The 127,591-nt window shown below is 44.1% G+C and overlaps 6 protein-coding genes across 20 annotated transcripts in view; 4 read left to right on the top strand and 2 right to left on the bottom strand.

The window, feature by feature from the left end:
- Window positions 1–19,241: 19,241 nt before the first annotated feature.
- ELL3 (elongation factor for RNA polymerase II 3) lies at window positions 19,242–24,162 on the top strand. Its single transcript, XM_032417084.1, has 11 exons — window positions 19,242–21,080; window positions 21,307–21,342; window positions 21,692–21,804; window positions 21,919–22,120; window positions 22,210–22,289; window positions 22,417–22,492; window positions 22,665–22,848; window positions 22,934–22,976; window positions 23,102–23,273; window positions 23,496–23,540; window positions 23,616–24,162. The coding sequence occupies exons 1-11, from the start codon at window positions 20,949–20,951 to the stop codon at window positions 23,724–23,726; spliced, it is 1,194 nt and encodes a 397-aa protein (XP_032272975.1). The 5' UTR covers window positions 19,242–20,948; the 3' UTR covers window positions 23,727–24,162.
- A 1,067-nt stretch (window positions 24,163–25,229) lies between these two features.
- Window positions 25,230–48,918, bottom strand: PDIA3 (protein disulfide isomerase family A member 3). The gene is made up of 13 exons (XM_032417079.1): window positions 48,599–48,918; window positions 43,007–43,085; window positions 40,240–40,357; window positions 35,775–35,882; window positions 34,280–34,409; window positions 30,232–30,348; window positions 29,806–29,931; window positions 29,392–29,574; window positions 28,482–28,590; window positions 27,758–27,886; window positions 27,132–27,211; window positions 25,952–26,009; window positions 25,230–25,743 (listed from the first exon to the last, which is right to left on the bottom strand). The coding sequence occupies exons 1-13, from the start codon at window positions 48,763–48,765 to the stop codon at window positions 25,630–25,632; spliced, it is 1,518 nt and encodes a 505-aa protein (XP_032272970.1). The 5' UTR covers window positions 48,766–48,918; the 3' UTR covers window positions 25,230–25,629.
- Window positions 48,919–49,144: 226 nt separating this feature from the next.
- On the top strand, window positions 49,145–62,632 carry CATSPER2 (cation channel sperm associated 2). Its single transcript, XM_032417556.1, has 13 exons — window positions 49,145–49,276; window positions 49,751–49,897; window positions 50,399–50,572; window positions 50,764–50,832; window positions 55,052–55,224; window positions 55,741–55,896; window positions 56,174–56,298; window positions 57,247–57,425; window positions 57,640–57,739; window positions 58,265–58,321; window positions 60,658–60,887; window positions 61,247–61,414; window positions 62,595–62,632. Exons 2-13 carry the CDS (start codon window positions 49,753–49,755, stop codon window positions 62,630–62,632), a joined length of 1,614 nt encoding a protein of 537 aa, XP_032273447.1. The 5' UTR covers window positions 49,145–49,276; window positions 49,751–49,752.
- Window positions 62,633–73,681: 11,049 nt separating this feature from the next.
- STRC (stereocilin) lies at window positions 73,682–89,648 on the top strand. Its single transcript, XM_032417848.1, has 29 exons — window positions 73,682–73,727; window positions 74,246–75,031; window positions 75,122–75,146; window positions 75,893–77,147; window positions 78,140–78,202; window positions 78,281–78,391; window positions 78,560–78,726; window positions 78,924–79,110; window positions 79,249–79,364; window positions 79,629–79,761; window positions 80,119–80,301; window positions 80,602–80,640; window positions 80,825–80,992; window positions 81,149–81,214; window positions 81,663–81,788; window positions 82,099–82,157; window positions 82,958–83,081; window positions 83,194–83,306; window positions 84,863–84,998; window positions 85,404–85,600; window positions 85,800–85,890; window positions 86,103–86,259; window positions 86,904–87,073; window positions 87,667–87,822; window positions 88,203–88,345; window positions 88,538–88,686; window positions 88,935–89,032; window positions 89,127–89,274; window positions 89,457–89,648. Exons 1-29 carry the CDS (start codon window positions 73,682–73,684, stop codon window positions 89,561–89,563), a joined length of 5,319 nt encoding a protein of 1,772 aa, XP_032273739.1. The 3' UTR covers window positions 89,564–89,648.
- Window positions 89,649–89,809: 161 nt separating this feature from the next.
- Window positions 89,810–95,136, bottom strand: LOC116640695 (creatine kinase U-type, mitochondrial). Its single transcript, XM_032417849.1, has 9 exons — window positions 94,768–95,136; window positions 93,924–94,122; window positions 93,625–93,720; window positions 93,024–93,245; window positions 92,804–92,889; window positions 92,562–92,685; window positions 90,576–90,710; window positions 90,249–90,374; window positions 89,810–90,045 (listed from the first exon to the last, which is right to left on the bottom strand). Exons 1-9 carry the CDS (start codon window positions 94,914–94,916, stop codon window positions 89,929–89,931), a joined length of 1,254 nt encoding a protein of 417 aa, XP_032273740.1. The 5' UTR covers window positions 94,917–95,136; the 3' UTR covers window positions 89,810–89,928.
- Window positions 95,137–98,705: 3,569 nt separating this feature from the next.
- Window positions 98,706–127,591, top strand: part of PPIP5K1 (diphosphoinositol pentakisphosphate kinase 1) — a 44,094-nt gene continuing 15,208 nt past the window's right edge. The window contains exons 1-31 of one of the 15 annotated variants that reach the window (XM_032417256.1): window positions 98,706–98,791; window positions 102,510–102,605; window positions 102,884–103,058; window positions 103,519–103,714; window positions 104,154–104,244; window positions 104,465–104,550; window positions 104,879–105,033; window positions 105,165–105,266; window positions 105,720–105,881; window positions 105,995–106,116; window positions 107,168–107,269; window positions 107,510–107,596; window positions 107,710–107,785; window positions 107,930–108,039; window positions 108,125–108,207; window positions 108,375–108,506; window positions 108,673–108,794; window positions 109,087–109,269; window positions 112,997–113,138; window positions 113,328–113,551; window positions 113,855–113,958; window positions 114,192–114,306; window positions 114,476–114,583; window positions 115,235–115,351; window positions 115,507–115,671; window positions 117,529–117,678; window positions 118,308–118,398; window positions 121,282–121,407; window positions 122,120–122,182; window positions 125,921–126,103; window positions 127,586–127,591. The exon at window positions 127,586–127,591 is cut by the window's right edge and continues 132 nt beyond it. In XM_032417256.1, coding sequence (XP_032273147.1) covers window positions 102,912–103,058; window positions 103,519–103,714; window positions 104,154–104,244; window positions 104,465–104,550; window positions 104,879–105,033; window positions 105,165–105,266; window positions 105,720–105,881; window positions 105,995–106,116; window positions 107,168–107,269; window positions 107,510–107,596; window positions 107,710–107,785; window positions 107,930–108,039; window positions 108,125–108,207; window positions 108,375–108,506; window positions 108,673–108,794; window positions 109,087–109,269; window positions 112,997–113,138; window positions 113,328–113,551; window positions 113,855–113,958; window positions 114,192–114,306; window positions 114,476–114,583; window positions 115,235–115,351; window positions 115,507–115,671; window positions 117,529–117,678; window positions 118,308–118,398; window positions 121,282–121,407; window positions 122,120–122,182; window positions 125,921–126,103; window positions 127,586–127,591 — 3,550 coding nt within the window. In that variant the 5' untranslated portion in view covers window positions 98,706–98,791; window positions 102,510–102,605; window positions 102,884–102,911. Of the gene's footprint in view, window positions 98,792–98,878; window positions 99,052–99,145; window positions 99,245–102,509; window positions 102,656–102,883; window positions 103,059–103,518; window positions 103,715–104,153; window positions 104,245–104,464; window positions 104,551–104,878; window positions 105,034–105,164; window positions 105,267–105,719; window positions 105,882–105,994; window positions 106,117–107,167; window positions 107,270–107,509; window positions 107,597–107,709; window positions 107,786–107,929; window positions 108,040–108,124; window positions 108,208–108,374; window positions 108,507–108,672; window positions 108,795–109,086; window positions 109,270–112,996; window positions 113,139–113,327; window positions 113,552–113,854; window positions 113,983–114,191; window positions 114,307–114,475; window positions 114,584–115,234; window positions 115,352–115,506; window positions 115,672–117,528; window positions 117,679–118,307; window positions 118,399–121,281; window positions 121,408–122,119; window positions 122,183–125,920; window positions 126,104–127,585 lie in introns of those variants that run through there. The other 14 variants (XM_032417252.1, XM_032417255.1, XM_032417253.1 and 11 more) reach the window with 14 other exon arrangements.

Below are 127,591 nucleotides of genomic sequence, written 5' to 3'. Positions count from 1 at the left end.
GTCTCTCTCTGTCAAATGAATAAATAAAAATCTTTAAAAAAAAAAAATAAAAGTCAATACAATGAAAATGAAATCTATTATCAATTCTACCAAAGTAATATCATTGTCAAAGATGCTGAACTTGGGGCCTGCCCTCTCTTTCTTAAAAAAGATAAATTAACAAGTTTTAGAGAGGTAATAAGGCGTAAGTCTTTGAAACTGAAGCTTTCTCTTGATACAGAGGACTAAAAATAATTTTTATATTTTCAGTGTTATTTAATGCTATGTCTCTCTACTACCTAAAGTTGTTTCTCATACCACAAGTAGCATATGTCCCACCCTTTGGTACATATTAAATGTACTAGATCAGCACTGGTGGCATACATAACGTACAAATCCTCACTCTGGCAACTTACTGGATTTGATTTTAGACACTTATTTTCTCCATGTTTCAATTCCTTTATATGAAAAATGGGAATAATCTCTACCCCTTAGTGTTGTGGAAGAGATTAATACAGATACAAAGGGCTTGGCCCATGGGGTGCCTGGGTGGCTCAGTCATTAAGCATCTGCCTTACGGCTCAGGTCATGATCCCAGGGTCCTGGGATCGAGCCCCGCATCGGGCTCCCTGCTCGGCGGGAGGCCTGCTTCTCCCTTTCCCACTCCCCCTGCTTGTGTTCCCTCTCTCGCTGTGTCTCTCTCTGTCAAATAAATAAATAAAATCTTTAAAAAAAAAAAAAAAGTGTGGGGGCTTGGCCCATAATAGGCATTCAGTTAATGTCTCCTCCATCTCCTTCCAAGTCCTAAAACTTTCTTTTCCTTCTCTAAATTCCTCTAACCCTTCTGAGGTAGCCGGTCTCTAAAATGGCCACCAGTGATTCCTCCCTCCTGGTATTTATATCCTTGTGAAGTCCTCTGCCACACTGAATCAAGGTTGGTCTGTGTGACCAATAGAATATGGCAGAAGTGATGATATGTCACTTCTTTTTTTTTTTTTTTTAAGATTTTATTTATTTCACACAGAGAGCACAAGCTGGGGAAGGAGCAGAGTGAGAGGGAGAAGCAGGCTCCCCAATGAGCAGGGAGCCCGATGTGGGACTCGATCCCAGAACCCCAGCATCATGACCTGAGCCAAAGGCAGACACTTAACCAGCTGAGCCACCCAGGCACCCCTGATATGTCACTTCTGATGCTAAATCATAAAAGATATTGTGGCTTCTGCTTTCCTCTCTCTCTTGGATCACTGGGTCTGGGGGAAGCCAGCTGCCATTTCATGAGACGCCCATGTGGTAAAGAACTGAAGCTGCTGGCCAGTAGCCAAGGGGGAGGGAAAATACCTCCATTTAAACTCGTCACAAAATTGAGAGGGAATAAATTGTAGAGAACGAGGACCTGAGGCTCTGAAACCAAGAAGGAGGTAAGGCAGGATTTAAGGACCCCAGATACAAAGTGGCAAGATGAGGAAACTGACTTAAAGGGTGGGGACATCACCTGCAGACCTACAGCAGCAGTTTGACCACAGTTCATAAGCAGAATTTGGGCTATCTGGCTTACCAGCCTCAGGTTCCCAATGGAGCCAAGCCACTTGGGTCCCCTTGCATGTAAAGAGACCACAGAACCAGCCCCATGGGGAAAACCAAGCCATACTGTGAGTGAAATATTATAGGATGAGTAAGCAAGTTCTCTTTGGCACCTTTTACCTCCTTATCAACTCCAGCATCTCAGGTGGGTAAGAGAGTAGAACAGCCTTATAACCAGTCTCCTCTTATCAACTCACCCCACGTTACCCCATGACCAAGACTGTTTCCAATCCTGTCAGAACCTGGACTGGTTGCCACACCCGTCCAGTCTAAAATTTTTCCAGGAGTTGCCCAAAAAATTCACTCATTCTTTCAACACATACTGTGTTGTGCACCAACTATGTGCCAACTATTGTTTAGACATTAGGTATACAATGACGATAAAAGAAAAAAAAATATATATATAGAACATATAGTGTAGACAGGAAACAGCTTGTGCATATATGCAAATTGATTGTGAAAGAAGATAACAGATTCTACGCAAGGATGATACTAAAAATATTTAACAGGGTACACAGCATAAGCACCTACCCATCAAAACAGGTCTCAATATAATCTGAGTGAAGACTGTCTGAACAGTTCTTCTGCCTGTCCTGGTAAGAAATCATAGTACTGCTAGTTCTGTGAAGGGAGTATACCTGTAGACCTTAACTTTGATTAGGGAAGTGAAGCAAGTGACATTTGAGCTGAGGCAAAAAGATGAGGAGTCAGCCAGGCCAACGGAAGAGAGGCAGGGAGAACATTTCAGGAGAGGGGATAGTACGTATGAAGGCCCTAAGGCCCTGCTCCCTCAGGCTAGCCCATCAAGAACCACAAGGTAACAGGGAATGCCTCCATGTCTCTTATCTTTGTTTCATCTTCTCCCTCCCAGATCCCTTGACAGGAAATGGGCACCTATGGTACCTGCCTTCACATCTCATAGCTTGCCCAAGAGAGAGGGGCTGAATCTCTTCCTTTAGTTTTAGTTTTTAAAATTCCAGGATAGGACTCTCATAGGTTGGGTATCTACCCTTGTGGTAGGGAGATGAGTGTTGGGCAGAATATAATGGCAGGATATAAATAGCCCCACTAGAAACACATGATTAGTATGGGGAAGGAACAGGTTTATCAAAGAAAGGGAGTTTGTTCCCCAAGAAAGGAAAATGTAGACAGATAAAACAAAAGAGGTCCATTACATAAAGGAGAGAAGATAGCTGCTTGAGCTGAAATGGTGGCAGCAGAAATGGCAGTGTGCAGCTTCAAAATATATTTTGGAGACTCGGTGAGAAAGGAAGATACTATTTATTCCTGAGTTCATTCATTTCTTCATCAAATATTAACTGTACGTCTATTATGTGCGAGACACTTCTAGGCACTGAGTATTCAGTGATGAAACAGTGATAGATGTGGTCTCTGACCTCAGGAAGTTAACATTTTAGTGGAGGAGACTGACAATTCACAAGTAAACTGAACAATATAAAATTACAGCTTGCACTAAGTGCTAAGAGAAACAAAGGTTCAAGGATAAAGATTAATGGGAGAGAGCCAATTCTGTAGTGACATTTAAACTGAGGCCTGGAGCCAGTTGCAGGAAAAGTAGAAGAGGGTTCCAGCAGTATGGTTGAATCCCTATCATTCTTTACATCCCTTCCTATCAAGGAAAAGCAGTGCAGCTTTAGGAAATTCTCCCCCTTCACCCTGTGTTCTAAGGGTGGTCCAGAATGGCTAAGTCAATCAAAGTAAACTCATCCCTCTTAATATTGATTGGCTCAGGAGCCCAGACCTAAGCCATTGTTTGCATAGTATTCACCTAGCGATTGTTATTAATTCAGGAGTTACCATGTGACCTAACTTGGCCTGACCAGACCAAAGGGAAGGGGGTTTGTTCCATTGTGAGGGGATGCACAGTGTTGTCTCACTGACTTGAACAAAGAGGTAAAGAACCCCTACCGCTCCTGGCATCTATGACCTAAGAGGGCCAGCTTTAGGTTGAAGCAAAATGAGTGGTAGAAGGAATCTTGGTTCTTGATGATGCTCTTGAGCCACTGGATATATCAACTGTAACATCTGTTCTACCTCTGAGCTTCCTGCTATGAGAACCATATTTTTTTGTGTAAGCTGTCTTGAGTCAGATTTCTGTTACTTCAGCCAAATACATTTTAATCAATACACAAGCAACAGAAACAGCATATGCTAAGGCCCTGAGGTGGGGAAAGCTTGAATAATTAGATGCATATAAGGGGTCACATAACGATCCAATCAGATTATCTTAAAGTGCAACCAGCCCTCCCCATACATACCAAGCTTCTAGTCAGCTTTTCAGTGCCTTCCTTGTAGAGATGAGTGGATACCCAAGGATCATCAAGCATTGGAGAAAGCACTCAATATAAAATTAGGACAATACAAAACAGAAAATAAGGTCTCCAAGGATACAGAAACAATTATAGGAACAAAAGAAAATAAGAGGGAAACTGTAATTAGTATCCTTAAAGATGAAGCGGATAGGGGCACCTGGGTGGCTCAGTTGGTTAAGCGACTGCCTTTGGCTTAGGTCATGATCCTGGAGTCCCTGGATCGAGTCCCACATCAGGCTCCCTGCTCGGCAGGGAGTCTGCTTCTCCCTCTGACCCTCCCCACTCTCATGTGCTCTCTCTCATTCTCTTTCTCTCAAATAAATAAATAAAATCTTTAAAAAAAAAAAAAAGATGAAGCGGATATTGAATAAAAACAGGGGAGCTATAAAAAACAAACATTCAGAGAATAATAAAGAGCTTTTAGAAATTAAAACTATGATAGCTGAAAGAAAAAAATCAATAGAAGAGTTGGAAGGTAAAAGTTGAAAAAATATTACAGAGATAGTGGTGGATAGTAGAAGAGGAAAAAATATGAAAATTAAAGAATCCATTCAGGAAGTCCAACATCTGAATTATATGAATTTCAGAATGAGAGGAAAGTAAAAGAAAAATGAAGGGGACCCACTGAGTGCCCAGCACAGGGAATGAGAACAGATCTACACCACCACATACCAGAGCACTGGAGTCAAAAAGAAGATCCTAAAGGCTTCCAAGACACAACATAGAACACATAGAAAGGATGAAGAATCAGAATCTCTTCAGACTTGTCAGCAGCAATACAGGAAGCCAGAAGACAATGGAGCAATGTCACCAAATATTTGAAGAAAAATAACCTAGATTTTTTCACCCAAGCAAACTATCAATTAAGTATGAGAATAGAACAAAGACATACAGAGTCTAAAAAGACAACCTACCATGCACCTTTTTCTACAAGATATTGAAAGTGTACTACCAAAATGAGGAGTAAACCAAGAAAAAAAAAATCATAGGATCCAGGAAAAAGAGTATCCAACACAGGAGATAAGTAAAAGGAATCCTCAGACTGCTGGTGAAGGGAGATCCCAGGATGATAGCTTTGCAGCAGGCTTAGAGAGCAACCATTTCAGATTAGAACAGGAGGATGAAAGGCTCTGGAGGCATATATCTTAGGGGGAAAAAATGGAAACTGATAAAACTGATAAATTATCTGTATTTGAATATATTGAGAGATTTCTACTTCTAGAAGACAGTATGAAAATAAATTGATAATAAGTACATAAGCAACTAAGTAAAAAAACGAATAGATAATTTGGGGGGAAGCATACAAGAAAGGAAATGTAAACAGTACACTAACTGTCACAGCTGGTAAATAGCATTTACACACTCAAAATATAAACATTCAATATTGATCTTACTAAAGTAACACTACATTAGGAGGATGGAGAGAGAAAGTATGTGCATATTTATGAGAAGGATGAGAGAGTTAAGTCCTCCTTTTGAAAATAGAAGTCAGGGGCGCTTGGGTGGCTCAGTTGTTAAGCGTCTGCCTTCGGCTCAGGTCATGATCCCAGGGTCCTGGGATCGAGCCCCGCATCGGGCTCCCTGCTCAGTGGGAAGCCTGTTTCTCCCTCTCCCTCTCCCCCTGCTTGTGATCCTGCTCTCGCTGTGTCTCTCTCTGTCAAATAAATAAATAAAACCTTAAAAAAAATTTAAAAAAAAAGAAAATAGAAGTCAGTGGCTAATATCAGAAAGTTAAAAATCCAGAAACGGCATGATATTTAAAAAAGGCAACAAATGCCAGAAGAAGCAGCTAAAGGAGTTGTAGTCTGCTTGAAGCAGTGGGAAACCAAGTGGGATAATAGTTCTATTTTTTATTATGTTTTGTATAAAACTTGTATGTTCATGTATAACTTCCATAAAAACAAATAAATACTAAGTTAAAAACCCAACCACGGTTTCAAATGAAATAGTTTAGAAGCAGAGAGTAGAATGAGAGGGAGTCTAGGTACTGATTTCTTAGGAACTCTTCATTTACATGTGTCAGAGAAGCATCTCCCTCACCTCTAGTCCCTACTCCCAGTGGGAAATACATCTGGGTTGAGAGAAGAAAGTGTTGACAGGGAAAAAATAGAAGAAGAAGAACAGCATATCCATAGACTAGGATACACAGGAAAGGGGACGAATCCATAAAAAGCATGGCTAAGTTTATCCCCATAGGGGGAGGTGGCTTTGCATTGGAAGCATGTTCTAACTTCTGGGAGACCCAGGGCTAGCTGAGGTCTCCATTCTTGAAAAGCTACTAAATATGGACCAGGAAATGGCTGAGGAGGGGAACTAAGGTACTTTTCACTTTCACCTTGAGCTTGTGGTTTGGGTGATAATGTCTCAGTCCTGAATACTGGTGTTCCTGAATGGCTTCTTGCCTCCACCGAATACCCCCTTTCCGTCTGACCTACCTCTATTAACATCTTATAAGCAAAGCTAGGATCTCAGAGTAGCACCTCCTCCAGATACCTCTGCTTCTCCCTTGGTTCAGCTGAATTGCATTTGCCCTATTCATACATAAATTCTATTTCTTCTTCTCTGCTTTGAGAGACACCAGGGGGATAAGCAAGTTTCCCTGATAGTCTACAGCCCCTTCGCAATTCAATTTTCTACTCTGCTTCCCATTCCCTCTAGCCTACTCCTTGCTTACTAAAACTCTCAACTACTGCATAGTTCTGTCAACCATCCCTACTGTAGCAGTCAATTTATCTATTCCCTTCAAGTGTCTCCTTTGTAGTTCTCCCTCAGCACTTTGAGCAGAAGTTCAAATATATAACAGAGTCTAGGCTACTCTCTGCTACCCTGCTGGAAAATATGTTGGCCCTCCTCCTGCTAGACTAAGACAGGGTTTCAAGGTCTTGTGCTGGGGTCATCTATTAAAGTATACCCTCAATACAGCAAAACCAGTACCCTGGGAGAACATATGATTCTCAGTAAACTGAGCCCTCTTAGTGCAGAGTGACACCTCAGAGCCAGAGGGCTATAGGACCAGCAGACTCTGGTAAGAAGGAGAGAAACACACCTGTGTCCACTGGACAGGATTCCCAAGTCCAAAGCATGTGGTGGTGAGAAGAATGGGGGATGGGAAGGATGGAAGGATGAGAAGACCTAAAACAATAATTGTAGAAACAGGCACATGAACATTTAGAAAATGTCTTCTCACCCCTCTTCCATATACCTTGATGCAGAACCTGTCCTGATGTAGAAGAATATAGTCTGCTGAGGTGACATGACTTTATAAGTATGGAAAAAAACACAGGCTCTAGAGACAGCTGGCCTGAGTTCAAATCCCAGCCAGACCACTCACTAGGATTCTTAAGTGCCATGGACTCCTTTGGCAGTTTAGTAAAGACCATAGATGTCTTCTCAGAATAATGTTTTTAAGGACATTTTTAAAAATACACCCATGATATTGTATACCCATTTTCATGGCAGCGTTAATTCACAACAGCCAAAAGGTGGAAGTAACCAAAGTGTCATTGACAGATGAATGGACAAGGAAAATGTGGTATATATATAAAATAGAATCTTATTCTGCCTTAAAAAAGAAAGAAATTCTGATACATGCTACAACATGGATAAACCCTAAGGATATTATTCTAAGTGAAATAAGTCAGTCACAAAAAGATACATACTGTCTGATTCCACTTGTGAGGTATCTAGAGTAGTCAAATCCATAGAATCAGAAAAGGGTTGTTGCCAGTGATTAGGAGGAGGGGAAAATGGGGAGTTGTTGTTCAGTAGGTTTAGAGTTTCAGTTTTGCAAGATGAAAAGAGTTCTAGAGATTGGTTGTACAATGTACTAAACACTACTAAATTGTACACTTAAAAATGATGAAGATGTTAATTTAGCTATGTGTATTTTACCACAATTAAAACATTTTTTTCATTTAAAAAAAGTACATGGGATCACCCTTGTACACCCAATGCAGCTGTGCATCCTGGCCAGGCCAGGTGCCAACCCTGCCCACCCCTGTGGGCAGAGGGGATTATGCTTCTGGGCTCCACATGACATCTCCTACAAAAGTTCACTCCCTCAAGACTGGGAGAGGTAGCTGATTTGCCTAATATACAGAAAAAGTCAGTCAAAATGAGACAGGAATATGTTCCAAATGAAAGAACAAGACAAGACATCAGAAAAAGACATTGTGACACAGAGATAAGCAATCTCCCTGATAGAGTTCAAAGTGGTGACCATAAAGATGCTCACTGAACTTGGGAAAAGAATGGATGAACACAGTGAGATCCTCAACAAAGAGATAGAAAATATAAGAAATTTCCAAACAGGGACACCTAGCTGGCTCAGTAGTAGAAAATGTGAGTTGATTTCAAAGTCATGAGTGTGAGCCCAACATTGGGCATAGAGCTTACTTAAAAAGAAAAAAAAAATGGTTATGTCAATTATATCTCAATAAAACTGAAAAAAATATTTAAAAATTTCAAACAAGTTACAGAGCTGAAGAAAACAATAATTGAACTAAAAAATACACTAGAGGGGTTCAAAGCAGACTGGATAAAGCTGAAGACTGGTCAATGAGCTAGAATACAAAGCAATAGAACTCACCCAGACAGATTAGCAAAAAGAAAAAAGCATTTTTATTTTTTATTTTTTTAAAAAGATTTTACTTATTTATTTGACAGCGAGAGAGGGAACACAAGCAAGGGGAGTGGGAGAGGGAGAAGCAGGCTCCCCGCTGAGCAGGGAACCTGAGGTGGGGCTCGATCCCAGGATCCTGGGATCATGACCTGAGCCCAAGGCAGACGTCCAATGACTGAGCCACCCAGGTGCTCTGAAAAAAGAATTTTTAAAAATTAAGGTAACTTAGACCAAGTGGGATTTCTTCCTGGGCTGCAAGGTTGGTTCAACATCTGTAAATCAATCAATGTGATACAATACATTAATAAAAGAAAGAACAAGAACCATATGACCCTCTCAATAGATGCAGAAAAAGCATTTGACAAAATACAGCATTCTTTTTTTTTTTTTTTTAAGATTTTTATTTATTTATTTGACAGAGAGAGAGACAGCAAGAGAGGGAACACAAGCAGGGGGAGTGGGAGAGGGAGAAGCAGGCTTCCCGCCGAGCAGGGAGCCCGATGTGGGGCTCGAACCCAGGACCCTGGGATCATGACCTGAGCCAAAGGCAGACGCTTAACGACTGAGCCACCCAGGCGCCCCAGTACAGCATTCTTTCTTGATTAAAACTCTTCAGAGTGTAGGGATAGAGGGTACATACATCAATATTATAAAAGCCATCTATGAAAAACCCACAGTGAGTATCATTCTCAATAGGGAAAAACAGAGCTTTCCCCCTAAGGTCAGGAACACAGCAGGGATGTCCACTATCACCACTGCTTTTCAACATTGTACTACTAGAAGTCCTAGCCACAGCAATCAGACAACAAAAAGACATAAAAGGCATCCGAATTGGCAAGGAAGAAGTCAAACTCTCACTCTTTGCAGATGCTATGATACTTTATATGGAAAACCCAAACAACTCCACCCCAAAACTGCTAGAACTCATACAGGAATTCAGTAAAGTTACATTTCTATACACCAACAACAAGACAGAAGAAAGAGAAATTAAGGAGTCGATCCCATTTACAGTTGCACCCAAAACCATAAGATACCTAGGAATAAATCTAACCAAAGAGGCAAAGGATCTGTACTCAGAAAACTATAAAATACTCATGAAAGAAATTGAGGAAGACATAAAGAAATGGAAAAACGTTCCATGCTCATGGATTGGAAGAACAAATATTGTGACGATGTCAATGCTACCTAGAGCAATCTACACATTTAATGCAATCCCCATCAAAATACCATCAACTTTTTTCAAAGAAATGGAACAAATCATCCTAAAATTTGTATGGAACCAGAAAAGACCCCAAATAGTCAGAGGAACGTTGAAAAAGAAAAGCAAAGCTGGCAGCATCACAATTCCGGACTTCAAGCTCTATTACAAAGCTGTCATCATCAAGACAGTATGGTACTGGCACAAAAACAGACACATAGATCAATGGAACAGAATAGAGAGCCCAGAAATGGACCCTCAACTCTATGGTCAACTAATCTTTGACAAAGCAGGAAAGAATGTCCAATGGAAAAAAGACAGTCTCTTCAACAAATGGTGTTGGGAAAATTGGACAGCCACATGCAGAAGAATGAAACTGGACCATTTCCTTACACCACACACAAAAATAGACTCCAAATGGTTGAAAGACCTAAATGTGAGACAGGAGTCCATCAAAATCCTAGAGGAGAACACAGGCAGCAACCTCTTCGACCTCAGCTGCAGCATCTTCTTCCTAGAAACCTCACCAAAGGCAAGGGAAGCAAGGGCAAAAATGAACTATTGGGACTTCATCAAGATAAAAAGCTTTTGCACAGCAAAAGAAACAGTCAACAAAACCAAAAGACAACCGACAGAATGGGACAAGATATTTGCAAATGACATATCAGATGAAGGGCTAGTATCCAAAATCTATAAAGAACTTCTTAAACTCAACACCCAAAGAACAAATGATCCAATCAAGAAATGGGCAGAAGACATGAACAGACATTTTTCCAAAGAAGACATCCAAATAGCCAACAGACACATGAAAAAGTGCTCAACATCGCTCAGCATCAGGGAAATCCAAATCAAAACCTCAGTGAGATACCACCTCACACTAGTCAGAATGGCTAAAATTAACAAGTCAGGAAACGACAGATGTTGGCGAGGATGCGGAGAAAGGGGAACCCTCCTACACTGTTGGTGGGAATGCAAGCTGGTGCAGCCATTCTGGAAAACAGTATGGAGGTTCCTCAAAAAGTTGAAAATAGAGCTACCATATGACCCAGCAATTGCACTACTGGGTATTTACCCCAAAAATTCAAATGTAGTGATCCAAAGGGGTACATGCACGCCAATGTTTATAGCAGCAATGTCCACAATAGCCAAACTATGGAAAGAGCCAAGATGTCCATCAACAGATGAGTGGATAAAGAAGATGTGGTGTGTATATATATATATATATGGAATATTATGCAGCCATCAAAAAGAACAAAATCTTGCCATTTGCAATGACGTGGATGGAACTAGAGGGTATTATGCTAAGCAAAATAAGTCAATCAGAGAAAGACATGTATCATATGATCTCACGGATATGAGGAATTCTTAATCTCAGGAAACAAACTGAGGGTTGCTGGAGGGGTAGGGGTGAGAGGGATGGGGTGGCTGGGTGATAGACATTGGGGAGAGTATGTGCTATGGTGAGCACTGTGAATTGTGTAAGACTGATGAATCACAGACCTGTACCTCTGAAACAAATAATACATTATATGTTAAAAAAAAAAAAAAAAAAAAAAAGAAGAAAGTAGGAAGGGAAAAATGAAGGGGGGGATATCGGAGGGGGAGACGAACCATGAGAGATTATGGACTCTGAGAAACAAACTGAGGGTTCTAGAGAGGAGGGGGAGTGGGGGGAATGGGTTAGCCTGGTGACGGGTATTAAAGAGGGCATGTATTGAATGGAGCATTGGGTGTTATACGCAAACAATGAGTCATGGAACACTACATCAAAAACTAATGATGTGGGGTGCCTGAGTGGCTCAGTCATTAAGCATCTGCCTTCGGCTCAGGTCATGATCCCAGGATCCTGGGATCGAGCCCCGCATCGGGCTCCCTGCGCCACGGGAAGCCTGCTTCTCCCTCTCCCACTCCCCCTGCTTGTGTTCCCTCTCTCGCTGTCTCTCTCTCTGTCAAATAAATAAATAAAATCTTAAAAAAAAAAAAAACTAATGATGTATGGTGATTAACATAATAAAATAAAATTAAAAAAAAATTTAAGGTAATTTAAAGAACCTTTCAGGCAACATCAAGCAGAATAACATTTGCATAATATGGGTCCCAGAAGAAAAAGAGAAAGTTAAAGAGCCAATAAGCTTATATGAAAAGATAATGGCTGAAAATTTACCTAATCTGGTGGAGGAAACAGAGATACAGATCCAGGAAACCAGAGAGTCCCAGAGACAAACCCAAAGATATCCACACCAAGATATATTATAATTAAATGGCAAAAGTTAGGATCCTAAAAGCAGCAAGAGAAAAACAACTTATTACATACAAAGGAAACTCCATACAGCTATCAGCAGATTTTTCAGTAGAAACTTGGCAAGCCAGAAGAGAATAACATGAGATACTCAAAACACAGCAAGGATAAAACTTCCAACCAAGAATTCTCTACCTTGCAAGGTTATCATTCAGAACTGAAGGAGAAATTAAGAGTTCACCAATAAGCAAAAGCTAAAGGAATTCATCACCACTAAACTAGTCTTACAAAGAATGTTAAAGGGACTTCTTTAAACTGGAAAGAAATGGCACTAATCAATAACAAAGACAATATGCATAAGTAAAAATCCCTGGAAAAAGTAGATATATAGTAAACATAGTGTATCAATCACTTATTTAGCAAGCATGATGTTTAAAAGACAAAAACAGCACCTGGGTGGTGCAGTTGGTTAAGGGTCCAACTCTTGGTTTTGGCTCAGGTTGTGGTCTCAAACTCGTGAGATTGAGCCCCATGTTGGGCTCCACACTCAGTGGAGAGTCTGCTTAAGACTCTCTCCTGGTGCACCTGGGTGGCTCAGTTGGTTAAGCATCTGCCTTCACCTCAGGTCATGATCCTAGGTCATGGGATCAAGCCCCGCATCAGGTTCCCTGCTCAGCAGGGAGCCTGCTCCTCCCTCTCCCTCTCTCTGTTGCTCCCATGGCTTATGCACTCTCTCTCTGTCAAGTAAATAAATAAAATCTTAAAAAAAAATTTAAGTGGCTGAGGGGCACCTGGGTGGAATAGTCAGTTAGGTGTCTGACTTTTGATTTCAGCTCAGGTTGTGATCTTGGAGTCATGAGATTGAGCCCATGTCAGGCTCCACGCTCTGGTGCAGAGTCTGCACTGGATTCTCTCTCTGCTCCTCCCCCCTCTCAAAAATAAATAAATCTTAAAAAATATTAAAGTGACTGAATGGATAAAAAACAAAACCTAACTGCACACTGTCTACAAGAGACTCACTTCAGAAGTAAGGACACAGACTCTGGTGCAGAGTCTGCACTGGATTCTCTCTCTGTTCCTCCCCCCTCTCCAAAATAAATAAATCTTAAAAAATATTAAAGTGACTGAATGGATAAAAAATAAAACCTAACTGCACACTGTCTACAAGAGACTCACTTCAGAAGTAAGGACACAGACTGAAAGTGAAGAGATGGAGAAAGATATCCCATGTAAATGGAAGTTAAAAAAAAAAAAAGGTAGCAATACTCATAGCAGACAAAATAGACTTTATTTTTATTTATTTATTTTTTTTAAGGTTTTATTTATTTATTTGAGAGAGAGAGAATGAGAGAGAGCATGAGAGGGAGGAGGGTCAGAGGGAGAAGCAGACTCCCTGCTGTGCAGGGAGCCCAATGTGGGACTCGATCCGGGACTCCAGGATCATGACCTGAGCCGAAGGCAGTTGCCTAACCAAATGAGCCACCCAGGCACCCCCAAAATAGACTTTATTTTTTTTAAAGATTTTATTTATTTATTTTGGCAGAGAGAGAGACAGCGAGAGAGGGAACACAAGCAGGGGGAGTGGGAGAGAGAGAAGCAGGCTTCCCGCCGAGCAGGGAGACTGATGTGGGGCTCGATCCCAGGACCCTGGGATCATGACCTGAGCCGAAGGCAGACGCTTAACAACTGAGCCACCCAGGCGCCCCCCAAATAGACTTTAAAACAAAGGCTGCAATCATAGACAAAGAAGTACATTACATAATGATAAAGGGGTCAATCCAACAAGAAGACATAACATTTATAAATGTATATGCACCCAACATAGAAGCATCAAGATATAGAGAGTAAATATTTAATGGATCTAAAGGGAGAAATTGACAGCAATACAATAATAGTAAGGGACTTTATCACCCCACTTACATCAATGGATAGATTATCCAAGCATAAAATTAATAAGAAAACATTGGCCTTGGGCGCCTGGGTGGCTCACTTGTTACGCATCTGCCCTCAGCTCAGGTCATGGTCCCAAAGTCCTGGGATTGAGCCCCGCATCAGGCTTCCTGCTCAGCAGGAAGCCTGCTTCTCCCTCTCCCACTCCCGTTTTTGTTCCCTCTCTCGCTGTCTCTGTCAAATAAATAAAATCTTTAAAAAAAGAAATAGTTATTTTAAAAAAAAGAAAGAAAACATTGGCATTAAGCAACACACTAGACCAGATGGATTTAATAGATATATACACAATATTCCATCCAAAAGCAACAGAATAAGCATTCTTCTCACATGGAACATTCTCTAGGATTTTAGGGCCACAAAATTCATGTTAGGCCACAAAATTCAAGAAGACTGAAATCATAACCATCTTCTCCGACTACAATGGTATGAAACTAGAAATCAATTACCAGAAGAAAACTGGAAAAACCATTAAAATGTGGAGATCAATTACCAGAAGAAAACTGGAAAAACCATTAAAGTGTGGATGTTAAACAACAGGCTAATGCGGGTGCTTCGCTGGCTCAGTTAGTTGGTAATGCATGCGACTCTTGATCTCGAGGTTGTGGGTTCAAGCCCCACATTGGGTGTAGAGATTACTTAAAAGTAAAATCTTTAACAAACAATAAACACCATGCTAATGAACAACCAATGGGTCATCAAAAAATCAAAGAAGAAATTTAAAAATACCTAGAGACAAATGAAAATAGAAATACAACACACCAAAATTTTTGGGAGATGCAGCAAAATAGTTCTAAGAGGGAAGATCATAGCAATATAGCCTTACTTCGAGAAACAAGAAAAATATCACATTTAACTTTACACCTAAAGGAGACAGAAAAAGAACAAAGGAAGCTCAAAGTCAGTAGAAAGAAGGAAATACTGAAGATCAGAGTGGAAATAAATGGAGAATAAAAAAAAAGAAAAAGAGGGGCATCTGGGTGGCTCAGTCAGTTGAGCATCTGACTCTTGATTTCGGCTCGGGTCATGATCTCGGGGTCGTGGGATTGAGCCCCATGTCAGGCTCTGAGCTGAGCATGGAGCCTGCTTGGTATTCTCTCTCTCCCTCTCCTTTTGCCCCTTCCCCACCTCTCCCTCTCTCTCGCAAGAAAAAAACAAAATAAAAAATTTAAAAATAAAAATACCACTAAAGGTAACTATAAAAAAGAAAAAGAAAAAAGAAAAGATCAATGAAACTAAGAGCTGGAAAGATAAACAAAATTGACAGATCTCTAGCTAGACTAATGAAGAAAAAAAAAGAGAGCTCTAATAAAATTAGAAATTAAAGAGAGGTTACAACTGACAGAAATACAAAGGATCATATGAACAATATATGCCAACAAATTGAACAATACAGAAGAAATGAATAAATTCCTAGAAACATACACTTTTCCAAAAGTAAGTGTTCGAATAAGTGACTTCAGTAAATAGAAATAGAAAAAGAAAGTCTGAATAGACTAGTAAGGAGAATGAATCAGTAATCAAAAACCTCCCAACAAATGAAAGTCCAGGACCAGATGGCTTCACTGGTGAATTCTACCAAACATTTAAGAAAAAGTTAATACTTATCCTTCTCCAACTCCTCCAAAAAAATCAAAGAAGAAGGAACATTTCCAAACTCATTTTATGAGGGCAGCATCACCCCAGTAACAAAACCAGACAAGCCACCCCACACAATGCACACATGCATATACACACACACATTACAGGCTAATATCACTGATGAACATAGATGCAAAAATTCTCAACAAAATTTAGCAAACTGAATTCAACAATGGATTAAAATAATAATATACTGTGTTCAAGTGGAATTTATTCCAGGGATGCAAAGATAGTTCAGCATCCACAAATCAACATAATATACCACATTAATAAAATGAAGGATAAAAATCATATGACCATCTCTATAGATGCAGAAAAGGCATTTGAAAAACTTCAACATCCATTTTTAATGGTTTAGAGGGAAACCATCAACAAAGATGGTTTAGAGGGAACATACCTAAACATAATAAAGGCAATATATGACAAGCCCACAGTAAACATCATACTCAATGGTGGAAAGCTGAAAGCTTTTGCTCTAAGAACAGGAATAAGACAAGGATGTCCACTCTTGCCACTTTTATCCAACAGAGTATTGGAAGTCCTAGACACAGGAATTAGGCAAGAAAAAGAAATAAAAGGCATTCAAATTAGAAAGGAAGAAGTAAAACTATGACTACTTGCAGATTACATGATACTTTATATAAAAAACTCAAAAGATTCTACCAAGAAAGTGTTAGAATATTCTAAGTGACTTCAGTAAACAGGATACAAAATTAACATACACTAATCCATAGTGTTTCTATATACTAATAGTGAATTATCAGAAAGAAATTAAGAAAACAATCTGATTTATAATTGCATTCAAAAAAATAAAATACGGATATAAATTTAACCAAAGAGATGAAAGACCTATACACTGAAAACTTTAAAACACTGATGAAAGAAATGGAAGAAGATACAAATAAATGGAAAGATACTCTGTGCTCATGGATTGGAAGAATTATATTGTTAGAATGTCCACACTACCCAAACTATAGATTCAATGCAATCCCATCAAAATTCCAATGGTGTTTTTCACAGAACAAATTTAGAAATAATTCTAAAATGTGCATGGAACCACAAAAAACCCCAAATAGCCAAAGCAATCTTAAGAAAGAATAACAAAGCTGGAGGTATGAGCTCTCTGATTTTAAACTACAAAGCTATAGTTATCAAAACAGTATGATACTGACACAAAAACAGACACACAGATCAAGGCAACAGAATTGAGAGCCCTGTATTAAACCCACATATAGGGGCACCTGGGTGGCTCAGTAGGTGGAGCGTCTGCCTTCGGCTCAGGCCATGAGATCGAGCCCCGCATTGGGCTCCCTGCTCCACGGGAAGCCTGCTTCTCCCTCTCCCACTCCCTCTGCTTGTGTTCCCTCTCTCAGTGTCTCTCTCTCTGTCAAATAAATAAAATCTTAAAAAAAAATAAACCCACATATACATGGACAATTAAGTCATGACAAGGGAGCCAAGAACATACTATGGTGAAAGGTATTGGAAAAACTGGATCACTATCTTATACCATACACAAAAACTAACAAAATGGATTAAAAACTTGAATGTTATACCTGAACATAAAATTCCTAAAAAAAAAACACATAGGCAGTAAGCAACTTGACTTTGGTTCCAGCGGTAATTTTGTGGATCAGATTTGAAAGGCAGGGGAAACCAACGCAAAAATAAAGATTACTTCAAACTAAAATGCTTCTGCACATTGAAAGAAACATCATCGAAATGGAAAGGCAACCTACTGAATGGGAGATTTCTGCAAGTCATGTATCAGACCAGGGATTAATATCCAAAATATATAAAGAACTCAAACAACTCAAAAGCACAACAACAATAAAAAACAAACAACCTGATTAAAAAATGGGCAGAGGATCTGAATAGACATTTAGTATATCCACAGATACGTGCAACCATCATCACTGTCAATTTTAGAACATTTTCATTACAGTGGTCAATTCTTTTTTTTTTTTAAGATTTATTTATTCGAGAGAGCGAGAAAGAGAGAGAGAGTACATGAGGGGGGGAGGGTTAGAGGGAGAAGCAGCCTCCTCGCCGAGCAGGGAGCCCGATGCGGGACTCGATCCAGGGACTCCAAGATCATGACCTGAGCCGAAGGCAGTCGCTTAACCAACTGAGCCACCCAGGCGCCCCAGACAGTGGTCAATTCTTAATCTTCATTTTACTTGGCCTATTGACTGCAGGTGACATAGTTGATCAATTGCTGTCTCCTTGAAACATTGTTTTCACTTGGTTTTCAGGACTGCACACTCTCTTGGTGTTCCTCCTTCCCCACTGGCCATCTCCTTTCAGTTGGCTTTGCTTTTCTCCCCCCTGACTTCCTTCTAGAGATTGGAGTGCCCCAGGGTGTAACCCTTTAAGTTCTTCTTTATCTTCCTGGGTGATCTCATCTAGTCTCATAGCTTTAAATACCCTCTATGTGTTTAGTCCTATCAAGTCTACATCTCTAGCCCAGACATCTTTCACCATCTCTAAGTTTGTGTACAGAACTGCCTGCTCCACATCCCCATGTGGATTCTAATAGACAACTCAGCATGTTCAGAACTAACCCTGTTCCACCTGCAGTCTTCCCTACCTCAGCTGATGACAATTTCATCCCTCTTGTTGTTCTGGCCAAAAATGGTAGAGTCATCCTTGATGCCATTTCTCTCTCACATACCACATTCAATCCACCAGCAAATTCTGTCGGCTCTACCCTCAAAATATTCAGAACCTTATCCCTTCTCCCACCTCATCTCTTACTGCCTGGTACAAGCCACCACCATTTCTAGCTTGAATTATTGCAGTAGCCTACTAACAGGTCATACTGCCTTTATCCTTGTCCCTCTACAATCTACACTTAACACAGCAACTAGAGTGTTCCTTTGAAAATAGAGGTGATTTCATATTACTCTGCTCAAAACCTTGCAGTGACTCCCCATTTCACTCAAAGTAAAAGCCCAAGTCCTTATAATGGCCCACAAGGCCCTCCAGCACCTGATCTGCCCCTGCTCCATTACCTTCTTGACTTCATCTCTTACTACTCTTCCCCTTACTCACTTTGATCCAGTTGTGCCCCTCAACTTTTTCCTTAAACACTCCAGGCACACTTCTGACTCAGAGTTTGCAGTGGCTAGTCCCTCTACCTAGAAAGCATTTCCTCCAACGGTATGGCTTGGCCAATTGCCTCACCTCCTTTCGGGCATTGCTCAAATTTCATCTTCTCCATAAGGCTTTCTCTTATCATCTTACTTACTATACAGTCAACCCTCTCCATCCTCCTCTACTTCCTCCTCCTCCACTTCCAAACCCACTTACCTTGCTCTATTTTTTCTTCTAGCTATAGCACTTATTACCTTTTAACATACACTATATAGATATTTTTTAAGATTTTATTTGAGAGAGAGAGAGTGAGCACAAGCCAGGGGGAGAGGCAGAGGGAAAGGGAGAAGCAGATTCCCTGCTGAGCAGGGACCCGGACACGGGGTTTGATCCAGGAACCCGGTGATCATGACTTGAGCTGAAGGCAGGCGCCCAAACCACTGAGCCACCCAGGCACCCCAACATACACTATATTTCTTGTGTTTATTTCTTAGGTTTGTTTATAGTGCCTCCTTCACCTCTAGAATATAAGCTCTCCAGGGGGTGCATGGGTGGCTCAGTCAGTTAATTGACTGACTCTTGATCTCAACTCAGGTCTTTCTCAGGGTCATGAGTTCAAGCCCCTCATTGGGCTCCACGCTGGGCATGGAGCCTACTTAAAAAAAAAAAAAAAAGAATGTGCTCTCTCCAAAGCAAGAAATCTGTTCATTGATGTATCCCAAGGATATAGTACAATGTCTGGTGCAGAGTAAGTGCTCAATAAATAACTGCTGAATGAATGAATGAATGAATGAATGAAAAATGTGGGTGATAATACCTACTCTAAAGTTATTTTAGGGATTAAATAACATGCAAAGATTTTGACACACAATAGACATCCAACATACGTTAGATTCCTACCTCCCTGCCCCAAATATCTTTCCCATTTGCTTCCTCTTATAGCACTGCTCCTTCCCTCTTCTCTGAAAATTTTCACCATTCTAGGCTCTCCTTTGAGTTTAAATCCAGGAAAATCCTACAGAAGTCCACAGATGTCATCTGAGAAGAAAAGGAACCCTGGGAGACTAGCTTTACCTACTGCCACACTTTGTTCAAATTAACAAATGGTCACCCACAGAAGCAGAAAGCCCTAAGGAGATGGACAGGTAAATGTTTTTGTTGTTGGAGTTGGAGATTTACTGCACTGACTTTTAAAATTACCTTTATTGAGGTCTAATTTACATACATTAAAATATACACATTTTAGGTGTACTATCTGATGAGTTTTGACAAATGTATAGGTGATTTGATTTGGAGTGGAGGGCATTAAGGTCACCTGGAATTATGTAGGTCCAGGGATTTAGCAGAGGGATCCTAGCTAGGAAAGAGAACTTCAGGGCTCTTGGAAAACATGCCCAAACAGGGACAAGTGGAGACACCAGGGCCGACCTGAAATTCCTGCGGTCTCAGTGCACCAGAATCTGAACCTCCAGAACGTCTCACAACTTCGTGGCACCTCTTGGCCCTCGGGCCAGCTCCCTTTCACACCAGTCTCACCTGTATAGGCCAGGAGCAGTGACCTGGGACTGAGTCCTCCCTTTGCCCTGCAACTCTCCTGCCACCACCCACACCCCCCATCCCCGCCTACCGGTGGGGGTGGGAGGGGTCGGCTTCAGCCAGCGACAGCCAAGTTTCACCGCTGCCGCGACACCCACCTGGCCTGATTTTCTCTCCAGCCTCAGTTAGAAATTGTCTTCGGGTCCGCAGCAGTACTGCAGGCGGGAAAAAGCGAAAGCGCTGCACCAGGTGTTGGCGTCAGAAATATCCCTTCGGGTCAGCTATCCTCCGGTCTCTGGGGGTGCTCTTGGCCTCTGAGGTGCGGTCTGCTGAGCCAGCCCAGCAACCAGGCCTTCTCCCGCCCCTCTGCGTCTAAAAGCCTCTAGAGATTGCAGGTTCAGCTTCACTTAGAGACGGCAACTCCGAGTTCAGGTTGGCTGGGGAAACTGAGGCAAAACTGGGGAGGGGTAAAGTTGGCCGCAGACTTTCCCCCTGTAACTGCGATAGCCCCTTCCGAAAGCCCAAAGCGGTGCGTGCCCATCCAAGAAACCCGTGGGGTGGGTCCGAGCAGAAGTCTAGGGGAAAGCGAAGCACCGCTCACGCGGCTGGGAAACCTCAGGGGTGGTGCTGGCTGGGGGTGGGGCCGGGGGTGGGGCCCGACGGAGGGCGGGGCCGACCTGGGCTACCAAGAGTGCCAGCCTAGCCCTGCACAGCAGAGGTGGTGGTGGTGGCCCTTGCCTGTGGCTCTTGTTCGGCTTGCGCCTCGACCTCGCAGCCATGGAGGGACCCCAGGAGCTTCTGAGTGGGAAGCTCCAGCTCTGCCTCACCCCCGCTGCCGGGACCAGTCTCCTGCTGTTCAGGCTGAACGACGCGGCGCTGCGGGCGCTGCAAGAGTGTCGGCGGCAACAGGTGCGGCCGACCCCGGGACCCGTCTTCCCTAGCCTCTACCCCTCGGGATCTCGGGCCTCAGCCGGTAACCCTGGCAAAGGGACCTGGGGATGGGAAGAGGCATCCGCAGGCTCCGACCTTCCCATCTCCAAGTGAAGCCGGCGAGGCAGGTACCCCCTGAGCACCGGAGCCGGATGGTGGGAATGCCACTTCACCTGCATTCAGCTCGCATCTGCTCTCCCCGCAGGTTCGGCCAGTGATCGCTTTCCAAGGCAACCGAGGGGTAAGTACCGGCCTAGAGTGTGTGAAAAAGGCGGGGTGCGGGGAGAACAGAAGTGGGCTCCGGGAAGGTGCAGTCAGGGCAGAAGGCTGAGAGCAGTCACGGTCTGAGGAAGTTCCGAGAACTGAACCCCCAAATGGGGCGGAGGGGGCTGCTAGGGTTGTGGTCCCAGGAGACTTCGGTTAAGGCGACTGTGCCGTCTCAGCCTCCTGGGGAACTCAAGCCCAGCTGCACCTGGTGTACTAACGAGCCCCGTGGGACCCACCTTCAGTCTTAGGTTGGCTCAGGGAAGAACGGCAATGGGAGGGAGGGGCTGACTTCACGGGACTTATGGTTCTCCTTTTGCCCTCAGTATCTGAGGTTCCCAGGCCCTGGCTGGTCCTGCCTCTTCTCCTTCATAGTGTCCCAGTGTGGCCAGGAGGGCTCTGGAGGTGGCTTGGACCTTGTGTGCCAACGCTTAGGCAGGTAAGGGGGAACAGGTAGCAGGCAAAAAGCGTTTGTGGAAAGTTGGGGAGGCTGATTTCAGAGGTGCTTAAAAGTTCTCCATCCTCCTGGGATTTTTCCACCATCCCTTTCCAGATCTGGGCCTAACCACCTCCACTGCCTGGGCCCACTCAGGGAGCGCCTCACTATTTGGGCAGCCATGGATTCCATCCCAGCCCCATCTACAGTTCAGAGACATAATCTGACTGACAGTGCCAGAGATCCTGAGAGTTGGCAGAACACAGGAGACTATTCTGAAGAAGACACAGTTTCACAGCCACAGATGGCACTAAAAGAGGTGAGGCCAGAAACTGTAGGTAGCTGGAATAAGGTGGGGCAAAGCCTGAAGCCCAGGGAGCCAAGTGCCCCTGCCACTTTCCCTGCCAGGTGCCAGATCCACTGGCAAGCAGCCAAGGACAGTCACTCCCAGGATCCTCAAGGGAACACATGACACAGTGGGAAGTGAGGTACTTGGGACAGGGTGGGACTAAGCTGGGAATCCCTGGTATCGTCTTCTTTTCTAATCTCTACACTAAAGGCTCTAATAAGAGATCTTGGTCTTCATCTCTCCCATTCCCTCTTCAAATATCCCAGAAACCAGACCTATCTTCCAAACAGAGAACCTGACCAGGCACTGCCTTCCTCTGCTAGCCAGAAACATTTGGACAAGGTAAGTTGTAATAGCAAGGGTTTTTCAGAAATCTTTGTCCAGTCAGGCTAAAATTTTAAAATTAGGAGCCTTCATTGTGATGCTCCCAGAGCTCATTCTATGAAATTAGTTTTCAAGAGTCAGGCAGACTAGGCTTTCTGGGTTACTGTTTATGTGACATTTTTCCCAATAGAAGCGTCCAGCACCTACAACCACTCTAGGACTAAAAGAAAAGAGACTCAGAACTCTGCCTTTAGCTCCAAGTCCCCTACAAGGGCTGCCCAGTCAGGACCTACAAGAGGCAGAAGATTGGGAACAAGAAGATAAGGATGAAGACATGGGCCCCAGGCTGGAACACAGTCCCTCAGTTCAAGCAGGTGAGTTAATGAGAAAAGGGCTAAACTGCCCTAGTGGAAAAAAGACCTATATAATCAGTTTTGTGTTATCTTGCTTCCCTCCCAGATTCTGAATCCCTAAGCCCTGAAGAGGTACCAGATTACCTCCTGTGAGTCTCCTGCTACTTCCAATTTTATCAAGCTTTGTGCATATGAGATACTAAGATAAACTTCCTGGGAGCTTGAAGCTTTCAGGGCAATGAAATTGAAGGTGGCAACTCTCTGCTCCTGGCAGGCAATACAGGGCCATCCGCAGTGCAGAGCAGCAGCATGCTTATGAGCAGGACTTTGAGACAGATTATACTGAATACCGCATCCTACATGCTCGTGTTGGGGCTGCAAGCCAAAGGTTCATAGAGCTGGGAGCTGAGATCAAGAGAGTTCAGCGAGGAACTCCAGAACACAAGGTAAGGAATGGACTCAAGATGGCTTTCTAGCTTTACTGGCCATAAATTCCCTAATTGCCCTTAAGACTATACAGTGACCCAAGTGACAAACAAGTCAGTTTTGAGAGAAAAGTTGACCTCTATCATTTAGTACAATGAGATGGGAAATTACTTCTCTTCTTTAGGAAAACTGGAGCTTTTTTCTCAAGGCTAAAGTTGGTGCTAGCATTTTCTTTGTTTCAGGTGCTGGAAGAAAAAATAGTCCAGGAATATAGAAAGTTCAAGAAGGTAAGACAGGGTCTGGGAATGGTAGCAAAAAGGCGATCCTTTTGTTTTTTTGACATGGATGCTTTTCCTCTGCAGCGGTACCCAGGTTATAGGGAAGAAAAGCGTCGCTGTGAGTACCTGCATCAGAAATTGTCCCACATTAAAGGTCTCATCCTGGAGTTTGAGGAAATGAACAGGGGCAGCTGAAGCTGTCAGAGGGCTCTTTACCCTCTCTCTGCTCAGTGAGATGTGAAGGAACAAAGAAGCTATGAACTACATAGAGTGCAACTGTCTGCTCTTATTGCTGAGTCCATGGTGGCAAGTACGAGAGTTGAACTTTTAGATTCTTTAAGGTCTGACTTTCATTGTTGCCATATTTTACTTCTTAGGGTTTGGGCACAGTGCCAACACTCCACAGCTGTGCCCAGGAGAATAGGAAGAGTAGTAGAGGCTTGGCTTCTTCATCTTTAGTTCAGCCAAGTCATTTTCAAATCCTGAGAAATGACACCATTTCCAGGACAAGATACCTTGAGAACATTAGAATTTAGCCTGGTAGCCTCCCTAAAGAAACAGTAATGAGAACTTTTGGTAACAGAGCTAAAATAACTTGTAATACACCTAGATATAATAGGAAAGGGCTTGGTTGTTCCCCTTGTACTGAAAGTGAATTCTTTTACAAACATGGCTGAAAAATGAAACTGTTTGCTTCTGTGTCCTCTGTACAAGTTTATATGCTTTCCTTAACTCCAAGGCAATGGTTCTACCCATGAATGTCTATCTGAACCACTTCTTGGGTGCTCTAAAGAATTAGATCCCCAGATCCCAGCCCAGGTCTTATGAATTAGAACCTTCAAGGTTATGGTTAGGCCATCTTTACTTTTTCAAAGCACTAAGGATGATCCTAATATATATTTTGCTATTAAGGCTCTATCAAATCCATCTTATAATTGACAGCTAGGGATTACAATAGAAATAAAGTTCTCTTTTTCAAAACATAGAGGTTGAGGATCACCTACAATTAGGGCTCCTATCTGGAATTATCCAGTACTGAAAACTTTTAACTGCAGATAGGATTTGGATTTACCCACAAAAAGAGGGAAATTCATTTGAACAAAAGATCACATTAATCCTATCCTTTTTGTTCCTCATTGTTGCAGAAGAAAAGTGGATGCTTCATTCACAACCAGGAATGATACTGTCTTTCCCAGTTCCACTGGAGAGGGAAATTAATGGGCCACACCCTGGGCTTTGGGGGGAGAGAACTGCACCCAGCAGTGTCAGCAATTCCTGAAACAACTTGGATGGAACCCCAACCTGATGCCACACCCATCCAGGGCATTTTTGGGCAGAGACTAGCCTTTGGGAAGTATAAACATGCTCAGCTGCATGGCAAGGGTAAACAGTAACCCATCCCTAGGGTATGGGCAGGGCCAGAAACGGAGCCCAAAAAGAAAGGTCCCTCACCTGCTCTAATCATCAGGCTAGGGGCCTGAGCCCTAACATGTAAGGATAGAAAAGTGATGAAATTTGGAAAGGATTTACAGGTAATAACTATGGATCCAGTTAGTTGGTCTACAGCAGCACTGACCAATATGGTAGCCACTAGCTCTATGTGTGACTATTTAAATCATGTAAAATGTAGTTCTTAGCCATATTTTAAATGCTCAGTAGCTACATGTATTAGACAATGAAGGTTATAGAATTTTCCCAACATGGCAGAAAGTTCTATTGGACAGTGCTGATCTAGAAAACCTTGGTTCCCCATCTCTTGGAAAAAAGATGGTTTAAAGGGGGCTCATTTATTGTCACTGTTCCAAATGTACAAAAAAAATTAGAAAATAACCCCCCGATTCAATCCCCCCACCCCCACAACATTCCCCCCAACACAAATAGTTTGTCCCAAAACCACAAACATCAACTGGTCCTGGTATTTCCATAAACAGTGCAGCTAAGAAACAGTTTAGAGAAAATTTAACGGGATTCAGATTATATCCATTCTGTCCTCTCTGCCCTGAGAGTAATAATCCCATACGGGTCCCAGTCCTCCCCAATGGTCTTCCCATCTCTGGTGGACGAGTCCTTTCACAAAGTGGCATTTCTCGCTGCTGCCCTAGAGATCCTCCTGTGCCTTCTTCTTCCTCTTGGTTTTTTCTTCTTGAATTATAGGGGGATTTGTTGCCTCTCGTTGTAGATAGCTAATAAAATCACTTAATTCACGGCCACCCTGAAAACAGAAAGATCACTCTGAAAATTTAACCTTTTAAAGAACCATGGATTTTTTTTCCCCAATAGGAAGACTTTTGAGTTTGTAAAAGCACATTAACAACAACATATATTGACCATGAAATTGAGTTTCCAGTTAAATAAAACCCAAAGAACTGGATATGTGTGTGTATGTGTGTATTTGTGGGGAGATGAGACAACGCACTTACTTCATATTTCTTTGGATTTAGCTTCTTGTTGGCTGGAGAGAAGTAGATGGTAGGAAAACTGGGTTAAAAAAAACAAAAAAACAAAAAACGTTAACTCATTCCAGGTGCCGGAATAACTCCAACATACTCTTCCCCAAAAACTGTTTCTGGGAATAACTTCTCATGATTTCTATTTCTATTCTTTCCTTTTTTTTGAAAGATTTTATTTATTTATTTGACAGAGGGAGAGAGAACACAAGCATGGGGAACAGCAGGTAGAGGGAGAAGCAGGCTCCCCGCTGAGCAAGGAGCCCGATGTAGGGCTCGATCCCTGAACCCTGGGATCATGACCTGAGCTGAAGGCAGATGCTTAACCAACTGAGCCACCCAGGCACCCGAGGGAGATGAGCATGCGTGTATGCATGCAAGCAGGGGTGGAGGGGCAGAGGGAGAAGGAGAGAAAGAATCTTAAGCAGGTTCCATGCCCAGTGCAGAGCTGACCTGGGGCTTAATCTCACGACCCTGAGATCAAGACCTGAACCGAAATCAAGAGTTGGATGCTCACTGGGTGTTATACGCAAACAATGAATCATGGAACACTACATCAAAAACTAATGATGTAATGTATGGTGATTAACATAATAAAATAAAATTAAAAAAAAAAAAGAAAATAGAGTAAAAGAAAAAAAAAATTGGACGCTTAAGCAACTGAGGCACCCAGGTGCCCCTCGTGATCTCTCTCTCCTTTTTAAAAATTTATTTGAGAGAGAGAGAGAGAGAGAGCATGACAAGGGGGCGGGGGGGCACAGAGGAGCAGAGGGAAAGAATCTCAAGCAGCGTGGAGCCCTATGCAGGGCTCAATCTCACAACCCTGAGATCATGACCTGAGCTGAAATCAAGAGTTGGATGCTCAACCGACTGAGCCACCCAGGCACCCCAATTTCTATTTCTGACCAGATACTATTCTCTATCAGTGGCTAGGTTACATCCTATCAAAACTCGGTAATATGAGAGCTCACAAAATCTGTGGCAGTCATGTGGGCCCATGCAGCAGAACTCCAAGCCAGAAGGCATCAGTAAGTTCTGTGCTCAACTGCAATGAGGGATCCACTCCCTAAACCATGCCCAATAAATGGTTTATAAGCTTATTTTTTTCCCTATCAATTACCTAGACACTTTTATTAGCTTTTAATCTACTTACCCTCTGACTTCATATGGAGAAGGCACATCATTGGCTGTGGCATCCATCTTGGCTATGATAATATTTGGGTCTTTTCTGAGCTGTTAATCAAAAGGTTAGATCTTTAAACTTTCATTTTTTGGTGAGAGAGGGACACTTAGTCAAATCAGCACTTAAAATAACCTCATTTTTAAACACCTGAATAATTCTGCTCAGATAGGAAGAATAGTGAGACTTGTACATTATACCTAGCTTTCTTTGTACAGTATTTCTTTTCTCTCTTGGTTTCTCCATAGTAAGACTCTATTTACAGCCACCTTCAAAATTACCTGGCCTAAATAAGACAGTACAAGGGCTAAGTCAAGAGAAACATAATGGATTCATATAAGGCATTACCAAAATTCAGAAGCCTGGATACCTTAACTACAATCTAGATTTGAGTCTTTGGAGTGGAAAGTCAGAACAGGTGTCTGAGGCACTGCACAGCTAGAGACACTAGGGGGGCAGTCAGGAGAAAGTAAACAGCTGAAAAGAAATCTACCAGTATTAGGTACTGAATTAATTAGGATAACTAATTTAGCCAATGCTGAGTATGTGTGTCAACTTCCCAACTCAAATTTTATCTTCAGAATATAGTTCAGACTTACCTTCTCTCCCAGTTCTTTATACTTAGGCTCCAGATTCTTACAGTGACCACACCAAGGAGCATAAAATTCAATCAGTACATCTTTATTTTCATCATTCACTATTTCATCAAAATTCTCTGCTACCACTACCTGGAATACACCAAAGATCCTCTAGTTGGTAAGGCAAGGTGAAGAATAAAATTCACATGCTGTATTTGTTTCTGGACCCAAACCGTCTCAAATTTGATGTATTGTCACTGAAAATACATCATTGAAACCCAAATCACATTTACAGATTGTATTAAAGATGTTCTGGTCATTTTCCGGAAACCAACTCATTCCCATGTCTGTCACCTGTCAAACTTTGTTCAGGAAGCCATAGGAAGTAAGTACTACCCAACCCTTCCCTATCTCAAAGCGACAATTCTGAAACTATTCTTAGAGGTTAGCTTGCTCTATCCCGAAGAGTAACTTAGTTCTAATATAAATACCATCCAAAATTCTAAGATTTTATACTGAGCATTATAAGCTCTGCCAATGCTTATTTTATGACACAGGGAGGTGAGGACAAACAAAAACAAAAACATGATAGCCAACAAGGTCTCACTTAGACCCAGCATTTTTTGGAATAAAGAAATGAGGAGAGTCAATTATATCTCAATAAAACTAAGAGCACAGGGAGAGAGCAGGGGGAGACAAGGACAGGCAGCTGCTTAGAACCCTGATGAGGCTGTGAACTCCTCACCTTTACCGGCCCATCATTGCTCTCCGGGATGGGCTCAGACTTCAGATACCTCTTCAGGTTGCCATCAAAGTAATCTTGCAGGAATCTTTCAAGAGCCTTGCCATCACGTCTGCAATTAGAAAGACAAGGATCAGGCTTGTTAATCTTCCACTGAGAGGATTAAAAGTCATTTCTTAGAATAGTTTCTACATATTCTAGCTTCAATTTCAAGGTTAGAAATTGGAAGCTAAAAACAGGAGAAGCTTCTCTCTCAATATGCAGATCTACTGACTGAACAAAAACCACCTCCTTATATTTCTAGTGTGTTCTTTGTGGATTAGATAGATCAGAGAAGGAAGAAAACATTGGTCTTCTGGAAATTCACTTCTGCAAAAGAACCAGGTCTTCATTGCTCTGGAGAATACCGCCTATTTATGGTATCTTGTTTTCCTGATTTGCTCACAATGAAGATTTTCTCTGGTTTTGGTCTCCCAACATCTCAGAAGGTGAAAAGTCATATACTCTTCCAGGGTTTTAAGACCTTTCCATTCCCTGAGTTTACCTTCGGTCAGGGTAGTATTCCAAGAAGAAAAGACATTCTACAGGGATGGGAGGGGGTTGCACTGGTCTGAAATTACATCAATCTCAAAGAGACTGTCCAATGTTCTCTATCTACTATTTCTAATGGCAGGGTGGAAACAATCATGTAAGTATTCCAAACCGCTATCCTTTTGTTAGTTTTCAGAATTTATTAAGGATTGTTATCCTTAAATACCTATAGTTAAATTAATTGAGAAAAATGACAATCATAGGTCTTAGCTAGAAGACCTATCTTCACATTCTAATGTTCTTTATAAATCCTTCGTAGTGTAAAAGGTTTTAAGTTTCTTTGCAGAATCAAATCCCAAACCCCCGTTAACTTGTAACTCACGAGAACTCCTCTTGCATGACAAACTTCTCTCCTTTTGCAGTTCTGATAGCAACAACAGGAACCTCTCCAGCGGTGCTTTCCAAGCCAAAATCAGAAAGTTCGTGGCTAAAGGTTTTGCGGCTAGCTACAGCAAAGCTGAGTTTGTTTCCAGCATCTAGGAATTTCTTTGCTACCATCATCACTCTGTGAGAAACAAAATATTTATGCCAAGATTTACACCATAGTGGTAAAGCACTTCTAAAAATTAAGTTAAATTACTATTAATAGTAATTAAATTACTTCAAATGGTTTTGGGGAGTCAACTGTTCCCATTCTTATTGGCTCTCACATCATACACTGTAACAGGATAATTAGAAGAAACTGTTTACACACTGGGTAAACTTATTTACTAAGGGGAAAAATGATCCTTATTACCTGTTTCTCCAATAGTTGGAACCTTTAGCATTCTTTTCATAGTCCACATCATAGTAAGCCACAAGTAAGTCCTTGCCCTGTATCAAATCTTTATTGTCTTCTGTCATGTGAGGGCAGATCCCAAAACTGAAATAAATAATCCATTATCAAACTGTCAGGTTTAGCTATGTTATGGAACTATCACAAAGTAACTGATAGCACATATAAAGGAAAGAAACTTTCAATGTGAAGAGTAAGTACTGAGCAATATACCTTCTAAGGAGTCCTAGGGTCCACACATTACTGTTTTAATATAAAACTTCACTATTACCGTTCAATCCCTTGAATAAGGCTATTTAATCCAAAACATGGATCTGCTTAATAACTGAGGTAAGGAAACTACAATGAAGCCAAGAAATCCCAAACAAGATATAAAAAGGTACTCACATGTTTTCTTGGATAAATTTTTTAATCTTGCCACTAGTCATTTTCTGTTCTATATATGCCACAGTCTTGTCCTCAAACTTGTTCATTAAATGTGAAGGACGAAACAAGGTGATACCCCTTCAAAAAAAAAAAAAAAACTATTAGTAGGTAGGCAGCAGCAGAATGATCTTCCATCTTTTATTTAAAGCTCAGATGACTTGCTGTCATTTTTACTGTCACCATTTAACCACATAAGGACTCTTTCCTGGGACCGAAGGCTTGGCAACATGACCTCATCAAAGCTAAGGTGCTAACCACCTTAATCTCAGGTGCAATAATGGGGTATGAAGGTTTAATAAACCCTGCACTGGAAAGTTAGGAGACTTTGGTTCTAACTGTAACCCCCATTAATTTTATAGACCTTGTGCTAGGTATCAACTGGATCCTCTTGGGCTTCAGCTTTTTCTGCAGTACAAAAGGGGATTTAAGGGGGTTAGAGGATTAATTTCCAAACCTTTAAAAACAGTAACAGAACCCGACTTACCCCCAAATCCCAGGATGTACAATAAAGTAGAGCTTACTCTTATTGCAATGTCCTTGCCTGGCTCTCCCCTTGAAAATTCAACTCTCCCACATAGTAAGAGAATTACTTCAGTAGAGAAAATATCTTTAAGATTTCTTCCAGCTATAAAATTCTATAGGTAGGTATAAATTATAGATAATGTTTAGTTTGAGTTTATTAGAAATTCCTTTGTTCTATATTTCTCTTATCCCAACAAACGGAGTTTACCAATTTTTCTCTTGCTGGTACTATTTTGCCCCTCTATCTAAGCCAGGCTCTCCTCACTCCATTGAACACTTGAAGCAAATTCCTTCTTTATTCTTTTTTTTTTAAAGATTTTATTTATTTATTTGACACAGACAGAGAGAGTGGAATCACAAGTAGGCAGAGGGAGAGGGAGAAGCAGGCTCCCTGCTGAGCAGGGAGCCTGATGCGGGGCTTGATCCCAGGACCCTGAGATCATGACCTGAGCCGAAGGCAGACGCTTAACTGACTGAGCCACCCAGGTGCCCCGCAAATTCCTTCTTTAATTTTTAGCCTTGTTCAGCTAAAACTGAGCCCCAATTTGGTTCCGAGTCACGGGTTTATATCAAGTGCCAGCTTTCTCAGAAAATACCACTGTTCTAACTACTAATCTCTCACCTCTAAGTTCTCCTTCATTCATTCCTCCTCCCCATACTGCACACACACCCACATACAATTTTTTTTAGAGAGAGAGACAGCACAAGCAGGAGGGGCAGAGGGAGAGAGAGAATCTTAAGCAGGCTCCATGCCCAGCGTGGAGCATGATATGGGGCTTGATCTCATGACCCTGAGATCATGACCTGAGCTGAAATCAAGAGTCAGACGCTAAACCAACTGAGCCACCCAGGTGCCCCCACCTACATATAATTTTATCACTTGTTTTTGTCTAGGCTTCAGCCCTTTTAGTCCTCACATCCCTCTCTCACTCTTTCAGTATTAACCACTGACTTCATGTCAATTAAAACACAGGCATTTTAGGGGCATCTGGGGGGCTCAGTCAGTTACGCATCCGACTCTTGATTTCGGCTCAGGTCATGATCTCAGGGTCGTGAGATTGAGCCCTGCATCCGGCTCCGCCTCAGCGGGGAGTCTGCTGAGAATTCTTTCTCCCTCTCCCTCTGCTCTTCCCCTCACCCCCTCTAAAAAAAACAAAAAACACAGGCATTTTATAGAACACAGGGAAACTACATAGCAAAAGGGAACTTAATACAAACATGCTGGGCAAGCAAAAATGTGAACAGGGCTAATATTACGGGGGGGTTTTTTAGCATAGTTACCAATTCAGAGCAGTTATTCTCAAAAAGATACAAATCCAGCAGTTTCAAATATAATCTTTAATGATGTTGCGGCCTTGGTGTACACAGGACTTTAAGACACCCTTCACGTAAGGTCTTCTCAATAAGACTTCTAATCAGAAGCTGATAGGCCACTTTAAAGGTAGCCACAATGAACACATCTAAGGTTAACAGACTGATCTGTGATGTGCTTAATGAGCCAGAGGGGGCTCCACAACGGTTCACAGACCTGGTGTGTCTTAATGTAAAAGGCAGTCAAACCTACAACTTTGCATCTGGACTTTCTAGTTTCACATCCTAGTTCTGCCACTTAACCGGCTGTGAAGCTAGGCAAATTACTTAACCTCTCTTGAGTGCTTTCTCCTCTATGAAATAACAGATCTGTCTCACCAGTTGTTAAGAGGATTAAATAAGTCAATAGTAAATGGCACATAGTAAACAGTACATATTTTGTTAAATATAAATCAATAACACTAGCCCTCGGCACACTCTTCTTCTTTACATGCTCCCCCTGAGTGATCTCATCCAGTCTCATGGTTTCAATAATTATTTACAGGTGCTTGACCTATAAAGGTTTCTCTCTAGTTTAGAACTTTCCCCGAATTCTAACCTCATTTATCCAGTTGTCTATTGGGTCTTCACCGGGACATCTCACAAACTTTACACTCACTAGGCCAAAATGAACTCATTATCAATCCCTTCAAATTTGTTTCTCTTCATCTTTTTCCCAGCTTGATGATGATTGTTGGTGGCCCAGTCATCCAAGTTATAGAAACCTATATTCATTCTAGATCTTCCTCTTTTCACACATGACTAGGGACCAAATCCTATTGTTTACATTTTTGTATACTCTCTCCTTTTCCATGCCCCTAAATGCTGCCTTAATTTAGTCTCTCAGTGGTCACCCTTAGTTTGGACTCTTACTGCCTTGCCATTCCTCCCCTTTCAAACCATCACCACATGGGTACCAGCAACTTTTCTTCTGAAACACAAAAATCACATTACTCTCCCGCTCAAAGTCTTTCAATGACTCTCACGTGTGTAAAAGAGAAAATCAAAATTCTTTTGTATGCACTTAAAATCTTCTATAATTTGGTCTCTGCTTACCTTTCCCTATCACCTCATTTATAAACACTACTCCAGTAGTACTACAGGTCTCAACATTCCTGAAAGTTGTTTCACATCTTGGGGCCTTCACTTCCGCTGCTCTATCTGGAATAATGTTCCCTTGTTCCTTCCCTCCCTCCCTCCCTTCCTCCCTTTCTTTCTCTCTTTCAAGATTTTTATTTATTTACTTATCAGAGAGAGAGCGCACAAGCAGGGGGAGCGGCAGGCAGAGGGAGGGAAACAGGCTCCTGCTGAGCAAGGAGCCCAATGCGGGACTTGATCCCAGGACCCCGGGATCATGACCTGAGCCCAAGGCAGACGTGTAACCAACTGAGCCACCAAGGCATCCCAGGAATAAAGTTTTTTTTATTTTTATTTTTTTTTAAAGATTTTATTTATTCATTTGATAGAGAGAGAGCAGGAGGGCACAAGCAGGGGGAGTGGCAGAGGGAGTGGGAGAAGCAGGTCCCTGGCCGAGCAGGGAGCCTGACTCGGGGCTCGATCCCAGGACCCTGGGATCACGACCCAAGCTGAAGGCAGACGCCTAACCAACTGAGCCACCCAGGCGCCCAATAATGTTTTTTTTTAAAGTAGGCTCCAGCCCAGCATGAAGCCCCACATGAGGACTGAACTAATGACCCTGATATCAAGACCTGACCTGAGATCAAGAGCCAGATGCTTATGGCTCCTGAGCCACCCAGGCGCCCCTATCTGGAATAATTTTTATCCCAACTGAAATAACCTGCCTGGAAAAATTTATCTTTCAAGACACACCTCAAGAATCACGTCCTCTATGAAGTTTCTTCTGATACTACTCCTGACCCCAAAGGAAAAAAATCACTCCCTGTTCTTCTGGCACACCCTGCATACATTTCTATTGTAACACCTATAATGCTCACTTAACACTTATATTTTTAAATATATTCACTGTCTCCCCCTACTAGAGGCACCCCAAAGGTAGCAACAGTTCCTAGCACTTAGCTTAATAAATCTTTCGGAAGAACTAGGCATAAAAATCACCAGTTCATACAATTAGTACTTGGTCCAGAAATTTACAAGGGTATTCAATTCAGTCACTTACTCTCCATCATCATCATATTTGTTCACCAGAGACTCCACATTGGTGTGTGCAAATCGGTAGTTATCCCTCAAGTTGCTGGCTGCTTTTAGAAACTCAGAGTGAGCTTCACTAAATAAATCTTTGAAAAAACCTATACAAAAAATGTCAAACACAAGGAAGAAACAGTAAGTGCTGAAACATAACTAAACTTTCAAATTCTTCTATTTTCATTTTTTTAAAAGATTTTTTAAAATTTATTTGTCAGAGAGAGAACATAAGCAGGGGGAGCAGCAGGGCAGAGGGAGAAACAGGCTCCCCACCAAGCAAGGAGCTGGATACGGGACTTGATCCCAGGATCCTGGGATCATGACCTGAGCCAAAGGCAGACATTTAACCAACTGAGCCACCCAGGCGTCCCATAAAATTCTTCTATTTTCAAAGCCTTCATTCTATTCACAGGCAAGCAAAGTGAGACAGGTAACAGGACTGGGTCTGCTTTACCATGACTACCTAGGATATTTGACAAAATACTTAGGAGGAGAATTTTCCCTCGACCCTTAAAAAAAAAAAATTTGTCCCAGGGAGCCAAGGGAGAGGATTTGTCAGAGTTTAAGCCTTTTCTAGTTTTTCACAATTAGATTTGGGCAAACTGCTTAACTTCTTAGAATTTCAGGGGACTATTTTAGGTGTCAGAAGGATCAAATAAGACAGTTTGCCAAAATAAACCATCAATTACTTCACTGTATTTTTTGACTTGTCAGAACTTCAAGTCTAGAAAAGTGACTGAAACCTAAGTGTTTATTAAATGTCTGTTTATAGTTAACTCCTTGAAAATATACAGAATCGGTAAAATCCAGACAATAAGAAGTGGCTTTTAGTCAAATTTAAATTACAAACCATCTTCTACTGTCAGAAAGTCAGTTTTATTATATTATGAGATTAAGAGAAGCACAAACACAGATTATATGTTTAAATTTATTTTTTAAGTCAACTACCTTATACATTACATTTAAAACAAAATAAAGAACACTTAAGATGTAGAATGTATTTAACTGCAAGTTATTTTAAGGATAAAATGAAATACTGTAACACCCGAGAAAGCAAAGTACACAAATCCTAGTAATTTGATCTCAAGAACTAAATCCGCTACTACTGTGAAAACAGCAGACACAGAGGTTTATTATTTACTAGTATCCTCCTACCTTAAAACCTTATTTTCAGTCTTAACTACCCTATTGAGTTAAATCTCTGAGTTTGAGATGCAATAGAAAAAGCTGAAGATATTTCTATTTTGGGTCTTTAACTGAAATTTCATCTTTATTTGTAAGAACACAAAGCCATTCCAATAAAACCAGTTTTTTCCACATTATAGTAATGCTGACCTAAATCTAGGAGTTGTCTTTTCAACTGTCCCCAAGGCTTCCTAAACTGGTTTAACTTTCTTGTTTACTCAGATACAGAGGGTTTTTGAAACCAAACTGATGATTTTGTTGTATATCAAATATTTGCTACTTACCCACCACAGAAGCATCTTTATCACTAATGAACTTCTCAAATTCTTCCTCAGTCTTGAGAGGAACTGAAGCTGGTCCTGCCTGCTTCTTCAGGTGGCTGACAATTCCATCTTAAAAGATAAAATGAAAGATTATAGCAACACAAATTTCTAATTTTTGAGAAGGCAATCATTCACATAATTCAAAATTCAAAAGGTTCAAAAGGGAGGCATTTGGCTGGCTCAGTCAGCGGAGCATGTCCCTCTTCAATCTCAGGGTTATAAGTTGGAGCCCCATGTTGGGTGTGGAGATTATTTAAAAATATAACCCTTAAAACAGACATATTATGCATAAACAAGCAATTCCGTATTTATTCTTTTCTTTCTTTTCTTCCCAAATGGCAGCATACAACTATGCTATTCTGTATTTTGTTTTTGTCATTTAATACAGTTTAGAGAGAATTTTCGCCAATGTACATAAAGAGCTACCTCAGTCTTTTTTATACCTGCATAGTGTTTCACTGTATGAATGTACCATAACTTATTCAACCAGATACATATGACAGACATTTCTTAACAATTTCTTGCTGTTATAAATAATTCTGCAATAAACAACCTTGTACTAATGTCATTTTGCACATGATTGAGTAGATCTGTAGGGTAAATTCCTAGAAGTGGATTCACTGGGTCAAAGAATACATGTATTTATAATTGTCAAACTACCTCCCCAAAGAGACTGTACTTATTCATAACCCTACCAGGGATTTATTAAAGTGTTTATAACAGTACAAATTAATAATGCCTTTGTTCAAGTTATTCTCTCTGCCTAGAACACTCTCCCCAGATATCCTCCTGGCTCCCTTCCTTAACTCCTTTAGGTCTTTACTCAAATGTCACCTTCTCAAAGAAGCTCTCCCTGACCATCCCATTGTAAACTAAAACCTATTCACCTCCAACGCTCCTGAATTCCCTTCCCCAGCTTTATCTTTCTCTATAGCACTTTTCACCCACCTAATTAATACTCTATCCTTATTATTTTCATCTATCTCTTCCCATGACAAAGTAAATTCCAAATGCATAAGGATTTTTGTCTGTTTTGCTCAGTGATATATATCTAGCTCTAGAATAATACTTATTAGCAAGTAAGTTTGAGAAACATCCATTTTACAAATAAATTAAGTAAGCAAATCCCGTATTCTCAAGGAGCACAAAGAGTCACTTGTAGCCTTACATTTTAAAGGCAGAAAATGCATGAACTTGGATAGCTAGTATAAGGTTTTAACTATATATAGGTCAACTTATGCCATGTACAGGATCCACCTACATCACACTTTCCTACTGAGGTGAAATGGGCTAGATAAGTAGAACAATTTAGAAACACAAAAAATCACCTTATCCCTTAAACTTCTGGGGTCCACTAAAACCATTCACAGGCTCAAAATGCCCACAGGTCAGACAAAGGCAATGCTCCCCCTCCATAGTATTCTATCTCTTGCACCCCCTTTCTCTTCTAAGTACTCTACTGATTTGTTAACTGGCCAAGACAAGAGTATTATTTAACTCTTTCAACATGATTGAGTCTATTCTGCATTTTTTCTAATGTTTCTTCCTTCTCTCTCCCGTCATGGACATTTTTTCCTTTTAAATATTTTCCTCAATTCCTCACATAGGAGGGGTTGCATCAACAGATTAATTGAAATTGAATATGATTTGTTTAGTCTCTAAGGGAATTATTATTACTATATCATGATATAAATTATAAAGAACTTTAACCTGTGGCTATGATGAGAAGTGTTACTTTTCTCCGTAAATATTTGAAATTCTGTGGAAGGTATAAAGGGAGTGCAGAGCAACCAATTTAAGCAGGAGGGCAAAGAGCATAGTTTGCACAGAAGTACATGAACGAAATAATACATTCTAAGTAGCCAAACATCTGACCTCCTAGTCAGATACTAAGAAATTCTTAAATTTAAGAAATCTATTGTTACAGCCCAAGTGACAGTATCTGACCAGTAGCAGTGTAATTGGGTTCACCTACAATTTAGTTAAGGCATGCTCAAGTTCAGAAAAACATTTCAATAATTCGAAATGCTAATTTCATCCTAAATTGAACAAATAAAATCTGAATGGTAACATGGGGTTCTTCATTAATACTTTTAAGCTCATGACATTTTTTTTTTCCTTCTGTGCTTAGACATATCAAATTTTAAGTGTTGGCTAAATGACCTCAGTGGAGTCAAAGTATTTTTTCATGCATTCAACAAAGAGTTAGTGAGTATGTACTGCATGTGAAGAGTCTAGGTGCTGGAGACAGAGTAGTAAATAAAGTAAACAAGGTCTCTGCTTTCTAAGAGCTTACAGTTTAAGCAAATCTCCAAATAATAAACAAAATCTCCAAATAAACAATTACAAAATGATATAATAACCAAAACTATGTAGAGAATTAAGAGGATGAGGTGGTTAAGAAAATGACTGGGTGGCTACTTTAGTCTGGTGGCCTGGGTAAGCCTCTGGGAGGTAAAATTTAAGCCATGATCTGAATGACAAAAAGGAGCAAGCCATGCAAACATAGGGGAAGATCATTTTGGGCTGGGAATATAACCAGGGCAAAGGTCCTAAGGTGAAACAATCTTAAGATGATACAAGAGTTAGGTAGTGGCCATGTTATGCAGAGCTTCGTATATGAGTAACAATCATGCAGACTGAAAAAATTCCACCTCTCTAAAATACCTAACTGAACCCCTTTTCTCTTAGCTTTCCATCATGAAAAGGTAAATAAAATGTGTGTCACTACTTGAAAGACTCAGGGCAAAACTGTCCAAAATATTTTTTCTCATCAATTATAGGCCCTAGAGGATCCAGTCCCCATTTGCCTCTCAAACTTCATCTGTCGGGGCGGGCCTGGGTGGCTCAGTAGGTGGAGCGTCTGCCTTCAGCTCAGGCCATGATCCCAGGGTCCTGGGATCGAGCCCCACGTTGGGCTCCCTGCTCAATGGGGAGCCTGCTTCTCCCTCTCCCGCTCCCCCTGCTTGTGTTCCCTCTCTCGCTGTGTCTCTGTCAAATAAATAAATAAATAAAATCTTTAAAAAAAAAAAAAAAAGCTTCATCTACCATCCATGCTAATTATACTCCAGCCACATGGTCTTTCTATCCCTTGAACTCATCAAGCTCAGTTATACCTTAAGGCCTCTTTGTATACCTCAGAGTCTTTCCCCTCTGCTTGGAAGGCTCTGGCCCAGATCTTCTCAAGGCTAGCTCATGCCTATCATTCACGTCTCAGCTCAAAGGTTACAGCCCTGCTAACTCCGATGATGTGGTACTCTCAAACCCAGTCACTAGCACATAAATGGTTTTATTTTTCTCCTTTAATGCTCTTACCACTAACTGAATTTATCTTATATATGAAATTAAATAATTTTAACTGTGATAAGATATACATAAAATTTATTATAACTATTTTTAAGCATACAGTTCTGTGGCATTAAGTACATTCACACTATTGCACAGCCACTCCCCAGGACTGTTTTCATCTTGCAAAACTGAAACTCTACACATTAAAAAAACTCCCCATTTTCTCCACCCTGTAGTCCCTAGGAATCACCATTGTACTTTCTGTCTCTATGAATTTTACTACACTAGGAAACTACATACAAATGTATCTTCAAGACCCTGCTCTTAATTCTTTGGGGTATATGTCCAGAAGGAGAATTGCTAGATCGTTCGGTAATTCTATTTTTTTTTAATTTTCAGGAACTTCCATACCGTTTTCCATAGCAGCTATATACCATTTTACATTTACACCACCAGTGCAAAATGGTTCCAATTTTTCTGCATCCTTGTCGACCCTTGTTATTTTCTGTTGTGTGTGTTGTTTTGGGATGTAAAGTAGCTATCTATATATACTTTTAAACTTGGTTGTTGTCTTCTTCTCTTCATCTCCCAGAATGTAAGCACATAAGAGTAGGAAACTTGTCTGTTTTATCAATAAATACAGAGCACCTAGTATATCTAAAATATCTGGCACAGAGTCTAAGTACTCAATAAATATGTCAATTGAAAAAAATGCCTAGTAGACCTTACAACTCAAGTTCATGTATTTTCTACATTACTTACATAATCTGTTTATTTAGAGAAGTCTTTTGTTAGATACTAAATAGACTTCTTAGATGAGGAATTTTTTTCTTAAGATTTTGTTTATTTATTTGACAGAGAGAGATGAAGAGAGCACAAGCAGGGGGAGCAGCAGGCAGAGTGAGAGGGAGAAGCAGACTCTCCGCTGAGCAGAGAGCCTGATGCAGGGCTTGATCCCAGGACCCTGGAATCATGACCTGAGCCAAAGGCAGACGCCCAATGGACTGAGCCACCCAGGCGCCCCTTAGATGACGAATTTTTAAGATTACAAGTATGTTGTTTAGAAAAATGTCATGTTCCCACTACAAAAACAGGGTACTTAACAAATTGTTTCCAAAATGTAATCCAGGATCCTTACCGGCAGTCCTAGGCCCATCGTAAGCACCAGCTTCTTCACCATCTCTAAATATTTTCAGGGTTGGATATCCACTGACTCCATACTTATTACAGGTGTTTGTGTTGGCAGTACAATCAACCTAAAGATTAAAATACACGAACCATCTATTATCCAGATGTTTGTTGCAGGCTCCTCCTATATTCCCAAAATATTAAAGACTACTCAAATCATAAGAGGATCAAGCAATTCTTTGCACACATGCCACAGAACATATATTTTAAAGGCAGACTGGTGCTGGGCTAGTTACATACAATCACCTAAAGAACTGGTTAAAATTTAGATTGCTGGACCTCCTACAAAATGCACAAATGACTATTTAAATTCTTCCCTCAAAGTCTCTATTATTTAAAGCAGTGGTCTCCACCTTCTTTCTGCCTTAGAATATGTGAGGGGGACGCCTGGGTGGCTCAGGCGGTTAAGCGTCTGCCTTTGGCTCAGGTCATGATCCCAGGGTCTGGGGATTGAGTCCCACATTGGGCTCCCTACTGTGGGGAGCCTGCTGATCTCTCTCTCCCTCTGCCTGCCACTCCCCCTGCTTGTGCTCTCTCTCTCTCAAATAAATAAAATCTTAAAAAAAAAGTGGGGGTGCACCTGGGTGGCTCAGTCGTTAAGCGTCTGCCTTCAGCTCAGGTCACGATCGCAGGGTCCTGGGATTGAGCCCCGCATCGGGCTCCCTGCTCCTCAGGAAGCCTGCTTCTCCCACTCCCCCTGCTTGTGTTCCCTCTCTGTGTCTCTCTCTGTCCAATAAATAAATAAAATCTTAAAAAAATATATATATATGTGAGGGATAAATCACTTAAATTACTAACAGTATCTTTCTTACTTTGATAATGATTATTATAAAGGGGATGGATGGATGGAGGTACATATCCTTTAGGTGGGGTGGAGTATAATTTGATTTGGCAAATCATCTAGAGTTATTAGCAAAGTACCAATACTTGAATATGCTCCCCGAGATAATTTGAATATGAACTAAACTATAACAAGGTAGTTCTAGAGAGACTTGCTATCAGGAAGAAGGAAATCAATTCCTATCTAGCCACTTACTCTAAAGTCAGCAATGCTATAGGCACTTTGCATATGTTATTTCATTTACTCTTCACAAGATTCTGAGGTATGGTCCCAGTGCTTTAACATAAACTGAGGTGTAGAAAAGTAATGTGTCCATAGAAGCACAGGCTATAGCTACACAAGGCAGGAATTAAATCATGACTGAACTTTCTTCTTCCCCTAAGGCAAACAGCCAGAGAAACATCAGGATTAAAAGCGGTTTCCAAAAACAGTCCTATATATGTACGAACTATTTATTTGAGGCTGACCAAGATGTGTCCTTTTATTTTTTTTAAAGATTTATTTATTTGAGAGAGAGAGAGCAAGCGCGTGAGCACGTGGGTGAGGGGAAGGGCAGAGGAGAGGGTGAGAATCTTAAGCAGGCTCCACACTCAGCACGGAGCCCAAAGTGGGGCTCAATCTCATGACCCTGAGCCGAAATCAAGTCGGACGCCTAACCAACTGAGCCACCCAGGTGCCCAAAGATGTGAGCTTTTATACTGCAGCAACTATGGGTTTACTATAGAATAATGGCAAAATTCTAGAAGCATTATTGATTTTTTTTTTTTTTTAAAGATTTTATTTATTTGAGAGAGAGTGAGAGCTAGAGAGAGCACACACAGAGGTAGAGGGAGAGAGAGAAGCAGGCTCCCCGCTGAGCAGGAAGCCCAACTACGTGGGACTTGATCCCAGGACCCTGGGATCATGACCAGAGCCAAAGGCAGACGCTTAACCGACTGAGCCACCCAGGCATGCCATAGAAGCATTACTATGATTGTAAGAGCAAATACTAAGTTTATAGTTGACCAGCTAGCTACATACTTACAACATCCTGTCATTTTCCTATTCCCATCACTATGAATATCATAAGGAAGTTTAGGGAACTCATTTATTCAATAATTTTCCTCTGACCTTGACTACTATATTTTTACTTTCCATATTTGCCCCTTAATTCTTATTTACCATATATTTTATCTCTTTCTTATTCCAGTAATTCCCTTAGTTTTACTACTTTTAATCTTTAGAAACCATAATTAATACAATAGTCAGTTGTGTATTTGCCCAGAAACTAGCGTTCTCTTCTTAGTACCGTAAGAGTAGAGAAAATGAATGTTAATTTTACAAACTACTATTTAAAATACCCTATTTTCTTTCCTTTTTTTAAATTTAAATTTTAGTTAGTTAACATACAGTGCAATATTGGTTACTGGAGGGGTGCCTGGGTGGCTCAGTTGAGGGGTCCAACTCCTGCTTTCTGCTCAGGTCATGATCTCAGGGTTGGGAGATCCAGCCTGGTGTCAGGCTCCTCGTCAGGGTCTGGGCTTAGCCGAGTCAGCTTGAGATTCTCTCCTTCTCCCTCTGCCCCTCCCCCCACTCATGCACGCACTCTCTGAACAAATCTTTAAAAAAAATTGGTTTCTGGAGAAGTCAATGATTTGTCACTTACGTACAACACCCAGTGCTCCTCACAAGTGCCCTCCTTAATGCCCATCACCCATCTGGGCCACCCCCCACCCACCTCCCTCCATCAACCTTCAGTTTGTTCTCTACCCTTAAGAGTCACTTAGGGCTTGTTTCCCTCTCTCCTTTTTTTCGCTTCCCCCTTGGCATGTGTTCATCAGTGAGATCATATGGAAAATACCCCATTTTCTTTAATGAAGAATCTGCCTAGACTCACCTTTGCTAATGGGACTATTCCTTTTAATCTGGTTGCTGCGGCTTCATACTCAGGGGCAAGCCTCTTGCAGTGTCCACACCTATATAAATACATTAAAAAAAAAAGCCAAATTCTCAGTTTAATCCTTCAAGATTGTTAACCATGTTTCTCTAGGACGAACCTCAAACTGTAATACAACTTTTGAACTAGTAGCTGCTTCCAAAAGCAAAAACATCACCTGAACAACATCCATTACTGATAAAGTAACCAGAGCTCTCAAGGGCAAAGGTATTATCCCTAACCTGAGGCTGATGCTAGGACTAGCATAGTTCAGAGGAGCCACCATTTTCTCAGTTAAAAGTATAACTGAGCCTTGAAAACTATAGTCAGAATTATACCCCACATTAAAGAGGGAAAGGGCTCAAGCCTTCAGACTAATTAATGAGGACAAAATGAAGAGCAAGATAGCAGCAATCCCATTTCTGGTAGCACTTCCCAAAAGGCACATTTTTAAGAAACCACACTGTGATTCTTAAAAATACAGTGATTGAAACCTTCTAAGGTTCCAAGTATGACATTAAATCTTTAAAAATCACCAAGGGCACCTGGGTGGCTCAGATGGTTAAGCGTCTGCCTTTGGCTCAGGTCATGATCCCAGGGTCCTGGGATCGAGTCCTGCATCGGGCTCCCTGCTCCTTGGGAACCTGCTTCTCCCTCTGCCTCTCTCTGTCTCTCATGAATAAATAAAAATTTAAAAAAAATAAAAATCACCAAGAACTTTTTCTCCATTCCTTCAATAGGAATCTCTTTGTCCAAAAACCCAGTTTGAGGGGGTAGCAGAACGAGGCCCAAAAGGCACTCATTTGCTAGATACTTTAGCAGCTGTTAGAACCTTTTTTTCTTCTCAGCTGAGTTTCAACACAGCATTAGAATGACATATTTAAGACAGCAAGCCCTATTTTTACAGCTACACAGTTCATCTGGCTATAAGAACTGATGAGGATAAAACATTGTCAGAGTATTTTCTGAGAGGGCCATCAGAAACACCTGCTCCTAGCCTGGGAAGTCCTGAGAGTCCCACAGGCACACTGTATATGCGATGCGGGGAGAGGGAAGATACTCCTCCTTATCCATGTATATATAGCTAGCACCAGCTATACGTCATCTCTTCAAAACCCAATGGGTTGCAGAGGGACCACTTGGAGAAGGTAAAGTAGTCCTGTAACCTCCCCACAGATAGCAAAAATAGAATTAGAAAACAGGAAGAAACATGGAAGAAACTTAACCTTATATATTTCATAGCCAATAGTCTCAAAATTTATTTTATTAAGTGATGGACAAATAACTTGGAAACATTTTGCCCCTAAAACATGTTTAAAACAAAGGACTACAAGAGCTTATATTCTTTAAGGTCTTTAGGAGTTCTATTCAAAAATAATCATTAGAAAGCTTAAATGAAGGAATGGTGATATAAAAAAGACTGTAATATTAGATGTTAGTTAGTGTCACATACATATTTACTAAAAGTATAAAAGGATCAAATGATAAACACCAAATTCAGGATGGGGGTGTACATAAGACGGGGAAGGGATGTATAGGCTTCAACTGTACTGGCTTTAATTTTTAGACCAGGTGGTGAATAAATGGTATTCCCTATACTGTATTTCATGGATGCACATTTTACCATATCTGAAATTGGCATGTGCCCTGCAATCATGTCATAGTTTCAACGGTAGGATTTCCTTCTTTGTGAGACATAAAATAAGGATTCCCCTCCCAATCCGCGGCATCTTACATGTATATGGAATATGGTATTATTCATTACATCCTCTGTATTCCTCTTAGATTGCAAAATAAATTAAAAACTCGTGTACTTGGGTTGCAACAAAAACACACAAATCCTAACTGATTTAATAAGATAACCAATTTATCTGAGAAATTCAGGCTTTGGGGAACATAAGGGCTCAAAGATTAAAAAAAAAAAGTTAAAGGGAGTAAGAATTGGATCTGGGCCTTTAAGAATTTAAGGCTTCAGCCAGGACCTGTCCTGGGGTATTTTAGATAAGGGGAATAGTAGAGCAAAGGTAAAATTACTAGTGAAAATGATACATTCGGAGAACTGTGGAGGGCTTTGTTTATTGTTATTAAGAGATAATAAACATTTTATGTGTAATGAGACTACACCGGTCAGCAATATATATAACAGGAAGGGGGAAAGGAGAGATAAAAATAGAAGCCACCTAGAAGATAATGTATTTCACATGGCAGATAACAAAAGCTTGGACGAGAGTGACAGCATTGAGAATAAAAAAGAAGACAGATTTCTGTTGAATACCTAATTATCAAGAAGGCTGAGGCAACAGACTTAAGAAGTTTCACCTCAACCATCTCAAAATATCTGAAGTGAAAAAAATAGTATAAAATAATTAGACCAGACCAGTCGGTGTCAACCCAGATGCATATAAAAAATACCCATGGAGGGAACCAAGGGTGTAAGGGAGATATGTGTATAACTATCAAGGCTGGGACTGAAAACCACTGCCTTTTTTTTTTTTAAAGATTTATTTATTTGACAGAGAGAGACACAGGGAGAGAGGGAACACAAGCAGGGGGAGTGGGAGAGGGAGAAGCAGGCTTCCCACAGAGCAGGGAGCCCAATGTGGGGCCTGATCCCAGGACCCTGGGATCATGACCTGAGCTGAAGGCAGATGCTCAACGACTGAGCCACCCAGGTGCCCCTGAAAACCACTGCCTTAACCATTTGCTGCATCCATAAGGTCATCAAATGCCCAAAGGAAGGACCTGTTCAACGAGTTCCAGAGAGACTAGAAGAGACTGCCTTCTTCAGATTCACCAGGAATGGAACTTGGGTGGAATTTGAAGAGGAACATCAAGATTAACCACTACTTCTTTCACCCAGTCCTAGATAGTATTAAAAGAACAATTCCATCACTTTCAGGGATGGCACCTAGCAGTAATAATGAATCCCAACATACATTCAATCAACAATCATTACTTTGTGACGAAAACAGAAAAACTGATGTAGTCCTTTCCCTATAGGAACACCAGTCTGGCAGGGGTGACAGACAATATTAGGTCCCAACTGAGAGGCGGGAGCAACCAGTTAGTTGTCCAAGGAGCGAAATCTTGTTGAAAAGATCAATTTGGGGTGGGAGGATACATCAGAAATTCCAAGTAAAGGAATTAGCACGTATAAAAAGAAATATTTCATTTTACACTATCCACATATTTTCTTTCTTTTTTTTTTTAAGATTTTATTTATTTATTCGACAGACAGAGACACAGCGAGAGAGGGAACACAAGCAGGGGAAGTGGGAGAGGGAGAAGCAGGCTTCCCGCGGAGCAGGGAGCCCGATGTGGGGCTCAATCCCAGGACCCTGGGATCGTGACCCCAGCCGAAGGCAGACGCCTAACGACTGAGCCACCCAGGCGCCCCCACACATTTTTTTTCTATATGTACTCCAGAAACACTGTATATCAAGAATCATTTAATACTACTGTCCTAGAGGGTAGAGCACAAATCTACAACATAAGTAGATGTTGAGGATTTAAAACTTACTTAACGTTGATCAATAAATTTTCAGATACTATCACATTTAAACAGTGTTATTTATTTCCCCAGAGAAATTCATACACTCCCATTCTTACAAATTACAGATAAAACTTCATAATGGAAATATGAGTCTACAAAGTCAAATGCAAAGAAATTTTTCACTTTCACTATAAAACGAAAGTGCAAAAAATACCCAAAAACAAATGAGATGAAGAACTTGCTCAAAATAGGTCAATTTACTTTCAATTGGATTAACTGTTCCTATCTAACTTGTGAGCCAGTTCTGATCTGTACAAAGGATTACAGCAGTCAGAAAACATTTCTAGCTGAAGTATTAATAAATAAAAATAGTTGAATGTGAAGAAATAAGGACATTATCAACAGGAGACTTCCTTGATTCCAAATTAGTCACTCAGAAAACTGATCCTGCTTGCCGGCATTGTGGAGGATTACCTTACCTTCTAGACCAATTAAAAGCAGACACCACAACAGGGATCCACCCAATTTTGGGGATAGTTTAGTGCATGACGGGATATGCAGTTTTTAGGGAAGCACATGCAACAATTTAAAGTAGACCCCTGTAGTCACAGAAGCACCACCCAGTTTTGATACAACCCCATCCAGCCACTCTAAATACAGTTACACCCCTTCAAAGTTAACAGCAAGGTTATATGATTGGGAAGAGTAGTTTCTAAGATGGAATGTGACTCCTGCAGATGTATAACGAAAGACCACCTGTGATGTGTAATCAGTACTACCAGTTGGCCACAGGAATGCCTGCACATAAAATCTGTCACAAGATGAAAACAAAATTTGTTGCCTCTAACACATCTTTCTGGTTCAGGTGGTCTTCATTACCAGACTTCTTCTAGTATTACCCCCAGCACGGTGGCTGAACCCTTGCTGAGTAAAGACCAGAGTTAGAAGCAAGTAAAAGTTATACACCAACTTTGTTTTACTGATACTTTTGAATACAAATCATTTTTAATTAAAGGTATTGTGGCAGGAGGAAAAAAATTAAGTACTGTAATCAGCATGAATATATTGAACCATCCCAAGCCTGAAAATAATCATGGCTCTCTGCGGTAAGGATCTGGGAGTTTAAAAAAAAAAAAAAACAGACAAAAAAACCATTCAGGTCTACTCAGTCAGAAATCCTATTTGCTCTCTCCCCCATACCCCAACTTTTTGAGTTAGTTGTATCCTAAGGAATTCACACCCTTGTTCAGTTGTATCACCCCGAAGTGGACTATTTCTCCCCACACTGATTACTTTTTCACTGGCGTCTTTTTGGGCATTCTTCCTAATTAAAACCGACACCTTAGACAGATTTCTGACGGCATTTCTCTTTTCACCTGCTCTTTTTGACGGGATTCTGCCGGTGCTGAAATGGGATCAGCTTAATGGAGAAAGTGTGCACCATGCGATGGAATAAAATAATTGCCGGCCTCAAGAAAGCATTTATGACCATTCTGCAGCCACTGAGTGACCTTGGCTAGAAACCAATGGCTGCGGAGCGTGGGGCAAGAAGAAAGGAAGTACTCTGGAGGCCCAGGGCCTCTCCTCTCTGCACTTGGTGAAACGTTCGCTTCCAATATAAGGCCTTGGGATGCCTCGTTTGTAGGATGGACAGCATTAACATTGACTCAGCCAGAAACTGTAAAGATGCCGTTTGTCGGATGGAGAGCATTAACACTGACTCAGCCAGTAAAGATACCAATCTAAGCGGGGTAGGGGGTGGTTAAACCCTCTGCAAATAGGAAGTGCCGCAAGAGCAACGAGGTAAGGATGTGCCCCTACGTGAGCGGGGCCTGCGGGTTTTCTTCCCGGGTCTCGCTCCCAGGCAATCAGCACCGACTTCTCCGCTCTTGCCGAGGCAGCTCGGCTCACCGGGGGTGGGAAACTGGCCGGCTGCAGCCGGGCCTGCTGATATGGTGGAGGGCGCCAGCGCTGCGTAGGCCCAACCGTTCCCGCGCCTTCGCCCCCGGCCCAGCCGTCCCTCCCCCCCTCCCTCCCGCGCCCCGGCTTAATGGCCTCACCAAGGGGCGAAGAACTCGACGAGCATGAGGCCCGCAGAGCCTGTATCGGAGATGCGACTCTCGAAGTTGTCGTCAGTGAGTTCCAGCACGTCGGAGGCAGAGGCGAGACCGGCCGCGGCGAAAAGCAGCGCCACGCCGGGGAACAGCGCTCGGCAGCGGGGGCGCATGGCTACGAGGCGAGGTTAGGGGCGGCCGGGAGGGTCGGGGGCTCGGCGGGGATGCGGAGGCCGGCCACAACCACCCACCCTGTGCCTGCGCTCGCGCGTCTGGCCCAGGCGGACCTGCAGCCGGAGGTCCCCACCCCCCAGCCCGGCTCGGGCCGCAGTGTGGCAGCCGCCGATTGGCTGCGAGGCGCCTGCGTCGGGCGGGCGGGACCAGCTGGTAACCGCCGAGTGGCCGGAGAGCAGGGCGGGGCCGAGGCGGCGGGCGCCGGGGCGAGCCGGGCTGGGAGGGGTCCTGGACCGGGGGCTGGGGCTGGGGCTGGGCCCGCGGCGAGCCGGAAGCCAGGGAGCAAGTGTGGTGGAGTGGGGCGGGGCCGAGCTAGAAATGGGGCGCCGCGGAGCTGGGAGCCGACCCTGAGCTCATCTTTCGTAGGGAGAGCTGAGTTCTGGGGGCGCCAGAGCCGGAGGCGGAGACGTGAAGTCAGGGCTGAGTGGGCGGAAGAGAGCCTCGGCTGAGGTGAGGCCCAGAAGCGGGAATTGAGAGGTGGAGCCTGCACCCGAGGGACAGAGTTGGGACGGGACACGTTTTCCAAATGTCAGGCTGCTGCAATCAGTCCAGTTCCTCTTGGTTTGTCTTTCGGAGGCAGCCCTAAGTCCTCCCACTGCCCCTCCTCATTGCACTGCCCAATTACCTCAGGTCCAGGTGCTGCTCCGATTTCCTCTTTGTCCAGCCCCGGGACTCCTGCCCTGTGGCTGCTACTTTGAATTAGAAACGCTGTCACACAAGTGAAGGTGCCTGGCCACTTAGTCTACTGCGCAGTGTCTCTCTTACGACTCTTAGCTCCTTTTGTTTCAAAAAACTTTGAGTCTTGGTACAATGTGTTTGACTTCTTTAAGGGCAAAGAGGGTGGGAGAAGGGGAAATAAACTTCTAATCTTTGGTGCCTCTCCAAGAATGAAATGATAACTTGGTTTTTCCATTATTTTAACAGACATGGCCACCAATCACCCAAGAGGACACGTGCAACTGCCCCGAGCTGATGCCATTCGTTCACGTCTCATTGATACTTTCTCTCTCATCGAGCATCTGCAAGGCTTGAGCCAAGCTGTGCCACGACACACTATCCGAGAGATAGTTGGTCAGCAGCCTGTTTCTTAACTAGCATAAATTTAAGACTCCTCACCACACCCTCCAAAGAGTAGAAAGCAGAGAGACTATTTTAAGGGTGAAAAATTCAGGGAAGATTGGCTTGGTTGCTAGTTTGTAAATGATATCAAACTTGATAAATCAAAATAAGGCTCTTTGAACCCAGGAGATAGAACCCATGCCCCTCACTTTTAGGCTTAGGATAACTACTAGCCCTGGCTGACTTGGAAGTTTCTACGAAAGACACTGAAAACTTCGAGGATTGAACCTGCTGCCTTTATTCTTAGGCATGGACAGTGTTGGTCATAAGTGATATATTAGCTCTTATTCCAAACTAATGTTAACTGCTGTGAGAAAGAACAACAAGGCAAGCCTCTGCACTAGGGGACCTATTATGTAACCAGTATCCCTGCCCTGGTCCTGCCTGTTCTTCCTATCCCCCAGGGATTTCTCTTTATATTTATCCACTGTCCCCTTTTAATTTTTGGTGTAGATCCTTCCGGTCAGAAGAAGGTTATGTTGGGAGATCAACACCAGCTTGTGCGCTTCTCCATAAAGCCTCGACATGTAGAACGAATTACACATGGCCGGAGGCTGATGAGCAGGCTTCGAGTGCGCTGCAGTCAGAGGCCACCTCTTTCCTTGTGGGCTGGATGGGTCCTTGAGTGTATCCTTTCGTGCCCCTCATTTTTATCCCATGCCTTTACTGTCTCTCTTGCCTCATCATCTGCCTGAAGACTTATTTTCCCATTTCCAAACTCCATTTTCTTCTGATCCTCACTGGTTCTATTTTTGCCCTTATTATTTCACCTGTATAAGAAAGAATTCCACTCCGTATGTTTCCTTAAAAGAAAACAGGTCCTCTCTTCACAAATTTCATCATCTTTCTCATCTTTTTGAATACAATTGTACTGATGGTTGAAATAGGTGAGAACTGACATTGAATGGAAGAGGAAGTGGCTATGGGTCATTTTTCCTATAAATTGATCATTTTTTTATTTTTGACTGTTACTTGAATTGTGATAGGGACAATTACATTAAGTCCCCCATAGTAAGATTTGTGCAACTGCTAAGACATGGAAATATATGGAGGGCTCTCAAGAGAGTGGTAGATATAAAGTAGTCTAGACACTTATAGTGTAATAGACTCATGGGAAACCAAAGATGTAAAGACCAGTTACATTTCTGTGTCAGTTTAATAGTTGTTTAAATTAGCCTTTTGTATTAGAGATATTGGTGCCTATCGGTGAGTGATGCAACACTTACATTTTTTACAAGTATGTTAAATATTAAGTACAAATAAGAAAGCTCACAAAGTATATAAAGCTAGATACAACTAAAATATTAGATGAGCCAAAAAATGACTTAAAGAGTAAATGATTCTAAAATCAGTCCTAAATTATATGAAATGTATTAAAAGCAAAAAAATCTGGAAAATCAATGAGCTCATTTGATTATCATCTCAAACAAACTGCTCCGAAATGATGAAAAGGACTTCCTTGTTTCATCCTCATTGTTTCGGGGAATTTTCCTACTTTATAATAGTCTTTTAATGCAATCAGGTCAAAGATATTTAAATATACAACAATTCTTGATATCACTAACCCACTACAGTATACTATATACTTTGAGGTATTTATTTTTTTTTTAGAGAGTGTGCACACATGTGTAGACGGGAGAGGCAGAGGAAGAGGAAGAGAGAGAAAATCTTAAGTAGGCTCCACACCCAGCGTGGAGCCCGACTTGCAGCTCAGTGCAGGGCTTGATCTCACAACCCTGAGATCATGACCTGATCGAGAGTCAGAAGCTTAACCAGCTGAGGTACCCAGGTACCCCTATACCTTGGAAGTATTTTATTTTCTCCCCATTGTGGTGAGGATTTTGAGCTAAGTCACCCACATTTCCTATTTCTTGTATGATAACTGGCATGTATTTGCCTTGTGGTGTTAAGGGTATAGTCTTAAGCCTTGGAATAAAGTAAACAGCAATAAATATACAGGATTTCCTGGATCTAATGGACAAATCAAAATAGAATAGCACTAACCATTCTAGTTGGTAAAACAGTTGAATATGAAACATGATCACTGTGTCACAGAATAGGTGGATTGCTTGAATGGAAATTATCTGGCAAGTTCAGCAAAATTGTATCTTATTAGGTACATTCTCATGGTAGAAAGGCAGGAGGGATTTTGCAAAGGCAAAGAATTTGTGACTAACAGATTTCTTTGAACAGACTAATTCATGTGATAAATATTAAGACTGTTTAGGCTTTTAAAAAAACAATTTTCCAGATCATAGAGAATGTTGTTACAGATAGGGAAAAAAATAGTAATTAACAAACAGTTCTCTAGATCAAAGCTCCCTAATCTTTTTTTTTTTTCTTTTAAAGAGTGTACACATACTTGGGGGGGGGGGTGCCGGCCGGCAGAGGGAGAGAGGAGAGAGAATCTTAAGCAGGCTCCAAGCCCAGCCCAGGGCCTGACACGGGGCTCCTTCTCATGACCCTGAGATCATAACCTGAGCCGAAATCAAGAGTCAGACGTTTAACCAACTGAGCCACCCAGGCGCCCCATCCCCGATCTTTTTGGTCTTGTGATTTTGTTTCCCAGTAATACAGCTATAAACTTGAAAACCTCCTTAGGAGTTTAATCATTCCATTAGTTTTATATGGTATAAAGAAGCAAGTTGAAGTAGAAGTAATATTTTAGACTAGCATATTATTAAATATTTTATTTTAATGTGTATAATATAATTTTTAGCACATTTTTACTTTTGCCATTTTGTAAGTGATTCATGCTGTTTTTTTAAATTTTTTTTTTTTTTTTAATTTTATTTATTTATTTGAGAGAGAGAATGAGATAGAGAGAGTGAGCATGAGAGGGGGGAGGGTCAGAGGGCGAAGCAGGCTCCCCGCTGAGCAGGGAGCCCGATGCGGGACTCGATCCCAGGACTCCAGGATCATGACCTGAGCCGAAGGCAGTGGCTTAACCAACTGAGCCACCCAGGCGCCCCTGATTCATGCTGTTTTTAAAGTAAATATATGATTTGCTCATAAATGAATTTTTAAAGGCCGTTAATATATTGTTTGGCTCAGGGATCAAATATATTTATTTTATGTATTATATGCTTTTTAATTTAAGTTTTTGTTCTTTTTTAAAAATTGAGATATAATTGACATATAACATTAATTTCAGGTTTACAACATTATGTAGTATATGTTAAGTACATATTATATATTAAGGTGTAGGTGGAAATTTAATTACGTGTTAGGGTATAAAAAAGAAAAAAATCTACTTTCACAATGATATTGGTAATTCTACTTTTCATTTTAAACATCAATTTGGCTTATTTTTATAATTTTCACATTTTGTTTCCAAATGATGAGAGGGAGAAAAGAAAGAAGATTTGACTCATTTGCAATCCATTTTCTGAAAATAACACATTGCAAGTGTGAATAGTCCTTATTTCCAACAACAAAAAAAACATGTATAACGTCATTATAATTTTTTACATTGATTTTGAGGTTCTAGAGATATCTTGATGTGCTATATATGAATAATTCTGCAAGTTTATCTCAAGATGAACTTCATCAGATTCTATAAATTGCATTCATCTGATCAAAAACTTTATATAGCATTGGTGTTCCTTACTTCATTGTGGATATAATGAGCCAAATCTTCTTTCTTTTCTCTCTCATCATTTTTTAAAAAAAATACATGATTTGTGCACAAATGAATTTTTAAATGACATTATATATTTTTGGTGTGGGGATCAAATATATTTTATGTATTATATGTTTTTATTTTTTTATTTTTTTGTAGTATATATTTTTAAATTTAATATTATGGATATAACCAGCCAAAAAACAGTTACAATTTCAAACTGTTTAAGTGTCAAAATTGACAGCAGTTTGTGTTGTTCAGAGTGATTGAATATGTTCTTCTAATCTCCATTAACTGCCAAGGATATCAGTCATAGTGCATTTGGAGGCTCTCAGATTGTTCTGTTTCAAAGGCAAACTATTAAATTATTATTTAGCTTTTAAGCCTATTTTGATTTCATTTTTTTTTTTCCTACAGCATGGTATACATCCATTAAATGCATAAAAGAAATGAAGAGGGTGAAAAATGAAGGCAATAAGTTGAGGAATAGCAATTAGCAGATAATAGGGTTTTAGGGAGAATGTATAGGATTTAATTTGCTTTGCAGGACAAAATCAGTTTAGAGAAGAATGGGAAATTTTTTAAAACTAACAAATAAAGAACCAAATAATTTTTTAAAAAAGATTTTATTTAATTATTTGCCAGAGAGAGAGAAAGAGAGCACAAGCAGGGAGAGTGGCAGGCAGGAGAGGGAGAAACAGGCTCCCCGCTGAGCAGGGAGCCCGATGTGGGACTCCATCCCAGGACCCTGAGATCATGACCTGAGCCTAAGGCAGACGCTTAACTCACTGAGCCACACAGGCATCCCAAGAACCAAATAATTTCTTATTATAACTCAGTATGTCTCATGAATCTGGCTTCTTGTTCCTACTTCCCTTATCAAGCACTTTACATATCATGGCCCTACATTTTCATTCTATTCTCAAGGCCCATTGCTGCTGCTTCTTCTTCTTTTTTTTTTTGTAGCAGACAGCATTGGTGGTAGTAAAGAGAGCAATCCCTTGGTGACTGTGTGACCCCAGAGTGGGAAGGCAGTGACTTGCAGCTGTTAGACACATTGATACCAGCAGGAGATGAGTTGTAGCTATTTTTCATGGTCAATTCTTTCTTTTTTTTTTTTAATTTTTATTTATTTGACAGAGAGACAGCAAGAGAAGGAACACAAGCAGGGGGAGAGGGAGAGGAAGAAGCAGGCTTCCCGCGGAGCAGGGAGCCCGATGCAGGGCTCGATCCCAGGACCCTGGGATCATGACCTGAGCTGAAGGCAGACACTTAAGGACTGAGCCACCCAGGTGCCCCTCATGGTCAATTCTGTCCTCCCCTGTATTTCACAGGTTGAAAAAAATATCAATGTTAAGAAAAGAAACAAAGAAAAATGGAATAGCAGTGGGCACAACTGTGGTTTATAATAGTTTCTGATAATTCTATATCATTCAACTTCCCAATTCCTTAACCTTTATTCATCCTTCGCTCTACTCTCACAGAATTGCTTGAATCCTCAAACACCAAATTGTGGTCACTCAAGCTGACTCTGGAGGTGGCAGCTTGGTTCATCTTGCTTATTTTCATCTTGGAGATCCTTCTTATGTGGATATCCAGCTTTTTCCTCTTCTGGAAGAATGCCTGGAATGTCTTTGACTTTGTTGTCACCATATCGGTAAGGATAGATATCCTGAGGATTAGTTTAGTGGGTTGAGGAATGAGCCTAGATGAATCAAAATGACAGGAAAAGTTAATTAGATCACAAGAAGAACATCATTATTTTGATTTTTTTTTTTTCTAAAACTGAAGTCAGTCATTTCAGGAGTTGCTGGTATTAGGAGCAAGACAGAACCTAACCACAACATTAGCCCCAACAAGAACATCTACCAGTTACTAAGCACTTACTAAGTGCCAGGCACTGTTCTAAGTGTTTTACGAGTATTTTCTCATTTGAGCTCCACAACAACCCAATGAGATAAGCACTGTGCTTATCCCCTTTTTATGTTGGAGCAAACTGAAGTGCAGAGTTTAAGTAATTTAGTAGAGGAAGGCTCAATTGGAAACAGTCCTCAGAGAATGCTGTTCAAGAGATAATGCCCAATGAACTATGAAGAAGATGAGATAAAGAAAGGGGTAATTGTGCAAGGGTGCTTTGGGTATATTTTACTCATAATCTACGTGTTTCCCACAGTCCCTGCTTCCTGAGGTTGTGGTGCTGGTAGGGGTAACAGGCCAGTCTGTGTGGCTCCAGTTGCTGAGGATCTGCCGGGTGCTAAGATCTCTCAAACTCTTTGCACGATTCCGTCAAATTCGAGTCATTATTTTGGCCCTGGTGAGGGCTCTCAAGGTGATTTGACTGTTGCAGCTAAACCAACTGGGCAGGGTGGATAAACATTGGAATTTAACATAAAACAAGTCTGGGTGGGTCAAAGAGGTCAACAAGGGACCCTATGAAATGTCATTGGATGAGAAAGGGCTGGGGAAAGCTGCTGTGGTCTAGAGATAACTGGACTCGGGAGTGGAAGTGAGGGTTTTGGTGGGTGATTGCCAGGGTGGGCTTGACTCTGCTGTAGGTGGAATCAGCCTAGTCTGGCCCAGCTCTGACTCGAGGTCATGACCTCTAGAGCATGACCTTCCTCTTGATGTTGCTGCTCATCTTCTTCTACATTTTTGCTGTGACTGGTGTCTACTTCTTTGAGGATTTCACCCGTTCAACTCGCCAGGACCTGAAGTACCACATGTTCTTCTCGTAGGCAGGACTGGGGGAATCGTGGGTGGGGGGAGAGGGTTTGGGCAAGAAACTGGGAAGCTAGTCCAAAGTAAGTAATACAGAAAGTATAGTCTATTGTAAGAAACTGGAATAGAAAACAATAGGGAGAAAATAAGAGAAAGCAAAGGAATAGTGAGTAGTATTAGCTCTGATTTTGAGGATAGGGTGGCTAGTTCCAGGTTTGCTCTGGGTTTTGAAATTTAAACATCCCCTCCTCAACCATCTTTAGATAGCAGTATACTCCAGTGATTAAGCTCTGGTTTCTATGCCTCAGTTACCTCTTTTGAAAAATGAAAATAATAGTTGCACTACCTCATAAGAGTGTAGGAATTAAAGTAATGCATTTTTGCACTTAGCACAGATTTTGACACAGTGTAAGTGATCAACACATGCTACTATGACTCTCAAACAGGTCACTAGTTCTACCCCAAAGTCTAGGTGTGGGGGTTACACACTGAACAGAAGATTGGAATCCAATCTTGTCAGCACCTCTTAGGTCTCAGACTAACAGACTAACAGGTAGCTTTGTAAGAGTATTGAGTTAGGAGAGTCCCAAATATTTGTGTGCATGTGTAACCCCCTGTTCGGTGAAGACCATAGAACAGTGAAGAATGAACTTACAAAAAAAGATATGCAGTTGGTGATTCATTCAATTTTTAAAAATTCAGCCAGTACCTATTTATTGAGCACTTACTATGTTCCAGGCACTAATGGAATAGTGAGAGATATTCATGGATTATTCATGATAAAGGAAAACCTAATAAAACAACTGCAAACTGAAGAAAGCTTAGCTAAAAAATTGATAGAAGCCAAAGTCAGAGCAAACTACAAAGAAATGTTCTTATGTTGTTTTAAGAGTAAAAAAATAACGTTTCTGAGAGATTTAGATCTCTGTTCTGTCTGTACCCACACGTCCTTTTTCTCTAGGGACCTGCTGAATTCCCTAGTGACAGTGTTCATCCTCTTCACCATGGACCATTGGTACGCACTGCTTCAGGATACCTGGAAGGTGCCCGAAGTCAGCCGTGCCTTCAGCAGCATCTATGTCATCCTTTGGTTGTTACTTGGTTCCATTATCTTTCGAAACATTATAGTAGCTATGATGGGTAAGCACAGAAGAGGGAAAACTTGGTTGTGAGGGGTAGCGGGGAAGAAATTAGGGTGAAAGTTAGGATTGGTAGGTTATGTATAGAGAGAACCTGAGGTAGCAGGAAGGCTTGGGGCCTGGAATGGATATTTCACTTGGTTTCACCCCACCCAAGCCCTCTCCCCAGGTCTATTTACCACTATATCCCAACTCCTAATGGCCCTTCGGGGCAGTTACTAATTTCCAGAATATCAGGAATGAACTGAATGAGGAGATGACACATCTGGAGGTTCAGCATAAAGCCGACATATTCAAGCGGCAGATTATCCAGAGGTCTGCTGCCCCATTTTCAAACTCAAGTTTAGTTCTGAAGGGTATCCCAACCTCATTCCCTTTTTCTACTCCTTGGCCTTGACCCCGTTTTTCCCTTCCTTTCCACAGAAGATTTGCCCCAGGTTTAGAATTCCCCAGCTCTAGGGGCGCCTGGGTGGCTCAGTTGGTTGGGCGTCTGCCTTAGGCTCAGGTCATGATCCCAGGGTCCTGGAATTGAGTCCCACGTCGGGCTCCTGCTAAGCGGGGAACCCACTTCTCCCTTCCTCTCTGTCTGCAGCTTCCTCTGCTTGTGCTCTCTCTCTCTCCATCAAATAAATAAAATCTTTTTAAAAAAAGAGAATTCGCCAGCTCTAGAATATTGCCTGATTCTTTATCCGCTGTTGGGACTTTCCCACTCTTTTTCACCTTCTTACTACAATGTGTTCTCCTTAGTTTTCTTCATTTTATGATCTGAATTCTTTTTTCCTTACCACGCTCCTGCATCAGTATAACTCTCTTCACTCTTCTGTGTTTTTTGCTTTACAGGAGACAAAACCTGTCCCCTGAAGCAATGAGGTCAAGCCTAAGCAAAGTGGATGCCAGGTTAGGAGTGTAAATGTGAACCGGGATAGACAAACGTGAAGGAGGAGAGGGTGGAAAACTAAAGATGAAGATTGACTTTGAGAGATAATCCATTTATTCAATAACTATTTATTGTAGTAGGTTGAGTGGTGGCCCCCCAAAAGAAATATCCATGTCCTAACCCCCTGGAATCTGTGAACATGACTTGATTTGGTAGAAGGGTATTTGCAAATGCAATTAAGTTAAGGATCTTGAGATGCAATCACCCTGGATTATCCAGGTAAGCCCTAAATGCAGTGACAAAGGCCCTTATAAAAGACAGAAGAGGAGAAGACCTAGACCTTGAAGAGGAGAAGATGTGAAGATGGACATAGAAATTGGAGAATTGGAGTGATGCAACTGGAAGCCAATGAATGCTAGGCAACTGCCAGAAGCTAGAGGAAGCAAGGAACCTTCTCCCCTAGAGCTTCCAGAGGGAGTATGGCCCTGCTGACACCTTGATTTCAGACTTCTGTCTTCCAGAATTGTGAGAGAATAAGTTTCTGTTATTTTAAGCTATCAAGTTTTTGGTAATTTATTACAGCAGCCATAGGAAATTGATACAAGTACCTTCTATGAGACAGATGTTATTCTAGACCCTGAGTATTCAGCACTGGACAAGAGAGCAGAAGGAGAAACAAGAAACTCATTCATCCATTCAAGAAATAATTATTTTGGGGGCACCTGGCTGGCTCAGTTGGTAGAATGTGTGACTCTTGATCTTGGGGTCATGAGTTCAAACCCCACATTGAGCATGGAGCCTACTTAAAAAAATAATTATTATTATTTATATAAACTTTTTTTTATTAAGTAAACTCTACACCCAACATGGGGCTTGAACTCATGATCCCAAGTTCGAGTCACATGCTCTACTGACTGAGCCAGTCAGGCGCCCCAAGAAATAAATATTGAATACTCATTAGGTGCTTGGACTGTGTCAGTGAACAAAATAGGCAATAATGCCTGTTCTCATGGAGATTACATACCGGCAAGGGGAAAGAGACAATAAACAATGAATATATAAAATGAGTAAATTAATATATTAGAATATGATAAGCATTATGAAAAAATAAAAAATAGAATAGGTGAAAAGGGATTGTAATATAGGGTGGGGATTGCAGATGGGTTATTTTTTTAAACAAGGTAGTCAGGATGGCCTCATTGAAAAGGTAACATTTGAACAAAGACTTAGAGAATGGGAGGGGATTACTGTGTGGCTATCTATGGGAAGAGTGTCATAGGCAGAGGGAACAGCTGATGTGCTTGAAAAACATCAAAGAAACCACTGTGACTAGAGCAGGGTGACCAGTGGGGGAGAGTGATAGAAGATGAGGTCAGAGAGATAATGGGAACCTCATCCTGTAGGGCTATGAGGGCCATTATAGAGACTTAGGCTTTCACTTTGAGTGAAATGGAGAGCAGCAGAGTAGAGCAGTGACATGAAGTGACTTACATTGAAGAAGGATTTCTCTGGTTGCGGTGTTGATGCACTGTAGAAGAACAAGGGAAGAAGCAGAGAGACGAGTTAGAAGGCTAAAGCTATCCAGGCAAGAGGTGATGATGGCTCAGACAACAGTGGTACCAGTGAGAAAAGATGTATTTTTAAGGTAGAATCAATAGGATTTCTTGGTTGATTGGATGGAGTATAAGAGAAGAGTTGAGAATGACTCCACAAAGTTTTGGCCAGAGTAGCTGGAAGGATGGATTAGCTGAGATGGGGAAGGCTGGGAGTGGAAGAAGTTTGATGGGCAAAGAGTTCAGTTTGGGTTGAATTTGAGATGTCTATTAGACATTCAGCTGGTGATGATATGTGAGTAAAAGTTGTATATCCAAGTCTGGATTGAGGAGTGAAATCTGGACTAGAGGTTTAAATTTGCATTTGGAAGACATTTAAACTCAGGAGAAGAGATCACCAAAGGAATGACTGTAGATGGGGAAGATAAAAAGGTAAGAGCTGAGCCTCAGGGCCCCTCAAGATATAGAACTGAGGGGGCAAACTATAGTTGTGGTGTAACAGGCATAGAGCTACGTACGGAGCGAGGAGCTAAAACTTAGCAAAATAAGGTGGAGTGTGGAATGCAGGGCCTGAGTAAAATGGAACACAGAAGCTATGTGGTGAGGGGCACTAACAGGGATATACCACACAGGATCGTTGAAGTTGGAAGTGCTTAAAAGCTCAAATTTTGGGAGCAGTTTGGCCCTCATGACCTTAAGTCCCAGCTTCAGGGGATGGCAAGGGCCAGGGCCGGCGTAATGAAAGAACTAGCCATATCTCATAAATGTATTTGAAGGAATAAAATATCTCCTTTCACTTATAGAGATGCCAGCCAACAAAGACAATCTTTGGACTTATCAAAAGCTTTTGAAGAAGAGTCTAAACACAGTGCTGACGAGGAGGGTTCAAGAACATCTGCACCGAAAATAAAAGATTCCTTGTCAAAAACGAAAAAGTCCTCATCTTCTTCCTCCTCCTCTTACTCTTCTTCCTCCTCATCTTCATCTTCCTCCTATTCCTCTTCTTCTGAGTCCAGATATTTAGACTCCATTGGTAAGCAGAGTTTCTTTCATTTGAATTCAGACTCCTCCAGGAGACATCCCAATCTTAATAGGAGCTCTCCCACTATATCTACTTCCCAGTTTTCTCCACCAGTCTGATTTTCTGGTCTTAATTGCTTACTTGGTGCTTTCTTTCATTTCCCCTGTACTTCTGCTTCACTTTGGGTAAGCGTGGCCATGGCTGTCTTTGCTTACTGTAAAAAGTTGTCTCTTGGTGATGTTCCCTTTCCCCTCCCTGATTCCTGTTTACTCTTGCATCCCTGCTTTTCCTTCCCACATGATAGGATCTATTAGCTCTTATCCAACTTCCACAGATCTAGACATGTTTTTAAGAAGCATTCCTCCCTCCAGGTCAGTTGGACTGGGAGACTCACGTGCACCAGAATCTGCCTGGGCTAATGGAAATGGATCAGGATGACCGTGTCGTTTGGCCTAGAGATTCACTCTTCCGATATTTTGAATTGCTAGAAAAACTTCAGTATAACCTAGAGGAGCGTAAGCGGTTGCAGCAGTTTGCAGGTATGGATTCAGGGCACTCATGGGGACCAGGGGTTAAGTACATTGGAGTAACATATTGGACTAGCATATATAACTGGGGAGAAGGAGGAGAGTGTCCACTATTTGGGCATTTCAGCTTCTGAATTTCCACCTCGCACTTAAAAAGGCAATTCCTTGGTTTGGTATGTCACATTCTTATGTCCTGATTTCTTATAATCTAGAAAGAAACTGACAGCTTGCTTCTCCAGTAGACCTCTAAATCCTATGAGGTCCGAGAGCTTGTTTCCCAAGAGGAACTAGTGTCCAATTGCAGGTGTTGGGTGTTAGTATAAGGTGGGCTCTTGCTCGGTTTGTGCAGTGCTCTCCCTTTTGGACCTGTTTCTGCTCTCTGAAGGGCATACTTCAGACCTGAGCAGTAGGGCCTCATCCTCAACTTGGATAGCAACGGGGATCAGACAGTGAGCAGAGAGCTCACAAGTGCCCATTGCTTCCAGGCCCCAAAAGAGGTTTATGAATTGTAGGCTTTTCTTCCTTTCAGACCCTTCTAGTGTCAGCCTAGACAGAGAGAAGTATGTACATTATTTAAATAGTAGAGTTAATTTAAGTGGAAAACTACTTGCTCAAAATTATTTCCCCTAAATTGCTCCTTTGAAATTTCACCACTGAGAGATGAATTGACGTTAATAAATTCTCCCTCTAAAAATACAAAAACTGGAAAAGTTAGGGGCCATTTTTTATAATTTAATAGGGATTAGTGTTGTCTTTCTCATACCTAATTGTCAGCTTCATGTGAAAATAACAATGAGGGAAGAGGAATGTGTGTGTGGCAGGCACAGGAGGGCAATCAGAGGAATTTGTAACGGTGAAACATGAAATTTAGAGCAGGATGTCACAGACAGGCTTTGCCTGCGTCATAATGTTGCCTAAGGTTAATCCTGTTCTTTCCAGTTGTCCTCAGTCCTGCCTTCCCACTTGTTCTCTGGGTAGAAACAGGATGAAAGAGAGGAAAAGGAGAAATGTAGCTTCTTTAATCTGGGTTAATTCATCTATGGCAGAGAGTACTGCCTCATAGGGCTTAATGAAAGTAAAGGTTCATAAAGATTTGTGTGGGAGCCTAGAACCCAGAAAAGCAGAGTCTTTAAACATTTGTATGTCCTGAATATTCTTAGCTTTGTAGCCTCACAGCCCCGTCTCTTTACAGTGCAGGCACTGATGAACTTTGAAGACAAAGAAAGCTGACAATGGATGGCTTTGATTTCTTTGGCAAAAATTAATGAAAGGAATAGTTGGAAATGGAAAACTCAAAGTATAAATGTCTAATAAATACTGTTGATAATTACTTAGTGGTCTGTCTCTGAGACATAGGGAATATGGAAGTGTTTAAAGTCAGGCTGAAAAAATTAGTTCAGGTGCCATTGGGGCCCATGGTCCTTGCCTTTCTACTCTTTCTACAGCTCCTGAATCTCACTTCTTTCTTGACTTTGTCATTGTAACCCCCACCCTTCCTGCAACCTTTACTTCCTGGTAGAGTCCTAATTTTACCGTCTCCCTCCCTGATGGGTACAGGCCTCTGGGGGTGGGAGGATAAAGAGATCCCAGGAGCTGTACAGTAAATAATTGAGAACTATTGTTTCCATTGCCTATTCTATGAACATTGCTTCTCCTATGCACCATTAACTTTCATCAAACATCAGGGCGCCTGGGTGGTTCAATTGGTTAAGCCTCTGACTCTTGATTTCTCTTCAGGTCATGATCTTAGGGTCATGGTATCAAGCCCCTTGTTGGGCTCAGCACTCAGCGCAAAGTCTCCTTGTCCCTCTCCCTCTGCTCCTCCCTGCCATTCACGTGTGCTCTCTCTCTCTCTCTCTCTCGAATAAATAAATAAATAAGTAAAATAAAAAAAAACTCTTTAATCAAACATCATTTGATTAAAAGGTCCATTTAGGGGGCGCCTGGGTGACTCGGTTCAGCATCTGGCTCTTGATTTGAGCATCCACTTTCAGCTCAGGTCATGATCTCATGGGTCATGGGATCCAGCCCTAGGTTGGGCTCCTCACTCAGCGGCAGAAGATTCTCTCCCTCTGCTTGTCCCCCCTACTCACTCACAAGTGAGCTCTCTCTCTCTCTCTCAAATCTTTATTTATTTGAGAGAGAGAGAGACCATGGGGGGGCGGGGAGACAGAGGGAGAGGGAGGGCAGACTCCCTGCTGATTAGGGAGCAGGACCCTGGGATCATGACCTAAGCTGAAGGGAGATGCTTAACTGACTGAGCCAGGTGCCCCTAAATAAATAAATCTTTTTTTAAAAAAGGGTCCCTTTATTCCATTTCCTTGCCATTGCTCCAGGCGGTGATTCCACTATGTAGGAATGTTCAAATCAGTAACTGTCCCATAGATTTTTAGTGTTAGAAGAGAGACCTCAGAGTTCATTTATCTCCCATCAAATCAGGAACACCTTTTAGAACATCACTGAAAGGGGGTACCCAACTGAGGCTTAACGTTTCTAGTTACTGGGGATTTATTATCTAGAAGGGATCCCATTCCACTGTTGGATGACTCAAGTCTTTACAAATATTTGTTACTAAACATTCTGTCATTTATTGAGTGTTTAACATGCACGAGGAGATATATATATTCATACATAAAAAACACTGAGCTGGGGGCGACTGACCGACTGAAGTAAAAATTGTCTAAAACCAAAAACCAATGTTATGTTACAAGGAAAAGCATTTTAGTTATTCCCCATAAAATGAGAAACAAAATAAAAATGTTTTAAAATAAATATCAATATATAATATGTATTAAAAATCCTATCATGGGTGCCTGGGTGGCTCAGTCGTTAAACGTCTGCCTTTGGTTCGGGTCATGATCCCGGGGTCCTGGGATCGAGTCCCGCGTTGGGCTCCCTGCTCCTCAGAAACAGGGAGCCTGTTTCTCCCTCTGCCTCTGTCTGCCGCTCCCCCCTGCTTGTGTTCTCTCTGTCAAACAAATAAATAAAATCGTTAAAAAAAAAAAAATCCTATCGTAAGAAAAAAAAATCCTATCATAAGAAATAGGGTATGACTATATGGAAAGAAGAGAGGGATGGGTAAAACAGGTGAAGGGGAGAGGTAGGGGGGGAAATATGGTGGAGGAGTAGGGGACCCTATTCCAACTAGTCCCCGGAATTGAGCTGGATATCTGCCAGACCACTCTGAGGACCCACGAAATCAGCCTGGGATGTAAGAAGATCTGGATCTCTACAAACAGAATATCGCAGACGGTTGGTTTCGAGGCTAATAAAACAATTTCTAAGACTTAAAAAAAAAAACAGGTGAAGGGGATTAAGAGTATGTTTATTGTGATGAGCACTGAGTAATGTATAGATTGTTAAATCATTATATTGTACACCTGGAACTAATATAACAATTGAACTAAAAAAAATGTAAAACAATAGCAATAAAAAAAACCAACAAAAATTTATTTGGAAATTAAAACTAGAGGGGCGCCTGGGTGGTTCAGTCAGTTAAGCATCTGACTCTCAATTTCGGTGGCTCAGGTCATGATCTCAGGGTCCTAAGATTTAGCCCTGCGTAGGGCTCCATACTCAGCACAGAGTCCATTTGAGATCTCTCTCCCCTCTGCGCCTCCCCCTGCTCTCTTCCTCTCTCTCCTTCAGATAAATAAATAAATAAATAAATAAATTAGAAAAACTAGAAATACTATTTTTAGATGACTGTATACATAGAAACCCCAAAAGAATCAAGAATTAGAGATAACCAAGGATTTCCGTTAAATACAAACAGAAGAGGGTTGGAGAAAGAAACCTGGAAAACAGGAACATTTAAGGGATAGAAGGAGGAAGAGGAGTCCAAAAGAAGCCTGAGAGGGAAGAGCTGAAGAGACAGAGGATAATCATTGTAGAGTAATGTTCTTGGAGCCAAGATAGGATTTCAAGAAAGGAATGGCCAAGTCAGATCTGGATTGGAGCATCCATTGAGCCTGGTAATCAGAATTCAATAAACCTAATAAGACAGAGTAAGGAAATACTATTTAATAAATCTTGCATATGATATTCACAAAGTAGATGCTCATTGAGCAGCATCTTTGAGTAGCTTTGCTCAGAGTGAATCTGAGGACCAGCAGAATTGGCTTCATCTGGTAACTTGTTGGAAGTGCAGGATCACAGCTCCCATCCTCAGGGTCCTATTGAATCAAGTGTTACATATGCACGTTAAAGTTTCCAAAGCACTTCTTTATAGGTATTTAACAACATCCCCTCTTGGCTTTCTATAGCTGACTTTTTCAAATGAATGATCTATGCAGGCTGTTTCATTTTTTAACTCCTTAATGAAAATGATCTGGTTTCAACTCTACTGGAATGGAAGTTTATTCAACAAATATTTGTTGAGTTCCTATGTTCCAGACACTGTTCTAGACATTAGGATACATCAATGAATGAACAGGACAGAAATCCCTGCCCATCCTAACTAGTTCCTCATAAGATCACCAGGTAATAAATGATAAGTTCCATGAAGACTGATTTTACCTCCTCCCATTTTCCCCCAAATTATCCTTCTAGCAGCCCAGAGCCATGTGATAATAGCTGTACAAAACCAAAAACAAGCAAAACCTTTTTTGTCTAAAGACAAATATTCCCAGGTTGGAAAACCAAGCTTCACTGGTAATGAAGCCATTATTCTTCTCATTCCTTTTATCCTTGCCCTGAGTATCCCTGCTATAGGAATACCCCACTATTCCAAAGGAAGAGATTGAAGCTCTATGCCAGATAATAATGAGCATTCTTCAGGAACATTTTGCAAGTGACGTTACGACTTAGATATTGTTGTGATATAACAAAATTGAAATTTTTTTCACATACGGTTTGTATCGAGCTTTTATTTTAGAGCATAGTTTCCCCCTTTGATCTCCAGTTATTACTTACATCTTCAAATACCATACTGGAACTCAAACTAACGTGTTGCCACTTGGAAACAGAAAAATTAATATTTGTTTTATTATAACATAAGGTATATAAAAAATAATTCAAGAAGGAAAGAAAAAAACTTATAACAACAGTACAGCTTCTACCTACTGTATTACTGTAATAACTAACTTTTATTTTTTTAAAGTTCAACATGGATTATTTGTTATGAATCTACATTCATTTTGCTTTATTATAATTTATCTATATATTGTAATTGTGTCTTAAATTTAACATAAAAGTTTAAAATTTTTAAAAAACGTATTTATTATACTTTCAAAGGTTTAAAACCTCAGAGAATCAGTAGGTCTCAATCCACCTCATTTCTTGAGACTTCGTACTATACTAGTTGGCCTAATGTTTACAAAGGGATTCATTTCTTTTTTCAACAAAAGTTTTCATGTTCTTTATGTCCCAGCCATGATGTTCAGTTTTGAGGATAGAAAAACTGTTCAGGGGGCGCCTGGGTGGCTCAGTCATTAAGCGTCTGCCTTCGGCTCAGGTCATGATCCTAGAGTCCTGGGATGGAGCCCCACATCAGGATCTTTGCTCAGCGGGAAGCCTGCTTCTCCCTCTCCCACTCCCCCTGCTTGTGTTCCCTCTCTTGCTGTGTTTCTCTCTCTGTCAAATAAATAAATAAAATCTTAAAAAAAAAAAAAAAGAAAAGAAAAACTGTTCAGTGTATGAATGCAAGCCTTTTTAAAGGCCACTTTTGGAGAGATTTCTGTTCTTTACTATGACAAGTAGAATTTTTCTGTATTTTTCCTATTTAGGTGACTTACGGTGGGATGAAAATTTTTAACTTTTTTTTTTTTTTTCAGAGGAACACATGCATGAGCTGGAGGGGAGAGGCAAAGGGAGAGGGAGAGTGAGAATCTTAAGCAGGCTCCACACTCAGCGCAAAGCCCAACACAGGGCTTGATCTCACAACCCTGAGATCATCACCTGAGCCGAAATCAGGAGTCAGACGCTTAACTGACTGAGCCACCTGGGCGTCCCAAACATTTTTACCTTTTTATTTTAAAGTAATTTGAGGCTCACGGAAGAGATGCAAAGGTAGTTCCTAGGTACCTGTCACCCAGGTTTCTCTAGTATTAACATCTTACATAACCAAGATATAATAATCAAAATTAATAAATTAACATTGGTAATATGCTATTAATTTAGGTATAGGCGTTACTAGGATTTTGTCAGTTTTTCCACTAATGTCCTTTTTCTGTTCTAGGTTCCAGACCAAGATTCGATATTGCATTTAGTTGTCATGTCTCCTTAATCTCCTCTGCTTGTAATAGTTTCCTTAGTCTCCTTGTCTTTCAAGACCTTGGTATATTTGAGGAGCTCTGGTCAGGTATTTTACAGAATAGGTTCACCTGATGTTTTCTCATTATTATATTGAGGTAATGAACTTTTAGAAGAATACCAGTGAGGTGAAGTGGCCTTCCCAGCACATCATATCAGGAGATATATCATAGTGATATATGTCATAACTGGTGATGTTAACCTTGATCCCTTAGTTAAGGTGATGGTGACCAGGTTTCTCCACTGTGAAGTTAACTCTTTTCCCCCTTTATAAGTAATAAATACTTGGAAGGAGATACTGTGAGGTTATGCAAATATCTTGTTTCTTCTTAAACTTTCCCCCATTAATTATAGTTCATCAGTGAATCTTGTTTGCAGTAATTACTAAAGTGGTGTTCTATTCCTCTTGTTCCTTCTATATTTATTAATTGGAATTCTTTTTGTAAAGAACTGTCCCTGCTCTGAGGTGAACATTTTAAGTCTTTATCTTAGTAGAAGTAGCAATCTCATCACCATGGTAGCCCCTATAATATAGGCCAGGAATGTGTGGGGTAGAATGAATTTATTTATTTAACAAATCCTTTGCTTAATACTATGTGCCAGTAACTGTTAGGAACCTGGGGTACAACAAGGTGTAGTCTCTGCTCGAGACCTTATATTCTAGTCTAGTGTAAGATGAGGCTTAGATTTCTGTATTGAAGACTAGGTAGATTCCTCTGAGCATGGCATATGACCCCACAAAAGCCTTTGTAGGACCAAATAATACTTTATCTATCTGACTGATGTCCTTATTTTTAAACTTCTCTTCAGTGAGGATGCACTGGACTTCCTCCCCTCAACCTGTCTACCCCTCAACACTTCTAACCAGAAGTCTTCACTGTATAACTTCCCCCACCCAAATCTCACACAAATTTCTCTTGTTGGCCAACCATCACAGGGAGCCATACAGGGAAAGGAATTCTGGGAAATCAATTCCATTTTAGCTAAATTAACAAAGTTCAAAACCACTATAGATCATTTGACCATTTTACCTTCATTGAAATTTTCTTCTCCTTTGGCTTCATGACACCACTCTCTTCAGGTTTTCCTTTGGATTCCTTCCCTTCCTCTTCTGCTGTTAGCCATCTTCTTGCCAAGCTTTAAATGTGTGGTCCTCAGCCATTTTTGCTTTATACTCTACAAATTCCAACTAATTTTGTCCACTTTTATGGTTTCAACTACTGTTTGTATGCTGATGACTTCTAACTCCATTTCAACCCAGACCTCTCTTAGAAACTCCAGGAAAAATATTCATTTGTCTATCCTTAGGCATTTCATTTGTCTATCCTTAGGTAATTCATTTCTAATATGTCCAAAATTGAATTATTACCATTCCATCAAAACTGTTCTTCCTCTTCTAATCCCAATAAGGACCGAAAAGCAATTGCCCTCGGTGGGGGGAGTCCTCAATGATCCCCTCCCTACTTTACTCAACTAGTTCCATATTTTTTCTGAAAATCTTTCACTTAAAACACTGCTTCTTGGGGTGCCTGGGTGGCTCAGTTCGTTGGGAGTCTGCCTTCAGCTCCGGTCACAATCCCATGGTCCTGGGATCGAACCCTGGGACCCGTTCCCTGCTCAGCAGGGAGCTTGCTTCTCCCTCTCCCTCTGCTTCTCCCCCTGCTTGTGCTCTCTCTCTGTGTCTCTCAAATAAATAAATAAAATCTTAAAAAAAACCCACTGCTTCTTGTACCAATTTTGGTATTAAGATTCTTAGATGCAAAAAAAGAATTAATCTTGAGCTAGTCTAATCATAGTAGTAGTAACATTTAGTGGATTTGTACCAGTGCTGGGCACATCATAGGCACTTTAAAATGCAAGGGAATAGGAGCGTCTGGGTGGCTCAGTTGGTTAGGTGTCCAGCTCTTGGTTTCAGCTTGGGTCCTGGTCTCAGGGTTATGGGATCAAGCCCCCCATCAAGCCCCACATCAGGCCCTGTGCTCAGAGGAGAGTCTGCCTGAGATTCCCCTCACCCTCTTCCCCTCCCCCTGCTCAAGCACATGCATGCTCTCTCGCTCTCTCTCAAAGAAGTAAATAAAATAAATCTTTAAAATACAAGGGAATGAACATAATTGGATTGATGAGTAATATTTCCATTTTACAGATGAGTGAATTATAGACACTTCTGATTATAGAAGTAATAATAGAATGGGGACCTAGACTTCAGAGGCTTAATATCAAAATGCAAACATAATTTAAAAGTATTTTAATCAAGAGAGTCAAAGGCTATACTGCAAAAACATATTAATCCTGAAACCTTAGTGGTTTAACACAAGAAAGGTTTATTTCTCACTCATTGGGCAACTCTTCAAAGCAACTACTGTTGATTCTTATTATTTGCAATAGTTATGTTCTATAAAGTTGCCACAAACACTGAATTAGCAAATACTAAACCATTGCTCTTAGGGAAAACATGGGGTTAGGTTCCTACGAGCCTCTGGTTACCACATTTTCCACTGTAGATGGATATATAACCTTGTTTTATATATTGCGTTTTATATAAGGTGTTTCTGTTTGAAGACTCCTTATTTAATATATGTTGTTGATTCATTAGCACTGACCTCTCTGTCTCTGTCAACAGCACTACAACCCATGCCTAAATAAAGTTCATCCAACACATATTTTCTCTGTAAGGCACATCACAGCCTTCCTGTGCTTAGGAACACTAGAAAGAACTTTAGCACTAAGCGTAAGGGCCATTTTAAACAGTGAAATCACCAACAAAAAGGACAAAAATGCTAAACTTGCAGCACTAAATTGGTCATGAAAAGGACACTGACTTATAGTATGAGAAGGCAGTGGAGCATTGCGTATTTAATCTCAGCTGGGAACGTGCACATCAGGGGACTCAAATTTTTCACCACTCTGCATACGTCTGTGAGTGATTATGAAAACACTGCAAGTATTGATTTCGGTTCACAAATTTTAATGAGTAGGCTAATTCACAAATACAGAACTCATAAATAATGAGAATTGATTGTAAATGTTCTGGTATAATTTGGAGCTTGAGGCTACTTGGCCTTGTGACATTGCCATCTCAACTTGCAGTTTCTAGGTTACCTCAACAGGCAAGAGATTACAGGAGCATCATTCACTAGCTCTTAAAGTCTTTGGTCATTTACTATTCACTGGCCAGAACTAATCACCTGCCCCCACCCAACAGAAAGACATCTGGAAAATGTGGGTGGGGACTGCTTGGATAGCTAATGAGCAATATATATTTCAGTTACAAAAGGCAAATCAAAAAGGGAGAAAAATAATTGTACTTTACAAAGGGAAGATTGTGTTCTTGTCAGACAGAGTACCCTATGACAGGTTTGGGACAGTGAGGATGTTTCAGATTTCTCAACTTCTCCGGCTCCTCTTGGGTATCTCCATTTCAATTGCTAATTACAGAGCATTCCAGTCACCCCCACCAATCTTATCCATTTCACTTTAGCTAGCTACATGATTAATTTCTTGTTCTAGATTTCTGTAATTTCAGTTTGTTGTTTCTGTTTTTCTCTCTTTCTCTTTGATCATTCATAGATTGGTACTCTTCTCACTCGTTAGACTTTACCAAACCCCAGTTGACCCTTGAACAACATGGGTGTGGGTCCACCTATACATCATTGTTTTGTTTGTTTGTTTGTTTAGATAAATACAGTACTGTAAATGTATTGTCTCTTCCTTATGATTTTGTTAATAATATTTTCTTTGCTCTAGTTTATTAGAAGAATATGGTATATAATACATATAATACATAAAATATGCATTAATCAATGGTTTATGTTGTTGGTAAGGCTTGCAGTTAACAGAAGGCTATTAGTAGTTAAGTTTTTGGGTAGTTAAGATTTTTGACTGCACAGTGGTGGGTTGGGGGGGGTGCCCCTAATCACCTGCCTTGTTCAAGGGCCAACTGTATAAGCAGTAACCTGCTTATATCGAATAGCTTGCTATATTAGCTATAAACCCTAAATACTTTACCCTCAGTTGGCACGTAGTCTGAATCCTCGGTGGCAATAGGATTGCTTAACCAACCACTTGCTCCATCATCATGTGGACTGCCAAGAATTTCCCAGCCTGGGTTGAGGGAGTATTCATTGTTACTCTCTCTGAGCCAACTAGTTTCATACCTGTTCTAAAGGTCTTTTACTCAAGACACTACTTTCTGGTAAGAATTTCTGCATTAATTAGGGCTCTTTAGTTTCAAATAAAATAATTCATAGTGAGCTAGTCTGATAACAATAGTAGTAACATTTCGTGAATGTTTATTTTGTACCAGTGCCTGGCACGTGATAGGTGCTTACTCTTTGTTGGATGAATGCCACATGCTGTGCTAAGTACTTCAAGTGCATTATCTAATTTAGTCCTCTCAGTAAGTCTATGCTAGTATCTCTCCTTTTTATAGAACAGAACATTACGACACAGAGAGATTTAAAAACTGCCCACAACATACAGCTAGTAAACATTGGAGCCAGGATTTGAACCCAAGCCATCTCATTTTTTTTGCTATGCTATTAGCAAAAAAAGAGAATTTATCATAAGAGGGTTGTTACAGAACCAAGGGCAGAAATTCAAATGGATTGCATGATGGGCTGGAACCAGGAGATAGAAAACTATTGGGAATCCAGGCCATATTCTTTGATTCTCCTCTCTGCTTTCCAGACTAGATGTGGTAACTTTGATGGGCAAAGGGAAAATATTAGCAAAGGGGTGCAATAGATCATTTCACTAATCCTGACTTTTTATTTGCCTTGGAAAATCCTAGCACCGTCCTCAACTTTGGAGGCCTGGCCAAATCATTCCATTTTGGTGGGGTCTCAATTTCCTCATTTATAAAATGAGAAGTTTTTACCACAGGATCCCTCAGGTCACTTCCAGTTCTAAAATTCTACGATCCTAAGTGAACTTTTTAGGGCAGAAGCTCATTAATAATAGATTTGAATGTGTGGGCTTGGGGGATAGAATAGAGGAGGGTTCTGAGGAAAGAGGGACAGAATAATGGTTTAAGTGGAGCCTCAGTGTTGAATTACTATTTAGAGCTGGTATCAAGTAAAGGCCTTTGGGGATATATAAATGGAGGACAGAAAAGACTTCTCGTCTTGACCAGACCCAGTTATTCTGAATGGGATCTCTCTGATCTATGAGAAGTACTCTGTGTGGTGTGTGTGTGTGTGTGTGTGTGTGTGAGCATGTGTGCGTGTGTGCATGCATGTATGTGTGAGTGTGGGAAGTAGCCCCCTTGCACAGTGATTTAATCTGGTTTATCTCTTTTCTCAGCTCAGAATTTTCTACAGGGCTTTCACCTAGGCCACAGGAAGAGAGCCAGAGGGCAAACCCAAACATTTGAAAGGCCCAATGAGCAAGTCGCACATCCATAAAATGAGAGGTTTGGTGTATGGAACCTCTGAAGTCCTGCCCCATTCTTAGCATTTTGTGGTTCTTGGTACTGAATTGAAAGCAGCTCTCCTCTTCCTGAATGCTATGTCTTTGCACCAGACTTTGGCCTTTATTCCTCTTCTCTGTTTATACCTGGCTGCCCAGCTCCTTTTTCTGGGCCCCCTTTCTTCCTTGATTCTTCAAATCCTACTTGCTTTTTAACTCCTTTGGACCCTCTTTGTTTTCTTATATTTTTCTGCAGCCCCCACCCCTACCCCAACCAGATTACACCCCTGGTTTCCAGGTCTCCACCTCCATTCTGCCCACTCCTATCTGCATCCTGGCTTTTAACTGAGGCTAAGTTAGCCTTGGGCTCCTCCAAGGGCCCCCTGGGATCCCCTATCACTGGTCCCTCTCACAGAAGCACACCTTTTTCCAAAGCCCAATGATCAGGTATTCAGTGGCTCAGGTGACAAACCTGTCAGGTTACAGATACTGTTTCCTGAAAGACCACACTACAGTGTCAGTGGCAACTCGGGCTGCCTACAGTGCCCTGCCCTCACCTGGCTATCCCACACAAGGTGAGATTAACCAGAACTCACCTCTTCCCGGTGCTCACCTGGAAGCATGGCTCTGAGCTTCTGGCCTCTGCTGCTGCCGCTATCTTGTACAGGTGAGCAGGGCTGGGGAGGAAGGGGATGGTTGCTAAAAAGAGACTTAAGAATGCAGAGAGGGGTGCCTGGGTGGCTCAGTTGTTAGGCGTCTGCCTTCGGCTCAGGTCATGATCCCGGAGTCCTGGGATCCTGGGGTCCTGGGATCGAGCCCTTCATCGGGCTCCCTGCTCCTCGGGAGGCCCCCTTCTCCCTCTCCCACTCCCCCTGCTTGTGTTCCCTCTCTCGCTGTGTCTCTCTCTGTCACAGAAATAAATAAAATATTAAGAAAAAAAAAGAATGTAGAGATTAACTGGCTTCTATAAAAGATAAAGGAAGATGGGCAGAGACTAAGGCTAGGGAGAAAGTGAGGGGTAAGAAAGCAGGTCAAGACTTCCTGTAGGCTGATTCAGTAAAGGGACTCGGCTCGCCATCCCCTTCGCCTCCTCCTTAGATCCAAGCTAGGGCTGGGCTCCAGGGCAAGGCTGAATTGGGTTCTAGGCTCTTCCCCTTTAGTGAGCTCCTGTTTCTCTCTTTACAGTGACTCTGGTCCCTACTGGGATTCAGTCCCTGGACCCTGGTCTCTCCCTCCTGAAGTCATTGCTCTCCACCATGGACCAGGCTCCCCAGGGGTCCCTCAGCCACTCACGGTTCTCTGCATTCCTGGCCAACATTTCTTCTTCCTTTGAGCCTGGGAGAATGGGGGAGGGACCTGTGGGGGAGCCCCCACCCCTCCAGCCCCCTGCCCTCCGGCTCCACGACTTCCTAGTGACCCTGAGAGGCAGCCCAGACTGGGAGCCAATGCTAGGGCTGCTAGGGGATGTGCTGGCACTGCTGGGACAGGAGCAGACCCCCCGGGACTTCCTGGGGCACCAGGCAGGTGTGCTGGGTGGACTCGCAGAGGTGCTGCTAGGAGCCTTGCTTCCCGTGGGACCTCCGGCCCCTACCCGACCCCCATGTACTCGTGATGGGCCCTCTGACTGCGTCCTGGTGGCTGACTGGTTGCCTTCTCTGCGGCTGCTGTTAGAGGGCACACACTGGCAGGCGCTGGTACAGGTGCAGCCCAGTGTGGACCCCGCCAATGCCACAGGCCTCGATGGGATGGAGCCAACCCCTCACTTTTTGCAGGGTCTGTTGGGTTTGCTCACCCCAGTAGGGGAGCTTGGCTCTGAGGAGGCTCTTTGGGGAGGCCTGCTGCGCACAGTGGGGGCCCCCCTCTCTGCTGCCTTCCAGGAGGGGCTGCTCCGTGTCACCGACTCCCTACGGGATGAGGTCTTTTCCATTCTGGGGCAACCAGAGCCTGATGGCAATGGGCAGTGCCAGGGAGGTGAGTGCTGCCAGGTCTGGGGCTGGGCTGTGGCAGGGCAAAGAAGGGGTGAGATTGGGGGAGTCCTCTTCCTTACTGTTTCCCTCCTAGGCAACCTTCAGCAGCTGCTTTTATGGTAAGTAACTCTCTTACCAGGAGAGGAGTTCTGATTGGACCTGGGAAGTCATCAGCCTCCAGAGTGGAGGAGAAAACTGATGGGAGGCGTGTGGTTTAGGGGTTTTGGAGCGTGACTGTCTGGGTTGGTGTCCCAGCTTTACCTTACCTAGTCATGTGACCTTGGGGAGGTTACATTCTCATTCTATGCCTCAGTTTCCCTACTTAAAAAATATAGATAATATTAGCCACCATAGAATTGTTGAAAGGGATTGAATGGGTTGATACTGTATGTGTAAGCCACTTAGAACTGTGCCTCGCACATAGTGTTTAATAAATACTACCTAGTAAAGATGGGGTATGGAAAGAAAAGACAAGACTGGATTCCTCTATCCCTTACTACTTCGGTACAACAATGCCAGAGCACAGTCAGACTTACTCAGTTGCTCGGCAGATTTCCTGATATGAGGCCAACCAAGGGTTGGATTTAAGCTACCTAAAAGCATATGAAGAAAAGAGAAAGAAGGGAGCCAGGTGGACAGAAGGGACTCCAACTGGGCTGGAGTGATTCTGTGACTTGGCAGGACAGACCTCTCTCCCATTTCCAACATTCCAGTATTTAAACCAGTAAAACCTATTCTCCCAGGGACCTTTTGGAAAAGCCTATGCTTGCCACCCCCCATGCTGGGCTCTGGGCCAGGGTCAGAATGTTCAACTGGAGGAAATGTGAACTGACCAGATGCCGTCTGCTCCTCCTTCTACACCCAGGGGCATCCGGCACAACCTTTCCTGGGATGTCCAGGCGCTGGGCTTTCTGTCTGGATCGCCACCCCCACCCCCTGCCCTCCTCCACTGCCTGAGCACGGGTGTACCTCTGCCCAGGGCTTCCCAGCCCTCGGCCCACATCAGCCCTCGCCAACGGCGAGCCATCTCTGTGGAGGCCCTCTGCGAGAACCACTCAGGCCCAGCACCACCCTACAGCATTTCCAACTTCTCCATCCACCTGCTCTGCCAGCACGCCAAGCCCACCACCCCGCGGCCCCCTCCCAGCACCGCTGCCATCTGCCAGACAGCTGTGTGGTATGCAGTCTCCTGGGCACCAGGTGCCCAAGGCTGGCTACAGGCTTGCCATGACCAGTTTCCTGATCAGTTCCTGGAGGCAATATGTAGCAACCTCTCCTTTTCAGCCCTGTCTGGCCCCAACCGCCGCCTGGTAAAGCAGCTCTGTGCTGACCTGCTCCCACCACCTACCAGCTGTCCTGAAGGTCTGCCCCCTGTTCCCCTCACCCCAGAGAACTTCTGGGGCTGCTTCTTGGAGAATGAGACTCTGTGGGCTGAGCGGCTGTGTGGAGAGGCGGGTCTGCAGGCTGTGCCCCCCAGCAATCAGGCTTGGGTTCAGCATGTGTGCCGGGGCCCCACCCCAGATGTCACTGCCTTCCCTCCCTGCCACGTTGGACCATGTGGGGAACGCTGCCCAGATGGGGGCAGCTTCCTGATGATGGTCTGTGCCAATGACACCATGTACGAAGCCCTGGTGCCCTTCTGGCCTTGGCTTGCTGGCCAGTGCAGGATAAGTCGTGGGGGCAATGACACTTGCTTCCTAGAGGGGCTCCTGGGCCCTCTTCTGCCTTCTCTGCCGCCACTGGGACCATCCCCACTGTGCTTGGCCCCAGCTCCCTTCCTGCTTGGCATGCTATCCCAGTTGCCACGCTGTCAGTCCTCTGTACCAGCCCTTGCCCACTCCACACGCCTACATTATCTCCTGCGCCTGCTGACCTTTCTCCTGGGTCCAGGGGCCGGGGGGACTGAGGCCCAGGGAATGCTGGGACAGGCCCTGATGCTCTCCAGTCTCCCAGACAACTGCTCCTTCTGGGATGCCTTCCACCCAGAGGGCCGGCGCAGTGTGCTGCGGACAGTCGGAGAGTACCTGGGACAGGAGGAACGGCCAACCCCGCTGGGCTTTGAACCCACCGCCAGCCCCAGCTCTGTTATAGACAAGATGGAGCTGCTGGCCTGCTTCAGTGTGAGTGATCTGCCAAGGTGAAAGCCCCTGGAACAGAGGGAAGGGCCTCCAAATGGTTTCTCTAATACAGAGAGGATAAGAGTATAGTATACTACGGTGATTGAAGCACATAGCTCTGGAGTCAGACAGGCTTAGGTTCACATCTTAGTTCTATGATCAACCTTGGACAAGTTATTTAACCTCTCTGGGCAATATTTTTTTATCTATAAATGGGGGAGAATGATCATGTCAATTTTTTGGGGGGTAGCTGTAAGGATTACCTAAGATAAGACATGCTGTGGGCTTATGTAGATAGCAGGATACATAAACATGCAATAAATGGTATCTCATTATTCTGACTCTTTGACTCTCCCCCTTTCTGCTCCAGAAAGGAAAGGGATCAAGTTGGAGGGCTCTAATTCTGTCCCTAGAGAGCAAGAATTGGAGGCTGGCAAAATAAAGGAAGATAAGGCAGAAATGAGAAAAAATCAGGGCAACTATAAATCGGAAGTCTTGGGTTCTGGGTTCAACTATGTCACAAATTAGTGTGGTGTTAGGCAAATAATTTAACTGAGGTTTCCTGGGCTTCTGTTTCTTCTCTGTAGAGTGAAGGGGCTAGAATATATAAATACCATAATTAACTCATCAGTTCCCTGTTATATATAAGGCACTTTGCTAGGTTCTGTAGGGTATGTAAAGATTCCTTCCTCCATGTTAGGGCCCGCCATTCTCAAGCCCTGCATCCAATGAAATGATTTTAGACAGATTCATAGTAATTTGGTTCAGATCTCCAAGTATTTATTTATTGATCCAGCAACGAACCTGGCATGGAAAAAGATACAGGAGAAGTTAGAGACATCACCCCTGGCCTAAAGGAGCTTAATATCTGAGGAGACACACATATAGCTTCAGACGAAGGACAAGCATCCTAGCAAGTAGAGTTGGAGCACCTGGGGAAGCTTCAGGAGGGACAGAGAAGATAGCTCTTAGCATCTTGTTTGTCTTCCCACCAGCCTGTGCTATGGGATCTGCTCCAGAGGGAGAAGAGTGTTTGGGCCCTGCAGATTCTAGTGCAGGTAACAGATGGAGGAGCCCATGGGTGGGCTGGGGCACAACCCAGTGGGGCCATGTCCACAAGAACTTCCCACTCCTAGGCATACCTGCACATGCCACCGGAAAATCTCCAGCAGCTGGTGCTTTCAGCAGAGAGGGAGGCTGCTCAGGGCTTCCTGACGCTCATGCACCGTTCCTGGGCCCAGCTGCAGGTGGGCATTGAGAGAGGGGGAACCAGGGTGGAGGGAGAAATCTAGGAATCAAGAGCACCTGGAACCCGGTGTGCAGAGGGCTTGCCCAGGGGAAGGAGGAACTCGAGAGGAGACAGCAAGGATACTGAGCATTTCCAGAGCCAGCATCCATTCCTGTGCCCCCCACAGGTACCACCGTCTGAGGAGGAGGCCCTGGGTCGCCTGACAGCCTTGCTGCTCCAGCGCTACCCGCGCCTCACCTCCCAGCTCTTCATTGACCTGTCACCGCTCATCCCCTTCTTGGCTGTCTCTGACCTGATGCGCTTCCCACCATCCCTGTTGGCCAACGACAGTGTGTAAGGACCCTACACCACTCCTCCTGATCCTGTCAGGGTCAGGCTGACCCCACCAGCCTAGCACAGCCCCTTCCTGAGATCCTCTCTGTTAAAATTAGGGAGAGTCTCCTTCTTGCCCATGACAGTAGGGGCTGCAGAGAGCCAGGGGACAACTGTTTGGAACAGGGCCAAGGGTTGAGACCCATTACTCTCCCCAGCCTGGCTGCCATCCGGGATTACAGCCCAGGAATGAGACCTGAACAGAAGGAGGCTCTTGCAAAGCGCCTGCTGGCCCCTGAGCTTTTCGGGGAAGTGCCTGCCTGGTCCCAGGAGCTACTGTGGGCAGTGCGGCCCCTGCTCCCCCACCTCCCCCTGGAAAACTTTCTGCAGCTCAGCCCTCACCAGGTAGGACGTGATCCTCTTAACTTGACTAGCCCATCTCCTGCTAGGTGGGACAGGAGTCGGTAGCATGTCTCCTGGTGAGCTCCTCCCCACAAGTGTTCCATAGTGACCCCAACACAAAGCTGGCCTGCCTCATCTCAGATCCAGGCCCTGGAGGATAGCTGGCCAGCAGCAGGTCTTGGGCCAGGGCACGCCCGACATGTGCTACGCAGCCTGGTGAACCAGAGTGTCCAGGATGGAGAGGAGCAGGTACGCAGGTGAGTGGCTGTGGGATCAGTGATCAAGGCCACATTGGGAGAGAGGTGAGGATGGTTGCCATGGTGGGTCGGGGTCCTAGGAAGGAAGGGGCAAGAAAGTAGGCAGTGGCCCCAGGCAGTATTGGACTGGAGGACAGAGGCCTATCTATGGCACCCATATTTCCTAGTTTAGTGGTCAGAGTGCCTACTCTATGTACCTACGTGGTCCCCACCTCAGTGCCAGCTTCCATGACCACATGAAGGCCAGCTTCGTGTCCTTCTCAGGCTGGGGTCCCTCGCCTGTTTCCTGAGCCCTGAGGAGCTGCAGAGCCTGGTACCCTTGAGTGACCCAATGGGGCCGGTAGAACGGGGCCTGCTGGAATGTGCGGCCAATGGGACCCTCAGCCCACAAGGACGGGTGAGCCCCTTGGCACAGGCCTACAAGGTTCCAGGCTTTCCTTGGGTCAGTGTGGAGGACTTGCCCAGTCATCTCAACCAAGCTTGAGCGCAACGGTGCCATCCCTCCCCTGACCCCTGCCACTCTGTTCCTTTTTCCATGGTCATTCTTATCTGTTACCACCTCTTCCTGACCCTATGCCATTTGGTCTGTGACACCCCAAACATACCCTTTGACATCTTACACTCATTCTGTTCCTATCCCATCCCTGGTTCTAAGCTCTAGCCCAGGCCCTGGGAAATCCAAATGTGGGATTGGACAGGAAGTTTAAGGTTCACTTGTCTTTTCTCTCCAGTCCCAAACCTTCTTTGGTTACAGGTGGCGTATGAACTTCTGGGAGTGTTGCGCTCCTCTGGAGGAGCTGTGCTGAGCCCCCGAGAGCTGCGAGTCTGGGCCCCTCTCTTCCCTCAGCTGGGCCTCCGCTTCCTACAGGAGCTGTCAGAGCCCCAGCTTAGAGCCATGCTTCCTGCCCTCCAGGGAACCAGTGTCACACCCGCCCAGGTGGGCCTGTCTCACTCTCTGGCATCCATCCTCCCCCCGCCACCCCCGCCCCTGGGAACCCCAGTTAAGAGAATTATATTCAGGGATACCATCAGCTCTTCTGGAGCCTCCTCCCTTTTCTCTGTCCCAAGGAAGACTCCCTCATCCCCCTTCCTCAGATCAAGAAGAGCCTGGAGCCAGGCTCATCAGTGGGGGTGGTAGAGAGGGAGCTGGAAGTTTTGGAGGGTAGCCCTAGGGATTTGTTTCAAACCTGGCTGCCAGGACCTGAGAACCGGTGTTTCCTGTCCCATCCCACCTTAGGCTGTTTTACTGCTTGGACGGCTCCTCCCCAGGCATGATGTGAGTAGCAGCAACTTCTCAACATCCCCCAGAGGTCCCTGTCCCCCTTTCCCTGGCTCCCACAACTGCCCCCTTCTTCCCTCTAAGCTCCTCACACCTGCTGCGCGCGTGCTGTACTGTGATTGCTGTCTTCTCCACCGCCCTGCCTCTCTTCTTCAGGACTCTTGTCTCTCTTGCTCCCCAGCTGTCCCTGGAGGAACTCTGCTCCTTGCACCCTCTGCTACCAGGCCTCAGCTCCCAGACACTCCAGGCCATCCCTAGGCGAGTTCTGGTGGGGGCCTGCTCCTGCCTGGCCCCCGAATTATCACGCCTCTCAGCCTGCCAGACCGCAGCGTTGTTGCAGACCTTTCGGGTATGAGAGTGGCAGGGAGGATGAGACACTCAGGGATGTGGGCTCTGGGGAGGGAGGAGGGCATCTTCCCTGTGGCCAGGGAAGGCCTCCCACACCTCCCCACTTCCTTACACACACACACACACACACACACACACACTGCTAATTCTCATACAGGTGAAAGACGGAGTTAAAAACATAGGTACGACAGGTGCCAGTGCAGCTGTGTGTATCCCTGGTCAGGTACGTGTGGCATCTCCCAACTAAACTCCTTACCATGTCCCAGGGCAGTTTCATATGGCTGGTGCTGCCTCCCACGCTCACCCTGAGTGGCCCTGAGAGTCCAGGCTGGCTCTGTGCCCACCAAGACATTAGCAGCCCTCCCCAGGTCCAGAGACAGGGCAGCGTGATCCACAATGGCCTAGCATGTCAAAGCCAGAAGGGTCTGAGAAATCTTCCAAGCCAACCACCCTGCTTTCAGATAAAGAGCAAAGCTCAGAGAGGACTTTAGTCTGCCAGGTGCCTAAATGGCAGCAAGACTTGCCCGCAGCCACCTTCGATGTGAAGGCTCCCCGGCGTGCACTGCTCTAGCCGCGGAGGCCATCCATCCTCCTCCTAGCTTTGGTCCCTTCCTGCCCCGTGGCTCCCTGCTCCCCTATCACTACACTGCTACACACATCCCCAGCAGCAGCCCACCCCCACCACCTGGCCAGACTGCCTGCTTCCCCTGCTCCCGCTAAAGCTGCTGCAGCTGGACTCCGCGGCTCTTCTGGCTCACCGAAGGCGCTACCGCGAGCTGCCCTGGTCCGAGCAGCAGGTAGTTCTCCCCACTTACCCCAGGACTACCCTCTACGTTCCGCCTCTTTTACCCATCAGCCCTGGATTGGGCACGTTACCCCGAGCATCCTTTATACTTTATAATGTGACTTGCTTTACTCTTTCCTTCTCCCTCCTCCCTAATGCCCCATTCCTCTCTCTCTCTCTCTCTCCCTCGGAGGAATGTGCATTTGGGAGAGTAGGAGGCTGGTGGGACCCAGAGGGTGGGGAGGGAGGACTGGATCCAAGACATCTTAAGTTCTTAGGCAAATACCTCTGCTGGGGCGCTGTTCCTCTTTTTCCTCTTGTAGGCACAGTTTCTCTGGAAGAAGATGCAGGTGCCCACCAACCTGACACTCAGGAATCTGCAGTGAGTAACTTGCATTGGCAGTGAGTTTAATTTGACTAACATTTTTTGAGCACTTATCATGTGCCTGGCACGATGTGGTATGCAATGGGAGATGTGGGGACGAAGGATGCCTCATCCCAGCCTGTGGGCCTTCTCTTGGCTCCTCCTCCCTTCACCCTCTTGCCCTCCCACAGGACCACAACTACCCTGATTAGTTTAAGGGATTCAGAAAACCTGTGGTCAGGTCCCGGCCCTGACACGTATTTGTGATCTTGGGCAAGTCATTTAACCTCTCTAAGCTTCAGTTTTTTCTTCTATAGAATAAGAATTAAAATAGTACCTACCTCATAGGATGTGGTTATGAGGATTAAATGAGATAAGGCATATAAGGTACTTAATATATAGTGCCTGGCCCCATGCAAGCTCCCAATAGACATTTGTTGTTGTTAGTTTGATCCAGTTCGTTAATCAGAACCACTGGCCAAGCAGCAATGAACAGGAATAAGTAAGTATACCCTAACCTCTACCCACAGTAAAAGAATCATGGACTTCAGAATCTAAAGACATAGCTCTTGGCTCAGTTTACCATGTTTGTAATAGAATGATGTTGGGAACGTCTCTTGACCTCTGTGAATGTTTATTTTCCTCTCTGATAAATAGTGATGATGTGGGGAGCCAATGAAAATATCTATGGAAAAACATTTCTCAAACTATAAGCTACCACAAATGAACATCTGTACTTGTGTCGAGAGTGTTGATACAAGGAGCAGACAGACCATGGCATGTGTTGAATGAGCATCTATCCACTCACAAACCTACAGGGCTCTGGGCACCCTGGCAGGGGGCATGTCGTGTGAGTTTCTGCAGCAGATCAACTCGATGGCAGACTTCCTTGAAGTAGTGCATATGATCTATCAGCTGCCCACCGGGATTCGAGGGAGCCTGGTGAGAGGGGTGCTTAGGCATTTGTTGGAGCAGGGAGGCAGGGACCCTGGATACAGAATCCAGCCCCCATGCTTAACTCTGTCCTGACCTGTTTCTCCACCTTGTCCTACAGAGAGCCTGTATCTGGGCAGAGCTACAGCGGAGGATGACCATGCCTGAGCCAGAGTTGGCAACCCTGGGGCCAGAACTGAGTGGGCTAGACACCAAGCTACTCCTGGATTTACCGTAAGTAACTAGAGATACTGGCTTCTTAGGAGTTTCAACTTGGGGTAGAAGATCTGCCCTTAGGAAGTGCCCTTAAGGTGGTGGTTTTCTTTCTGATGGTTCCCTAACATCAGTTATAGCCCAAAGTGGAGGATTCTATTCAAAGTTGCTCTATGTATTGACTGGCTCCCAGAACATGGCCCCAACATGGGACAGCTGAGGGTGGGCAACGCTATGATGTGGCCTGCCAAGCAATCATAATAAATTAGGCCACATTAATAGAGATAGAATATCTGAACTGAGGGAGGCAATGGTCCAATTCTGCCCTAGAGGACTGTAGTCTGCTTAAGCAACCATGTTGTCAGTGTGATCAGTGGAGTACAGAAAGAGAACATGTATGAAACATGCATGATAAATGCCTTCAAATACCCCAAAGGCTACCAAATAGAAAATAGATTGGCATGTTTCTGAAGGGCCCTAGTGGGCATCACAAGGACGAGGGAATAAAAATCAGATTCTTGCAAAATATAAGGAAAATTGAGGTAGTGAATTCCCGACTTCAACTTTCAAGAGCTATTCAAGCGTAGGCTGGATGGTCCCATAGCAAGAATGTTGTAGAGCGCATTCAAGTATGGGTAAGGGTTGTGGGGAGAGAAAACTCATGAACCTGAGTCCTCCTAAAACAGACTCGAGGAGTTTGTGAGTATCTCTCATAGGCTTCTTTTTCTATTTTACCCCCATCCCTACCCCATTGCCATCTGATCTGTAAGTCAGGGTAGAAAACGGCTGGTGTTAGTCTTCCTAGGGATGAGGTGACGATAAAAGTGGCTGACTCCATCCTTCATTTTTATAGGCCTTTCCACAGATTTTGGCCTTTGTGCTACATGGCCTAGTTCCAGTTCCAGAATTGGCAACCCTAGATAGAGTGTAAAATATCACTTCTAATTTTGGGACAAGAGGGCTTAAAAAAAAAAATTCAAATCTGTTTAAATTTATTGGTCCTTGGAGATAATTTAGAATTCCAAGGACCTAGATAGGGTGAAAGATCCTAGACCATGAGTTGGAAGACCTGAGTTCCTCATCTGTGAAAGAAAAATACCTGTCTTACCTCAAGATCTTGTCATAAGGATCAAATGAGAGAACATCCAAAAGAACTTGGTAAACTGTGTAGCGCTATGCAAATGAGAGAGGACCTCCTCACAACAAGTAGAAGAAGGGTGGCACTGTGGAAGAGAGGAATTGGGAGTAAGATTCCACCACCTCTGGGAGCCTGTTTCTTAATCTATACGGGGCGGCGGGGGGAAGTTTTAATATTTAATATTTGGGGTTTGGGTTCCATTAGATGGTAGGATCATTGGTCATTTCTTCTCAGGAAGACTAGAAATATGTCATTCCTTTTGTTCTCTCCCTTTAAACACTATGATGGGAATTGCATCTGGGGCAATTTGATATCAGATCCTGTCCAGGGCCGTAAGGTTTGGTCTGATGTTACCTCTTTTGTCTAGGCAATGTGGCAATCTGTGGTCCCATTTCAGCAGGGCTCATTTCTGAGGGCCCATGTTGTCAAACTGCTGTAGGGTTCGGTTGATGGATAGACTGTCCAATGACTCTATCATGTTGGTGGTGGAGCTGGTACGAGGAGCTCCAGAGCAACTGCAGACACTGACCCCCCTCCACCGGGCAGCCCTGGCGGAGAGGGCACTACAAAACTTGGTAAGGGTCCAACCTACCAGACTCAGAACTGCTGCCTGGATAATATTCACCTCTCAGACAATGCTCTCTGTCTTCTAGGCCCAGCCCCACACTTTTGATGCCGAACAAAAGGTTCTTGTCCACAAGACCCTAGCTCCTAGATCTACCTCTAGGTTCCATTCCTTGAGAATCTGCTTCCTATTTCTTGTCCACATTCATGGGAGTCCCAAAAATCCCTTGGATTCCATCTCCTAGCCTTTCAGCCTCCTCCTATCTGGGCTCCTTATTTAAGAAAGTAAACACTGCTATTGTTTTGCCATTGGGAACTGGACAGAGAGAAAAATCAAAGGTTTTGGTGTCTTGATCAAAGAGTCTGGTCCTCTGAGTCAGAGATGCATTATCCCAAGGCCTGATGCCCCTCTCCAGGCTCCAAAGGAGACAACAGTCTCAAGGGAAGTGCTGGAGACATTGGGCCCCTTGGTTGGATTCCTGGGGATAGAGAGTACACGACGGATCCCCCTACCGATCCTGCTGGCCCATCTCAATCAGCTGCAGGGCTTCTGCCTAGGAGAGCCATTTGCCACAGAGCTGGGATGGCTCCTGTTGCAGGAGCCTGTTCTTGGGTATGAACCTTCGGGAACTTCCAATTCTAACTCATCCTACACCCACCCTCTTAACCACTATCATCAGTGGCAGCTCACTCAATACACTTGAGGTTCCTTGGAGCCCTGAGTCCCCAGTCCTCGCATGTCCTCTTTTCCCCTTCCTTTCCCTCACAGTTCTCTCAGCATCCCAGCCCCTGATCTTCTTCCTGTCCCCCAGGAAGCCGGAGTTGTGGAGCCAGGGTGAAGTAGAGCAAGCTGGACGCCTAGTACTCACTCTGTCTACTGAAGCTATTTCCTTGATCCCCAGGGTGAGGTGAAGGAACAAGGGAGGGAGTAAGAGCAGAGAGGGGACTGGTGAGCTGGTTCTGGGGAGCTAAGGCCAAGGAGGCTGAGGGCAAGGGATGTGAAGCCTGAATCTGGGGGAAACTGCTAAAAAGAGACAGGACTTTGGAATTACAGCTGCAGCAGCTGGCCCTGACCTTCCTAGGTCTCTGCACCCTCCATCTACCTTCTCACACAGGAAGCCTTGGGCCCAGAGACCCTGGAGCGGCTCCTAGAGAAACAGCAGAGCTGGGAGCAGAGCAGAGTTGGACAGCTATGTGGGAGGCCACAGCTTGCTCCCAAGAAAGCAGCCTTGGTAGCTGGGATTGTACGGCCTACTGCAGAAGATCTCCCAGGTGAAACTACCCAAATATTCATATGTCTATTGGGGTGTATAGGACAGAATATCCAGCAATGTAGTCATAAGTTTAGGCTCTAGGTATGCTGTGCCCTTTAAGTAGATTTGCACACTTTCTGTTCTCTGGGCTTGGGTTTTCTAATCTATAAACCAAAGTGGTTAGAGGGATGATCTACAAGGTCTTTTCCAGTTCTAGGGTTCTATTGCCCTAGAAATTTAGAACCTATTGCATTTTTAGCCCGGGACTTCCCTTTTCCTATTCTCTTATCCCTGTTAACAGTGACCCAGCTTCCAGGCTTGGCTCTATGTTAGAGTATGGAGCTGTCTGCTGGGAAGATGCTTAGGATGTAGGAGGGAGACCCTGTGGGGCCAGAGACCTGGGTTCTGATCTACACCTGCCATTAAATCCCTAGGCAACCTCCCTCAGTCTTCCATTTATACAATGAAAGGCTTGTCCTTTCTAGTCACTTACTTGTTCTAACATCCTTTGAGTCTTAGAATTCTCACACTAGAGTAATCCTTTGGTCCATAGTGTCCACACTGCCCTATCCAAAGGTTGGAGGGAATCATTCCTTCTATAGATATTTCTCTGGGCATAGTTTAGTTCTACACTGACCCCCTGTGCCTGCCTTACCCCTTCAGAACCTGTGCCAAATTGTGCAGATGTACGGGGGACATTCCCAGCAGCCTGGTCAGCAACTCAGATTGCAGAGATGGAGCTCTCAGACTTTGAGGACTGCCTGGCATTATTTGCAGGAGACCCAGGACTTGGGCCTGAAGAACTACGGGTAGCAATGGGCAAGGCAAAACAGGTTAGGTTATAGAGAGGCCAACATGAGGAAGCTGGTTGGGTGCAATTATGGGACACAAGGGAATGGATAGCTGGGTAAGAGGTGGGAGAAACAGGAGATTAAAGAATTAGAGAGTTTGGATCCTAAGTAGGGAGTCAGAGGGGATGAGTATGGAGGAAAGGAAGCTAGTACAGTGGGTAGAAGGAAGAAAGCAGGGGTTACCAAAATTTACTGTTTATCGAAATTATCCAGGGAGCAGGTTTTTAAAATGCTGATGCCAGGGTCCCATGCTAGACTCACTGAAGAATCTTCTTAGGGCTCTAAGGTTCTGCATTTTAATAGGCATTCTCAGTGAGTCTGGTGCACATAAAAGTTTAGAACTCATGGACTAGAGTCTGCTATCTTCCCTACTGAGACTCTAGTGTCTTTCAGTAACACCTTAGTCAGAGGAACCTTAAAGCATCCTCAGCATACAGTTGAGGAAACTCAAGACCCAGAGAGGCAAGTGATTTGCCTACAGTTACACAGCTAAGGTCAGAAGCATGACTAAGACCCAGCATTCTGACTCCTAGACCATTGCTTTTCCATTCACACTGTTCTTCTCTTTCTCCTAGTTGTGGGGTCCTCCCCGGGGATTCCGTCCTGAGCAGATCCTGCAGCTGGGTCGGCTCTTAATAGGTCTAGGAGAGCGGGAACTACGGGAGCTGATCCTAGTGGACTGGGGAGTGCTGAGCACCCTGGGGCAGATAGATGGCTGGAGCTCTGTCCAGGTAACACCTTCCCTTTTCCTACTACCTTCCAAACATCCATTCCACAGGTCCAGGCCTCCAGGTCACCTAAAGCCTAAGGAATTTTTTTCCTGTCACCCTGCCTGGCCATTCTTTCTATTTTTAAATACCCCCTACTTGTGGCATTAGGAACTCTGTGATTTATTCACTTTGAGGCCCTGAACAGGTCAAACTCCCTCCTGCCTGTTTTCCCTGGCCTTCTCTTTTTTGGATTCTCAACCTTCCCCACGGCTATTGGATCTTCAGGTCTTAATAATACAAGTATGTAATCCAGTAGCACTTGTCACTTCCCTGATCACTTCCTCTTCCATGAATTCCCCATGATTTCTCTCCTTATTCTGTGCCCTCCATCCCCATCCCAGCTCCGGGTTGTGGTCTCCAGTTTCTTGCGGCAGAGTGGCCGGCATGTGAGCCACCTGGACTTCCTTCACCTGACTGCACTGGGTTATACACTCTGTGGACTTCGGCCGGAGGAGCTACAACATATCAGCAGTTGGGAATTCAGGTCACCTGCAGAGGGAAGGGTGTGGGTGGTGGTGCTGATGTAAAGGTGGACTCACTGGGGTTGGAAGGCTCACGAAGGAGTGGTCCCATGGAGTAAGGGACCTCACTTGAAGCCATCTATACTCCCATCTCATGACCATGGGCCCTATCACTGTGGCTGAATCTTCCTCCCTTCCATCCCACTCTTCCACAGCCAAGCAGCTCTCTTCCTGGGCAATCTGCATCTCCGGTGTTCTGAGGAGCAACTGGAAGTTCTGGCCCAGCTCCTTGTGCGGCCTGGCGGTTTTGGCCCCATCAGTAACTGGGGGCCGGAGATCTTCACCGAAATTGGCACAATAGCAGGTAGGGAGGCTGGACCACTGCTGGTACTAGTTGTCAGGGTTTGGTTTCCGTACCATGGGTGGAAGACTGCTGTGGAATTCTTAGGGTGGGAGTCCAAGAAGGTATTTAGGTAAGAGGTTGGAGATGTGTTGGGAAAGGTGTATGGTAGGGTACTTTGGGAGAGGTTGGAGAAGGTCTATAGGTTTGAAGAGAAGGGGGATGGCCAGTAGAAGACAACGTTTGGATGCCCATCCCACTTGCTTCAACAGCGGGGATCCCAGACCTGGCCCTTTCAGCACTGCTGCAGGAACAGATCCAGGGCCTTACTCCTCTTGCCATTTCTGTCATCCCTGCTCCTAAATTTGCTGTAAGTATTGATGGGCTGGGCGTGCAGTGACCACGAAGAGCCAGGGCCCAACGGGGGCCACAATGGATGCACTGATTCCTGTCCCCACCCCCAGGTGGTGTTCAGCCCCTCCCAGCTATCTAGTCTCACAAGTGTTCAGGCTGTGGCTGTCACTCCTGAACAAATGGCCTTTCTGAGTCCTGAGCAGCGACGAGCTGTGGCATGGGCCCAGCACGAGGGGAAGGAGAGCCCAGAACAGCAGGGTGAGTTCCCAAATGCACAGCCTGACCCGCCAACTCCTGACCCAGAATCTGACCCTGAACTTGGTGCTCTCTGACTCAGGGAGATCCCTGGAATAAAGGGGTCTAGGCAGATAGTTTCCATCTATCAGTGATTCCTGGGGAACACAGTTGTAACATTCCTCCCATTCTCTGTCTCATTATAGGTCGAAGCACAGCCTGGGGCCTTCAGGACTGGTCACAACCCTCCTGGGCCATGGCATTGACCATCTGCTTCCTTGGCAACCTGCTACAAACCTGTCTCCACAGTTAAAGAGAGAGCTGTTGGGAAAGAAACTTTAATAAAATGCAAATGGAAATGCATTCTAATTATCCTCAGGAAGCTGATGAGGAATATGGGTAAAATGCTAATGCTTTCCACCCACCTGAGAATCAGTGTTCCTGGCATGCCATATCTGGAGTCTTCTTTCCATCATAAATAACCCCACTGCTTTTTTTCCTTTCCTGGAGGCTAGACCCTCCTCACCCCAACCATTAGAAATAACACAGACAGCTGGAGCATAGCAAGGAGCCTTTACTAGGACAGAAGGAGTTGGGAGCATCCAAGCGAGTAGAATGGGCCACATTAGAATGAGCAGAACTCCTGGGGATCTTGAGTCATCTTCTGGGGAGGGGGATTTAATGTTTACTGTGGACAAGAGGTGGAGGGATGCGGATATCCTGGCCTCTCTCCAGACGCCGTTCACAATCAATCAAATAGTTTACTCCATCGATGACCAGCTGCACCAGCTCCACCTGAAGGACACTAACCCTTGACCTCTGCTTCCCATAACTTGAGTTTTATTCTTTAGCACTGATTTGCCTGCTCAAGGAACTCATTTCCAGTTGCCTCCCCACTCAACCTGAATTTCATTTCAGATTCCTGGGGCCCACTCACCATCATATTTCAACCCCCACAGACCTATGCCTCTCCTCACCCTAATCCCTAGGGATCTCACCTCTGACTTGCCCAGTCGGTCCAAATTAGAGATGTCAAAGACACTGCCTGTGGCAGCTGTGTCCACTCCTCCAGTACCACGCTTTTGGAGCCTTAAGTTCTCCAGGATCTTTGGGAAGCGGCTATCCTAGAGGGGAGGAGATAGGGGTTGGGGGCGGGGTCAATAGGGGGCAGAGACTTGTTTTACCCTGAACATGCTCAGAGCTCTTTCCCCTAACATTTTCCAGACATAATATGTCTGGCTCCTTTCCAAAATGCTCCCACCCTCCGATCCACACACAGCCACCTTCCTCACCCACACCCCACTCTAACCCCACAATTCCTTTACTTTGCTTAGCAGGGGCAGTTTGACGTGCACTCCTGCCCGAAGTCCAGTGCCCAGGTTAGACGGACAGGTCAAGATGTATCCCAAACGCTCATTCCACATGAACTCCCAGCCACGCTCCTGGATCAGCCGCTCCACCTGAGTCCATAAAGGCTCTGTTAGTGAAAAGTCAGGGATATGTGAACCCTCCCTTAGCCAGACCTACAGGAACTCTAAAAGTATATCTAGAACCAGAAACTTGGGCTGTGAAAGAATGACATTGCTGTGTGTGTGTGTGTGTATAAGTGGTTTGTTATTATCATGCATACAAGGTAATTTTGATGTTGCAAGGCCATAATGGTGAGATTACAGCAAAACATCTTGTGTGTGGAAGAAGAGAAACTTGGGAGAATGATGCATTCGGGATGATCTAGGGAAATGAGTGGAGGTGGTAAACTGAACTGAGAAAGGGATGATTATTCAATGAGCTCAGCATGCATGGATTATCTTTGCTTTGCTAATGAGCCTAGAGTTTGGAAGGGTTCTTTCACACATAAAATGAGGGTGTAGGCTTTGCAATAGGAAGAGGCAAGAAAGCCTTCTGTTAGCTGTGGAAAAAGTACATGTGAGAAGGCAGAGAGAAAGGTGCAAACAGTCCAGAAGAACCAGACTCATACTTAGGGGTGTGCAAGAGGGGTTGGAGAGGGGAGTATGGGAAGGGTGTTTTGTTTCACTTCAGCATCCTAATCATGGAGATGACCATTAGAGTTCAAGAGATGGGGATCTGCCAGAGTGATGGACATGAAAACTACCTAACATGAATAAAGGGGACCCTATTCATAGTTCAGGAAAAAACCATGGCATGGGGGGAGGTTATCTAATAGGCTGAACAAGGGGAAACCCTTCCATTAAAAAATAATAACAGGGGGTGCCTGGGTGGCTCAGTCGTTAAGCGTCTGCCTTCGGCTTAGGTCATGATCCCAGGGTCCTGGGATTGAGCCTCGCATCGGGCTCCCTGCTCAGCGGGGAGTCTGCTTCTCCCTCTCCCACTCCCCCTGCTTGTGTTCCCTCACGCACTGTGTCTCTCTCTGTCAAATAATAAATAAAATCTTTAAAAATAATAATAATAATAATAATAACAGTAGCTAACACTTACTGAACATTTACTATGGGCCAGGCATGTTACATGCATTATCTCATTTAATCCCCACAACAACATAAAATGTAGGAAGCTTTACTATCCCAATTTTACAGATGAGAAACCTGAGGCATATCATTTGAAAAGTACTTCCCTACCCACTTAGAGTCAGAATATGTTATCTGTTATTTGCCAAAAACAATAAAAACTTCCCAGCTAGAATATAAAAGAGGAGGAGCTCTCTGTCTTTACAGGTCCAAAATAGAATTGTATATATGAGAACATACAATAAGAACTGGGTTTATGGGGATTTCTAATCTAGAATAGAATATGGAGACCTAATCCATGTAAGATTGAGGAATTCTGTAGAGCCACACATTCTGGAACTTAAGCCATTCCATCTTCCATTTTCCCCAGTCTCCCTCCTACTCTCAGCTTAAACCATAGACATGATACTTTAGCAAGAATGACAGAATCCAGAGCCAAGGCCTACCTTGGTTCAGAACTGGGTGGTTACAATGGAATCACGAATACACCAATCTTTCACTCCCTACCTTGATCCAGGCTCAAACTTTTCCTTATCTGCACATTCCACACAACCCGGGCACTGACCCACTATCTCAGTTATTCCTTCTTTGTCTTATCTGGCAACTGCTTTATTTACCTTAGGCTCATGACATTCTTTCTCTCTATTCTTGGGTGACCATTATCCTGGTTTTCCCTGGACAGTCCTGATATATTGTCCTGAAGTGATTGACAGTGATCCCCTTTGCCATCAAAAGTGTCCTGAGTTGGTTGATAAATTATACAGTCTAGTCTTTGGTTTTTCCTTATGTCCTCCCACCTAGTTCCCTTATACATTCTTCTCCAACCTCTTTGAGGCCTCGACAGAATCTTTCAAACACTCTCTTCATGTTGCCACCCTTCTCCATGGAGATGACCCGTGTATGATCCTCCTCATTCACCCAGATCAAGAAGTTCTTCTCATTGTTGTGCCTGAAAGCAGAAAAGAGGAAAAGACAGGGATCAAGAGGCAGGTCAAGAACTGGAGGAGATAGAGGAATAAAAGGCACTTAACAGCATGGGGACAAAAGAGGTAAGGTAAGCCTCATACCAGATCCCACGAGCATCTGGCCAGTCTCGAGCCATTCCTGCTGCAGTCAGCAATGGGGACACAGGCTTATCAAATAGGAAGTGATCCTGAGGCAAGTAAAAGGACTTGGTTTAAGAATCTTCACAGTAGCCCCTGGGCCTCTGTCTCATCTGGCCCACCCTCCCCTCTGACTCTAATTTCCATCTGCTCCTCAACCCTGCTCCCTCTCAAGGCCCCTCACATCAATAAGCTGCTGCTGCTCAGCCTCTGTCATCTCACTGAGCCGATAGTAACGTCCAGCCAGGTCACCCTTCAGTCCACTCAGTGCATCCACTACAACACGTTCCACTTCTCGTCGCTCTGCCCGAGTGCAGGCTGGAGGAAGACTGAGTCCGCGGATACTTCGGCCAGTTCTGACTCTCGAGGACAATACATACCTCTCATCAAAGTAGCCAGAACGGATCTAGGGAATAAGAGAAATTAATATAAGTCACAGACACAGTGGGTGGGAACTGAGGGCCTAGGGGAAGGAGAGACCTTAAGGACTGTAGGGACCCTCACTGCATGCACTGGAAGGAGAATTTCAACGAGCAAGTACTCCAACTGAAGGGAGCATTATGAACCCTCCCTCAAACTGCCTACTTTGGGGTATGGTCATTCTCATCCACCCTCTCCTCTCCTCTCCATATCCGCTGCTTCTTAAGATACAATTCCTCCCCCCACACCAACACTAAAAGCTCAGCAGTCTAATGACTCCGAGTCAGGAAATAATTAAGGTGAAGGGATTAGAGAGAGTGTTGTACATAAGGCAATGCAAATCAGATGGGGAATATCTGACCTACCTTGCTGGCATCCAGGTCAGTGGTATGTTTCATTGTTCGGGGGTCATATCCATTGTGTCGCTCTTGTATCACAGGATCAAACAGCTCAGCAAATACCTGATGGGGAATTAAGAGGGAGAGGGTGGTTAAAGACAGGAGATCCCTTTCCAGGCTTTAGTTGTGGATTGATTTCACTGGGTCAGAAAACGTGAGTATGGAAGGTCCAGCCTTAAAGGAAAGTGAAGGGTCTGTAGGGGGAAGGAGCTGGGATTACTGGGAAGATGAGTTGGGTCACCAGGGAGACTCTGGGGGCCCCCTACCTCATAGGTCTCCTCATCTCCAGCTACCATGCCCACAGTCTTGATGAAGGGGTGGCCGGGGTTGTCCACGCCAGTCTGGATACACTGATCTAGCGTCCAACCAGCGGGTGTGGTCTTGTCGCAGAGCCGGGCATAGACTGCTGGGGTCAGGTGACTGGCCATGCAGTTGTTGTGCTTTCGGAGGTCTGGGTACTCAGCGCTAGGGAGGGGGTACCCAGTAACCATGGAGGGAGGGCACAGGGGGCCTAGACCCAGTGCAGTCAGCTGGGAGCTATCCAGTTAGCCATATCTGGCTTTGCTCCTTGTGAGGAGGGGCGATTAGAGGGAGCCTAAACCTTGGTAATCTCTGTAGGGACTTAAAGGGTCTATTCTTTCCCAACAGTTCTAGCTTCCTCTGAGTGACCGGCTCAATTCCCCCAGATTTGCTCAGTTCTTTCCTACCATTAGCACAGCATCAGGGATGGGGGGAGGGCAAGACCAAAGAGGGGAATTCAGGAAATGGGGGGAAACAGCAGGAAAGGAGATGGAGGAAAGCGAAAAGGATAGTTACTGGTCTCTCAATTAGGGATTTGGGCAGAGTAGGTGCAGCCAGAACTCGCAGGGCCAGAACGGGTCTTGGGGGCGGGGACTGCGCGTTACAGGTCCCCAGGAATGCGTTAGCCTCACGGTTTTGGCCTCAATCCCTAACCCACTGAGGTCTCCAGATTGCACAGCACTCCACTCCAGAGGCTTCGTGATTATAACCCTTCTCTGTTGCCCGGGTCCTCATCTCCAACCCCATCTTCATTCCCGTCACCACCCCCCACCCCCCACACACACACCCCTGCGCCTCAGACACTGATACCTCGGGGGATACAGCCTTCGTCGTTCACTGGCAGCTCTTACAGGTTCCGGGCGGAGCAGAAACCCAGCGGCTAGAGACCCAGCTCCAGCCAAAGCCAGGAGCCTGAGCCCCGGGCGGGCGGACAGCAGACGAGAGAAGGGACCAGCCATGGCTTGAGGGACGGGCTACTCAATCGCGAGGCTGGAGCTGGCGCAGGGCAGGAACGGGGAGGGAGGATGCAACCAGGAAGATTGAGGGCCGGAACTGGGTGCGAGGCTGGAGCCGAAATGGGGGCCGGAGTGGAGGCTGGAGCCGGAGAGGGAGCGGGTTCCAACCAGACTGCAGGAGAGGCGCAATGAGCTAGCGGCGGGCGGTGGAGGAGAGGGAGGCCCCAGCCGCAGTCTCCAGGGGTGGGGCTCATGCAGGCCCCGCCTTTCCGCCTGCGACCGCGCTAGGTGTGCGGGGGCCGAGGCGGGAAGCACCGACAGGTAGATTAGGGGACCAACTCTAGGCTGGGGACGCGGATCCACCTGAGACGAGGTCGCCCAGATTTCAGCACCAAGTACAGGACAGCACCCGAGGGGACCCGCGAAAGGCTAAACACCCTTCCCCCAAGCCTCTCCATTTAATCGGGAACCCGATTCGTCACTCTGGGTGTCAAAGGGTGACATTGCACAACCTCTTCTCTAGTTTTCGGCCTTCCCCAGCAACCTCTTCATAATCTCAGGGGAGGCGGCCGTGGGGAGAAACCGCGGAATAAGTACAGATACCAGAGAAAGACAAGAAGGAAGCACACAGAGGCAGATAGTGGGAAAGACGCCTGGTGGCTCAAGGTCACCTTTTCCTTAGAACCAGGAAGAGGACGAAGGCACCCTTCTGCCACACCTGTGCTATTCTTACAAGGTTGTGGAAGAATTCCCTGAGAGGAACTCGAGAAACATTAACTCTTATCCCATTTATATTGTGTTCCCTACCCCCACTCAGCCCCCAAGCCTGAAGCCCTGTCCTGCCTCCACTTCTCATGATCTCCAGCTTTCCTCCCCCCTCCCCTCCTCCCCATCTTCTACTTCACCTTCGAACTTTTAATTCTTCGTGCTTTATCCAGCTTCAGAAGTGTTTGCTGCCCACAGGACTCCCTCTGAGTATTCTCTGCAAGCTTGCCTACCTGTTGGTCGCCCTGGGTATGGAGCTGGGGCTGGGCAGGGAATCGTTAGTTTCCTCTTTCTCCTCTCCCTTCTCTTCCCTCTTTGTAGCTTCCAGTTCCTGGGCTGGAGGGGAGTGTAAGGTGAAGTGAAGGGTGTGGTAAGATGACGACGTGTAGGAATGGGACAGGCAGGCACAGGTCTCCAACCACCACAAGTGTTGCTTCTCTTGGTTCCCTAATGCTGTTTAATACAGAGTGTAAAGGGGAGTGGTGTTCAAGGGCTAAGGTTGCCAGGGAATCTCTGCCTTCCTACTGGTCCTCTGTCCTCTCTCCTCACAAGGTGTGTACTCAGATTTGAGAGGGTGTGTTCCCACAGTTCAAAGTGTGACTTACGTGTGACTTGACCTTTGTCCTGGCAGGAAAGAGAATGAATGCTGGAGCCAAAATAGAGATGTGGGGCTTCAGTATGGAAAGTCAGTTAAGGTGGGGTACGTATGATGGTGTTAGTCCCTTCTCTCAGCTATCTTGGTGTACCCACAAGATAGTAAGATACTTGGAAATCTTATTTGAGAAAGATAAATTCCCTTCACATTGTCCTCTGGCCCCACTGATGAGACCCCACCCCTATACTCTGATTCCCTTTATTCCTCTCAGGCTTCTCCTGTGTTCCTTTTCCTCCCTTCCTCATTTGTTGGTATCCTTAGAAGCCATCCCCCTCTCTTCTGTGTCTGTCACTTAATTCCTTCTTCTGGTAAGAGAACAAATGTCAGAGAATAGAGTTCTACAGTTAGAGTCACTTTTGGAGAGATGGAAAATGTTACCTGTGGGCTCAGTGTCTAGATTAAGGAGTAGTTATGAGCAAGCAAATATAATTACTTGGAATAGTGTATATTTACCCAGATAAAGAAGGGAGATAATCTTTCAGAGCAGTAGGGTTGTTATTTGATTGAGAGGGTGGTTACTAAGATTAAAGAGGTAGGAAACAAGAAGAGAGAATTACAGAAGGAAAAATAAGACTTGCCCAGAGGAATAGAGAAAGCACTCAAGTTTGGAGACTAGCTGTCCAAATTTGAGTACTAGCTCCGCTGAGAAAAGACATGTATTTGTGTACTTTTCTTATTCCCTGTGAGCCTCTAACAGCCACATAATGTATTAATGCTCACTTTAAAAAATTATCCTATGGCATACAGGAAGTAATTGATATATATATATATTTGATTTCTTTAATGATAATGATATCAATACTACTTAACATTTATAAAGCACTTTACAATTATAAGGAACTCTTGTATGTATTATTTCATTGAACTGGATTGTTCCAATGGATGACCAGGGACTGAGGGTACATTTTTCGGGGGGTGGGGGAGGTGAGAAGACAAGTTAATTAACTAGAAGATGTTTTAATAACTTGTTTGAAGGGTTGGAGTGGTGGAGAGAACATGAGCCTGAGCAGAACTAAGGAGGATTCTATTTCCCTTAGGGACGGTCCTTAGAATCATCCCTATCTCATTCAGGATGTCTTGGGGTCAGTATAATGAGGCACCTGACTGAAAAGTGGTAGGATCCCGGAAGTTGCAGAGGAAAAACATGGAACTTGGGATTGTCTTGGCCAGGGAAACCTAAGTAAGAATGAAAAGATAAGAATAAAAATGCAGGGGCGCCTGGGTGGCTCAGTCGTTAAGCATCTGCCTTCGGCTCAGGTTATGATCTCAGGGTCCTCGGATCGAGCCCCGCATCGAGCCCCGCATCGAGCCCCGCATGGAGCCCCGCATGGAGCCCCGCTTGGAGCCCCGCATGGAGCCCCGCTTGGAGCCCCGCTTGGAGCCCCGCATCGGGCTCCCTGCTCGGCGGAAGCCTGCTTCTCCTTCTCCCACTCCCCCTGCTTGTGTTCCTGCTCTCGCTGTGTCTCTCTTTGTCAAATAAATAAATAAAATCTTAAAAAAAAGAATAAAAATGCAAACATATACAAAATGCTTTCATATAATCAGTACCTTATGATTAGGTTTTTTTTAATATTGTATTTATTTATTTCACAGAGAGAGAGCACACGTGCACAAGCAGGGGGAGTGGGAGGCACAGGGAGAGGGAGAAGCAGGCTCCTGTAGAGCAGGGGAGCCCGATGAGGGTCTCGATCCTACGGTCCTGGCAGACGTTTAACCGATGGAGCCACCTAGGCACCCCGATTAGGTTTTTAAACCACTCTCTTACAGACGGAGAAATGGAGGCTGAGGGAAGTTCAGTGACTTGTCCAAAGCTGCACAGCTATTAAAGGCAAGGCCAGGATTCAAACCCAGGTTTGTCTGGTTCCAAGACTGGGGGAGGGGTAAAGAACAAGCCCAGTGTGAAGATGGGAACCATCTTGCCCAGTCTTCCATGTCCATCCTTTTTGTTGTCTCCTCCATAAATAAGTGTCTTTGTTCCTTCCCTTAACTTTCCGATTTGTTTTTCTCATTGTCTCTTTTCGTCTCCAGTCTACTCTACATCTGTTCACATTTTTAACCTACATCTATTGGCTAAGTATGTCATACTCCTTTTGTTTTAAAAAACAAACAGAAAACCTGGTTTTGTTCTCAAGGACGTGCAATGGCACAAATTGTACCTCTTCCTCTGCATCTTGCTTCTTCACTGCTCTTGGTTTCACTGTAAAGTCTCTGTCTAAACGAAGCATCTGGGCTGTGCCAACGCAGAAATCGGAGGAAGGGGAGCATCAGGTTGCACTCCCTCCCTACAGCCGCTAGGGGCCACCCTCCTCCACGCAGAAGTGCAGGCCAACGCAGCCTGACTCTGTTGCCGGTGCGCGCCCTCCGCTGATTGGTGACACGGCAGAGAAGCCGCGCTTTGATTGGGCTGCTGTCAGGTGTCGCTGACGGCAGGTTCGGCTGCGCGAACGCAGAGAGGCGGGTGAGCGAGGGCCGGGGGCGGTGGGGGAGTGGCTGGGGGCTGGGGGCGGTATCTGAGGCGGTGGGCTGGGTAGAGTGGGCTCTGGTGGTGCTGAGGGCAGTGTTTAGTACCGGCTGGGGGCAGCTTCGGAAAGAGGCCCAGGGAAGAGGCCTCAGTGTCAGCGTAGGGAGAGTAAGGCGGGGGCGGGCGAAGGCTGGTGGAATCGCATCGGAGGGCGGCATTCGTGACCGGGAGCTGTGTGAGGAGAGACACCGGAGGGGGTCAGCAAGAGAAGAGAGGGGTTTGAGGATTTGCGGGAGGAAGAGGGAGTCCTGCGTGAGGAGCGGAGGCAGCAGGGGAGCGGGTCAGGGTGGGGAGGTCTGTGTGAGGAAGGGTGGAATGGAGTCGACGCGGGAGAGGATCGCTGCAGGCTGGGCTTGTTGCAGAGAGGAGGGGACCCTGGAGAGAGCTAGCGTAAGGACGGAATGGATCGTAGGCATTCTTTGTGGGGGATCATTGAGGGTTCGATATAAATATGTTACGAAGTGTGGTGACTCATCGGCGGGTTTGGAGGGCTGCTTAATGCTGGAGAATCACTAAGTGAGAGGATTAGTTGGATTATTAATTGGATTAGTTGATCAGTGTGGGGGAGGGGCAGCAGTGTCGTGAGTGGTGGGGGGGTTAGTGGAGAGTCATTTTAGCAAATTAGGGGAAGAAGGGAGCATGAGTGGTTTGATAAACAAGGGCATCAGCACAATTCATCAGTGTCAGAATATGGGTACATATGAAGGAGTAAGCATTGCATCTAGAGGGAATTTAGGTGGGAAGAAGATTGTGTTGGTGGCCTGAGGAGTTTTACTATGTTGGAAATATTCCTGCTTGGACTGTGTATTGAGGTTTCCCCTTCACCACTAATGGTGCCCTCTGTTAAGTGCATGGTGATTAAGGAAATTCGAGGACTACTGCAAACAACCCTGAATTCTAAGGGATAAAAAAAGTTACGCAGTTTACCCTCTCTTCTACCCCCTCTTCAGATCTGATTTAACATCTGTGTTTCTGAGATTACCCGTCTGCCCCATCCTCTCTCCCTACCTACCTATCTTCTCCCCATCTCTGACCCCCCTTTTTTCCATCCGTTTGCATTGATTCAGGCAGGAGTTAGACTGCCCTTTAGCCCTTTTGTAGAGCGAGAAGTTTTCTTTTGTTTCGCAACAAAGTATTGAAGGAGAGGGGGTTGGGGAGAAGGGCACAGAAAACTGGGGAATAGCTCTTGGAATACCACATCAAATCCCAGCCTCTCTCAGAGGTACATCTAAATAAATCCTGGCTTATATCATAGCTATTTCTGTCAGGCTTCTATCTTTGCTTTGTTAAGTATGAATTTAGGCCTTTCCGTCTTTCTTTAGCCCCGTATTTGTGAACAGACTCTTCCGCATTCTATTACCATCCTCTGTTATAAAGTTATATAATAGAATTTCAGGAAAATGACTATATACGTTCAGTAGAAAACCAGGAAGGACTTAATGGAAAAAAGGGTGAAGCGTTAGGAATCTTAGACATGAGAGAAAACCCCTGCTTCAGATAAGGTATAAAGGTGCAAGAAAATTCTGCTTGCTTAAACTATACGGGGACCTTGGGAATGCCACGAATCATGGACGTTGGGTCAGGTCACTTAAAAGGAGTTCAAAGAAATAGCCTATTAATCAGGAGGGGGAGTGTATGTATAAGATCTGCAATAGACAACTGGAAATTTTTTTTTTTAAGATTTTATTTATTTATTTGAGTCAGAGTGAGAGAGCACAAGCCGGGGAGGGAGAGGGAGAAGCAGATTCCCCACTGAGCAGGGAGCCCAACTGGGCCTCAATCCCAGGACCCCAGGATCATGACTGAGCCGAAGGCAGACGCTTAACTGACTGAGCCACCCAGGCGCCCTGACAACTGGAAATGTTAAGTCTAAGGAGCGTGTTGTGGTTGACCAGTGGAGACAAGCAGATGGTAAAGACTAGAAAGGTTAAGGGCTGCATAAAGGTTAGCTCTTTCTAATTAAAGGTGCAAATCCCACTTGCAATGGAAGGGTTTTAAATAAAAATACAAAATAATTGTTGGAGACCATTTAAAAAGTCTGTAAGACGAAATCCGTTTACTTAAGGTGTTTCTGGCTTTCATTAGAGTCATTGGTTAGTATTTCTGAGAACTTTTGGAGAATGTGAAAAATCGCTGCTGGATGACTCAATTTTATTTTTGGAAAAAAGCAGCATACCCATATTCCTGCACTTTAGTATTAACAAATGTTAACCTTTTGTGTATTTGCTTTAGATTTTTTTTAAAAATTGAAATAAACATTACAGATAAGGTTGGAAAGTTCCACTCAGATCCTTCTCAGTTCCATTTTCCCCTCTCAGAGGTAACCACTATCATGACTTTAATGTCTTTCTTTCCAGTCCATATTTTTAGACTTTTACTAATTATGTATACAGTCATAAATACATGTAATATTTTTTACTTATGCAAACTGAATTGTACTGCATGTGTATTTCTGCAGTTTGCATTTGGAAATTGTCCATATTGTTAAATCTTTGATTCATTTTTAAAAATCGCTGTTTATCATTTGTATGTACTACAGTGTATTTATCCATTCTTCTTGTGACCTCTGAGTTTTCAGTTCTTCCCATTACCAGCAGTGAGGTTATGAACATCTTTGCCCATGTCTTGTTATGTGGGAGAGTTTTTTATAGCAGAAATTCTCAACCTCGACACTACTGACATTTTGGACTAGATAATTCTTTGTTGTGGGGGAATATCCTATGCGTTTTAAACTGTGAAGCAGCATCCTTGGTCTCTACTCATTAGATGCCAATAGCACCTTCCCAGTTGTGACAACCAAAAATGCTTCCTACCAAATGTCCGATAACCAGCATAATCACAATTAGTTAAGAACCACTACAGTAGGTGTATGTATGCAGAAATGGAACTACCAGATTGTTCTGATTCAAGTATAAGTCTTAAGATGCTCTCACTGATTATGGCTCTAGACAGAACTTTTTCCTGCTGTAGCTTCTGGTGTAAGGGACCTCGGCCTAGACCAGACTTGGGTCTGTAGTACCAGGACATGGTAGAGAGAAAACTGAAATTTTGGTCTGAGAATGGGTTGGAGGCAATTGTATGCATGCCTGTATCCTCAACCTCCCAGTCAACACTAGACCTCTTTCCTTGACAGATTTTCTGGACTTGGGCATTTGTCTTTTAAAGTGGAGCACGTGAAGGAGGGACAGGGGGCATAGAGGATTTTAATGTTCTGATATAATGCTTAGAACATAGGGTGCCCTCGGGGCGCCTGGATGGCTCAGTCGGTTAAGCGGCTGCCTTCAGCTCAGGTCATGATCCCAGGGTTCTGGGATCGGGCCCCACAGCTTCCTGCTCAGCAGGGAGCCTGCTTCTCCCTCTCCCTCTGTTGCTCCCCCTGCTTGTGCTCTCTCACTCTCTCTGTCAAATAAATAAAATCTTAAAAAAAAAAAAAAAAAGAACATAGGGCGCCCTCGATAAATGTTTTTTGAGTTAATCCTTTGTAGGAATGAAGATGGGGCTTAAGGTCAAAGGCAGCTAGCTGAGCTCTCTCCTTCCCTCTGCTCTTGAATTAAATCCCTGAGTTCAACACTACTGTGGGGAGATGGTGAAGGGATAGGAACATTTGGAATGAATCAAAAATTGGAAATGCCACTCTAATCTTCTCTTCTGGTAGGAATCAACAGTAGCCTTCCATGAGGAACTGCCTTTTCCACTTGCTGCTGGAGTTAATGGTGTTTCCTGCTGGCAGAATCAGGGACATGCCAGCGCTGTAAGGGTTAACCTACTTATCCTCTCACCAGTCTCATGGTTGGGAGTGGGGTGAGTGGAGAGGAAAAGGGAGACCTTGCTTTTCTCTTAGGGATCTTTAGTCATGTCAAGTCATAGTCCACGTGCCTCTTTTCCCGTTGCTCCTTTTTACCATAGTTTTGTTTCCTGTTTCCCCTAGTCTCCTTGTGGTTCCCTCTTTATTTTATCATTCCCCATGCCCCATCCCCACCACTGCCATGGATTTTGGATTCTGAGCTAATGGGATACCCTCCATTGCAGAACGGGATGAGTGGGTGCTCCGGCGGGGATGTGGTCACTGCCGGCCAGTGAGGGCGAGAGTGCCACAGCCCACTTCTTCCTGGGAGCTGGAGATGAGGGGCTGGGCACCCGTGGAATAGGCATGAGGACAGAAGAGAGTGACAGCGAGCTCCTTGAGGATGAGGAGGATGAAGTGGTAAGACTAAGGAAAATAATGTAACTTGGTGTTGGGACCCCTTTCATAGAGAGTTGAGATTCCATTGGTTGGAGACACTTCTCTGCTCTTTCTAAATGCATAGATTTCCTGTCATAAAGAAGCCCTATCCTGATTAAGTGGAGAGGCAGTAGAGATTGGTTAAATTACTTATCTTTGAATCCCCTGCCATTATGCCCTCGTCCTGTTGTGTCATGGTTATTGGTTCTCTGGCTCTTCTGCCTGAGCACACATTTCCTACTGTGGAAAGACTCCTATTCTTTAGGCAATAGGAATCCCTACACGCACTCCATTCTAGACCTAAGTTAGGAGACAGCATTTCCCCATAGGTCCAAAGTCCTGGCAAGAAACTCTGTGCTCAAAGGAGATGAGACAGTGTTCCCTAATAGGGATGGTCTTGGTGGGAAGTTCCTAAGTTCCTGACAGCACTTCTTCTCTATAGCCTCCTGAACCTCAGATCATTGTTGGCATCTGTGCCATGACCAAGAAATCCAAGTCCAAGCCAATGACCCAAATCCTAGAGCGACTCTGCAGGTTTGACTACCTAACTGTTATCATTCTGGGAGAAGATGTGATCCTCAACGAACCTGTGGAAAACTGGCCATCTTGCCACTGCCTCATCTCTTTCCACTCCAAAGGTTGGAGTCTGTGAAGGAAAATGGGAGGGAATGGAGTTGGGAATGCTGGACTGGGAAATGAGGTTCTTACTGTCAAGTAGTACAGAGGTCATCAGCTCTTCCTGACACACTGGAGAACAGTGCAGGGGGGTTTGCTTTCCCTGTATCATGGAAGAGTTGCTGGAGGTGGTTTAAAGGCCACATTCAAACCTCAGGATCTAAGGCTCTTAGGATCTCTGACAGAATTGTGTGTCTCTGGAAGGACCCTAAAAATATCTTTTTCACTTTTTCCTGATGGATATTCTAGACTTGGGAAGTTGGGCAGAAGGATAAGTGATGGGTTGGATGGGTAGAGGAGCTTAGTGGCAACTTTAGCTTTAATACATCTCTCTATTTCTCTTGCCATTTTCTCACTCTCTTTCACGTTTTTACTTTGATCTATTTCCTTTCTCTATCCCAGGATTTCCTCTGGACAAAGCGGTTGCTTACTCCAAGCTTCGAAACCCCTTTCTTATCAATGACCTGGCTATGCAGTATTACATCCAGGATAGGTATAGCTTTCTGTTGATTGGTGGGATGGGTAGCCCGGAGATCATGCCTATTTATGGAGCCCACTCTGGGAGGATCAAATAAACATGCTTAATTTTTGTAACATGCCCTCTCGAGTTCTATACCCTGATATCTACCAGTTCCTGAGCAAATGAAATCCCTAGCCTCTTCCCTTGGTCACTGTCTCCCACCTCTCCCAGCTAATTTATTTGGGGGCAACAGGAGGGAGGTGTACCGGATCCTGCAGGAGGAGGGTATTGATCTGCCTCGATATGCTGTGCTCAACCGTGACCCTGCCCGGCCTGAGGGTGAGTACCTGGCTTTGTCCAGTCCTGTCCTTGCTTTCTGTGACTTAGCCCAGTTGTCCATTCTCTAGACATCTCCATGTACTACTTATCTCAGTGAGCCTTTGGTTATTGGATTATGGGTAGAGTTAGAACTATGGGTCCTCGAACAGAGCCTTGGACCTCTTAGGTAGATTCTACTATATTTATATACCATATAGATATTACCATATCTATTACTAAGATAGGTCATAGAAATTTGGGGGTTATGGAGATTAAAACTCAGGGAAATGGGAGTTGGAAGTATTCTACAATTCTCAACCCTGGAAATGACCACATACCTGTCTTTCAGAATGCAACCTCATAGAAGGTGAAGACCAGGTAGAGGTAAATGGAGCTGTCTTTCCCAAGCCCTTTGTGGAGAAGCCAGTGAGTGCAGAGGACCATAATGTTTACATCTACTACCCCAGTTCAGCTGGAGGAGGAAGTCAGCGCCTCTTCCGTAAGGTATGGGAGACATTTGAGCATTTGGGGAAGTCAGATAGATTGAAGGACAAGAATGAGGTTGTGGGGAGGGAAGCTGGAAGATTTGGGGATAATGTGGAGGCAACGTTTTTTCCTTCTTTTTCTTCCTGAAGATTGGCAGCCGAAGCAGCGTTTACTCTCCCGAGAGCAGTGTCCGAAAGACAGGATCGTACATCTATGAGGAGTTTATGCCAACAGATGGCACAGATGTCAAGGTTATGGTGGATATAGGGATTTAAGTGGTCATAAATGTCTGGGTGGGATGGGGTGCATGGGAAGCAAGTGGAAGTGTATGGAGAGAGTCATAGAAAATAAAGCATGAATGTGATTTGCTTTCATATTCAGGTGAAGATATTGAGAGAAGTAGACCTTTACATTGTACTATCAGAGCAAGGGCAAGTGTAGCGTGGAAAATGGTATAATGTTGGTAAGTTATTTCTCAACGAGGACTAGGTAATAGCTCTGGAGGCCCAAAGAGAAACCTTCATAAGGATACTTCAGTGGGACTCAGTAAGAAAAATGTCAGTCTCCTTGTTCTTTATACTCAGGGTTTTTTTGTTTTTGTTTTTGTTTTTACTCTGAAACTAGTTTACAGACCTAGTGCTCATATTATCTTCTCATATACAGGATGAGCAGTGGGCATACTCAGTGATGCTATGTACCTGCAGGTATATACAGTGGGGCCCGATTATGCCCATGCTGAAGCCAGAAAATCTCCGGCTCTGGATGGGAAGGTCGAACGAGACAGTGAAGGGAAAGAGATTCGATATCCAGTCATGCTGACTGCCATGGAAAAGCTGGTGGCCAGGAAAGTCTGCGTAGCTTTTAAGGTGGAGGAGGGCCCATGGTGGGTGGTGCTGTGGAGTGAGGGTACGGGACAGGAGCAGGGGTCTGGGAAGAAAGAGTGGCTCTCTTGTTCTCATCTTGCCTCTTTCCACTGCAGCAAACAGTTTGTGGTTTTGACCTTCTTCGTGCCAATGGTCACTCCTTTGTGTGTGATGTCAATGGCTTCAGTTTTGTCAAGAATTCGATGAAATACTATGACGACTGTGCTAAGATTCTGGGGTAAGAGACACAGTGGTCTGGACTGGGCAGAATGGGCTTAGAGAAGAAAGTTAGAAAGCTTTTGCTTTATTTTAAGTAGTGTAAAAAAGGATTTAAGAGTGAAAAAGGAAAATAGAAAAAGAGCTCCTTAGCCCTCTTGCCTTCCTAACGCTGCACTCTGTTAACAGTTTTATATATACCATTATGTCTTCTTCTACCATATATAAACAAATTATATTTATTGTACTAAACATATACTATTTTAAAACTTTTCTTTTAAAAAAATTCACCACATGATATTTAAAAATGTGGAAAGAATGATGCATATGGTGAGTATTCATGTATTCACCGTCAAGCTTTAGAAATAGAATATTAAGAATTGGGGCTCCTGGGTGGCTCAGTTGGTTAAGTGGCTGACTCTTGATTTCTGCTCAGGTCATGATCTCAGGGTCCAGGGATCAAGCCCTGTGTCCGGCTCCACACTCAGTGGGGAGTCTGCTTAAGGATTCTCCCTCTCCCTCTTCCTCTGCCCCTCTCCACACTCACATTCTCTGTCTCTAAAATAAATAAATAGATCTTAAAAAAAAAAAAAAAAGAATATAGTGAGGCCCCTACCCACCCCTTGCTAATTACATCCCTTTCCCTCCCACCCAGAGATAACGACAATCCTTAATTTGGTGTTTGTCATTCCCATGCATTTTTTTTAAAGATTTATTTATTTTAGAGAGACAGAATGTGCACTCGAGAGAAAGTGGGGGAAGGGGCAGAGGGAGAGAATCTCAAGCAGACTCCCCACTGAGCAGAGCCTGATGTGGGGCTCAGTCTCAAGACCCATGACATCATGACCTGAGCTGAAACCAAGTGTGGGACTTAATCAACTGAGCCACCCAGGCGCCCCTGTCATTCCCATGCATTTGTTAATACTTTTACTACATCTATGCGTTTTTTGGGGGGGCATGTTTTTAGACTTTATATAATGTATTCTTCTACAACTTGCTAGTTTTTGTGAGCTTTATTCACATGTGTGGTTCTGGTTCATTCATTTTCATACAGTTCTTCATGTTTCTTCTAGGAACACCATCATGCGGGAGCTTGCTCCACAGTTCCAGATCCCATGGTCCATCCCCACAGAGGCTGAGGACATTCCCATTGTCCCTACGACATCTGGCACTATGTGAGCAAAAGTATAAAATCTGGAGTAACCTACTTAAGGCACCTGAGTCAGACCAGTGGTTACTTTCTGACCCTATACCATCTGACTAGTGGAGCCTGGGTATCTTCCAGGCATTTTCCTTGACCCTACCTATTTGCCTAATCTCAGAAGTTTTTCCTCTGTTCTTTGACATGTCAAATAAGATGAAATGATGGGAGTTGGTGTGGGAAGGAGAGGCTCTAACAACATTCTCTATCTTAGGATGGAACTTCGTTGTGTCATTGCAATTATCCGTCATGGGGATCGTACCCCCAAACAGAAAATGAAGATGGAGGTGACACATCCAAGGTAGGAAGAATGTCCTAATTTAGACAGGTTTTTGTGAGGGAGATGGGGATGGGGCAGCTCCCCAAGGTTTTAACGGTCTTACCCCATACTGAAGCTTTTCCTTATTTCTTCAGGTTTTTCAGTCTATTTGAAAAACATGGTGGCTACAAGACGGGTAAATTAAAACTGAAGCGGCCCGAGCAGCTACAGGTAACATGTGGAATCTGGCTGGGAGGAGCAGTGCTATGGGAAAGTTAGAGAAAATAGGATTGGGGGCCTCAATGAGAGGCCAGGATGAAAGGGTAACTTGTCAGGACTTGGCCTCCTGTATGGATATCCTGTTATTTCCTCTAGGAGGTGCTGGATATCACAAGGCTGTTATTGGCTGAACTGGAGAAAGAACCAGGTGGTGAGATCGAGGAGAAGACTGGGAAACTAGAGCAGCTGAAGTCTGTGCTGGAGATGTGAGAAAGGGGATAGGAAAGGGGAGCCAATGACAGTGAGAACTGAGTGCTGGGGTAAAAAGTAAACTGTGAGTTTATCCTACAGGTATGGTCATTTCTCTGGCATCAACCGGAAGGTGCAGTTGACTTACTACCCTCATGGAGTAAAAGCTACTAATGAGGGGCAAGGTAAGATATAATACCCCCTTCCCATTACCATTCAGGTCTCTTATTCTTAAACCTTTAGATGACCTCTACCTTAAATCACCTTTCTGGGCTCCTCAGAAGACCTGACATTTAGATGTCCTCACTATTTTCCTTAGATGAGACCTATTCACTGCCCCTTATTCCTGCAGACCCACAGCAGGAGGCCCTGGCCCCATCTCTGTTGCTAGTACTGAAGTGGGGTGGAGAACTAACTCCTGCTGGCCGTGTTCAGGCTGAGGAGCTGGGGCGAGCTTTTCGCTGCATGTACCCTGGAGGACAGGGTGAGTATTTTGGAGGTAACTAGCAGGGCTTGGATAAGATGATTAGAGAATAAGTTGGGGGAATGAACAGTTAGAGGCAATGGGGAAGTTAATGGGGGAAAGAGCATTCTTCCTTCCATGTGGGTATTTATAGCAGTCCATTCCTGTTCCTCCCCTTTACCCCCAGGTGATTATGCTGGCTTCCCCGGTTGTGGGCTGCTTCGTCTCCATAGCACTTTCCGCCACGATCTCAAGATCTATGCCTCTGATGAGGGCCGTGTCCAAATGACTGCTGCAGCCTTTGCCAAGGTGCACACTTACAGTTCTCCCACAGTCCCAGCTTCCGTTAGGTAGAGAAACCGAGAGTTTGGAGAACTAGTTGGAAAATGTCAGGATATTTATGTGCTGACTCAGAGAAGTTTCTGCTTGTGTCTGACCCATTCTGTACTACTGAGAATGAGCTGAGAATAATTAGTGGGGGTAGGCCCCTTGACCTATACCTCTCCTCTCCAAGCCAGCTCCCATTTGATCTCTGGGACCGCGTAGGCCTAGAGGACGTAGACTGGAAGGAAAACTAATAGATGTTGTGCTTCCTCTCCAGGGCCTTCTGGCTCTAGAAGGAGAGCTAACACCCATTTTGGTACAAATGGTGAAGAGTGCCAACATGAATGGGCTCCTGGACAGTGATGGCGATTCCTTGAGCAGCTGCCAGCATCGGGTGAAGGCTCGACTGCACCATATTTTGCAGCAGGATGCCCCTTTTGGTCCTGAGGATTACGATCAGGTCAGGCTCTCCCTATTTTTGTGCCCAACATACCCCCATCCCAAATTCCTAGATTTCTAAATAATAGTGATCAGTAATGGTGCTTACTACATGGTAGGCACTGCTTTCCATACATTATCTCATTTAATCCTTACCCTTTGAGGTAAGTATGGGTCTATAATCTCTTATCCACAGTTTCAAAAGCAAAAAAGATTTGGCACCAAGATTCATTTGGTAGCAAAACCTGACATGATAAGACTATTTCTAATTCGTATTTATTTTGTTTAGTGTGAATCGTCATATATTGTGCTGCAGAAGTGTAAATGTGTTTAGTTATGCCCTAAGCCCTGTTGGAGATACTATATAACATGTGGCATATGTACTATATTAGCTTCCTAAAGTCTGAAAAAGTCTCAGTTCCAAAACTCAGCAGGTCCCAAGGATTCTGAATGAAATAATGTTTCAGTTATCTATTGATGCATAAAAAACTACCCCAAAACTCAGTGACTTAAAATGATATCCATTCTGTTATCTTACTCATAGTTCTAGGCTCAGCTGGTCTTGACTGGGCTGTCTCCTAAAATTGCCCAGATACTGGCCAGGTTTTGGGGCTGAAACCATCTGAAGGCTCGACTGGGTTGCTGAGATGGCTGGGCTTTCTCCTTCTTCTTGCTCTCCCTGTAATCTTAGAGCCTCTCCTCTCCACATGTTTTCTCCATGTGGTTTCTTAGCATTGTAGCCAGACTTCTTAAATGGTAGCTTAGGACACCCCAAAAACAGAAGCTTCCAAGCTGTTTTTTTTTTTTAAGATTTTATTTTTTTATTATTACTTTTAAAATTGTATTTCTTTATTTGAGAGAGAGAGCGCACATGCACACACACTTCGGGGGAGGGGCAGAGGGAGAGGGAGAGAGAGTCTTTTAAGCTGACTCTGCGCTGAATGTGGACCACAACTCAGAGCTTAATCTCACAACCCTGAGATCATGACCCAGCCAGAACCAAAAGTCAGACACTTAACCAACTGTGCCATCCAGGTGCCCCTATTTTTAAGGTTGTGATCTCAGGGTTGTGAGATCGAGCCCCACGTCAGGCTCCACACTCACTGGGGAGTCTGCTTGAGATTCTCTCTCCCTCTCCATCTGCCCCTCCTGCTCATGCTCTTTCTCTCAAATAAATTTTAAAATATATTTTATTTTTAAGTAATCTCTACAACAAATGTGGGGCTTGAACTCACAACCCCGAAATCAAGAGCTGTGTGCCCCACCAACTGAGCCAGCCAGGTACCCCCCTTCTAAACTCTTAAAGTGTAGGCCCAGAATTAGTTAATGCAATGTAACTTTGTGGTTTTGTTGTTATTGTTGTTGTTGTTTATTGGTTAAGCAGTCACAGGGCCAGTGCAGATTCTAGGCAAGGGGAAGGTGACAGAGAATTAATGACCATATTTAACCCATCATAAGAACCGTGGACCTGTACTACTTTTCTCCCATTTTACAGATGAGAAAATCTAGGCTCAGAAGAATTTAGGCGACCTTTCCAAGGACACCCAGCTAGTATGAACCCAAGGTGTCTCACCTGAGAGCCCAGGCTGTTGGCCACCATAGTGTACTGCCTCACAGTATTAATCACAGTGGATGCCATTCCCCAGGGTCATCTTTTTTTCCTATGTATCCTGCCATGATTGACTGGAGATCATTTGCCAGACGGTGATTTTATACCATCCTACCACTGGTAGCTCATTTCTGATGAGTTCTTTTTTATTTTTATTTTTTTTATTTTTTATTTTATTTTATTTTTTTTAAAGATTTTATTTATTTATTTGACAGAGAGAGAGATAGCGAGAGCAGGAACACAAGCAGGGGGAGTGGGAGAGGGAGAAGCAGGCTTCCCGCCAAACAGGGAGCCCGATGTGGGACTCGATCCCAGGACCCTGGGATCATGACCTGAGCCGAAGGCAGACGCTTAACGACTGAGCCACCCAGGCGCCCCTGATGAGTTCTTTTTTAAAGAAAAACAATTTTTTTAAATTGTAGTACCACTTGAATCATTTTTTTTAAAGATTTTTTTTTTTAAATTATTTTTAAGTAATCTCTACACCCAACATGGGGCTTGAACTCACAACCTCGAGATCAAGAGTTGCATGCTCTTTGACTGAGCCAGTGGGGTGCCCCCCACTTGAATCATTTTTAAGCATACAATTCAGTTGCATTAAGTATATTCAGAGTATTGTGTAACCATTTCTGATAGGTTCTTCAGTGAGCTAAGTAGCTGTGCACATTGCCTGGAGAATGTCCATTTTTTGTGTTTTTCTCTGAGCAAGACTTGATAAGGGCAGGATCTTGCTCTCTTATGTCCCAATCCATTGCTCAATGTCAAATTAAAAAAGCTAAAGTACTTTTTCTGGGGCACCTGGGTGGCTCAGTCGTTAAGCGTCTGCCTTCGGCTCAGGCCATGGTCCCAGGGTCCTGGGATCGAGCCCCGCATCGGGCTCCCTGCTCTGTGAGAAGCCTGCTTCTCCCTCTCTCACTCCCCCTGCTTGTGTTCTCTCTCTCGCTGTGTCTCTCTCTGTCAAATAAATAAACAATCTTAAAAAAAAAAAAATTTTTTTTTAAATAAAGTACTTTTTCTTTCTCCCTTGCTTCTTTTTGCTAGCAAAAAGGACCTAATTGAATGTGTGCATTCCACCCACAGCCCTCTTTTCCCTTCCCCATTCTTCATTGACTGTCACTGTCCTGAAAGCTTGAGCTGGAACCTAGCTCTGAGGCAGGACCTCTGCTCTAGGTCAAGCTAGCATTTTGTTAGGAGGAATAAGATTTTGTTATCTCTGTTACCCACTCATGAAACATTCTGTGGGGATTTTGAAGGGTTTTGGTTTAATCTTTATTCCCCAGCATTTTCTTTTCTTTCTTCTTTTTTCTTTTTCTTTTTTTTTTTTTTTTTAGAGAGAAAGAGAGCGCATGCAAGCAGGGTGGGGGGCTGGGGCTGAGGGAGAGCAGAGAGAGAATCTCAAGCAGGCTCCACGCTCAGTGCAGAGCCCAATGCGGGGCTCCATCTCAGGACCCTGAGATCATGACCTGAGCTGAATTTAAGAGTCAGATGCTTAACTGACTGAGCCAGCCAGGCGCCCCTCCCCAGTATTTTCCATGTGTATTTTATTTATTTATTTTTATTTTATTTTTTTAAAGATTTTATTTATTTGAGAGAAGGGGGGGATGGAGAGCAAGAGTGCATGAGCAGAGGGAGGTAAAGATAGAGAGAGAATCCCAAGCAGGCTCCATGGCCCAGCGCAGAGCTCAACGTGGGACTCAATCTCACCACCCCAAGACCGCGACCCAAGCCAGAACCAGGAGTCGGATGCTCAACCAACTGAGCCACCCAGGTGCCCTGACCTAGGTTCTTTTATTGAGGGTTCTAAAATACATATAGGGGGTGCCTGTGCTGGACATGGAGCCTGCTGAAGACTCTCTCCCTCTGGCCCTTCCCAACCCTCTCTTAAAAAAAAAAAAAGAACCTAGGTCTATTTTATTTCCTCTGGATTCCAAGACTTTTACCCTCAACCCTTCTTAGATGACTGTGTGTTAGAGCAGTCCCCTCATCCTAGAACTGATAGTATGCCCTGTAGCCTAAGAATCCTCATCGGAGTGAGCCTACAACCAGATCTTACTTGCAGGTAGTTTCTGTAATAAGCTCGCAGGATTCTGGGCAATTGGCACAGAGCCTATCTTGCTTTTCATCTCCCTGTTCCCCATAGCTGGCTCCCACTGGAAGCACTTCCCTCCTCAACTCCATGGCTGTCATCCAGAATCCTGTGAAGGTCTGTGATCAGGTATTTGCCCTGATTGAAAACCTCACTTACCAGATCCGGGAACGGATGCAGGACCCCAAGTCTGTAGGTAGGTATGAATAGTACTATCTTCCCTTCAAGGTTTCTGGTATGGATGGGTTCCTCAGGCACTCCTGTGTCCTCTCCTAAATGTATGAGACAAGGCATTCTCATCCCTCTGATTCTACTGCAAATTTGTTAGCGTCTTTTGTTAGAGATAAAATCTTTGGCTCTTTCTGACTGTCCATCTTCCTTCCAGACCTGCAACTCTACCACAGTGAGACACTAGAGCTCATGCTACAGCGTTGGAGCAAACTGGAGCGTGACTTTCGACAGAAGAGTGGGCGCTATGATATCAGTAAGATCCCTGACATCTATGACTGTGTGAAGTATGATGTGCAGCACAATGGGAGTCTGGGACTTCAAGGCACAGCAGAGTTGCTACGTCTCTCTAAGGCATTGGCTGATGTGGTCATTCCCCAGGTGTGTCTCATAGCCTAGGGGGATGGGCACTGGGAAAGGAAGGGAAGAAAAGCAGAAAGGAGGGATGGTGTGGAAAGCAGGGGAAGGAAACTTAGAGAAAAAATAAGTTGAGTTGCTATAATTCTCTGGCTCTGATTAAGTGCAAGAGGCTAACTGAGGAGAAACCTGGAGAGGGGGAATGTGGTGGATATGAGAGAAACCCTAGACCTGAGGTGAAGAAAAACATCATCTTGGGCCTTGGAGTATGAGGCAAGAGGTAAACAAGATTCACTGAAGTACTTTTTCCTGGCCTGTGGCCCCTAGGAGTACGGGATCAGTCGGGAGGAGAAACTGGAAATTGCTGTGGGCTTCTGTCTTCCACTGTTGCGGAAGATACTACTTGACCTGCAGAGAACCCACGAGGATGAGTCTGTCAACAAGCTGCATCCCCTGTGAGGGAGGGCTGGGAGGGGTGCTGGATGGAGGGAGGGGTGTGTCAGGGAGCCCTTGGGGGAATATAGGCTGAGACAGCTTGGGGAACTAAGAATAGAAGGGATCCTGGGGTGGAAAGGAGAGAAGTGTTTGAGTTGGGAGGAAGGAGTTTGTGGAGGGGTGGGAAGAAGATTATGTGACAGTGTAAATGACTTAGCTCTTATCTCAGGTACTCCCGAGGGGTGCTCTCCCCAGGCCGCCATGTTCGAACACGTCTCTATTTCACCAGTGAAAGCCACGTCCACTCCCTACTCAGTGTCTTCCGTTATGGGGGACTTCTTGATGTAAGGATCTTTCTTCCTTCAACCTATGAACATTTTTTCCCAACATTCTTTTACTCTCCTCCTCATGTTTCTTTTTTACTGCAAGCTTTCTGTATTCTCTTTGTCTCCCTGCTCCTTCCCTGACTCCCTTGTCCTTGGGCATTGATTTTCTTCTTCTTATGTTCTGTAGGAGACCCAGGATGCACAATGGCAGAGAGCTTTGGCTTATCTCAGTGCCATCTCAGAGCTCAACTATATGACCCAGATTGTCATCATGCTTTATGAGGACAACACACGGGTGAGGAGCTAACACGGTGGGGTGAGGAGGGTGCCCCTTCTTTCTCCTCCTTCCCATTTTAGAAAGAAACTTTCATATCCTTATAATTTGTAGAATTCAGCTAGGTGTGATACCCAAGCACAGCATGTCACAAAGAGGAACCTGGAGGTTCCTGCTAGAACAGAAAAAGTGTTTTGGGATGGTGTTGAGCCAGAGAAATACCATGGAACATAGCTCTGGATTAGGGAGGGTATAGAATTTGGGATGATGTTACAGTGAGTCTTTTTCTCTCAAACTTTCTTGTACCTTTTGCATCTGGCTCCACGAAGGTAAGTGTGGTGTTGTATGTACGTGTGTGTTGTAGGTACGTATGAAGTGTGCTGCTGTATGTACTGTGGCAAAGCTGAGTTACTGTGGGAGATGGATGGAAAGAGTTGTGGAAGTCATGTGGGGTGGTGAATCTCAAATAGTGGAGGTGAAGGAATGAGGATCCTTTAACACTAGACCATAGTTAAGGGGAAGCTATAATAGATCAGCCCCAGAATGGAGTAAGATACTGAAACCTCAGCCCTGGGAGGATGTATCCTCTGAGTTCCTCTCTGTTGTCCCTGTGGTCTTCCACCACCACATCCAACTTTTCCCACTGCCCCTTCATCTGTTGATGCCCCATAGGATCCCTTATCAGAGGAGCGGTTCCATGTGGAGCTACACTTTAGCCCTGGAGTGAAAGGTGTTGAGGAAGAAGGCAGTGCCCCAACTGGCTGTGGATTCCGTCCAGCTTCTTCTGAGGTGGGTCTGAGTGCTGGGATTTTAGATTAGAGGATTTAGGAACCAAGGGATGGGAAACTTGGAAATAGTATAGGGAGGTGAAAAGACTGAGGAGTCTGGGATGAGGAGGCTGGAGGCCATTAACACCCTTCCGATCTGTACCTGTTGGTGGGCAGAATGAAGAGATGAAAACAGACCAAGGCAGCATGGAGAACCTGTGCCCGGGGAAGGCATCGGATGAACCAGACCGGGCATTGCAGACTTCACCCCAGCCCCCTGAGGGCCCTGGCCTCCCAAGGAGATCACCCCTCATTCGTAACCGAAAAGCCGGCTCCATGGAGGTAATGGGAGGGGCTTGGGAGAAAGAAGTGGTGGAATTGCTCACAGGGCAATATCCATGAATCCTCTGAATGCCCTTGGGGGATTGTTGGGACCTTAGGCAGAGTCCTCCTGTCCCTGGTGGACATGTTTTACTTAATTTCTCTTTCACAACTGGTCTCCCAGTAAAGCTCCTTTAAGCTGGTTGCTACTTCTGAGATTAAAGAGATGCCCATGAGAGGGGCCTGAGAGATAGGATATTAAGAGATGAAATTGAGGAGGAGGCCTCTGGATGAATTTGAAAAGGCTGTTCTTTAAAAGGAAATATAGTGGAAACAGCATGAACTCTGGGCTAAACTCCCAGTCTGATACTTAGAAGCTGTGTGACCTTGGACAGGTAATTTCTCCAAGCCTCAGTTTTTCATCTATGAAACACAAGTAAACACAAGTAATATCTAACATATAGATGTTCAGTAAGCAGTAATTATAATAATAAAACAATAGCTATTAAAGGCCAGGCTCTCTCCATCTCTTTGTTGCCTTGGGTAAAAATTATAGCTCAGACAGGAGCAATTATGTGACACTTTAATATCATCCTTTTAGGGTTACCAGTACTCATCCCAGAAAGGGAAGCAAGTCTGGAAGTCTCTCTCTTCCCTCTGTTCTGATGAGGAGCGTTATCGGCCTGGGCCTGTGTTCGTTATTTTTGGAGTTTGTATCTAGGCCTGGTTCTAGTTCTCTAGCCTAGAAGGAGGAACTATTGTAAATGTCACATTGTGTCCAGCTAACTGTGCTGATGTTTTTGTTCAGGTCTTTTTTCTTGGAAAGATTTTTTCCCTCTTTGGCTCAATGACACTCTTTTTGACCCCATGATTTATCCTTGTCTCAGGGACTCTGTCTGATTTGGGTCCTGCTTTGACAGATAAATCTATTCACCTGGCTCTGTACCAGCTCTCTGTCTTAAAGGAATTGGTCTTTCATTTTAGGAATATCTTAGAAGAATCTGTAACTACCTTATATAGGATCAGCCAGAGGTTTACAGTTCAGATTTTGGAGAAAGCTGAGAAAACAAACTACAGTCTGTTTTGGACTTATTCTTTTCTTCCTGATTATTTTACATTAGGCTTGATGTTATGAATACTCAGAGCTTCTTTAGGAGGAGTATGCATTATTTTCTCTTTGAGGTGTAAGTTAACTTAGTATCCACAGTACACTAGTACCCTACAGACTCACGTGGATTGATCAAGCGGACAAGAATGATGTATAATCTTCATCAATAAACTGCTTCTCCACATCTAAATGTCTTCCCCATTCACATGGTCTGCCAGTCTCTCTAGCACTGTTGTGCTTAACCCTTTTTTTTTTCTTCTGGTTTAATCAGTCAAGAGATACAGGCAAAGCAGAGCTCTCTGTGTATCATCTCTCAGACTTGATGAGTTGGCTTTTTTCTTTCAGGCCTACAGGAAGCTTCCTGTTGTAATCACATTTCTTCCTTTTAATTCCTAGTGTTGCTTATACCGTGGCTCATCCAGGATGGTGGTTGCCCAAGATACGCTCCTCAGCTTTGCAAGAAAATCTTCTCTCCACTCCTTGGTCACACAGCCTTTTAATATTAATATTTCCTTTCCTTATTCTATAGGTATAGGCACTGGTATTCTTATCCTTATCGACTACAACCCTTCCCCCCATTCCTTCTCCTCTTGTCATCTCATATTTTTGGACAGTTTTAGAATACAGAATCTGTGACCTTCATAGCAGCTGTGCCCTGGGTGATCATCCTCTCCAGGCCTAGAACTAGCTCTGCCCAATGGGCACTGGGGCTTTTGGGAGCCTGGGAGTTAAAGGAGCTGTGACCGGCTTTCCACCCGGTCTGATTTCAGGTCATGAACATGCAGTGCACGGGGAACCTGGACCTGATCCCCTTGCGGGGACGGCGCCGCAGGAGGTCAGGAGACCTCCCCAGGCCTTCCCCAGCCATCGGCCTACAGCCCCGGGCTGTGTCCACCACTCACCTGGCATCCTGCACACAGGTGTCCCTCCCTTCTTCATCTTCCTTTCCTGCCTCTGTCTTTGCCTTTTGGGATCTAGGGACTCAGAACACTATCTGGGGGTGGTGGGGTGTGTGTCTGTGTTGGGATTTGCGTGATTAGGCCCTTGTAGCCTTTTTAGAAATCTGTTTCATGTCTCCAGACATGGAGGGGAGGGTTTCTTGGTGCAGATAAGAAACCGAGTGTGGTTGCCATAACCACAGCTGTCCCATGGAAAGAGGAGAGGGTAGCCAGACTTTCCTTTTTAGCATGGCTCGTTTATTGTGATTGGGTTTCTGAATCCTGTGGAGGGATTGATAAGATTAAGGAACCCTTCTCTGCTGAGAACTGAGAATGGTTGAATAATGATTTCTCAAATTTGGGATGGAAGGGCTGTGGGAACAGGCATCTTGGAAATACAAGTGCCATCTGGTGTATAGGATTCCCTGGACAGTTCCCTCTGCAAAGTACACTCTCCATTCCCTTTTCATTATTCCTCCCCCATAAAAATCCTTTGGTTCTTCCAGACTTTCTGACATTGCTTGGTTTTATAGGGGCAGGAATTCAGGACCTGGGTTTTAGACTTCTTGGTTGAGGTGACAAAATGGTAATATAGAGTCCTTTTTCTCCAGGTGCTTTCTGAGACTTCATCCTCGAGGCCTGGTGGCTACCGGCTCTTTTCATCTGCACGGCCACCAACAGAGATGAAGCAGAGTGGCCTCGGTATGGTTTTCCAGCATTTCACCTATTGTTGGGAAGGGGTGTCTGTCTGTTCTAACAGGTTTTATTGTGGGAAACCTTAGTCACGGATGTTGGGGTCATCTGGTCAATGGAATTGTTGGGTGGGGCTAGGGAGGATGAATTGGGAGAAGCCATGTTTAGGTGTGAACTTTGATCCCAGATGATTGTTTCCATTCCAGGAAGGTGTTTGTCTTTTGGTTTTTTACACCAACCCCCATTTCTCTGGCTCAAGGGCATTTTTCTGGCTTCCCCTCTCATTCCTTATCTGTCCTCCCGGTCTAGCCCAGACCTTAAGGGACCATGGAGACTCTGATACTTCAGAGTTATCAGAGACAAAACTATAAATAGAGGTACTTGTGACCTCGTTATAAGTGTCCTATTCCTCATTTGGAGAACTTGTGCCATGTCTTCCTCTGAGACCTATGTTTATTGTATCCCTGCTCTGGCCCCTCCTACCTCCATGCCCTCTCCTTCATCCTCTCCTAATTCTGTAATTTTTTTTCCTTCCTTCCTGAAATTTGAGGGACATATCTGAGACTGGTGTAGTGGCAGAGGCTTCTCTCAGGACTTTGAGGGAATGTCTCTTGATTTTTTTGATTCCTGGAGAGGGGTGGAGAACATCATTCAACCTTTCCTAAGAACACAGACTGCAGGAAGGACCAAGCCTCAGAGGGTATTGTATTCTTTGGGAGTGGGGAGTGGTCCTTGGGAGGGGCTATCTTTGAATACAGGGTCTTGTGAGCCAGTAAGTAAAACTGGCAATTAGAGACAATTATGTGGGGTCTGGACTTGGTCCTCTGGCTTCTATCTTGTCCTATTGTTCTCTCCATTTAGCTCCTTTCATTTTTCTGTTACTTTTGTCCTTGACACCCAATTTCTTGGCTGCAAAATGCTTAGCTTTGGACCAGCAAAGGGAAAAAAGGTTTTGGTAACCCTCCTGGCTAATTTTATGGGAGGAGGTTGCCTTCTAGATCTCTGAAATGAGGTAGATGGATTGGGGCATGAAAAATAAATGACAAATGTATAGATCTGTGACATGGACTTCTCTTCCCAGAAGTTTCAGTAAAGAATTGTTTTCAGGTAAGCTGGAAATGAGGACAGTTGTGTCTGGCCTCATTTAGGTAGGAATGCTGTCAAGAACAAGACAGAAGTATGAGCGTGAGATTGGTTGACAGATGGTGGTGGTGAGGTAGACACTACCCTCTGAGATGATCCTAGGACTGGACAGGGCAGGATTGGCAGGACTGCACCAGAAAATTATTTAGTGAAGGAAGTAAATGTAGAACAAAGCTCAGGTGGTCTGGGATAAAGCCAGCTAGTTTTAGCTTCTCTGAAGAAAAGTAGACATATTTAACAGCCTTTATTACTCTCTGGAACCCCTTTCTAGAGCCTTTTTATACATGAAAGGTAGGAAAAGTTGCTGCATAGAGCAGCAATCTTGAATTCCAGATTATTAGCCATCTGAGCTTTCTTGATTTCTATAGTGACCTTGAAATGCTGAGACTCCTGAAACCATGGCCCTTTCTTTGTGGGCTCAAAGGAAGTTGACCTTTTTTTCATTCTGTCCATCTCTGCTATGTTAAGTTCCCAAGCTAAACCCAGGTTCTTGGCTAAGATGGATTTGGAAGTAAAGAGCCAAATCCCATAAACTTGGGTATCAATCTTATCTTTTCCCTCCCACTCTGTCCTCATGAGCTATAGTAGGAGAGGGGACTGTAGAGTCCCAAACCTATTCTCAGTCGTATTTGGAACATTGACTGGTTTATTTGCTGAGATTTTTAAAGTTTTATTTACTCCTGTGGTTGGCAATAGAGCTCCCTTTGCTTTCTTTGAACTTACATGTGTAGGCATCTGGCTTTGAGCATAGGGCTTATAAGGCAATAAACTTTTGAGAGTAGAAAAAACACGGCTTTTTTATTGTTCCTATTTACCATGTCCTCCTTCTTAATAGGGTCCTCAGCACACAGTAGGCATGCCCTCCATGTAATCACCTGACTCTTCACATGTCTTTCAGTTTGTGTCCATCTTCACTTCAGAAACAATGCTCTGTTATTTCTTGATGAAAAAATAATTATTTCTTTCCTAACTGAACACAATTGATCTTCAGAATCAAAAGACCAGATTCCAGTCTAATTTAGCTTCTAACAAACTATATGACCTTGAGCAAATGAGATCCCTCTTGAATCTCAGTTTCTTTACCTCTAAAATGAGAAGATTGTACTAGATGATCTTTGAGTCCCTTCCAGCTTTAAAAATTCAGTGAGTCTCATACTTCTTTTCTTGGGAAAAGTGAAAAAGGCCTGAAGAGAGATAGAAGGAAGGGAATGTTGGATTAAAGACTTAGGAGGAAATGAAAGAACTTAGGAGGAATTGGAACTTATGTGAACTTGGAATTTGAGCTGAGTGCTCAAAACGTAGTCTCTAGTTTCAATCAAAGTTCTTTCCTTTTAAGTCTATAAGGGACTATATTTCTGGATTCTTCAAACTCTATATCCAGGGTAAGGAGCACTGAATTAAATCTAGGGAGATCTAGAGAGATCTATCTATTTTTTTAGCGTTCCTAAGATGTACCTGGAGAGCACAGTCTACCCTTCCAGTAACTTTGAGTCCCCTAATATGACTAACCCTGTATTTGTAGTGGCCTCTTGTATCTACGATGTAGATCTTCAGCAAGGTCCCTACCTTGCTTGCCCAGTGTAGCTATGGACAGTAGTGAAATCTGTTGGTGGTTATGTGTAGTGACCACATAGTGATGGCTCTGAGTGACTATGTGTGTGTGTCTTCATGTTGTCGTGTGAAGTTATGTGTACTTCTGTGTGGTAATTGCAGCTTTGTGTGGCTACTAATGCACTCCCGGCCTTGCAGGCTCGCAGTGCACAGGGCTGTTCAGCACCACAGTGCTGGGCGGCTCCTCCAGCGCCCCGAATCTTCAGGACTACGCCCGCAGCCATGGCAAAAAGCTACCACCTGCCAGTCTGAAGCACCGAGATGGTACGTGGGTGGGTTTTGGGGGGCAACTCTTTTCTTCATTTGTCCCCCAGCACAGACACAGCTCAAGAACCATTCGTACTTAAGATGGCACTGACACTGGCCTTATAACAAGTTTGTTTCATCAATTATAGAGGGGAGAAGGAACCGAGAACCCATCCACCCCTCCATTTGCATTCCCTCTCAATGCAATAAATACTACTTATTTATGCTTATCCCTTCATGATCTCCCACATACAGCCCTGCTACATCAATTTACTCCACCTTTATATTCTTTCCTGGATTCTGGCCTGTAGGAGTAAGGACCAAGGAGGATGATCCATGGTCAGTAAAAATGCAGTGGAGTCTTGATTCAAATCTAGGAAATCAGGGATGGGGAAGTTGCTCAGCCAAGGCAGGAAAGATGATATGGAAAAAGACTGGGGGAAGGGATGAAAGGTTTTACACAGATTTCATTTCCAAATGACCAGAAAGAGGATGTGGTGGTGAAATTAGGGTTGTTTGTGGGGCCATATTGTGGTAGAGATGACACACAGATTCCTACAAGGAGATTATACCAAAGGAGAAGATTGAAACGTGGTAGTCAGGAATCTAAGGGGGGGGTGGGAGCAGGTCATATACTAACTGTAAAGAACAGAGTATATTGTGGGCAAATTCCAGAGCAGAGGGTGGGGACAGGGGTGGGTATAATCCCCATGATGTCTTTTCTCCCCAGAGCTCTTGTTTGTCCCGGCCGTAAAACGATTTTCTGTGTCGTTTGCAAAGCATCCGACTAACGGTACGTTTGCTTCTGACTCAACGTCATTCCCCCTCATCATGTCACCTCCAGACACTTAACCTCTGAGTTCTGACACTGACTTTGCCTCTGCCTTCCACTATGTTGACAACGTGCTGTCTCTGAATGAACCACTCACTAAGTGTCCCTCCTGGGGCGTACCCTTTTTGTGACAAACTTTAGTCTTGGCTGCAGCGTGGCTGCCCTATCTGTGTGGCAACTCAGGGACTTATGTCCATCGTCACCATCATCACCATTCTGTCACTTTTTTCAGCATCATCCCCAAAACATTAATTAAACCCTTCCTTTTCCCATCACATGACTGCTGGGCTTTGTACAAATATAACAGTGGTTCTCCTTCTTAGGAAGAGAATAGTATTTCCTGTATCATCTCCATGTCTTCTTTTTTACCCCTCTACTCCTCAGCTTATACAGTTTTGGTCTTCCTGTTTTTTTTCTCCAACTCTTTGTTGGAGTGAATGACTAATTTGTTTCTCTTATGGAGCAATGCTGCTGCAGGTCCCAGTTCCCAAGCATACCCCTAAGGGCACTGGTCTTGAGTTTAAAGTTTTCCATCACCGTATTCCTATCTCCTATCATTGTGTGTACTTTATGTGGCTCTTGTGCTCCTGACATCTGCTTTGTGTTACTACTAACTTAGGGCCTGGGCCTAGAAAACAGGAGCCCACACTGATTTGGGATAAAGAGAGAAAGACGGGTGTAGGAGGCAGTGGGTAAAGGAAAAGGGATTGTACCTTAATTATACAGCATGTGTTACCACACAGTTTCCAGGTAGCCCCAGCCTACCTAAGACACCGCTATCTCAGAGAAGGTTGAAGTGAAAGTTGAGATGTCTCCTGGGATTTCTGGGGGAACTTAGGAATGAATAATATTTCAAAAATATTGAAGAACTGGTCTGGCCGTACTAAGGTAGGAGAGTTTAGAGATCTGTGTAAACCAAAAACTGAAGGGCAGTGGTCTCTTTGTAGGGCATGGCAGGGGAACCCAGGGCTTTCTCCCTGTTTTATCCTTTATATTCTTAGTTTCTTTCTGCCTTGTATCTTGTTTTCAAGGTAAATCCAGTTTTCTTATACATGGTTTTCTTCTGTCCAAGCATTAAGTCTCTCCAAAGGAGGTAAAATTAGCCTGGCTTCCTGGCTGGAAAAAACTCCTTAGCCAATGGCAAGTGCTAGATTTTAGCCCAATCAGGCCATACCTCTCCACTAGGCCTGCTGAAATTTCCCTAGGTTGGCTTACCCCACCCCCATCCTGGCTCCCATTTGTGCCTGTGATAGGAGCTCCCCTTTCAGAGTGGCGTGGCTGTGCCTGCACATTTAGTTTCCAATTCTTCTGGCCTTCATATGCCACAGTAATCTCCAGAGTAGAACTTCATGCACCAGCCCCAGCCCCACAGCCTGGGGCTTGGACTTAGGGGATGTGTTACTTCAAATATAGAATATAGTACTGGGAATTGGGGCCCCTGAAATCAGAGTTAAATCACTGATCTCCTAGTTCTTAGGCTTTGTGAGATAAGATCCAGATCCATAAAACAGATCCTCAAACCTATATATCTCTAGTTCCCTGAGGCCTTGATTAGCAGCCTCACCAGTTGAAAAAGAGATGAGTTAATTCTACCATAAGGAAGAGAAGAAGAAAGACCTGGATAATTCAGTAGAGTACAGGAGAGTAAATTCAAGATCTCCTCCGACACCCTGCACACTTCCTCAGAGGCCTTCTTGCCATTGTTCTTCTTGTACTTGAGTTTGGAAGCTAAAGTGCTTGAGAAGCCAGAATCTGGGATCTCCCTGTTGGTATCGGGAGAAATTTGGAGCTATTATGTGTCTTGCTAATGAGTACCTAGATTTAATTTGTCCCTCAGGACAATATGAGGGCTCTATCCCATGGTAAAATCTTGCTTGACTGACCTAGCAATTACAGAGTGGATGCTCTGTCTACAATTGCTTATGGCAGATTAGTGACAACAATATGCACCCTACTGTCCCATCATCACCATCTCATTGCTGTGATGTCTCACTTTGAAATAGCAGCTGGAAAACCTGGACCTAGCTTTGGAAAGGAGGCAAGGCAGTGCTGTCTCCTTACCTTAATGAGAGAACGTATCTCAGCCATCCTTGCCTATATTCCTGATAAGCTTCTGTCACATCTTGTGACTACACTGAGTATACAAATATGGCCCATTACTAAATTGCTCACTGAACTCGCCAAAGTAAATTGATGTAGTGGGAAAGAGACTGTGGTTCACCCTCATCCAGAATGTGAGAGTAGCCATTGGATTTACCAAGCCCATTATCTTCTAGGGTACAGTTAGTGCCTGGATGGAGCTGAAACCTCTTCTGACTTTCAGACTGAGGTCTCTGAAAACCATAGTCTCATAAGATCACTCTGTGGAACCACTTTTGGTCTGGGAGTTCTGAGCAGTCATCTTTAGCTACCTTGACCTTCCTTCTCTATACCAGTATCCTGTCATCAGGTCTTAAGACCCCATACCTTTTTCCTAGGATCTTTTCCTTACTGTTTCTCCTATGCCCTTTCCACATGCCTTTCACTGCCTTCAACAGTTTGCAGTTGAATTGCATATATCCACAAAGTTTGCAAGCAGCTAAAATTGTAAGTCGTTCAGGATTGAAGCTTTTCCACTCACCAGCTGAACAAAGTTAGACTCACCAGCAGTGGGAAGAAAATACAAAATTATCTTTTTTTGGCTTCAGTAATGGATACAGAGTCCCCCGAATCCTGAGATTTATGCAAACATTTTTTTAAAATCTGTGTATTTGGACAAGAGTAAAGGCTGATTAGTCAATATCATCATTTTTACATATTGATTCTCTTTTTTTACATACTCTGTTTTTTTTCTTTTGTTTTAAAGGACCTTTATAGCTGGTGTCCTGTCAATTTCCTTTGCCATCTACCTAACACCAGCCCTGTTTGTGGCTATTTTAGAGTCTGGTCCAGAAGGCCTGGCCTGAGCCTTTAGGAGCCTTTTTAGCTTCAAACTTTGCCTTAATACCCTATACCATTCTTTTTTTTTTTTTTTTTTTTTTTAAAGATTTTTTATTTATTTATTTGAGAGAGAGAATGAGATAGAGAGAGAGCATGAGAGGGGGGAGGGTCAGAGGGAGAAGCAGACTCCCTGCTGAGCAGGGAGCCCGATGCGGGACTCGATCCTGGCACTCCAGGATCATGACCTGAGCCGAAGGCAGTTGTTTAACCAACTGAGCCACCCAGGCGCCCCTACCCTATACCATTCTTGACCCTCTTCTCTAAGTGACTTTGAATCTTTGCATCTCTATACCAACTGTATAAATACATTCGTCTGTGAAGCAGGCCCTAAGTAGGGTTTGTCCAGGAATGAACAAGGACACTAGAGCTCTAATCAAGACTCCAGCCACAAAACTGCCAGCTTACCCCCACCCAGAATGATGTGATTGCTCTCTGTAAGCACTGACTTAATTAAGCTCAATGAAAGACGGGAGGGCCTTGCTGTGTGATGATGCCTCAGTAGCCCCTTCTTTTAGACTCAGTGTGATGCCGACACTCTTCTTCCCTGCAAGAGACACCCAGTTGTTCTGACTATCTCTGCTTCTCTCTTAGCTCCCCTTGGAGCTGAGTGTCCCCACCTCCCAGTAATGCTTGTGCCACTCAGTGCCCCCCTCATTGTCTCTCCCTCTTCTCTTTCTTTATCTTTGTGCTTCCTGCCGTGGTCCCCCCCATCCCCTCCAGAGCTGCTGGATGACCAGCACCCTGTGGTCCGGTTGCTGCGCAGTTTTTCCTCTGACTGTCCAGGGGGCCGGCCAGTCTCCTTGGATGCCACGCTGGCGCATCACCTGCACCAGTGCTCCTACCACCTGCGCCTCTTCCGGAACTGGCTGCGCTCAGGCCAGGATGACCCCGAGTGCCTCTACGGTACCCCCTGCCACCAAGCTGGCTGCTGCCACTACCCTGGCTGGGACTGACTGCTTTGCTTATTGCACTTCTGGCAGGAGAGTCCACCTATCCCTTTCTCCTGTTTACCCTAAGGTTATGTGACTTGCATTTAGTTGCTTGGATATGGGATTGGAGCCAGACTGCCTGGTAGCTGTAGCATTGGCTGCTCATCCCCTTACTGTCCTCCTTCCTTACTGCCTCCTAATGTTACCCATTCCCAGTCCTGTTCAGCATAGGAGTAGTCTCTTGCCCTGAAATCTGTTCTTGTCTCTGTAACCCTCTGCTACTACCATCCTCAAATGCAAACGTTTTTCTAGCCACTCTGAGGAGCTAGAGACTGTACTTCTCCTATGCTCCTGCCACAAGAATACAGGGGGAAATTGAGGCACAGGTCTTAATTGAATCTTTGAAGCAGACAAGGGCCAGAGTTAGAAGATGGTCAGGTATAATCCTTTTGAATTATAGGTTTTAGTCATTAGTGAACAGGAGGCTATGTCTTACATAGATATTGCTGTCCTGCCTACTCTTAGATTCTTTAAGGAATTATAAAGAGACATAGGAAAGATTGGGAGCTGAAAAAATGCTTGGGATGTGTGCTTCTTGATCCTCCAATGGATACCCTATACCATTTTTTTTCATCAACAGGCCCTGGGATTAGGGTTATATATTTAGGTTTACCCTTTACCCTAACCAGACTGGTGAACCTATGTTGGAATTGTTGGGTTTGGACAGAGAATCAGTATTTGTTCTTCTTCCTAGGGATTTGCCTCATTTTCCTGATGGAATAGAGAAATCCTAGCAAGTCTGGGGTTTTCCAGTGAGAGCAGAGGGAGAAGCTTTGATGTGATGGAAATGACCACGAAAGAACTTCCATCCCCCAGCCTGTTCATGCATGTGGTTTTCCTTGGCTGAGCTTCATGTGTATTGCATGCACTCCAGCTTGCTTCCAGATATTCTAGCCTTTCTACCCATATCCTAAATCTGCATGAATCCTTCTTCAGATTCCATGCCCTCCTCCTTAATCCGGTTCTCTTTACATGATCCCTGAAATCTGTTTCTTCCCAGCTCCATGACCTCCTTACCTCATTTAGACCTTCAATTTCACCCCTTACCTCACCTTGTGTTTTATTCCCCTAGAAAGAGCAAGAGCAATGTAGGTGCTTACCCTATTGGAATTCTGTTGATTTTTCCATGGGTCATTGCAGGCTCTCCATGGGTAGGATGAGAGGTGATTTGATTCACTTGGAGGCCTTAGCAGGTAGACTTCTTAGGAAATCTGGAGGTGAGAAATAGACACCTGTAGGGGCTCTAAAGAGTTCCCTCTCCTGAGATCTTGGATACCCCATACTCCAAAAGCCACGGACTCTCCTGGTGGCTCCCAGGGACTCTCCATGCTTCCTTGGACAGTTGGGGTATATCTGGCAGGAATAACATTGACTTTGCCCATCTCTTTTCTAACAGGATTTG

Source organism: Phoca vitulina, unplaced genomic scaffold (assembly GCF_004348235.1).
Source record: "Phoca vitulina isolate PV1807 unplaced genomic scaffold, GSC_HSeal_1.0 scaffold20, whole genome shotgun sequence".
NCBI classification, from domain to species: Eukaryota; Metazoa; Chordata; class Mammalia; order Carnivora; family Phocidae; genus Phoca; species Phoca vitulina.
This window is presented reverse-complemented; position numbering and strand designations above follow the sequence as displayed.

Bases quoted from the DNA above. Each gene is read 5' to 3' on its own strand.
- ELL3 (XM_032417084.1), top strand. From the start codon at position 20,949: ATGGAGGGACCCCAGGAGCTTCTGAGTGGGAAGCTCCAGCTCTGCCTC. The intron at 21,343-21,691 runs GTAAGTACCGGC...TTTTGCCCTCAG, and splicing joins CTTTCCAAGGCAACCGAGGG to TATCTGAGGTTCCCAGGCCC. The intron at 23,541-23,615 runs GTAAGACAGGGT...TTTCCTCTGCAG, and splicing joins AATATAGAAAGTTCAAGAAG to CGGTACCCAGGTTATAGGGA.
- PDIA3 (XM_032417079.1), bottom strand. From the start codon at position 48,765: ATGCGCCCCCGCTGCCGAGCGCTGTTCCCCGGCGTGGCGCTGCTTTTC. The intron at 34,410-35,774 runs GTAAGTAGCAAA...TTTTTTGTATAG, and splicing joins TAAAGATGCTTCTGTGGTGG to GTTTTTTCAAAGATTTATTT. The intron at 25,744-25,951 runs GTAAGTGCGTTG...TTCTGTTTTCAG, and splicing joins TAAATCCAAAGAAATATGAA to GGTGGCCGTGAATTAAGTGA.
- CATSPER2 (XM_032417556.1), top strand. From the start codon at position 49,753: ATGGCCACCAATCACCCAAGAGGACACGTGCAACTGCCCCGAGCTGAT. The intron at 50,833-55,051 runs GTGAGAACTGAC...CTACTCTCACAG, and splicing joins TGTACTGATGGTTGAAATAG to AATTGCTTGAATCCTCAAAC. The intron at 61,415-62,594 runs GTATGGATTCAG...GTCTCTTTACAG, and splicing joins GCGGTTGCAGCAGTTTGCAG to TGCAGGCACTGATGAACTTT.
- STRC (XM_032417848.1), top strand. From the start codon at position 73,682: ATGGCTCTGAGCTTCTGGCCTCTGCTGCTGCCGCTATCTTGTACAG. The intron at 83,307-84,862 runs GTAAGTAACTAG...AAACTGCTGTAG, and splicing joins AAGCTACTCCTGGATTTACC to GGTTCGGTTGATGGATAGAC. The intron at 86,260-86,903 runs GTGAAACTACCC...TTACCCCTTCAG, and splicing joins TACTGCAGAAGATCTCCCAG to AACCTGTGCCAAATTGTGCA.
- LOC116640695 (XM_032417849.1), bottom strand. From the start codon at position 94,916: ATGGCTGGTCCCTTCTCTCGTCTGCTGTCCGCCCGCCCGGGGCTCAGG. The intron at 92,686-92,803 runs GTATGAGGCTTA...TTCTGCTTTCAG, and splicing joins CCAGATGCTCGTGGGATCTG to GCACAACAATGAGAAGAACT. The intron at 90,375-90,575 runs GTAAAGGAATTG...CCTCCCCTCTAG, and splicing joins AACTGCCCCTGCTAAGCAAA to GATAGCCGCTTCCCAAAGAT.